Genomic DNA, 144179 nt, shown 5'->3' with positions numbered 1-144179 from the left:
TGCGCCTGCTTCCATTTATTTGCGATCACAAGAACGCAAAAACCAAACTCCACTAAGGCTTTTAAATCCAAAGGCTTACACATTTAGAAATATATTGATAACATACCCTATGTTTACGTCACTTTTCTGAGCATTTCTATTTATTTTCCTCTAAATTATGCGATGATTGCTATCCGAGGATGTTTGCGCGATCTCTCCGTCTATCCTCCGTCTGATCCTTTCAGCCAGAGCAACAGAGGGAGCTCATGAGAAGACAACAGGAGTTATAAGTTATATAAGTTAACCGGAGTGTGTGAATCTGTGAAAGATATGCATTTGTCAGGAATCAACAGTCACAGGGAAGAGACAGATAAAACATTAAACCAAATAAATACACGATTATAATCACATAAGAATTGTCTTCGTTCCTCAAGCAGTCTTTGATATTTTCCATAAGTAGCCTTTAGCATCGCATACAGTGGAAACGCAACTGGCTCTGGCACGCACGATACGTTAGGAGTAAAATATCACATCATACGGCTTTGGTGCATCAGTGACAGGTGAAGTACAGACAGCGGGTTGTTCATGTATTGCAGGGCCAGGATGCTCTTGTAGTCATGCAGCAGCACTTTTGTGGAAGGTCAGTAAAGTAAAGAGCAATTAAGGGCACGAAAACTGTTTATTGTATTGTGATAACTAATAATGTAGTAAACTGAGATGTTGTCCCTGAGCACCGTAACGACATCTTCTCATAAAGATTTGCAACTTTACAAAGTAAACAATGATCCAAAAAACACTTAGCCTCTTTGCTAATTAGCACACAAAATACCATTGGTATGCTGCCTCCGCCGCCTCACCGGAAGTTGTACCCACGTTCTCTTTTACAGTAGCACCCCGCGGAAACAGGTGGATATCTTCAGTTGCTTTCATCTAAGGCTGTGGTTGTAGTCAGTTGTTATTGTGTTTCTCTTTTCTTCAGTGATTCTGCTTGTTAACAGCAGGTGTTCATCACTAATGTCCGATCATCACTTAATTAGTCGTTTAATTATGTCATTTAACTTTAACTCTGATTCAGTGTTACTTTAACACCATTTCGAGAAGGACCATATGTACAGAGTTGATTTAACTCTGGGAATTTTGCTGTGTAAGTAAGTTATGTCAGCTTACATGTCAACTTATTCTACTAACACAAACCCTAACCTAACAGTCTACTAACACTCGAGTGTTAGTTGACATGTAGTTGCAAAGTTACTAAAAGTTAGTAGAATGCCTAAAGTAGACCATTAAAATAAAGTGTAACCCAATTGAATTTTGTTTGCATCGTTGAATCATTATTTTGTGTGTAGGTGGTAGATTATTTTCAAACACAATAGCCCTATAGCCTATAACCTATTAGCACTAATAACCAGATATTTACTGTGTGAAATGGTGAGATATACGTACAACAACAAAGGTATACATTCATCTCTTTCTGAGAAAACTAATTGCTTTTAGCACCACTCACTTACTTTACTTTGATAGTGTCACGAAATGTCACAATAAATGTTGCAAGCAGCAACAAAATATCATTTGGCAGAAACAGGAATGTCTTTCTAAAAAGCTTTAGCGCACAAATGCTTATGAACACAACAAATGAGAACGGGAATAAGATCATTAAAATACTGGACAGGCGTTTCTTCCAGTCTGAAAAGATTACAGCAGGAGACCTTACAGGAAAGGATGACAAGAAATATGAGGTACAAAAACTGCCATATTTTCAAGAGCAAAGATAATGACAGAGACAGAGAGAGGAAAACCTTTCTGTCTCTGCTTTATCATTCATTACAAATGGCACTAGGGGTATCTTTACCAGAGTGAAAGAAATAGAAATAGAAATGGACAAGAAATAAAGTATAGGAGAGAGGTGGGGAAGGACAGAGTGTTCTTTGTTAATTGAAGTGGTGTCAGTTTGTTCCTGCTGTGTGTACATTTCAAAAGTTGCTTGAATGCTGAATTTGGCAAAAGTTCTTGACCCAGTTTCCACAGGCTAATTATTTGAAAGTAGACTGACAAACAAAAGAAGAGCACAGTTTATGCATCCTTTCAAAAACAGTGTCATGTTAATAACTGAATTTGCTTACACTTTATACTATACTATTCATGTTATATTATTATTCATTACTGTAATAACATCATCTACTTTTATTAATGTTTGGATAAATGTGAATCGTGCATACAAAACTTGTGATTTTGCTGTCAGTGTGGTGTGTGTTCCTGTGGCTCAAAGAGTGCAACATGTCACTTACAATGCCATAGCCAAGGGTTCAATTCCAATCAAATGCATGATCTGACGTTTTACTTGAATGCAAAGTAAATTGATTAAGGTAAATGCATCTGCCAAATGCATAAAATTAAATTAATAAATAAATAAATAACTGAAATAAAGTAATAGTTGCCTCAGCTTAAATACTGTTCTACAGTTTTATGTGCTCATAATTAATCAGTATTTCTTACAAGAATAAATGTAAAGTGTGACCTTTATTTTTTAGTTCATTCATTTCTTAAGAACTTAGGAAGCCACATTACCACTCTACTGTTTTGGAAAACAGTTATCCTTGGTAGAACACTGTGACTAATGAAACAGAGGCCAAAACGGATTCTTAAAATACATTTTCACTGTGAGCATTATTTTTTAGGACACTGCTGCAACTACTGATTAAATATGTGTATCGTCTCTATCCAGACAGACAATAGTGTGATTATTATAGCATTTTGTAATTACTTTTAAGACAAACAGACAGACAGACAGACAGATAGAGACATAGCAATAATGTGATTATTATTGCATTATATAATTACTAATTACTTTTAATTTACTAATTTACTTTTATAGACAGACAAACAGATAAGACAGACAGACAGATAGACAGACAGGTGGACAGAGAGAGACAGACGGACAGACAGAGACAGACAGACAGACAGACAGACAGACAAGTGGACAGAGAGAGAGACAGACAGACAGAGAGAGAGACAGACGGGTAGACAGACAGGCACATAGACAGACAGACAGAGAGATAGACAGACAGACGGACAGACAAGTGGACAGAGAGAGACAGACAGACAGGTAGACAGACAGGCACATAGACAGACAGAAAGATAGACAGAGAGATAGACAGACAGATGGACAGACAGACAGACGGTAGACGGACAAGCAGATAGACAGACAGACAGTCAGACGGATTGACAGACAGAGAGGTAGAGACAGACAGACAGACGGACAGACAGACAGACGGACAGAGAGAGACAGACAGACAGACAGACGGGTAGACAGACAGGCACATAGACAGACAGACAGACATAGACAGACAGACGGACAGACAGACAGACAGACGGACAGACAGAGACAGACAGACAGACGGGTAGACAGACAGGCACATAGACAGACAGACAGACAGACAGAAAGATAGACAGAGAGATAGACAGAGAGATAGACAGACGGACAGACAGACAGGCACATAGACAGACAGACAGAGAGATAGACAGACAGACAGATAGACAGGCACGGAGAGCTTTTTACACTATTAAGAGAAATATTAAAATTGACATCCCAATCAGAATCTGGATAAAAATAATCAAATCAGTAATAGAACCCATCGCGCTCTACGGGAGTGAAGTCTGGGGTCCACTCACAAACCAAGAGTTCACTAAATGGGACAAACACCCAATAGAGACTCTGCAGACCGAACTATGCAAAGTTTTGCTCCGAGTACAGCACAAAACCCCAAATAATGCCTGCAGAGCAGAATTAGGATTATACCCACTTATAATCACAATTCAAAAAAGGGCCATTAAATTCCATACCCACCTAAAAAATAGTGATAAACAGACCCTCCATCACAAAGCCCTGAACTACCAAGAGCTGACACCAGGAAGAAACGCCCTCGGCCAATTGGTCTTGGAGTTGACTACACAAACCACAACATGTCTGACTGAAAATAAAAACTTAGCCAGACCAAACCAAATAATTAAAACACAAAAAGAAAAATACCTAAAACATTGGACAGATGCAACAGCCCTACAAAGTAAATTGGTATGCTATTTGGCCCTAAACAGAAAATATGAATTGGCAGGATACCTCAGTACAGTGAGTGACCCTAAACAGAAAAAAGTCCTGAGCATGTACAGACTCAGTGAACACAATCTCACCATAGAGACAGGCAGACACAGACAGACCTGGCTACCACAGGAAGAGCGGCTGTGTCCCCACTGCACAGAGAATGAAGTGGAAAAAGAACTGCACTTTCTAACATCCTGCCCTAAATATGCACAAATTAGGGACACTTTCTATCCCCATTTCACAACTCACCACAAAGACTTCCAACAGAAACCAAATGTGGACAAACTCCCATACCTGCTAGGAGAAATCCCAGCAAGCTCAAACCTGGCCGCCAGGTATGTGAGGTCCTGTCACCAGGAAAGAGCCTCCAGCGGGACAGAACTACCAACACACTCACTAAATGCCTAGAGACACTTCTATAAATATTGTAAGATTTAACATTTTTATTGCAATTTTATTATTATTATTATTATTGCTATTTTATTGCTAGATTTTTTTTTTTTTCTTCATTATTATTATTTTATTTATTTATTTTTACTGTACAGTGTTATTAATGCTTTGGCAATGTAAAGATTTCTTTCTCCATGCCAATAAAGCTATTTTGAATTTGAATTTGAATTTGACAGACAGGTGGACAGAGAGAGACAGACGGACAGACAGAGACAGACAGACAGACAAGTGGACAGAGAGAGAGAGACAGACGGGTAGACAGACAGGCACATAGACAGAAAGATAGACAGAGAGATAGACAGACAGACGGACAGACAGACAGTAGACGGACAAGCAGATAGACAGACAGACAGTCAGACAGATTGACAGAGAGAGGTAGAGACAGACAGATGGATAGACAGTCAGTCAGACAGACAGATGGACAGACAAGTGGACAGAGAGAGACAGACAGACAGACAGGTAGACAGACAGGCACGTAGACAGACAGACAGACAGACAGACAGAAAGATAGACAGAGAGATAGACAGACAGACGGACAGACAAGTGGACAGAGAGAGACAGACAGATAGATGGTAGACAGACAGACAGGCACATAGACAGACAGACAGAAAGAAAGATAGACAGACAGACGGATAGATAGACAGACAGACGGTAGACGGACAAGCAAAAAGACAGACAGACAGTCAGATGGATTGACAGACAGACAGACAGACAGAGAGGTAGAGACAGACAGATAGATGGATAGACAGACAGATAGATGGATAGACAGACAGACAGTCAGACGGACTGACAGACAGACAGACAGACAGACAGAAAGACAACTGGCAGTGACACAAGCTCTGTGAAAACAGAGACTTGTTGTTACAACTGCACAATGAGCATCATCCCCCATAAGAACAGTATGGCACCTCATGACTAAGTAGTTGTGTGTGCATGAGTTAGTGGAGACAAAAAGACAGCATATATGGTAAACATATAACCTGTCCTTTCACCGGAAGTGTCACATGTTAGGGCCATAGCTCATGACTGCTTTCATAAGGAGGGTGACGGTCCCTATTGAGCTGTTATGTGCATAAACTTCTCTTTAGACCGGAGGCAAACCTTGACCCCATAGTTAAAAAAAAAAACAGTATTGTAACAGACAAAGATCAGCTGTAACAGCCATTGATGTTTTATTTGACCGTTTTCTGGTCATTACCTAGATTATTTTCTAGCTAACAGGTTTCTAAAATTGCAGTAGTGCACAGTGATTCATTAATAAGTCTCCTTGTAGCTGCATGTAAGTGTCAGACCAATCCAGCTTCATTTGCATCCACTTTTCGCACCTGATTACTGATTGGACGATGAGAGGCAGCTGTAATGTGCAATTCAGTCTCAGGAGCATTTGAATGCAAACACATCTAGGAGTCTTTCTCCAGTTGGACTTCACTAGTTCATTTTGAAACGTTACACGTCAACTCTCCTCAGCTCTAATCAGTGTTTTTTGAACATCACACTCATACATCACACGTACTGTGTGTAGACTGCAAGACGCACAATCAGGCAGGCCATGAGTAGCCATGGCAATTATGTTGATAACAATTACTCTGTGTGTCTGGGGTACTTCATGCCCTGGAACGTGCACAAGTGGTTCATTTGTGTGGGTATATCAGGACACAGGCTAACAGTGGCCACTGTGTTTGCTGATCAACAACAAGCACAAATCACTTGCATTCTTGCTGGAGCCCAATGGCAAATTTAAAACAAGATGAATTGTGATTACGGTCACTGCTTTTTGGATTTGATGACTAATGTCATGCATCTTAAGGTTAATTGAGTAAACTGATATCCCTGCAATATTTTTTTGAATTAGACAATTCTTGAATTATCTGAGGTATGCAAATAGATTTAGGCGGCTTGAAAGAAGGAGAGAGGCCTTTGCAAAGGAACGATTTTTTAAATGTTTTTGAAAAAAAAGTCTCTTAGGCTCACCAGGATAAAAAAAAATAAAATAAATGATTGTGAAATATTATTACAATTTAACTATTCTAATTCATTATATTTTAAAATGTAATTTATTCCTGTGATGCAAAGCTGAATTTTCAGCATCATTCAGCATGTCCTTGATGAATAAAAGTAATAATTTCAGTCACACTTTATATTAGGGTCTGATGTTCACTATTAACTACAACTTTTGCCTCAAGCTCCTAATTACTGATTATTAATAGTTAGTAAGGTAGTTATGATGTTTGTTTAGGTATTGGGTAGGATTAAAGGGTTAATTCACCCAAAAATGAAAATTCTTTCTACACCCGTAAGATCTTTATTCATCTTCAGAACACAAATTAAGATATTTTTGTTGAAATCCGATGGCTCAGTGAGGCCTATTGCCATGCCAGCAATGTCACTGAACCTCTCAAGATCCAGAAAGCTACTAAAGACATTTAAAACAGTTCATGTGACTACAGTGGTTCTCTCTTAATATTATAAAGTGACCAAGATTTTTTTTTTTTTTAGTGCACAAAAGGTAATCAAAATAACAACTTTTCAACAATATCTAGTGACAGCCGATTTCAAAACACTGCTTCGAAGCTTTATGAACCTTTTGTCTCAAATCAGTGGTTCGGATCGCGTAAATGAAGTCTCGTTTACTGAAATCACGTGACTTTGCCGCTCCGAACCACTGTGTCAAAATAAAAGATTTGTAAAGCTTTGAAGCTTCATGAAGCAGTGTTTTGAAATCGCCCATCACTAGATATTGTTGAAAAGTGTTTTTTTGGTGCACAAAAAGTATTCTCGTCACTTTATAATATATAATGAATATATAATATATATAACGAACTGTTTCAAAATGTCTTTAGTACCTTTGTAAATCTGTAGAACACTACAGATTTACATGACTACAGCAGTTGCATGAAAACAACATTTAAATTGTAAATTAGAATTGTAATTGTAAATTGTCTTGAAAATATCACAATGCAGTGTACCTAAATGGTACTAAAATTAGATTTCATTTATGCAAATTGAGGACATAGGAACAATCTAAAAACGAACACATTATAAACCTTATTAGCTTGGCTTATGAATATTAATTAGGTGATTATTGGTTGAAAGGAAGGTAAGTGGTCTCTTGCCACAATAGATTACCTACCGCATTGAACACTGATTCAGTCTCATGCAGAAGTGAGTGAATTGTGTAATAACGGTTGCTGTGCCCCTGATTCAAAATATCATTGTGTCAGCATTTTGAAATATGACCCTTTTGTTCAACATTTGAGCGTTTTGTGAGAAATATGATTTCACATATTTATTTTCCATTACTTGGCAGCTTAAGACCATTTGAAATGCATTGCAATGCATATGGCCTAAAATGCCAATGAATCAGATATTTACTCTGATTGAAGAGTTACACTTTTTGCCTGCTGCACGTTCCTTCTATGAGTTCCCAGCTTAGGGGGTATTGTGTTACTGTCTTGCGAGGAGAATTTTGTCAGTATAACTTCTGCGTTTGTGTGCTCAGTGCCTCTGGAGGATGATGGAATTAGACCTTCCACATTCAGCCTTCCTGATTTACCCTTCACATCACAGTGTCCGCAGTCCCAAACAGCAATAATGTTCCAAGTGACATGGGATCGAAGAAGGCCAAGGTTCTGTACTGCACCAGTGGTACTACAACTCTTTAAATTGAATTAGAACAAACATATGGGTTGATTTCAAAACGCAGCTCTTAGGAATTCAAAGCAAAGCATGTTGCTTATTCAATCTGTTTCCTGTATGTTCATTCTGTTCACTTTTGAGTGCTAGGATAATAGCTCAGGTTTCACATCGAGAAGCATTTCATTTCATTGGCTTATTTTCGGAGCACCCAACAGCCAGTTTCTTTGCATTTTATTTCATATAGGTGACGCATCCGTGCTGCTCAGGGTATGAAAAGTGCAGAGAATGACAGTTTTAAAGGAATAGTATGATACAATTTAAGCGAGCATATAGCCAGAATTGAATATCTGTATTCTCAATTCATTGGATTTTTAAAGGCACGCTCACCTTCTCTTCTGAAAGAGAAACATTTTCAGCTGAATACTGCCATTCTACATACAAATTTTTCAGACAACAAATCTAGCTGTCAGTTTTACAACAGCAAGGTCACGCGAACGCACAAAACGTGCTGCCCTTAGTAACATTAGCTTAAACTCAAAGACTGACATTGAAAAGCAAGTTCCTACAACCACACACTGAGTCACGAAGACCATAACCTCACGACACCATGTCTGAATAATACACAAGAACGAGGGTTTGTGTGTGCTTGAGCATCTTCTGCTATCAAGGGCCTGACTGAATCTGCAGAATTTAATGCATTTTCTACACTGATATTACATGCCAAATGTGTCAAAAGCAGCTAAGGGTACTATATCACTATACTGTTTTTAGTTGAGTAGATTAGATTCAACTTTATTGGCTCTGTTCCCATGCCAGTCACCATGATTTTGCTAAGACAAACATATTTTGTTAATCCTGGAACAACTAAACCCTACCCATAACTTAACACTAAAATCAGATGGAAATGATGGGTAAATAACACAGAAGCCTCTGACCCTGGCTGTAAGCCTAAACTTGACAAACTGTAAACAAAAATGTTGCATTTGGTTAAATCACATTCACAATAACAATAAAACACTAAATTAAATATTATATTAGCCTTTTATATTATAACCAAAAATTCAAACAGCAAACTATTATTTAAATAATATTGCTAGAGGAAATAGCATCAGGCATGAGGACAAGAAAACAGTGAAATATCATTTAGTGCTCAATACACAATATCAATCAATCATGATAATCTTGAAGCTAGGATTCTATTTCAATTTAAAGTTTTGAATTTAAATTGAAAAAATAGAATTTAATTTTAAAAAATTAAATTAAATTACTTTTTTTGGTTAAAAATGATCCAAAATCTATTTTTGAGCAAGTACATAACCAGCCAGTCTCCTTACCTTAGCCCAATTCACAACAATAAGCTTGTAATAATGTTTTATAATAAGAGCGGTACTGGTGGGTTTCCGTAGGAAATTCGAGCATGCAGCCATTCGTCTTTGCGTCATTATGTCACGTCTGTTTACATACAGAAGGAGTCCCAGCTAGTAGGCTATATCATGTGAGGAAGCCGCAGGTGACGGATCATTTATTGCCTTTTCTCACAGCAGCTGCAATAATTAAACTTATTTTGATGGCGGATTGTAATCCAGAAAGGTCCAAATGACAATCATCAGTGACAACTGGAGATTCAACCATAGTCAAAAGCAAAAGACTTCAGACTGCGGAGTGGCTACAGAAACTGAAATCTATACAGGTAACTCTAATACACACTAAATACACAGTTATGCTATGCTGATTTTTATACAAAGTATAACAATAATAATAATTTGCATGGTTTAAAATGATCCAAGCTAAGCGACTGTTAGATTTAAATCACCATTTGCAGCGCGAAATAGTGTTGCAGCGCGAAATTTATTGTAATACTTTTTATCAGTTCGTCAGAACAAAAGTGACAAACATGTTACTTGTTCAGATGACATTTTCTGGTGAAAATTCTTATTTTGGTCACTTCCAAGACGTAGAATCTGGGATTCCGAAGTACAGTATCCACACCAATGTGATGACTGACAGCAAACATTAGATTCATCCGCGCTGAGGAGCCGTGCTGATGCACAACCCACGTAAAGATGATAATTCCACAAATAACTGCAATTGCAGGTTTCAAACAGAGATGGCGACAAAGAGGCAAAACTTACAGACTGCAGCTTTAAAGGGGTGGTTCAGTGTTTTTTTTCTAGGCTTGATTGTGTTTTTGGGGCGCAGTTTAACGTGTCTTAATGCTTGTTTTTTTTTAAAAAGCCGTATTTTTCATATATTTTATCTTTATTCTACACCTCTGTATCCATTGTCATATGAACGGCTCGTTTGACTTCCTGCTTCTATGAAGCCACTCCCTCCAAAATACGCAGTGTGCTCAGATTGGTTAGCTGGCCCAGTGTATCCAGAGCCATCGTGATTCACTGAAGCGCCTGAAAATGCCACGCCCCTTACCATTAGTTGTTACCGGTTATGTGGGCTTTGTTGGAAATGTAAATAATAGCATCTATATTGCTGTATCAAATTGAGCTGAATCAGAACCAGCGGAAGAGGGTCAAGCAGAACCTCTGCAATCGCGGCTTTTAAAGGACGTTTATGAATGGTATTTAATTTATTTTGTATTTGTGTCAAAGTGTTTAGATATGCTGTCACTGCTGTTTGTTAGCTTTCAATAAACAGTTTTATCCTGATTAAAGCTTTACTGTAGCCGAATACATGACTGAGAAGTAGCATTTTTGTAAAGCTATCGTTTAATTTATAGCATGAAGAACTGTTTGTCTATGAACATAGAAGTTTGTTGGCGTTTGTAGAATTTAGCTAACTGGCTAGCAAACCAAAAACACGGTCTTTGTTTACATCCTTGATGCAACCAAAAAATAGCAACAGAACTAACATTATACGTTTAAAAGACATGTACAAACAATAAAACGTACTTACAGTTTGAAGCCAATAAACAGCAGCTTCTGCTTTTAAAGTGGGAACTGCTTCATTAAAGGCATTAAACTGCCTTAACTTTAAAAGACAATATCTCAGTTTGTATTGAACTTTCAGCAATGTAACTTTGCAGATACTGTTTATGCTCAAGCAGCAATATTACACACTAACTATTACATTACACACTAAAGTTAAAAAAGTGAAATCGCATTGATCCACCCCTTTAAATAAAATGGACATTTTTAAAGATTTTTTAAAGGGATTATTTTATTATTTTAATATGTTCCTTGAGGTTCACTGTTACGTTTTTTGCACAAAAAAAATATTTTCTTGTGACTTGTCAGTAAATAGCCATTGTTATGATTGGCTAACATCATTGCACAGGAAACATCAACACCCAGTCGCTATCACATGTAAGTTCTTTGAAAACATTATCCATATAAAACCGTCATTCTCTCTTACTAGAGAGAGGAGATAATGCAGCAGGTGAGTAAATTGTTGACAAAGTTTTGTTTTGATTCAGAAAATTGTATTAATCAAGAAAATTTCTTTTTTCGTAGTTGGTTTCAAGTCACAGGTATGAACAATTGATTGATAACAGTGAGAATCAAAACAGCTGATACAAACTCTGTCATTTCTTATAGGACCAAGAATTCAACAGCATAACAGCTTCAATTCAATTTGAAGTTTCACACTCTTCAAACAATGTAAAAATAAAGAAAACTCTCAACAACAACAAAAAAAAAGTGTGTCTGCTTCTTTCACTTTGAGCAAAGTATTTTACAATAATATAACCTTCAACAAAATACTACATTCAATAACCCAAATGTACAAAGGAAATAAAGTTGGATATTCAATTTGACCCAAACCACAGAATTTCTTTCAACAAATCACTTTTCCTTTCAAACTCAACAGTATATTCAACAATATGAGTTGAAAATGCATAAATCCATTAATTGATTCAATCGAACAAAGTTCATGGATCAAACGACTCAGTTGACCAAAGTTCATGAATCAAATGATTCAGTTCAAAGAATTGTTGAACTCTTTCGATCAGTTAAAGGTGCCCAAGAATGCTTTTTCACAATATGTAATATAAGTCTAAGGTGTTATATAGGTGCCCTATTTTGGGGCATCATTAACAATGCACTGATTTACACTCGGCGCCGCCCCCTTAAATCGCGTGCTCCCTGCCACACGAGCTGTCGACTATATTACAGCGCATTTACAAAGTTTACACAGCTAATATAACCCTCAAATGGATCTTTACAAGATGTTCGTCATGCATGCTGAATGCATGCTTCGAATTATGTGAGTAAAGTATTTATTTGGATGTTTACGTTTTATTCTGAGTGAATTTGAGGCTGTCCTCCGTGGCTAACGGCTAATGCTTCACTGTTGGAGAGATTTATAAAGAATGAAGTTGTGTTTATGCATTATACAGACTGCAAGTGTCTAAAAATGAAAATAGCGATGGCTCTTATCTCCGTGAATACAGTAAGAAACTATGGTAACTTTAACCTCATTTAACAGTACATTAGCAACATGCTAACGAAACATTTAGAAAGACAATTTACAAATATCAGTAAAAATATCATGCTATCATGGATTATGTCAGTTATTAGTGCTCCATCTGCCATTTTTCGCTGTTGTTTTTGCTTACCTAGTCTGATGATTCGGCTGTGTGCAGCTCCAGATGTTAATACTGGCTTCAGTGTTGACAGAACTCGCGAGACAAATAAGCAACCAGGCCTATGAAAACAAGCCCAAAACAAGCGACTTTTTCTACGGACCCCCCCCCCCCCCCCCCTTATTGTTTATTAAAACTAATTTTGATGTCACCGTATAGTATTCTGTTTGAACCGTATTGTGTATCTTTAAGATGCTATTTTAATCATCGCAGTTTCAGTGTTCGTTTACCTAAAAATGTCACTCAATGTATATAAGAAATATGATTTATAGAATTGTCATTTAATTCAGTGATAGTGTGTAACCTATTGTATTTTCTACATTTGTAGGAAACAACACACATAAACACGCTTCTCAAACAGCATCCCAAGATTGTTTTAGCCTATATCAACTGGATTAAAGTTTTTTTGTTTTGTTTTTTGGAAATCTGGAGTATTGCACCTCTCCTTAATGGAAGATAGGAGGAAGACAGTTTAACGCACATCACAGCCTATCCTACGTGACGAATAAAAATAACAAACACATTATGTAATATATATATATTTTTAAATGAGTACGGAAAATAAAGTTGGTTTAATCTAAAAGTCTTTAGAATTATAGAATAATCTGGCATCATTCTGAAGGCAGCTGCCTGCGATTGAGATGCTCTGTTGAATATTATGTTAATTACACAAACAATATAAGCGTACATTTATAGAACAATGATTGATTAGCCTATATGAATTTATTTATTGTAAACTTTATTATTAAGTGAAGTAAACATTTAGCTGGCGAGATATATGAGCGCATGATGTTTTATCCGCCAATCAGATGCGCGTCAAAGTTGTGTTCGTTACTATAGCAACAGTAGAATCCGGGTACAGTCAGTGTGTTTCAGAAACAATCATTGTAAAAATAAATTTTATGTCGTGATCACGAGAAAAATCTTTGCTGAATATAGAAAATATCTGCTTGACAACTTATTATGGAGGTGGGGGGGGGATCAAGCCCAAATAAGCAACTACACTTTAGAAACAAGCCCAAAAAAACGCGACCCGCGACTACCGATATTTATAAGCGACTTTACAGAAAAACAAGCCCAAAGTCGCTTATAATAAGCAGACTTGGCAACACTGACTGGCTTGTGTAATCCCTTGAACATGGGCTGGCATTATGCAAATATTGGGGGCCTACATATTAATGATCCTGACTGTTACATAACAGTAGGTGTTATGTTGAGATTCGCCTGTTCTTCGGAGGTCGTTTAAACAAATGAGATTTATATAAGGAGGAAACAATGGTGTTTGAGACTCACTGTATGTCTTTTCCATGTACTGAACTCTTATTATTTAACTATGCCAAGGTAAATTCAATTTTTGAATCTAGGGCACCTTTAAACTTCAAAAGATAATCTCTCCTTTTTGGAAGCAAAATATCAAACGAGTTCGACGAATAAAAGTCTTTTGTGTCCAAAAACAAGAAAAATTGGAATTCTCCTACCAGTTGATGATTTCTAAGCACAGTTCACACTGGAAACAGGTCCACGGGCAGCTCGCCATTATGCACATTTACTCGCGTCCAATACACAGACGATTCCTCTCCAAAAGGATTAAATATGGCAAAAAACAGGAAACTCTCGCAGGACATCACGTAGAAAGAAACATATAGAAACAAACAAACAAAAAAAAAAACACAAGGCACAACAACAATTAATGTCCAATTCAAACATTTATCAACAAATATCATTTATACACATGAACTCATCATTTCAACACTTACTGACACTTAAACGTCACACTTTAAGACATTTCATTAACTCGTTAGCACCTTCACACGAGTTAGCTTTAGCCCTCGTGCTATTACTACAGCTCACGCTGTACTAGCGCGGCCTGTATAATCACTTCTCATTTGTGACTCTTTTCTCACATAACATGAAGATATTACTCAGAATGTGCTGCTTCGTCTGACTCGCTCACGCTGACAGTGGCGCCGGCGCAGCCTGTGGGCGGGACTTATGAAAGTGCTGCTACCATTGGCTCTTAGGAGAGTCAGTCATTGAAATGAGAACAGCGATTGGACGGAACAGGTTACCTTCTAGAACTTTCCTCCCTTTTTTCCTTTTCTTAGCTTTCTTCAACTTAATTTATAAATCATTTTAATCCTTTAACTGGTAACCTGATTACCCGGGTTACACATAACTGTTACAAAAAAAAGTGTTGTCCAGTCCTCTGCTGGGAAGGAACTATAGAGAACCTTAATTGAATACCCCTGCAATAAGTTCTCATTTGCTGACACTACATTAGATAACATGAACTAACAATGCACAATACATCTATATCTTTAACATTATACTTTATAACATTATACATTTTAATGAAAGCTGTTAAAACTAATGTTAAAAAGTATTAATGTTAAAAAGTATAAAGTGTTATTAATTCATTTTTTCAATTCAATTTGTCACTTACATTGTTATGCTGATAATTTGCAATGAAAAAAGGGCATTAAATTAATGCAAAATAGAAGCATTTTCACAAGTGGACTGGCATTTTAGCTGAAGGCATAATTAAATAAGCCAAAATATTTAATAAACAAACAGACAGGGTCAGGAGGTGTAGTAGTTTGTGAAAAATGGGTAATCCAATTCAGCATGTGGGATGGTTTACACCTCAATACCTAAACTGGCAGTTGATGTACAAAAATATGTACGAAATACAGACATGACTTCAGGAGAGCTATATGCGGCAAAGACATAACAGAGAGCGATGGAGTGCATGGTGCTGCTGTCATTATTTTTCTCTGTGGGAAAGAACACTGCCTGGAGATGATGTCTCTTATGCCACTATAACTGCAAAGCATAAAACAACAATAGCTGGAAACTCTTCCATCATTGTGTCCCCCATTGCACTGTCATCAGACAGGCGGCAAATACCGTGAAATGCAGTGCTTCAGTTCCTAGAGATAAACTGTCTTCACAGACTGTGAATCTATTAAGATCTTGGAAATGTGCACTCAGCAAGAGCACCTTCATTACCGACAGTGCTGTCTCTTCCACCCCTTCAATATCATGACCATCTGTTTTCATACGAGACCAAAAAGAGCACAAGAGGTAAATTGCTTCTTATCTTTTCTTTTTTTTTTTGTGGAAAAAATAAAGTGTGAATCAATACCACCACACAATAGGAGGCAATATTTCAAACTTAATGGGAAAGTTAGAGGACAACTGAAAAGAAACGAAGTCACACTTAAATACATCTGAATGTCATGGCATTCGATACAACATTTCAAAGTGGCTTCTGCAAACAAATGATTATGACTTTTTATCAGAATTAACTTCACTTTTCTGAGCTATTTTACAATTACTCTTAAACTACTGGCCTCAATGTGATACTCAATGTGAATCGAGTATCTATCCATTTCGATTTTCAATTTAAAAGAATGACTCTGCAGCAGTCTTTAACTTTTTTTACTCAACAGTTCATTGTAAAGCATTATTGTGAAGGGTCATTTCATTATGGTTGTTGTAGCTGTGCTGGAATTTATTTTCAAGGAAGTAATGTGTCTATTAATAGGTAAAGCTACAGTAACGTCTTCAGCTAGTCAGCTTTAGATCCTTTCCAACTAAACTGGTTATATCTCTTTAAAGGCAGGGTAGGTCATATTTGGAGAGGCTAGCAATAGCGATCTAGCTTTGGAGTGTCTCCAAAGCCACGCCTCCTCCAAAACACATGAACGCGTACAGCAGGGAGCAAACAAAGCTTCACGAGAGACAGCGTTAAACTACCTCATGTCTCAAAGCATATAACATTACAACAATAATGAACGTAAACAACTTAAAGAGCACTGACCTGTACCACCTGACTGCTGCAGATTCATTTCGGCGTTGATAGTGTTGCCAGTGAAATGCAGAAATTCGAGTTACGAACCGATCCGAGTATAAGATCACGGGTTTCCATCTCTTCCAAATTGCATTATGGTGTAAATGCAGCATGAGCTCATTTTGGTTCAGAAGGAACTGTAAAACGTGGTTGCTGTTTTGGTTGCGGTGCTCGTGACTGTTGTCTGCATTAACTCGAGTCTGCATAGCATGAAACACACTGATGATGTATGATGTCTGCGTGAACAGAGTGTGCGAGGGTATGTAAAAACATACGTTGACAGGCATCATATTCCTTAGACCGAGGGATATGATTGGATGAACATTTTATGGTCCTATGCCTTCCACAGATGATATAATATAAATACATTTAGACCACTTAACTTAGTGATTGCTATTGGGATGTGAAGAGACTTTCAACCAAGCGGCAACCTCCCCCAGGTTCGTCTTGAAGCCAATATGAAAGTGACTTAAACTGCAATTCATTGACTGGCCACTAGGAACATGTTCCAAAAAAGAGCAGAATCTAATTGATTCCCATGTTAAAATGCCCAACTTTACAGCAGAAAAAAAACATGTTTACAGCTTGGTACAATTTGTGGTTTTGATCTATACATCTAATTTTGCCCTTCATGACAACTATGAGGGGGTGACATTTTTTTATAACTCATCCGTTTAAATTATATTAAGCTTTAAAGTACTGCATAATTAAGGGCGTGGCTACTTGAGTGATAGGTTGATTGCCGCTGCTGTCACTACTAGCCGTTTGTCTGCTGTCTGTCACCTCATCTAATTCCAGCCGCTGAACTTGGCATCTCTGCCATGTTGTGCTTTTTTCGGGATTATTTCATATAATTATCAAATAATATGGCTTGCTAGCGGTTAATGGTCGAGACAGATGTACATCTGTAGATAAGCGCACGCATGCGGAAGACAAACAGAACATACGTTGTTGGATCAGCATTGGCTAAAACTACAATGACAATGTCTGGAGAATATGCCTCTCAAGACACCACAAAATCCAATAGCACTGCTTGGATATTATAACTAAAACTGCTGCACTATTTTGAAAAATTATACTTTGGACGCGGGCTCATTTGTTTGTGAGAGTCCAGTGTATACAATCGCATACAGTTTTACAACAAACGCAGCTCAGGTTGCATAATTTCTTGAAGAACAATGATGGAGAGCACATCGTTCAGAAGAAATGTATTGCAAACAATGGACAATATATCAAAATTTCATGGATTTAACATTTTTGTGGACAAAAAGTGCTGTTGGATGTTTTTCAATGGATGCTCATGGACGTTTTACCCAAGCGCAACGGATTGGATTCATCTCGCAATCGCTATTTCGTAAAACAGACACTGTAGATTGACAGTAAACCTTTAGAACTTTCAAAGTATATAACTTGTTATCTTTATTAATATTTATATATAGCTCCTTAGCCTGAGCTAACTTGGTCATGTCTAGCTAGGCGGGCGTGGTTTCAGCAACCAGGCACCTCAGTTCGCCTCTTTGCCCAATTTCAGTTATCCGGGAGCAACGCACTGCCAAGATGCTGATGGCCCACTTTAGGCGTAAAAAAATGTCCATGTGTTCAAAAGGTGCCACGAACCATATTTAAGCACAACCAAAACATTGTGTACCTTTTAATAAAACAAAAATATAAAATAAATAAACTATATATAAAATAATAAATGAACTTAAAATATAAATTGAAAACAAAAGTTATCCTTTGCCATTATTCACTTTGACATCATTGTCCAAATAGTTGTATGCTGGGGCTAAAATGTGGCTTTTCAAACAATACCTATAATGTTTTCTTCCACTGTACAGTAATCACTTATATTCATAAACCTTTTACTACAGACTTTTAAATTACTGTAATAACATGCACAGGCGTTCTTCTGCAAAGTGCATTTAAAAAAACTCTTGAGGTTGCTATAGCAGATACACCTGTGAATTTAGCAATAGTAATGTCCTTTACAGCTGAGCGGGATCCACTCTGAAGTCAGACCTTCACCCTAGAGGCCTGTCTGCTGGAAGGTCACTGCAGGACAACGCTTCAGCCTTCACTGATTTCTTCTACAGCCACTGCATGAACAATTTATAGTCAATAATATCCTTTTTTAAAAAGAGGTAAGAAAAAGTTACATGAAATGTACTTCTCCAAAATACACAGAAACTCAATATGGAGTCACATTGGCAATTCTACAACTCTCTCAGTACTGTAACTGTGGTAGAATATATAGAGTTTCAATGTCAGTTTGCATGAACCCTTGCATTTTAGCCTCGGATTCCCTTGGTATTTATTTAGGCATAATAAACAGAGTACAAACAAAAGACTGACAGACAGAGAAAGCCAGAAAATAAAAAATTTAAACAGGTGGTGTACAGCCTCTTCCAGGTGTATAAACCTGGTGAAAGACTTTTGAAGCTGCATTCCTGGTGGAATAGTTGTACTGTTAAAGTGATCAAGGGGTGTGGGCTACAAGGCACTTCTGGTTTTCTTCTGCTTCATTTTATGAAAATCAGTCCTCCCTATTATTTATTTATTTTTTTTTTAATAATTGTCAAATATAATGAAAGAACTGGAAGAATGTGACAAGTAATCATGTCATATGCCCTGCCTTTTTTATAATAAAGAACCAGGTGTGATATTTAAATACATGAATTTACATGCATTCCCTTGTGTGATGAACAGCATCACACACAAGAATATGAATATGCCAAATGTTCATTTCTGTGCTTATATTTCCAACATATTCATTGCTGCCAAAATGTTGAACGATCCAGCTGACAATTTCTATTCATTTTGCAGAATAAGCCATTTTTTATCATCTGAAATGTGCTGTGACTTATATTCCAAATTGACTGTTTTTGTATAGTGCATATCCCAAACACGGGTAGTTTTGTTTAGGCTTGCTGTTTATAATTAATTAAATGTTGTTTGTAATGAATGAATGCCTTATAATTTATGTTTGTTTTGTACTTATATTTTTAATTTCTGTTTTGAATACCATTAAATTGAAAGAATTTGTTGTGGAGTGTTGTGGGAACTACATTTCATTTTATTTAATGATATTTAACATTATTTCTGAATGTATATTGTATACTGATTTAGCTTCTTTGCTGTTGTTTTCTTTTTCTCTCGACAATGCAATTTCGACCTGGTGGGACTTCTTAGTCAAGTGCAACTGATGCCTTAATGCATCTTTTTGAGAAAAGCTGTAGTATTACTTTAAGCAAACAGACTTAAGAATTTTGTGTAGCGGACAAAAAAAAAGGCTAAATATCCCTACAATTTGATTGAAATGGTCCAACACATATGGGACCGAGCTGTATTACAGAAACTTGATTTACCAGGTGATGGATCCGAAATGGTCAATATTCATATTCATGCATTTTTATTAATATTCATTTTTAATTGTTTATGGCTTATGATTTATCAGTTTTAATTTTGCTTTCATATATTTATGTACTAATACTTTATATGTTAATTCTTATCATATTTTCAAGGATTTACTTGTTATTGTACCCTTATGGTTATTTTATATTTAAGAGTATGCTTGTTATGTTCAATTGTTCTTCAAGTGTTCCAGTGTGACAGGTCACGCTGACACGTTTGTGGTTATACATTGGACGCCTGCCAAGTACTGTAGAAGTGATGTTTTTCAGAATTATTGCTCATTTGAATCTGATCAAAATATGTCTGCTGACATTTGCAAAATTCCCTATAGGGGATAAAAACAACTATTTTTGACACTGGACCAGTAGATGACGTAATGGGTGAAATTAACCTTTTCTTTTAGAACAAAAACATCAATTTGAGTGGGATGTAAATTTCCCTATATGCTCATGGTATAAAGCTGACCGGGTCTTTAATAATTCAGCTTTCTTCCCTCCTTTGCTCTCCTTGGCTTCTGTTTCTCTCTTATCTGCAAATGTTTTAATTCTTTTTGATTTTCATCTATTAGATACAATACTCTGGATTTTACAATACTCTAAATTTTATTATTAACTATTGACTAATACTTTATGATGGTTATTTTACCTTTTGGTTTTATTAAGTATTTTCATTATCGATTAAAGTTTGCGTGTGAGGCTAAATTTAATTGTAATGAATAAACAATTTTTCATCAACTTTATCTACTGCCTGGATCTCATTTTCACAAGTTTTTGCATCACCAGGGCACATGATTTAAAAAAATAAAAAAAATAAAATAAAATGCGTAATAAATAAAATCATTTATAATAAATACTGCAATACTGAAAAAAGAATGGTCAATTTTGATTTCATGGTGACTAAGATTTCACACTTTCACATATTCTACACTTTGGTGATGTAATGCTACATTTACAAATAATAGCCATATCTGTTGTGAAGGCCGCATCAGAGCAGCCTCGGCAAAAGTGCACAGAGAGCACTCATAAGCATCCTTCTGAAACCTACGATGACAAATGGGGCACTCTACGGTGTTTTGGACTTCACAGTCAAGTACACTATTTAGGACAGCCCCATATCCCATACTTAGGGATGGATTATTTTGACTTAAGTCAATAATCAACCACCAACAAAACCAATGTCCAATCACTACTCTTATTATGCCCCAAAAATCTGCCTGAATAAAGGTGAAAAATTAAATGAAAATTTACAACAAATCTATTAGAGCCAAAAAATAAATAAAAAATGTTGTTGGATGATGTTTATGTTCATCTATCCAAAATCAATCATTACCAGTTCCTTCCCTAAAGGGCACCTGCAGAGTTTTCTTCACCCAACAGGTCGACGTTAATAACAAACATTGGATTCTTCGGTTAATTTGCTTGCACTGATACTTCATGTCAACAATGCACTCTCACCGGGTTAAATCAAGCATGACAAAAGCAAAACAGCTTTACTAATCAAGATAAGCACTCACATTCATTTGGATTTAATTATGATTTGACAGAGAAGCTTTTACGAGAATTCATGCAATGGATGGAGTTTTGCTTAGTTAATGCAGTTTTCAAAGCTCTTCATTCAAAAGCTCTGGCCAAGCTTTTGAACAAGACAGATGCTCAAAAGAGATAGAAAACAGACTGACAAAAAGAAAGCAAAGCATAGAACAGCGTTTTGAAATACATAGCTGTAAAGAAAAAGACCTCTCCATATCTTTTCAATGTCATTTTTTAATAGAACTTTTATTCAGCAACACGCATTAAATTGATCAAATTTGTAATGTTACAAAACTTCTATTATTCTATCATTATTATAAAAGTTCTATAGAAGTAATGCTCTTTTTCAAATAAATGCTGTTCTTTAGAACTTTCTATTCACAAAAACAATCTAGACAAAATGAAATTTATATATATATATATATATATATATATATATATATATATATATATATATATATATATATATATATATATATATATATATAAATAAAGAAAAGTTATTTTAAATTCGTATATTACACAATATTACTGCTTTTAGTCAAATAAATGCAGAAAACTCTTACAGATCCTATTTTCCGATGTGCAGTACACCTGTATGAAGCAAATGAATCATCACAGATGATACAACATGTAATTCTGGTCACAGTTATCTGTACATCTTCTTAAGAATTCCAAGCCTGCAAAGAATGATTCTATACAACCTCTGAAACATCACACATTCACACAGTCTAAAAGAGAGTGGGAGAACAGACAGACGTCACGACATCTCTCCTGTGGCTGAACAAGGGACCACAATGGTACTGTCAATCTCCACATGTTCTTGGCCCAGTTTTGTCAACGCTCAAAAACTTCAAAAGATGAGATGTCAGCTTACTAAAAATGTATAAATGGTGGGGTGGAACAGGAAATTTTAACACAAACATATCTTAATATGCCTAAATGTGAAATCATTATCATAACACCTCTCCCTGGTGGTCAAACACTAGTAACACAATTTAGAACAACATTTTTTTAGAGTGCCCCTATTATGCTTTTTCAGATATTACCTTTCATGTTATGTGTAATATAGCTGTTTGTGAGTGTAAAAGGTCTGAAAAGTTCTAAAAATCAAAGTGCACGACAAATAAACATTGTCTCCTAAAAGAAAGAATCGATTCTGAACTGCTGAAGTGAGTCGGCAGCAATTCCAGTCACACTTCCTGTAAACCTAAGTAACAACATAACAAATTTGCATAATGGCAGCCTATGGTCTTCACTGGCTGCCAGTAAACAACGTCTACTTTGACCCTCAAACACTGTAGGCCTGGAAGAGTTTGGTTTGAGTTGTCGACATGTCGAGAAGCTGCCGTTTTCAGTGCTGCAAATCCATTTTGCATGAACTTCAGAAGGATGAGGACTCATGCTGGAATTGATACGGAAAAACCATTGTTCGTATTGGAGTGAAATTCAGATATGGTAATGGGCATTTCGTTTCCAACACGCACTGTAAGCGGTAAACCAATCAAAATAGATTGGGCCATCTGACCAATAAGAGCAGAGTAGGCTCTCAGAAAGGAAGGGTTTAGAGAAACTGAATCTTCGAATGAACCATTTTCAGACTCTTTGAGAAATGAGGTGATGTGCAATGAATATTATGAGAAAATTAAAGTGTTTTGAACTTGTATATATGTAAACCTATTGTAGGAGACCTCCAAAACAAAATGAGGAACCTTTGAAATATCATAATAGGAGGCACTACATTGTATAAACAATTTCAGTTTCTACATTCTGCAGAAAAAAAAAAATTCCACATTAAAGTACAAAAAAAAAGTCACATTGTAAAATATAAAGTCACAATTGCTAGAAATAAATTTGCAACTATGAGAAAAGAAGTTACATTTTAAGATTAGCAACTAAAAAAAAATATAAAAGCATCAACTTTAAGATATTAAAATCGCAAATGCAAAAACATAAAGCTACCCTTTCTAAAAACTGTGGTGGAAATGGGCTTCAATAATTCCAACATCACTTAAAGTGTTTAACTTTTCCAAATGTCAAAAAAATGTTCTTGTGTCCTAGTTTAACATGCAAAAAGACAAATATATTTATCGCATTTATTTGAGCATGAGTTTAAGGCAGGATTACCTGTTTTTTCCGAAAAATGGCAGGAGTGTCTGGGAAAGAAATTACACACTTCACCTTTGAAGAGAAACAGAAAGAGAATAAAAAGAAAACCCAACTCCAAGTGAGGTGTTTAAAAAAATCATTCATTTATTTACAAACGGCAGAGTTTTGCAGAGTGGATTGAAAGACCCCCAGAAAGATTGTCATAAAACATTTGTCCATCAGTGAATTGCATCGGTACATTAATCAAAAACAACTAGCATGCACATTATTCTCTGAGTCACCAAAATAGATTTGATTATAAAATATATCTCTCAGTATAAACATCAGACATGTTTGTAATCACAAACCAGTCTATTCAATTCATCTGTGTAGCGATTCATAGATACTTTACAGGTGATGTTTCAATGAGCTAAAACAGCGCTCAGCTACGTTTCACATTTGCAAAAATAGATTTGAACATATATTGCTGTAAAAAAAGACGTTCAAAGCATCTAAACGCAAGTCCGCCCCGGGTGCGAATGTTTTGTTTGCAACTAACCAGATTCAAAAAAAGAACACTGTGAAATCAAAAAGGGGATGAAAGAAAAAAGGAAAGAGAGAGAGAAAAACCCCTCTCTAGTAAAATGAATAAATGCAGAAGCTTCAAGTAAAGAAAGTGAGGAAAAACATATTGGACAGCAATGAGTGACAACTAACAAGCTTCTGACACATATTGACTACAAACATTCTTCATCTAAAAGTTACACCAGTAATCAATCACAGCGCTGACAGTAATCCTGTCCTCGCCAGAGCACCCGTGTTCAGCTTTCCTTAAACAAATCACAATCCGAACATCCCATAGTGCAGTTTAACCACTCAGCTGACCGATCTGCATCTCAGGATTCAATTATCTAACAAATCTGGAACAACGAGTGAATCGCCACAGATGCAAACAAAAAATATGTTAAAGTTTACCTTCTTCAATTTTATCAGTATCCGGGCATAATTTTATCATAGTTTAATTAAATTATCTAATAACAGGATTACAAATGCAAAGCAAAACGGTTAAAGAGATTAATAAAAACACAAGGAAAAAGAAAAAACACAAATACACAACAATAGCGCCCTCTGTTGCCCATAACCACAACACGCACAAGCAACTAAACTAAAGCAGCATTCAGTGTAGCCAGTCACAGGCAAACAGTGCTCACATACAGCATCCTCCTTGTGTAAACACGGCGATACAGTCATATTCGCTATGGCACACTTAAAAAAGCACAATTCTCTCAATGCTAGTGACTAGTAAACCAGATCACTGTAGTAACTTGGACAAGTTGTGATAAATTCCTACCATGACTTTGGCTGTTCAAGCGAACTTAAATGTTTTCGTCGTAGAGAGCCAAATAAGAAATTATTTTGGGAATGAATTAAAGAAACACCCAAAACAAACCTCTTACATGGCACTAGATGGAAATCCCTGATTTGATCCTGTTTGTGAGACTATTGCTTAAAATGTTTGCATGGTCTCTCACAACACAGAAAAGTCTATGATCGACCCTATGAATTACAGATAATGAATATCAGGGCAAGCCATGCCAATATATTAAGTACATGATAGTTCTATATACTCTCTCTCTCTTTAGTTCTAATTCTATATATTTCTATATACTCTGCTTTCACATTTAATGAGAACTGAAACCAAAAACAACTACATAACATCAAATGTTCTGCACAAAGCAGCCTCTATTCTGAGTAGCAAGCCGCATTTGCCAACTTAAAGGGATAGTTCATGCAAAAGTGAACATTTACTCACCCTCATTTCGTTTTTTCTTCCTTCCATGCAACACAAAATTTCCTGATGAGCTTAATATGTGCATATTTAAATCACACAGTAGAATATAGCACATAAGTCATATGGACTTTAAATTTTTCACTTACATGGAAAAGCAGCATGAACAATCTGACTAACATCTCGTTTTGTGGTCTACAGAAGAAACAATATGAGGGTGACTAAATATTAATAATGTCAGAATTTCATTTTTGGGTGAACTATACCTATAAGCAGTTATGCGAGTTTTATTTGGTGTTTCTGTATCAGTCATCCGAACATCCGTATGTCAGCAGTGTAGCAGCATGCAGTTCAGTGGTATGAGTTTTAATTTCAGTACATGACTATGTAATGTATAAAAGATTTATAAAAAGCTTAGCATTTAGACTGAGAACGTAAAACACATCGGTCAAAGACCTCAAGGTGTAATTCACTGATTTAGGTAGTTTCAATGTTGTTGCAGGTGGTTTATGACTACAAAGTAATGTCAGAAATAGAAAGTGTTGGAATTTCCACCACTTCTAAAGCAGAAGCGTCAAATCTACCACTATATCCTCCAGTGCTACCAAACTTAATTAACAAGAAATTAAATTCCTATGTTGATGTAAAAACAATATCTTTAGCTCTGCATTAAATATGAACGAAATACCATTGATCACTAAATTTATCCTGAAATTGTACAAATTATCTCTATACAGTAATTGGTATTAGCCATTTTTTATTTGTTTTTGTTTTTTTAAACACACAGCCTAGGCAGGACCTACCAATGCACTAAAAAGACCTCATAATTTGAAATGTTGTGCTTGAGGTCACAATTCTTTCTAGACCTACACATAAAGCTGTGTGCTCATGGCAATTCAACTTCTGATACACACTCACTAAATTTTGTTATTCTAATAGGTCTAGGTCTATTGCTCCAATAGCGTACCTAAAGGCATTTATCTAGATTTAGTGATAGTTCACCCAAAAAAATTGTCATTTACTCACCCTCATGTTGTTCCAAACTTGTATGAGTTTCTTTCTTCTGTTGAACACAAAAGAAGATATTTTAAAGAATGTTGGGAACCAGACAGTTAATGGCACCCATTGACTTCCATAGTTTTTTTTCCCCTACTATGGAAGTCAATGGGTGCCATCGACTGTCTGGTTCCCAACATTCTTTAAAATATATTTTGTGTTCAATAGAAGAAAGAAACTCATACAGATTTGGAACCACTTGAGGGTGAGTAAGTAGACAAAATGTTCATTTTTGGGTGAACTACCCCTTTAAGCCTACTGAATTGAGTGACGTGATTTCTAGACGATAAAAAACACGAGTAAAACAAAACAAAAAAAAGTCTGTAACGTCTAGAAAACCAAATGTCGTCTTCAAGTAAGGGCACCAGACCAAACAGGTAAGGTGTATGTGAGCAAGATTGTACTATCAGAACAGAAAAATAGGGAGTCTTGCATTTGAGAAATGCACATTTCAGCATACAAATCTTCCTAGAAAACCCGTAATTGTGTCTGATCTTTATCCCCAGCACCAATCTCATGATAAACACACTGAAATATTGTCATAAAAACATGCAGACGCATATAATTAACTTGTCTTCATCAAACATAAGCCTGAAGTCACTTGATAACGCAACATCAGCTGAATGGTAAAAAGAACTTCCAGTGAAACCTGAGGATGTTTTGGATCCACCGAGTTCTTCCAAGCACCTCACGGAGGCTGTGAGTTTTCATACCTGTTCTCCAGCAGTCCCTTGCTCTCCTGGTGAAACCAGCAACAAAACAGCTATTCCTTTTCAAATGGCTGGAGAGAAGGAATGGATGAAATGCAGGATGGAGGTATGGATGGATCAGGAGCAGATGGATCCAGGTGTGGAGGTCAAGGTGCAGACAGGTGTGGGAAAACCATAGAAGACTGGGTCAGTCATGGGGAATATGAGGAGGAGGAATAGAACGACCCCCAGCACGTAGAAAGAGAGAATCGTGAGGCGGTACGGGTGGTCGAGGGCCGTGCTCAGAGCTGGAAAACCCATGTAGTTGCAGAAGGAATGGCACAGCACGGGACCCACCAAATGACCTAGAGACACACCAATAGGTAAGAGGTATTAATTTGTAGGCTGTTACAATTTGTTTGTTACAAATATAGTTATATCAGAACTACAATAAATATTCATTACAATTACCAGGTCACAAAAAATAAGAAATTATATTACACAAAGTAAACAAATCCTATATTTGTTGCATTATGATAATTAAACCATTTCTTCCCTAATTATTATTACAGTCTGTAATACAAACTAACAAAGTTATTCTTACTAATTGTAATTCTCAATTTACAGCAAGAATCATAATGTGTGGGCATCATGTCATGTAAGAATCATCATATCATGATGTATTATCAAATACAAATTAAAACATTCTTGAGAGTGATTTTTTAGCATTATGGAAGTTAATAACTTTTTTTATGTCATACTTTTAATTCTTATGTGAAGTATACAGTCGTGCTCAAAATTATTCATACCCTTGGTAAATATGACCAAAGAAGGCTGTGAAAATAAATCTGCATTGTTAATGCTTTTGATCTTTTATTTAAAAAATCTACAAAAATCCAACCTTTCATTGGATAATAATAATTTTAAATGGGGGAAAAAATCTCATTATGAGAGAAATGTTTTTCTCTAATACACACTGCCCACAATTAATCATACCCTTTTATTCAATACTTTTTGCAACCTCCTTTTCCCAAGATAACAGCTCTGAGTCTTCTTCTATAATGCATGATGAGTTTGGAGAACACCTGACAAGAGACCATTCCTTCATACAGAATCTCTCCAGATCCTTCAGATTCCAGCTCCATGTTGGTGCTTCTTCTCTTCAGTTCACTTCACTCATTTTAGGGTTCAGGTCAGGGGACTGGGATGGCCATGGCAGAAGCTTGGTTTTGTGTTCAGTGATACATTTTTGTGTTGGTTCTGATGTTTGTTTTGGATCACTGTCCTGATGGAAGATCCAACCACAGCCCATTATAAGACTTCTAACAGGGACAGTCAGATTTTGATTTTTTTATCTGTTGGTATTTGATAGAATCCACGATGCCATGTATCTTAACAAGATGTCCAGGACCTCCAGCAGAAAAATAAGCCCACAACATTAAAGTTCCAGCAGTACAGGTGCTGGTCATATAATTAGAATATCATCAAAAAGTTGATTTATTTCACTAATTCCATTCAAAGAGTGAAACTTGTATATTATATTCATTCATTACACACAGACTGATATATTTCAAATGTTTATTTCTTTTAATTTTGATGATTATAACTGACAACTAAGGAAAATCCCAAATTCAGTATCTCAGAAAATTAGAATATTGTGAAAAGGTTCATTATTGAAGACACCTGGTGCCACGCTCTAATCAGCTAATTAACTCAAAACACCTGCAAAGGCCTTTAAATTGTCTCTCAGTCTAGTTCTGTAGGTTACACAATCATGGGGAAGACTGCTGACTTGACAGTTGTCCAAAAGATGACCATTGAAACCTTGCACAAGGAGCGCAAGACACAAAAGGTCATTGCAAAAGAGGCTGGCTGTTCACAGAGCTCTGTGTCCAAGCACATTAATAGAGAGGTGAAGGGAAGGAAAAGATGTGGTAGAAAAAAAGTGTACAAGCAATAGGGATAACCGCACCCTGGAGAGGATTGTGAAACAAAACCCATTCAAAAATGTGGGGGAGATTCACAAAGAGCGGACTGCAGCTGGAGTCAGTGCTTCAAGAACCACTACGCACAGACGTATGCAAGACATGAGTTTCAGCTGTCGCATTCCTTGTGTCAAGCCACTCTTGAACAACATACAGCGTCAGAAGAGTCTCGCCTGGGCTAAAGACAAAAAGGACTGGACTGCTGCTGAGTGGTCCAAAGTTATGTTCTCTGATGAAAGTAAATTTTGCATTTCCTTTGGAAATCAGGGTCCCAGAGTCTGGAGGAAGAGAGGAGAGGCACACAATCCACGTTGCTTGAGGTCCAGTGTAAAGTTTCCACAGTCAGTGATGGTTTGGGGTGCCATGCCATCTGCTGGTGTTGGTCCACTGTGTTTTCTGAGGTCCAAGGTCAACGCAGCCGTATACCAGGAAGTTTTAGAGCACTTCATGCTTCCTGCTGCTGACCAACTTTAAGGAGATGCAGATTTCATTTTCCAACAGGACTTGGCACCTGCACAGTGCCAAAGCTACCAGTACCTGGTTTAAGGACCATGGTATCCCTGTTCTTAATTGGCCAGCAAACTCACCTGACCTTAACCCCATAGAAAATCTATGGGGTATTGTGAAGAGGAAGATGCGATATGCCAGATATACAATGCAGAAGAGCTGAAGGCCACTATCAGAGCAACCTGGGCTCTCATAACACCTGAGCAGTGCCACAGACTGATCGACTCCATGCCACGCCGCATTGCTGCAGTAATTCAGGCAAAAGGAGCCCCAACTAAGTATTGAGTGCTGTACATGCTCATACTTTTCATGTTCATACTTTTCAGTTGTCCAAGATTTCTAAAAATCCTTTCTTTGTATTGGTCTTAAGTAATATTCTAATTTTCTGAGATATTGAATTTGGGATTTTCCTTAGTTGTCAGTTATAATCATCAAAATTAAAAGAAATAAACATTTGAAATACATCAGTCTGTGTGTAATGAATGAATATAATATACAAGTTTCACTTTTTGAATGGAATTAGTGAAATAAATCAACTTTTTGATGATATTCTAATTATATGACCAGCACCTGTATATTTCATTGTACACATGGGGTACTTTTTACCCCTGTGTGCACCAAACCCATCTTAAGTGTTTGCTGCTAAAAACTAGCTAATTTTTTGTTTCATCTGACCATATATAAAAGATCAAAAGTATTAACGATGCAGATTTATTTTCAAAGCCTTCTTTGTTCATATTTACCAAGGGTATGCATAATTTTGAGCACGACTATGTGAAGTATAAGCATCAGTAGTATTAAAGATAAATCAAAGATGCACCTGTCCTGATGAATATAAAGGCTGTATAAGCTCCAAATACTGCAGTGTAGGAGAACTGGAACACTGAAAAGGACACACAAACAAACACAGACGTGAGTAATTATGTCTCGCAGGCAGTACTACTCGCACTGAGGATGACGGTAAACTAATGACTCGGTTACCTGCAGAGAGGAAAATCCCTGAGACAGTGCCTTGTCTGAACCGCAGGAGTTCAATTACATGGTGAAAATGAGCTGCAGTCACACACGAAGAGAGAGAAACAGACAGACGGAGGAAGAAAACAAGGTTACTATTATAATAATAGTCTACAAAGCAATGCAAATGAAACAGTTCTCATTTTTCTTGAGCAAGTCACTCAAACATATTAATACAAGGGTGATTCTTACTGTAATAAATGAGACTTGAGTGGGTTGATTTTCCACTATTTCCTAGAACCGTATGGAATGCTCAGGGTTCTAATTACCAGGTATCGAGTACCAAGTCTCTACAATAATTTCCCTGGAGACTATCTTAACATGTTTTTTTTTTTTTTTTTTTTTTTTTTTTTTTCAAATCTACTTTTAGTATTTGCTTTTATTGCAGCAAACTTTATTACATTAAAATTGGCATGAAATGAAAATTCACACAGTCTAAACTACCAGTCAACAGTTTGGAATAATCAAGATTTAATGTTTTTGAAAGAAGTCTTTTATTCTATTTTACTAAAATTTAAAGGTCCCGTTTTTCGTGGTTTTTTGAAGCTTTGATTGTGTTTATAGTGTGCAATATAACATGTGTTCATGTTTCGCGTGTAAAAAAACACAGTATTTTTCACATAATTTACTTATCTGTATACCGCTGTTTCCACTGTCATAAAAACGGGCTGATGACTTCCTTGTTCTATGAAGTCCCTCCTTCAGAAATACGTAACGAGTTCTGATTGTGCCAGCGGTTCCTGTGTTGTGATTCGACAGCAGCTTAGCGAACCTTGCCCGGAAAGGTCACGCCTCTTACCATAACGTGGAGATGCATGCGCTCACTGTTATTGTAAACATGTCTTTAATTTTACCCTATCAATTTGAGCCGGAATCAGACCCGGTGATTGGACTGCGGGATGAAAATAACAGCGTTTCGACGACATGGCGACAAACACACTCTACAAACGCAACTCTTGCTCTTCTCCGTGGGAGCGCAACAAGACCACTCCCCCTTTTTTGTGTAGTCCTGTGTGCGGAGGTTAGTCAAAAAACTGTTTTAGTAGGCTAATGTCATTAAAGAAGGAAGTAGAGGGATGTAGTCCAAACTGGCCGTTCGATGTAGGCGACTTCTGTTAAATAAAATATTTTGCTTGGCATTGAACTTTGAGCTTTAAAATTTTACAGATTTTATTTATACTCTAACAACAACATTACACACTAACTAAAGTTTGAAACATGGGATCACGAAGAACGGGACCTTTAAAATAACTTTTTAATTTGAATGTATTTTAAAATGCAATTCATTCATTTGATGGTAAAGCTAAATTTTCAGCAGCCATTACCCCTGAATGATTTCTGAAGGATCATGTGACACTGAAGTCTGAAATAATGGCTGCTGAAAATTGTTTAAATGATCAATTAATCGATTAATCGTTAACCTTAAACTCTTAAATCCGAAGCGGGGGCACTACTTAACCACTCTTTTTAAAGCTTTACAGGAAAATGTGATCTGTAAAATCATTGTATTTAACAGGTAGACTTGAGACCTTTTCAACGATATATGACAACTAGCAGAATACAAGAAGCATATTTGTTTCACTTAGAGACCAAACTATACCAAGTATTTATATGAAAAAGAAACATGTAAACAAAATATGGCCGATTTTCCGCATGATTGGTAACCGGCTGTTCAGCCTCAGATCTTTTCATCTTTCATTGTTTTTTTTGTTTTTTTATGAAAATAAAATTTTGCATTGAATAAAAGTATATTTTTGTTTGTATATGCTGTCAACTATAGTTCTTTGAAAAAAAATCTGTATCGGCAGGTCACACAAAAAAACAATTCTGGAAATCGGAATCAGCCAAGAAAATTGCAATCGGTGCATCTCTAGTGGGTATGGACGATGTGTAGAGACCAATCGGACACTGTTTTACAGCTGGAGCACACTTGGATCGGTTTGATCGCTTAGATTGACAGGTCTTGATTTACTGTACGCCATAGAATAGGAGCACACAGCTGAAACAGTGCAGGAATATTATCACTCTTCAACCAGGATATTACTACTTGTTTATTCTATGCATTCTATGTCCTTATGTTAAGTAAAATCACTTGTTTGGAGGGTTTTTTGGACCCTTGGTTAATTATGTTTTGAAATAAATGGCTAGCCCTCCTAATCCATTGCCAGGCTTGAAGACATGAATACATTTACCCCAGGTTTAACAGACAACGCTTAAGCTAGTCCCAGACTAAAATGCAGGTTTGAGCAGTTTTAACTGAAAGCAACTTGCACTGACATATCTTAAAATATGTCAGTGTTATTGATTTGTTTCAAGGTGCACACCAATAATGTTTTTTCTAAGAAAAGTTTATAAAAACTACTTAAATGCCCTTATTAGCCATTTTCACACTTCCGGATTTTTGGCTTCCGGAATAGCCCACGCCAGATAAAAGGTTTTATGGTAACAGTGATAGTTAGCCAAACTTAAGAACTAGTTCTGGAATCAAAGTCTTTTTACAAATTAAATGTCATGAAAATGTTTGAACGGTCTTGGTGATATATTGGTGAGACTACAGAGCTCTCATTAAGAGCTAAATTTAAGAACTAATTTGAAGTGATGATGGTTAAATTGGTTATATTATTCGTGTCTGTTTGGTGCGGATGTGCATTATCGCACTCCATGTGCTGTAAACACAGTGACTGCGTCTCAATGTGCATACTATTCATCCTAAATAGTATGTGACATTAGTAATATGCTGGGGAAATGATGGTTGGCAGCTCCCTTATCACGCAGACCTGATCCTCTGATTCATGAGAAGCAGGATCGCTCACACCCTGGATGTTTCTGGATATAAACACTTAAACTGTCATCTCTCAATGATATTTCATCTCATTCACTCATATTTTCCTGTCTTCATCATCTTAAAGTCTGTAATATGCACAGTATTACAAACCCATTAGTAGGACTGTCGCTGTTGCAACATGCAAAGACTGATAGTTGTATACAGTGTGGTGTTGGAAATTAATTATGTCTTAGTTTAATCATTTTAAATCAGTTACGATTATAACATATGCTTGAATGCGGGATGTAATGCCATGAGATTACATGCTATATATTTTTAAAACGTATTAAACTCACTACAATATTATGTATCTCTCACAACTTTATATCCCACACTGAAGCATATATTGGGAGTTTAGTTTTTTTTTAATGAACACATTTTATAAATAATGTTCGTCGTATGGTAATACGAGCAGGGGAATTGCTGAATGAGTAGCTGCGTTGCCAATACTGTATGACAGCTGGTGAAATAAAACCGCCTGCCAGCGGTCTGAGTGGCTGTATAATTACAAACAAGTAGAAAATAATTTCTTTGTAAATTATACAACAGCAACTTGGAAAACTGACAAAACAGAAAAGGTAAGCGATATTTGAGGAAAGAGCATATAAATCTAATAGCCGCAGACCCATAGTGGAACTAACCTTACCCCGCGTCACCGGATTTCCGTGAAGGCCTAATCCTAGCTTAATCTAAGCCCTGTCTGTGAAACCGGGCCTTAGAATATGTAACTATGTTGCGCTCACGTCATTTTTCCTCGTGTATCTGCAGCACATATTTTGTGCACTTGCCGCACACAACTCAAAATTGACCATCAATAAGTTTTATAGATGAAATTATTATTAAAAATTAATCAATCATCAAGTATTCGTTAGCATCCCTAGTCACCACTCACCAACACCAAAGAAGAGTGGGCATGTGAAGATTGCCGCGGAGGGTCCAGCACAGGGTACCAGCATGGGAAGCATGCATGCCCGAAAAACCAGCTCCTCTGTCAATGGCGCCACAACCTGGTTCCTCAGCCAGCGCATATCACTCAGACACAGCGTCCAGAAGCAAGGGTCTGCAAAAACATAACAGATCATTCACATTTATAACAACAACCACACTAAAGCCTTTCTGATTCTTTTACAGCAACAAAGATCAATCTAGTTTATTGATAGTTGACCACCTATTACACTTCGCCAAAAGAGATATGTGAATTTAAGGACACAGATTCAACTCCCCAGAAGATTTGGCTGACAGTTATCATTTACAATAGTCTAGCATCATGACAGCTCACTAACAGATTATTAAAATAGGGAAAAAATAGCTTTATAAATAGAGAGATTCACAGGGAAATTACTGGAAGAGGAAAAGGCTGCTTACCGACTACAACTTTCATCCCATCCATGAACCCCCAGGGGCAATCCATGGCTAGCTGGATCAGAGGGCCCAGAAACAGCACCTAACAGAGAGGAAGGTAATAAAAGGATCAAATACAACACAAAAAATCCAATGTAAACACTCTTCTGCAATTTGAAGATTAGTCAAAATCTTCAATTTGCATAACACTTTGCTTTAGGCTTAAGGAAAACCAAACCATTGTTTTCCATTGTCTAAAAAGAACACCAAGTACAGACTTTGTCATTTATTTACCATGGTCAGTAGGAGCGGTAGAATGATAGCAGGAATGAGCCCCTCCAACCGGATCCCCATAAGGGCCAGCAATGAGGGACCAGGCTATAGGAGAAATCAAACACATCTGATGTTTCACCATCAAATAAGATTAAACACAATGCCAAAAACATAATGCTTAACAACACAACGATTAAAAAAAAAAAAAAAAAGGTTTATTTTATTATAATTATAAACAGGATTGTATGATGCAACAAGATCTAGAACCACATATCAAATAATAAAGAAACTTAATCTCAGAAATTTACAATATTAATGATTTTACTCATCTGATGAATTTGGTTAGTCTTTCAACCCTTTAAAACCATTCTCTTTACAACATCCCTTAAAACCAAACACTTTTTAACATATAGTTTAACATTTTTAGTTAGTTAGTTTTAGTTAGTTTTAACACAAAGTCCCCATACACTGAAACATTTAAAGTCTGCATGAAACAGAAATCTTTTCTTCCCCACTGAGATGTATAACAAGAAAAAAAGAGGGGCAGATCTTGATTTTATTATTTGTCCATGGGGAATTGATTGGATTGTTGTGGTTTGCTATTGCTGAGATGTCAGGTGTGACATGAGTGACAGGTTGTTCCACCCTCGCATCAGTAAACAGGATGTAGTTGCAAGCGAGAGGGGAAGTTATTTTGATTAAAGATTAGGAAGGCACATTAATTTTAATAAAATAATGATGTGTACGGATAAATTATTTATAATAATTACAATTGTCCATTTTGATTTCATGGTGACTAAGAGAACACAGTCAACACATACAGCAACTGTAAAGATTAAACATGTGTTGCAGTAAACTAACCTGGATGCCAGTGAAATCTTTCCATGCCCACACAAACACTGGAGACAGAGCGGACACAATCAGGACACTAGTGAAGCGCCTCTTTATCACTGCAGGATGATCCCTGTTGGTACAACCAACCATACAAACAAACAAACAGTGTTGTTTAAATGCATTCCACAGTAATATGTTTGCCTCATCTTACCATCTGTTTATGTCACATGAGACAAGACAAATATAAACAGAGAAAAACAATCAGACTGGCTTCACATATGGCTCTGCTACAACAAATTATCCACCGAATAAATAATATATAACTACATCAAGAGTATTTTATATATATATATATGGAGAGAGAGAGAGAGAGAGAGAGAGAGAGAATGACAATGTATATATATAGCGATATATAGCAAAATAGTTTCGAACGTTCCAATCGTCAAGTATTTTTAACATGTTTTCGACTCAAACTGAACATTCGATTCAAACTATATTTTTAATCATACTTTTGAAACAACATATTTTTTAAACATTCGATTCACACTATATTTTTGAGCATTCGATTTAAATAATATGATTTAAGCGTCGAATCGAACGTTATGATTGTCAAAAATGCTGTCTATGTAGGGAACTCAGTAGGTTTTGTGACACAGCCAAAGTCCACGAGCTGTACCTTGGTAAATCGCTTTTCCAAACGTATAAACTTCCAACATAGGAGCACGCAAGTAGTAGACAGGAGAGAATTGACACCCAGCAAAGTCCATCAGGAACAGACGCCACATTAGCATGGAGTTGATCTGAATGAAAATCTGTCGTCAAATCATCGTCGTCTTTCATGGCGAGACCGACAGGGGCTGAAAACCACTAGACGCGCTGAAAAACTGCAGGTTTGGGTGACACATTAAACACTACACACGTGATTTTGTTTTTATCCTAGATAAATGTGTGTATGTGTGTATGTGTGTGTCTCCACAATGGAGGTACTCTGGAAAGAAGCTGAGAGGAGACTGTTTTGGCGCCACAGAATGACGCCATCAACGCGAGACGGTCCTGCTGGCCCATATTTCCATTCACAACTCATGACAGGTGATGATGATGATACACTGTATGTTGAATGGGGAGAAGGGAAACGACGGACAGTTTATAAAACACATAACGGCCCACTGGGATGCTGCAATTACAATATGGCTGCAACCTAATAAGTTTTAAATAAATAAATATTTGACCGCAGTTGACATAGTAATAAATAACTAGCACGCTGGACAAAAATATGGTATGCCAAAATAGATACGCGCAATGTAAATGCAGAGATTAATAGAACAATATTCGTAACAATAGGGGAGAGCGGGGTAAGTTGTCACACTCTTCATAACTTCAACAGTAGATGTTCTATCTCAAAAATCAAATAGCCACTTTTTGTGACTTCTTCTTGTATAGTCAACTTGTTCACATGTGGTCAAGATCGCTCTAATCTGAGGTTAGCACAATTTTCTTATTTTTTGTCTTAAAAAGTAAAAAAAAAAAAAAAAAGCACTTTAAAGTTTATGCAATACAACTTTGTTAGGTATGAATGTTTAAAAAAAATATTATTTTGCACAACATAGAGGAGACAATAACGTGGCTTTTGATACTTTAGCTGACGTGCTATGTTGAGCTCACCTTGAGATTTAGCCAACATTAGCACACATGTCAGTTTGGGGCAAGTTGTCTCAATGACTTTGAGGCAAGTCGTCACATGTGACAACTTGCCCCAGTACAAATAAACACATAGAACATGCTCAAAAAAGAGGTTCAACATGTTAAGTCAGTTATGTTCAGAGGTTAAACATGTTAAGTGAGTTATCTGCAGCATTCCATTCAGTTATCATGGATGTATGTGCAAGCCAGAGAAAGTTTGAGTTTAAAGTTCAAAGTAAAGTGGTTTTGCCACTTAATGTGTTTTGATTGAAATGTGTATTGTTTGGATTAAAATAATTGTTTTGAATTTAAAAATTAAAATCAATAATCACAATGAAGTAGTTGTGTTCTTATTTTTTAGATAATCTAGTGTGACAATTTACCCACCGATGGGGCAAATTGTCACAAGTGCACATTCTCTATTCAACAATCTACAACTCCGTAATGAGATAAGATATGAAAATGTAATGAATACAACATGTGTGCCCAAGACTTCCTTCTTTCATTTGGTATGACATTTATACCATTGTGATGTATGGTGCTCAGTAAATGTTAGACAGTGTGAAAAATGTGACAACTTACCCCGCTCTCCCCTATATATTTTTATAAGTTCCATTCCAATTATTTGTAAAAGTAATGACTTGTAAATAATCTCACAGTGCATTGCTATTCTTGTTATGGTGCAGCCGTTGCTTACACATTACATCTGCACTTTACTAGAGAACCCTCACTAATTTCAGAATCACCCATAGTGGTTTAATTCTTAATTGTCTGTCACACAGTAAAATTAAAATATGAAGTTTTAATAAACGTGAATCTAAAGTTCAGATAAATGTTTAATTGTCCATCTGACTTGTAAACTTAAAATGTGTGACTCTGCAAATCCATTAAAATAATTTACAACAACTGTGAACAACTACTGAATTGTGATTTTTATCTCAATATGTTTATGATGTATGAATCTCCATTTTTTTACAAAGCAAAATAATATAGGCTACAGACAATGATGCATGTGCAACAACAATACCTTGTATATAGTAATGTATAGTACATACTATAGTGTTTCTGGACCATACTATAGTAAATTGTAGTATACTGTATATATTATAGTATTTACAACACTTTGTTAATGAATGCTACAAGAGCATACTGTAGTGTTAACTATAGTGAACTGATAAACTAATAAATACCGTAGTATACTTTAGTTAGCAAACTGTATTGTATTTGTAGTAGCTATAATCTACCCTATAGTAGTAGAAATCTTAGTACAATATTGAGTGAAGTGATTTGTTTACATATTACAACAGCAACTATAGAATTACCACAACAAATTAATTCACTTCACTATAGTATGGTTCAAAAACTCTATATATTTACTATAAATTACTATAGTATTTTTCCATGTTCTAATCCAGTGAATCTCAACCTTTTTTGAGTAATGGACCCCGTAATATTTGGAACCATCTTCAAGGACCCCAGAATAAAATTGGCTCATTGGTATCATTAATGTCTTTGAGACGACCAAATGCAATCAAGTATAATTTACTACTACGTTAGTTGACTTGTCCTATATTTAGTCATTTCGTCAGTTATATTATACATATATTATCTTCTTCTTTTATAGGAACATGTCAAATGACAAAATACACAATTTATATTCAGATATTTTATAAGGACCCCCTGGCATTATGTCAAGGACCACTAGGGGTCCATGGACCCCTGGTTGAGAAACACTGTTCTAATCTACTGTCCTAACATATAACTATCATAATAATATCAAAGGCGCTTAATGTAGCTCTGTTTGATACATTTTAACTATATCACCTAAGGCAGTGGTTCTCAAACCTGTCCTGGGGACCCCCCACCACTGCACATTATGCATGTCTCCCTCATCTAACACACCCAATTCAACTCTTGCAGTCTCTACTAATTAGCTGATGACTTGAATCAGGTGTGAGGGTGAGGGACATGCAAAATATGCAGTGGTGGGGGGTCCCCAGGACAGGTTTGAGAACCACTGACCTAAGGGGTCCTTGCCCTGAAAAACATTGACCCCTGTCATAATTGTATATGGCTATATAGATTATTTGGTACATATATATTTCGACTAGCTTACATTGTCTATGTCTATTGTCAAGAGGTATCCCCAAAACAATTTTGGATTTCCATAACTCTGGTTAACAAGTTGCATGTATTAGCTCTGTTTTAGTCTGAAAATTATATTACATTATTATATTATATATTATTTATTTATTTTATCATAAAAGGAATTATATTTATATAGGTTTTGCTTGAAAAACATGCGCATCATCATCACGCAGATGGTCGTTTTAATTAAGAGGTGTCCGTAAGAGTGACACAGCACAATCGCTGTATATATTACAGGTGTATATATAACAGGACAGTTCCACAGGTGTATCCCTAAATGTGGAGAATGCGGAGGATTCCACGAGCTGTCAGATCCCTCGCTCGAGCGTCACTGTGCGCGTATGTAACAGCAGTGATGTGGTGCCAACCCCACGAACGCCATCCTGAGGTGAAATCACGAAGCCTACGCTTAGCTCATGAATATTAATTACGCCGAGTAATCTTCTAATAGCGAAGCCTGATTTTCGAATATTAATTAGCTTCTGCTGACGTTGCGCTTTAACAGTCCAATGGCGACGGTCTTGCTCGTTAATATTAATGAGCCTCCTACCATACTAGGATTCGTAAATTCGCATCCGGAGGCGGGGCCTAAGCGTGTCGTGGCACCCTGACCAACCGCAGAGGCGCATGATGTGGGCGAGGGCAAAACCCTTCCTCGGGTTTCTTTAACGGCAGAGTCCTGCGAGGGAGAGATGAGATGGGCGTGACAACGGAGTGTCTGGACTAGTAGACTGAAAACACTCTTCTCCTGGATTAAGATATCCGCGCTGTCTTCCGCGTTACTGATGACAACGGAGTGTGGCAATGCAAACCACACGACGTGATGCGCGTGCCATCCAGTTTAAAACCGCGAGTGATGAATTAACAGCACGACGCCCAATTTTCAGGCCACACGGGGATTGACAAGCCAAGGATATTCAAGTCAGCGGTCTATAACATCATCAGGTGAGTATTCGGATAGCTTTTTGCTTGACATGCTTGTTCTGGCGGCCTGCCAACGAAATATTTTCCTCGTTTTATTATTTATCACTTAAACAGTCTTCTCGTTGTGTCAGTGCGGAGTGCCATGTCTAGATGCGTGCGTTCTTCTGTAGTTGGTTTATTTATGTTCCAAGCCGCAAATCAGCAATGAATGTAATACATTATTTTAGTTAAAGTGTTTTATTTAAATTATACTAATTATAATTTAATTATACTATTTATAATTAATTAAATTAATAATGTATTTATTTTCCTCGTGTACTTCCCTGGCCTGTGAAATGGCTCAGGATAAATAAGAGCATCTCAGTTCTAGTGGGAAACAATTGCAGTGATGAATACCAAATAGATCTTGTTTTGGTATAATAACGTTATGTAATATGTCCATATGTAGCATGCGTGTTTTTTTTAAACAGTCTTTACCGACGGATTAAAAGAAATGGGAATAATGCGAGTGTGACACATCACGGTGACACCTCATAAATTAATTATTATTAAAAAAGTGTTACCTGACTTTTCATATTTCATTTATAGTAAACATCTCACGTGTTTCCCGGGGGAATCAGTATGATTACGTCGTAAAATTCGAATTAGACATCGAATTATAATTCGGATCTTAGACTTCGAATCTTTGGATTCAGATGCTCTGCTCTTACTGAGACGCAATCCGCTGCAATCTGTCGTCTGAGAGCACGGGCTGGTCCACGGATCATGCTGTCTCGAGTAAATGAGCAGAATATGAGCAATATCATTACATAATCCTGTTTATATTTGTTTTTCATGTTTGTTTTGTTTTTCAACATTTATAGAACAGAATAGGGGGGAAAGACTTTAACGGGTCCTGTTGTGAATCTAAATTGGACAACCATGTGGTGGAGTTACATCACAGAATGTTGAGTATACATTAAAAATGAATATATTTTTGTATTGTTATAATTAATTAATTGGATGGTTCGTTAATTTTACATAATAAATTGCTGAACTAGTTTTGCTAGTGTTTACAACTTATAGTGAGACATCCAATAAGCACAGCATTTATGATTTTTTCAAATAACACAATCTATGTTTGTCTCATAAACCTTCGGGTAATCTACAGTATTTGTTCATGTTCAGATAAAAATACACGCTTTTCAGATGACTAATCAATCGGATCTCATAAATCTTCCCCATTTACTTGTTGTCTGACACAACAATTTCAGCATTCATTTAAAAAGATGCTTTGTTTTAGATGTCTCCATTCTTTGAAGTATGTGTATAGATAGGGAGTAGCCACATGCAACACCAAAAATAAGTCTTAATAATAATTTTGCTTTCCAATAAACATCTTTAAAACAATAATCTTCACATTTACTGGAGAAGGATAATGACACGATATCTTGTTATTTTGCATGTCAAGACAAACATAATGATTAAGAAAATTATTTTGTTTCTCCCATTTTGAACCATGTCTGAGAGGAGAAATTTCTCCATTATCATTAGATAGAGAGGGATGAGTGCTCATTTAACCGAACATAACATAATTTAAAAATCTAGCTCTTTCTTAATATTTCTTAGGACTGGTTTCACAGACAGGGTTTAGATTAAGCCAGGATTAGGCCTTAGTTCAATTAGGATATTTAAGTAACTTTTTTAAACGTGCCTGCCTAAGAAAAGCACATTACTGGTGTGCATCTTGAGACAAAACAATGGCAATGATATATTGTAAGATATGTCAGTGCAAGTTGCTTTCAGTTAAAACAACTCAAACATGCATTTTAATCTGGGACTAGACTCAAGCTTTGTCTGTGAAGCTGGCGTTATTGTCTTAAAATCCCCCCACAAAATATTTAAATGGCAGAATGTGATGTTATTATGAGGTTGTGAAAGTGCAGTGAGCTCACATGATCAAAGTTTGCTTGTGTTGAGGTGTGGGATAATTATGTTTGAAGTTTACTTAAAATATTCCCTTTCATTCATCTGTAGTGATTATTTCTTCACAGATTGTCTTTATGCAATGCATAGTAATGCCTCTTGGAATCGGGGTTTGTTTTGTTCTGCAGTTGAAAGAACCTTTCGAATGATAAACAAATGTCTTTGCAATGTCACATAGGTGACCCATATACGATTTTGCTGATACGCATCTGTGAATGCTGATGTGCTGTTAGAACAGGAAGAGTGTAAATGATAGAGCTTCTGCGGAGGTTCCTGCTCTGAAGGTCACTATCATGTTTCACAATCACGATACCTCTAACGGGGTGACGATGTCAACGTGTTCTCGCTCTTTCTCTCGTTCCCCCCCCTCCCTTTGGTGGCTGCAGCTCTTTCCACTGCTCGTCCAGACAGGAGCAGCGGGGTCAGACGGCACTGTAAGACACTCACTCCATCATGATTCGCACACACACACACACCTGCTGCAGACCACAGCCTCACAGCACACTGCAACAGACAACATCCATGACATCCATTCAACAAGCTGCTGCTGACTGCAGAGATAATGACATTATATAGTACAATGAGCAACACTGTTATAGATGGCGTTTGCGCATTAATTATGCAATATGCACCACTGTTGAACTGGTGCAGACCGCAGTCTATTCAGCTCACCAGAATAAATAAAGGGTGTTATTCTGTTAAAAGACAACATGGTGCTAATGTAGAACAAAGTGTACTGTGTGTGTATATACAAGAGATTTCCATCATCACAACATTACTGGATATATTAATTTAGCCTAATGATTTACAAGAAAAGCACTCAAAATACATAAACTTTTTGTTTGATTTTTTTTACCTTGAAAAATGCAAATTTGCAGTACAATAGAGAGAATATCGCAAGACAAAGATTAAAATGAAACATATATACTACCATGCAAAAGTTTGGGGTTAGTAACTTTAAGAAATGAATATTTTTATTCAGCAAGGACACTTTAAATTGATTAAAAGTGACAGTAAAAATGCTTATAATGCTACTAAAGATTTCTATTCACATAAAAGCTGATCTTTTGAACTTTCTATTCATCAAAGAATACTTAAAGAAAAAGTGAATTGCTCTTTTCACAAAAATATTAAGCAACACAACTGTTTTCACCATTAAGAAATGTTAACAGAGCACCAAATTAGTGTAGTTAGGCAAGGAAGAGGAGATTTGGATCTTAAGCCTCATTCAGACTGTCAGACCAAATACGATTTTTGTGCATATCCAATCGAAATCCGATCAGATTTAGCAAATGTGCTACATTTTTACAAATCCGTTTCGAGCTAAATTCATGTGGTTTGAAATCCTATTCAAATTGCATTTCTGAAAATCCGTTTCAGTCTGACTGCTCTGATCGGATTTCACATGGTTTATGTGACTTTCTCACGCCATGTAAAACGTGTTATAGGAAACATGCTGAAAGTACAGTGCCGGACGAGCAGAAAATTACAATATTAACAGACATGTATTGAGACTGGCAGAGATGACAGCGTGGAATAAAGCCACTCATACTCGCCTCCGATGTTTCTGCTGCTGCCTCAGAAAACGCAGTAGTCCAGTGCGGCGGCTACACATTGTCATGATGTAAATAAGACATCTGTATTGCAAACCCCTCCATGTTGTGGTTGTTGTTTTTGGCGTATACCTACCAGCTCAATGTCATTGCCATAGAAGCCAATGCAGATATTCCGGAAAACGAAAGAGCGGCATGGGAAACACAAATTGGATCTGAACAGTTGCAATACACAGTGTGGACAGTCAATAATTTAGATTCCAATCAGATACACAAATATTCGGTTTTGGAATGACAGTGTGAATGTAGCCTAAATGCAGCAAAATGACTTAAATAAAACAAAAAAGATAATCCACAGGTATGTATAAACTAAACAAGGGACGGGAGTGTAATCATGGATCAGAAACCATGAAAAACAAAATAGTAGAGAAAAACAAAGGACACAGGAACTATACACAAGAACAGAAGCCTAGAACTAAACCTGACAACCAGCATATTAGAATAATTTCTGAAGGATCATATGACACTAAAGACTAAATGATGCTGAAAATTCAGCTTTGTCATAATAGGAATAAATGTATTTTTTAAAGTATATTAAAATAAAAACAGTTGTTTTAAATTGTGATAATAATTCATAATTCATTTATACTTCTGCATCGCTGTCCGCGTGCAACATGCAGACTATTAGTAGTCAGTGTCATGTTGAGTATCAAGACAAAAGCTGAAGAAGAAGCAGCTTGTCATGTACGTTGTCAGAGAAGCTTCAGCAGTGATGGCAGCAAATAGGCAATGACTTTTGTTGCAGTTTGATGGTGTGTCCCCCCCGAAACAGAGCACCGCTCCGCTTGCTCAATGCCAGTTTTTTGACCTGAGGGAGGGGTTCTAGCGGACCAATCACAGCACTAGCATAGTAATCACTATGCTAATAATGCATAATCACTAGCACTAGCAGTCTGCATAGAATTGGCGCGTTGTTACATTTTTTTAAGAGGTGCACGTCAGGCTACAAGTGTTATACACATCCCACGCGGTAGCTACGGCGTACACTTGACAAAGAAAGTGTAAATCAGCCTTAAGAGACTTTACACGACAATAATGTACTAAAAACATTTTGCTTTTTGCCTACAGATGATGTTATCAAAACAATCCCCATTCACACAGATTTGCGTAAATTAGCGATGTCACTTTGTAAAGAAACACTATGTGCCTATATACTGAACACATAACACGCATGCGCATATCATCGCCGTTTTCACAAATTTGTTTTTTTGTAGTTTAAATAGAGACTATAACAAAAACTTGTACTTTGAAACCCATTTTCAAAAGTTTGCGTTTTCAGGCCCCTAAAACCTCGTCGTCGTGTAAATGAACAGCCAAAATGCATAAAAAGTTTTTAGTTGAAAAAGGCGCCATGTAAACAGCCCCTTATTTCAAAAACATTTAAAAATCATACTGATCCCAGACCTTTGAATGGTAGTTTAAATAAATATACAATATAGCAGGGTTACAATGACCAGCAGTCACTCTGCAGACATTTTAAACAATATCTAATAGTCACTATAACAATATAATACTTAAGTAAGGGTTTCCATACAGGGAGTCATTATTATAAAATAAAACCTTGACAGAGTAATCAGGATGCACCATCTTGAATTTATTTTGCAATAACGACATACTGACTGTACATTAACAAAATCCTAACCTAAAAATGGTAACATCTAAATTATTGTTAAGTCAGAAAGCGTCACTAAATCACATAAATAAATTAGATTACACCAATAAAACTAAAGAGTTAGATCAGGTTGAAATAGTAACAATTGCAGGTTTTCACTTTAGCTACTGGCCAATAAAATAAAAAATATTACTTTTCTTATGTGAGAACAAAGAGACCATTGAGAGGCCTCAAACCATCTGTGTAGGAAATTGCTTGTTACACAAATATATTTAAACCACAAATTGCTGCCACTGACCAATCAGAAGCAAGTACTCCAGAGAGCTGTGCAATCATATACAATAACAGACCATTGTAGAAACAACGAATACACGATTCTATAACATTGCATTTATGAGATGCCATGACTTCAGCTGAATCCTGCAATTCACTTTACAACAGCATCTCATATGTGTTAAAGCATAACAGAAATACTATTGTTTGCAGTCAGAACAACAATGCAGACAGAAATTTTGCAGCCCTACAAGCATTCAAGATGTGTACTACTACACAAAAAATGCAGCTCCAACAAAGCTACGAAACAGCTAATGATCTGCTGAAAAGCAGATATAGATTTTGAAGAATTAAGTTTGGCAAGCCTGGACTCGAGTAAGGCTCATAAGTTATTCGTGAGATCATTTCCTTGTGCGTGTATATTTAGAACCCACTTCATCTGGCTCCTGATAGAGATGGATGAGGCAGACTCGCTCTCTGTCTACCCCGCTCGCACTCATACGCACGGTCTCGCACACCGCACTCGCTCACCCCGCTGCAGAGGCAGTATAGAGGATTGCGAGAATGAGGAGAGAAGGTGACGGGAGATGATACAGTGAGCGAGGAGGACATAAAATCAGACCGGAGGGAGGATGTGGTGATCTGAGAAGGGGAGATGAAGGGAATCAAGAAGGAGAAAGATAATAAAAGTACCTGCACTGTGGGACTTGAGCCTTTTAATAAAGGCACCAGAAGAAAATGAATTATTAATAAGCTGCCCATTAATGTGTGGAGAACAGTTAGAGCTCAGAGACGGTGCTCGTCATTTTGCTAAAGCCATGCACTATACGCTAAGGTTGTTGTGTCTGGAAAGATCTCATTCCATAATGGTGCATCTTGTTCTCACCACCCCTCCACATCCCTGCGTTCCTGTTGATCTCCCTTGCCATATCTCTCTCGTTCCCTCTTTCCTCCCCCAGGTTGTGGGCTGATTAGAAAGTGCGTGGCACGAAACAGGCAATCCATCACCCTGCCAAACCTAAGCGCGCACACACACACACACATGCTCAATCTCTTCGTAACAGTGCTTGTTCATCCCTAGTAATCTTCTGTTATCTACAATCTGCTGTTTTGTAAGCACTCTATATGTATTACACCTCTACATACCCTTCTCCATCCCGCTTGGCCCTCCCTGCTCTTCTCCCTGCCATCACCTGCACCACCATGCTATTTCTATTTTTGTCCTCTCTCAATTTCCCTCCCTCTCCTTACTCACCCCCTCATCCTCCAGTCCACCTCTCACCATTGCACACCCACAGTCATGCAGTGCCATATTAGCGCAGAGATTGGCTCATCCGTGCTGTCCGTCATTTCTAAACCAGTGAGCTTCCTGTGAAGGCGAGGGTTTGCACTCGGTTCTTATTAATTTGCTGCATAAGGGAGCCTGGAAGAATGAAATGGACATATAACCAGTTGCTGTTAATGTTTTTTTTTTTTTTAATATTGTTAATTTAGTTAAACATTACACACACACACACACACACACACACACACACACACACACACAGTGCTAGAGTGAGGAAGCTTTATAATAGATCCTTATCTTGCCCTGTGTATCTCTTCCCTTAAAGGGATAGTTCCCCCCAAAAATGAAAAATCTGTCGCCATTTACTCACCCTCATGTTGATCCAAACCTGTATGAGATTCTTTCTTCTGTTGAACACAAAAGACGATATTTTAAAGAATGTTGGTAATCAAACGGTTGACGGTATCCATACATTCTTTAAAATATCTTATCTTATCTTTTGTGTTCAACAGAAAAAAAAGAAACTCATACAGGTTTGGAAGAACATGAGTGATGACAGAATTTCATTTTTGGGTGAACTACCCCTTTAAGCTGAGCTTTGATTTGTACAGTCTTTTTATTTTCCTCTGTGTCAGTGAAGAAATTAAACCGTGTCGAATGATATTTATGTTTTATGAATCATTTTCTTAATTTACTGACGGCTAACAGGAAAGCTATTCATTCACAATACATTCATATTCATAATTAATCGTATGCTTAATATGATGATAATTGAAAACGGATTCATTAATGTTTCATCTTGTTACATTGACAGTTACGAATTACTTTACATGAATCACAGAAATTATATATTTTTTTTCAATTCAAAATGGCGAAATTAGACCAACATTAATTCGTTTGTATCCCTGATTATTTCTGTCGGTTGTTTAACATTTCTATCATAAAACAGCTGTCAAAATATTAAATGTTTAGAGTTTAGCTTTATCTTATCTTGCACTTTATGACCATTAACTGAAGTGTTGTGCTGGAATTGACACTCAGCAGCTTCTGTGAACATAAAGCCCGCCTACTTTGATTTGATTGGTCATCTCAAACATTTTGACATTGGCGAGTGTTGTTAGACCTCTGAGGCCATAGATAAAGTGTGTCCGCCCACTTTTTCAGTGACGTTGGTTCCGGAAGTATTTTTCCCAGTGATTTTTTTTCCCCATAGGGTTTTTTTTAAAAAGTATTCTTTAAAGTGCTATAAGCCATGAACCAAGCCCATATGAGGTGAATCACAACATTACAAACTTTTATTTGAAGCAAAAAGTATATGAAAATCAGACAAAACACAAAGGTACAAGACTGTGTACCTTTGTTGAGGGAAAAAACTACAATCCCATGAAGCACTGTGAATGACATAATCAAATTAAAAACGATGGAGAAATATAAAACTATTCATATAAAGTTGTTTATTGTATAATACAACATATTTTAAATTATGCATATATATACAAATATATAAGTGTTTTGAGAGCGTTGGGAGACTGATTCGATTACGTCATTTGTGGTTCTTCATGTGGGTGGAGCTAAAGATCTCGTTTGGCTCTTTGCTCCCTGCAACTCTCTGATTGGTGGAACTTTCAGTACAGCATCATGGGTAATGTAGGTTTTTTTTTTTTTTTTTTACCAAGAATTCTGCTATTAAACAGGAATATTTTAAAAAATAAGTTGAATTAATGCAAACAGATAGCAATTAACAACCTCGGAGCTCACAACAGGTCTGTCTATGAATCTGTATCTATGGCTGAGGCATCTCAGATGTGAAGGTCATTATTTGTCAAAAATGGCAAAAGCATGTAACACAACGATGGTATCTAAAATAAAAAATGAAAACTGAAAAAATAAAAGCTAATTCAAAATACTAAGACATACTATAATTGCATACAAATAATACTAAAATAGCACTTTAATACAAAACACATCACCTCAATGTAAAGTGTTCTAGGGTGTTGCCAGGGCATTGCTATGTGGTTGCTAAGATGTTTTGAACTTTGAGTGGTTGGTAGCACAGGTAGATGCTGGTGATTACTGCCAACCAAAGAGCCTAGTGCACAAGTCTCTATTCTGGTTCATAGACATGGCACAGATCTCTCCTTCTATGAAAGTCTGTTTGGATGGATAGAAGGATGGACAGACAGACTGACAAACAGACAGATAGATAAATAGATATATATCAATATTTTTCCCAAAATAACACACATTAAGCACTTGAAGTAATGACCACACCAGTTTGTCTGACAGAAGTGTCACTGCTGTAACTGTGTTTCCATTAAGTCTGTATGAAAAACAACAATGAAGTCATTCGCACTAGAGCACTTGACTGTGTTTGCAGAGAGGTTGTTACTCTCTTGGGATTGGTTAAATCTCTTGTTCCCGACAGGTTGTCAATTGATGGTTGGCTGCTTGTTGACTTCAAAACACTGCAGAGACAGCCACACTATCTCAGGCTGTTCTCACAGGATCAGCTGTTACATAAATACATAACAGCTGATCCATGATCCGTCAGTTATTGTTTGTTACAGGTGAAGTAACTGGTGGTGGGGAGGGTTGGGATGCAGATAAGAATCATACTGTTTTTCCATTTCCTCTCCCTATAGCGCTTATTAGATAAAGCTGTCATTTCGCTGTGAGAAAACAAGCAAATGTGCTGAACAACAATATCAGTCTCACATGCTTCCCTTCGCTCTCTCTCTCTCTCTCTCTCATAGCTGCGAGTCGTTCTTGTGGATATGGTTTTGGAAGGGAGCTCCGAAGCTCTTTGCCCTCCTCCGTCCCTGGAGCTGCGCCCATCATGCAACAAGAACCAGCCGTCTCCTCCTCTGGGCTCAGGATCTCAGTCCCATGATGCTCTCTGCCCTGAGGACAAGGAGCCCATCAAGTACGGGGAGCTGATTGTACTGGGGTAAGAGAAAGTCCACAGCATCCCCTGAGGGGAGAACAGTAATACTGAAAGGAGTCTATCTGTCTGTCTGTCTATCTATCTATCTATCTATCTATCTATCTATCTATCTATCGTACAATTTTTTTTTTGTTTTTGAAAGAAGTCTCTTATACTCACAAAGGCTGCATGCATTTGATCAAAAATATATTGAATAAAATATATTTTAAAATGTAATTTATTCCTGTGATAGTTGAATTTTCAGAAGCATTACTGTAGTTTTTAGTGTCACATGATCCTTCAGAAATCATTCTAATATGCGAATTTGCGGCTTAAGAAACATTTCTTATTATTATCAGTGTTGGAAACAGCTGTTTAATATTTTTGTGGAAACAGTGATATATTGTTTTTTAGGATTCAGGATGAAATTCTTTTTTTAATACAGTCTATACAATTAAAGTAAATGGGGTCCAATGTACCAAAGTATCTTCACAAAAAAAAAATTATACAGACATGATGTCAGTTACCACAGAAAATAATTTCTACTCGTTTCGACTTGTCTTTTTTTAAAGCAAAAATTGCAGTATAAAGTAATGAAGTAAAGAAGACAAGCCAATAAATGTTAAAATGCGCATACAACCAGTAGAGCCACAACACCAAAACATCATGCATGTTAACATGAGACTTGAGTGATAGAATTGATTACTAACCTTTTAAATTGTATCCATTATTACATCATGACAGTGTTGGGTGTAACTAGTTACTAAGTAATTAGTTACTGTAATTTAATTACTTAATGGATTACTCTTATTTTTTCTGTAATTTAATTGAACTAAATACTGTATAACAATTATACAATATAATACAATAGTGGATTTAACATCAAAATTTAAGTCTAATGTTAAAATGCATGTTTTTATGTATCTTTCTCACTTTAAATACTTTAGTGAGTTAATAAGAATAATGGTAACACTTTAGTTTAGTGTCTAATTCTCACTATTAACTAGTTTGTTATTAGCATGAATATTAATGGGATATTGGATGTTTAAAGCACATATTAATACTTAAACTTAACAACTACTTTAATAAGTATTAATAAGCAGCTATTAGGAGTTTATTGAGGCAAAAGTCATAGTTGATAGTTAGTAAATAGTGAGAACTCAACCCTAATCTAAAGTGTGACCAGAATGGTTTTGTAGATTTATATTATTTATTTGAAAGAATTAAAAGAGCCATTTCATGTCTATCCTTGTATCATTTATCACTTGTCGAGGTTGATATAGGACTTAGAAATAATTAGTAATAAGCGATTAAATACTTTTTGGAAATTAAATACTTTTTGGAAATTTGTACAATAATCCAATTTTACTATTGAATATGTAATTAGTAACTAGTAATTAAAGGGTTAGTTCACCCAAAAATGAAAATTATGTCATTAAGGACTCACCCTCATGTCGTTCCAAACCCGTAAGACCTCCGTTCATCTTTGGAACACAGTTTAAGATATTTTAGATTTAGTCTGAGAGCTTTCTGTCCCTCCATTGAAAATGTATGTACGGTAGACTGTCCATGTCCAGAAAGGTAATAAAAACATCATCAAAGTAGTCCATGTGACATCAGAGGGTCGAAAATACATTTTTGTCCAAAAATAACAAAAACTATGACTTTATTCAGCATTGTCTTCTCTTCCGGGTCTGTTCCACGTTCACGACTCCGCAGTGACGCTGCTTGTGACAGCGGTTGCTGCTGTGTAGGAGCTTCTTCCATCGCTTCCCTCAGACTGTAAACGAAGCTCTGGCGCACCAGATAACACGTCAGCAGCGTCACTGTGGAGTCGTGAACCCGGATTGACAACAGACCCGGAAGAGAAGACAATGCTGAATAAAGTGGTAGTTTTTGTTATTTTTGGACCAAAATGTATTTTCGATGCTTCAACAAATTCTAACTAACCCACTGATGTCACATGGACTACTTTGATGATGTTTTTATTACCTTTCTGGACATGGACAGTCTACCGTACATACATTTTCAATGGAGGGACAGAAAGCTCTCGGACAAAATCTAAAATATCTTAAACTGTGTTCCGAAGATGAACGGAGGTCTTACGGGTTTGGAACGACATGAGGGTGAGTCATTAATGACATAATTTTCATTTTTGGGTGAACTAACCCTTTAATTACTTTTTTTAGAGTAACTTACCCAACACTGCATCATGATCATGTGAAGCTGGTAAACCCTGTAACTTTGATGATATGCAGAAGGATAAGAGAAAACGAATAGTTGGTGATGAGGTTAAATCACCTAAAACAAATATGATGGTTCAGACAAATAAAGTCAAATAATACACTTTTTTCAGTTTATTCATTCATTGCTTAAACAACAACAACAACAAAAAATACATTTGTGCTTTGAAACTTTCTGTACTCTCTTGCCTTAGACTTCCATTGCAAGTGCATTAAAATGGTAATTAATCTAAATTTTTAATATTAGGAGCCCAGAACATGCATTGTTGCAAAGTAAGGGAATCATGAAATTATTCCAAAGAGATGTTGCAGATTATTAAGCATTTAATGGATTGTGTCTGAACATAATTAGTTGTGATTAAATAAAACCTTTGACGTCAGCAACACTGAGTTTATCATTCAGGTTTAAATGTACCCACACACCTTAGAACTGTAAGATACTGTCTCAGATTCCTGAAATCCATTTATCTAAATTACAGCTCCTCCACTCAGCCAGCGTTTTGCTGAATGCAGGAGTTCAGTGGGAGTTCAAGGGTAAAATTACCCTCAAATAAATATGACTTCAATTAACATCTTTTCTCACAGATGAATGAATGCCACGTCACCCAGGCCAATTGGTTCCCCCGGTGTACCTGCGGTTGGTTTTCCTGACTTATCTTTAGATTTCAGCTGCGGATGCAAAACACTTCATTTGACTGCCAACAAAGATGTCATTCAAAGCACACAGCCATGGAGCAGAGCAGAGCAATGAATGTGTCTAGTGCCAGGAGGGGGAAGAGAGTTTAACCCTTGAGCTACAAGAAGCGGGGAAGAGAAAGCACATAGTGGTGCTTGTACTCCTCACAAAAGTGATCATCTCTTCTTTCTACATTTTTTTCTATTTTGCACATTTATATTCAAATATATTCAAATGTGTCAGGAAGATGATATCTTCAGTAAAATTTGACAAAAATGTTTGCTGACACGACAGCTGTCTTTAGCCGCTTTTCTACCGCAGGAACTTCCCCCAGGAACAAAAGACTTTGGGGTGGTGCTCGGCGTGTTTTGACCACAGGGACCAGGGTCTAAATGAGGTTCCAGGTAAAAATTCCCCTCTCAGAAAGTCCCTGCTCACGAGGTAGTACTTTTTTCAAAGTTCAGGAACTTTTGGGGGTGGGAATTGGGTGCTGAACATGCTGATTGGTTAAGTTCATGCAGCATTTTGATTGGTTGACTCCATGCAGGATTTTATTTCAGCCATAAAAGTCTGTTGTGGTGCGTGCAGTTAGAGTTGTTTGCTATTTGAATCAACAATGGAGTTTAAAAATTACGACTGATGGACCGACGACGAGGTTCAGGCTTTTTTAAGCTTATATGCAGAGGATGAAATCCAGCCGGAACTGGAAAGTCGTGCGCAGTCCTGTGTCATTTGTCTAATCTTCACGGTACTTTAGACTGTGATGGAAACGCAGACAGCAACAGGTCTGGGGGAAAAAGTGCAATTTCGGTTGGATTTCGGTTGGAGAAGCGGCTTTTAACTGTGATAAAATCAGTATATTAGAATGATTTCTGAAGGATCGTGTGACACTGAAGACTGGAGTAATGATGCTGAAATTCAGCTTTTCCCCACAGGAATAAATGACTACTTAGCACAGACAATGAAGTGAATGGACAGGTAACTCAAAGTAAGATTAGTCTGTCACAGCTTGACATGTTTTTGTTATTTTGCACATTATCAACAATTTTAAAATGATGTTTTTGCAGACTAAATATTAAAGGGGTGGTTTAATATGATTTCACTTTTTTTTTAACTTTAGTTAGTGTGTAATGTTGCTGTTAGAGCACAAACAACATCTGCAAAGTTACGACGCTCAAAGTTCAGCAAAGAGAGATATTTTCTTTTAAAGAATTCTCTGTTTAAGGACTACAACAAACGGCTGGTAGGGACTACAACGAGCTTCTTCCCGGGTTGGTGACATCACTAACCCTAAAATTTACATAAACCCCGCCCCCGAGAACACGCAGCAAAGGGGGTGAGGCCATGTTATTGCAATACAGTACGTATCACAAATACAGTAGCATGTCATAAAAGCAAGATAACAACATGACAAGTTATAACCATAATTCAACTAAACTATACCTGTTCTGTCTTCATGCAGCATATATTCTCTGGCTCTGTAGGCATCTTACAACAGTTTCCACATGAGCGATTTATAAATTATCATGACAGAATATGCTAGTCAATGACTTTAAGATAGTTAACTTCACATCAGCTACATAAATTCATCAACTAACCATTCAGAAACGTCATGTTGCATTATACATGTTGTCACTTCTTCTTGAGTTACTCCATCATTGTCCGACTGAACATTTTCAGTGAGTCTACGTGAGATAATCGGAGCTGCTAACACAAGCTCTTGAAACTCCGCCCTCTTCTTGGGAGCAGCAGCTCATTTGCATTTAAATGGACACAAAAATTTTTTTTTTTTGCGTTTTTGCTCACCCTCAAAAAGTGACAATTTTAACATGCTATAAAAAATTATCTGTGGGGTATTTTGAGCTAAAACTTCACATACACACTCTGGGGGCATCACAGACTTATTTTACATCTTGTAAAAGTGGCATTATATGACCCCTTTAAATTCCAGTATAGGTTGAATAGACAAAAAATACCTAAAAAGGACATTTTCATCACAACATACTACATCTGAAACAAAAAACTGAAAAAATTAACACTGCCTCCCAGTCATATGAAAGAGAGCTCATTTAAGTGTCTGGACTATTGATCGTTGTCTAGATGAATTATAAGATGGCTTCGCCTCCTCATTGACAGACTCTCAGAGGCCTGCATCAGCCATTTTGTGGATAGCTCATGACTCCTGTCATAGTATCGACAGAGAGATAGATTAATGTCATTTAATTATTTTTAAGTACACACCAATGCCATTAAGTGAAAACAAGTCACCCATGCCTGGTTTTCGTCATCCCAAGACAATAGTCTGTCCTCAATCTGTCAGCTCTATCAAAATCAGTCAGCGGGTGTGGTGCTGCTTCTAAATTAAGCATCAAATGTGTTTTGATTAATTCATTCTTTATTGTTCAAAGCATTTGCAAAGCTTAGATTGTACTATTGTGGTTTTGCTAAACGCAGGCATAATGGTTCACTAGCTAGCGGGGACAAGGGCCGCAGGAGGAGTCGGCTGGCCCTTTACAAACGGCCCAAAGCCAACGGCGTCAAACCCGATGTCATCCACAATGTCTCCACACCTCTGGTGTCCAAGGTAAAAGCTTTAGCGTAAATTCCTATTTCTGTGACTAGTTATAAAAATATAAAAGTGTTTAAATTTAAAGTGCACATATTATGCTATTTTAAAGGTTCCTAATTTTGTTTTGGAGGTCTTCTAAAACAGATGCACATGCATCAAAGGTCAAAAAACACTCATAATATACATTGCAGCATCACCTTTTTTCTCACAGTGTCTGAAACAGTCAAGGATTCAGTCTCTCTAAGCTCCTCCTTTCCGAGAACCTACTCTGCTCTGAATGCCCAGTCTGTTGTGATTGGTCTACCGCTTACAGCGCGTGTTGGAACCCAAACGCCTATTACCATATCTGAATTTCAGCTCAGAGGGATTCTTTAGCACTTGATACACAGTGATACAAACAGTAACAATGGCGTCAGTTTTACCGGATCAATTCGAGACCGACTCCTCATCCTTTGAAGGTGCATGCAAAGGGTATTTTCTTTCACACCGCAGAAAACATTGCCTTCTCGACATGTCGGCAACACGAACCAAACTCAAGCTACAACTACAGTGTTTGAGAGTCAAAGTAGATGTTGTACGCAGACAGCCAATAAAGACCATAGGCTGGATTTATGCACATTTGTTACAAACCGATGTAGGTTTGTGCAGGAATTAAGACTGGAATTACTGACGACTCGTTTCAGGCAGTTCAGAATCTGTTATTCCTTTTGGGAGACAATAACTCCATTTATCCTTTGATATTTGAAACTTTGTAGACCTTTTACATTCACAAACAGCTATATTACACACACTACATGAAATATCTGAAAAAGCATAATAGGGGCACTTTAATATCTTAACATTTGATAGGACAAAATACTATATCTCAAACATTTTTTATGGCTTCCAAAAGATGTGAAATCTGTTCCAGCATAAGTGTCCTCTTGACCCACCCACTAAATTCTGTAAGAGTCATTGCATAACATTGCAACCAACTGAGTGTTTTGCCAATCTATTGCATAAGGTTAGGGAACCTGAAAGTACCTTATGTTCCTCTGATTTGTTAAAGGATGCATAATGCAACAAAGCCCATTAGTCAAAGAATTGTATGTGTGTGTGTGTTTGCAGGCCCTAAGCAACAAAAGCCAGCACAGCATCTCCTACACACTGTCCCGGAGTCATTCTGTTATAGTGGAATATACACATGACCCCAACACCGACATGTTTCAGGTGAGCAAAGCATCGTACCAGGACAGGAGAAAGAGAGGATTCTTTCATTTCACATCAACTGTCTGCTCACATCTAATTTTTGAGTTCATTAAACATATCTACAAATAAATTTAAACTAATTTAATACTGTCTTAGTGGTGAATGTCTTTGCCTTCCTATATTTCTGGCCTCGGTGATGTAAAATGTGTTTGTTTTTTCAACAAATGTTCACCCAAAAATGAACATTTTGTCATTATTTATTCACCCTCATGTCATTCCAAATCTGAATTACTTTCTTTCTTTCTTCCTTCCTTGAGACATAGAAAAGAGGATTTAAAAAAAAAATAAATGTACTGGTTAGTGATGCATCAGAAGTCAAGATGATAATAAGAAGCTAGTAATGAAATAAATAAGAAATAAAATCAGTATTCATTTAGGCATTTCAGTATGAAAGATGGATGTTTGCTGAATATTGTTTAACAGTGTTATTAAATTATTATTAGCAGTAATGACTAAGGTGTCAGAAATCAAAGCGTAAAAATTGGTGGAAATGAGCCTGCACAATTAATATTCAAAATTGATTGATACCAATAAATAAATTATGCCCGGTAACACTTGACAGTAAGGTCCTATTAGTTAACACTGGTTAATGCATCAACTAACAACGAGAAACACATTTGTAACAGTATTATTAATGTTAGTTAAAATAATAAAAATACAATATTTCATTGCTAGTTCATGTTAGCTCAGGTCCATTACATAATATTAACAATATTAATTGCATGGAAAAGAACATTATGAATCATTTTTTTGTTTGTGTTCCACAAAGGAAAGAAACATGAGGGTGAGTAAATAATGAGACGAATCCTTTAATATCTCACTTACTCTTGTTGTTAATGTGTCTTTAGATCGGCCGTTCCACAGAGAGCATGATAGACTTTGTGGTGACAGACACAGCGGGCAGTGGCACTGGAGGACAAGGGCAGGGGGGCGCAAATGGAGAGGGAGGACAGTCGGCCCAGAGCACGATCTCCCGCTACGCTTGCCGCATCATGTGTGAGCGTAGTGCTCCGTACACAGCACGAATATATGCAGCGGGCTTTGACTCTTCCAAAAACATCTTCCTTGGGGTGAGTCATAACACAGCCTACTGAGTCATAACCGCGATTTCTTATGCAGAATCTTTGCCAAAGTACAGAAGAAGACAACTCGGCTCAATAGGATTATTTACACTGATATCAAAGAAAGCGACACAGATGAAGAGGATACATTATTTTCCTACTGTTTTGCCTGTTAAGGTCTGTTTGTGTTGTCTTAAAGGGGTAGTTTACCCAAAAATGAAAAGTCTGTCATCATTTACTCACCCTCATGTCGTTCCAAACCCATAAAACTTTAGTTCATCTTTAGAAATGATGAGTAAAAGATGACAGAATTTTAATTTTGGGGTGAACTATCCCTTTAACAGGCAACGAGAATTAGGGTGTGTTCACACTTGGCAGGTTTGGTTTGATTAAAAGAACTCTAGTGCAATTGCTCTCTTAGTGCGGTTCATTTGAATAAGTGTGAATGCTGCCATCCGAACCTTGGTGCGCACCAAACAAGCGGACTGAGTCGAGACCCACATTCCACAACACAGAACCAAAGACATCTAAATGAACCAAAAACAGAATGTGATGTGACAAGATGTGGCCTAAAAAGGATATAATGCTCAAGCATACATAGGGTGTGTCCGAAATCGCCCCTATACACTTGGGGCATATGGGGACAGCCATTTGTAGTGGTGTCCAAAACCATAGTGGATGTTATCGAGTGCACTCATTCAATCCTATAATGCACCGCAATAAGGAGTGTACAACTGAAACCCATAATGCACTGTGATGGTCGCTCCGAATTAATTCCCGCATCTCACCAGAAGGCGGCGCCTGCAGGTGAATTATCCATCCATCCATTTTTCCAATCGCTGGTCCAATGTGGGTACTATAAAGTAATATCATATTTTATACAGTTATAATTTTTTTTTATTTGATTATTAAATTGTTTAATTGAGGTTTATACATGCTAGTTTCCATCTCAGATTTCAAGATAAATCTTTTCATTACTACTGGAGCTGCCAGTTTGCTAAGTTTCAAAAGCAGCAGCCCTTCCGGCGCATTTAGTGTCCGAATTCGCTCACTTGTTTTCATTCATTGCTTCAAGTGGACTGTATAAGTGTAGTAATGTAGGGAATGGTGAATGAGTGTAAAGGGCGATTTCGAACACAGCTCTGGTTTTTCTCGGCATAGTCGTGATGTTGCCCATTTCAGATCGGTACGGAGCGCAGTTAGCCCAGCACACAACATTGTTTTGGATGTTTGGTTAAAAAATATACATCATAAAAGCTGTCTAATTTGGTTGTGACTTTATACTTATCCTTACAGTGTGAACAAAGACTAAGTGTATAATTTTTTTCTGTTGGTTGAGAGTTTTGCAGCAAGAACTGCAAGTCTTGTTGCTTAGAAAAATATACCACGCCTTTCCTCTACAAGCACAAGTATCATTGCTGTCCACAGTACAAACAGTGTTTGATGAGTTACTTAGTCTAAAGGGTTTGTTTAAACAGGTTTGTTGCCTTAGCAAACACTGCTAATTACATACAGTAGATCTATATTTGCAACATTAATAGATACATTTACATCACAGACTGAAATTAACATCAGTGTAAACATTCTCAGTGTAGCCTGAGCTATGTAAAATCTTTTCAGGGGACAAAGGTTTTGCTTGTTCATTGAAAAGCAACCAGTGAAAGCAGATAAAACCATCCATCATTCATGTCCTCACCACCAGGCAATGAAACAGGAGAACATGCACATACAAAAAAATGTGCTGAATTCTGAAGACATATCATTCATAAACAGCAGGCACATTATTGAGGTTTACACTTACTGCTGTCACATACTGAGATGCTTAAGATCAAAATGACTTTATGACTCATTTCCCACCATGTCACATTTCTACTCACATTTGATGCGTTTGATTAAATGATCAGCTGTTTAAAACCTTTTCATGCATAGAGGACACTACAGTGGACAGCTTTTCAAAAAGGATTTTCTTGCAAATGAATGGGTTTTGATGGCATGGTTGCACATCAACCTCTACAGTGGACCCTAGTGCATCATCCTATACATTGCCACCATCTTTCCCTAACCCTACCCAATAAACACTTTTAATATTATTAAAACTCATTCACAGTTTATTTCCACTTTTAGAACATAATTTTAATTTTTATTGAAAATAAATGCAAGCTTGGCAAAAGGTGGATTCAAATCCGTGTCGGTGGCGTTAAAAGCCAGGTCTGCGAGTCTTACTCGCTACTGCTGCGCCATTGAAGACGTTAAATTCCATGCGTCTTTTTTGAAACTTCAGTGGCCCAACCAGACATTGGTGGCCAGAGCTAGTGTAAATAGGGATGCTATTTGCACTTAGTGTAAATAGACACTCCGTACAAGGCAAGTCAATGGGGTAAATAACATTGACCTTTATCGTATAAACAAAAAATGACTTGAGGGTAGAGCAGCACAATTAATTGTTTAAAAAAAAAAATTCGCAAAACCTCAATCCAAAATTACAACAATTCAGCCATGTCTATTAAACCTTTGACAGAATCACACCAGAACATTCAAATCTGCGTTTCCGCTGCCTCTGACCCACTGAAAGTAGTTAGGCTATCTAGGTATGAAACTACTTTACAAACAGTCTTTTCAACCACACAGAATCATTATTTCTGTGTTAAATAGTCAACTTATCACAGAAGAACTGGGATTAAAGTTTATAGTTCGGTTATAAACACTGATGTCTACAGAAGCAATCAAAATAAAGCAAATCACTTTTTTGAAAGTAACTTAGCTCTTCAAATAACGATTACATTGTTACGCCACCAAGTGGTCACAAAAGACTATTAATAAATGTATTTGTCATCCAGTAATGATACAAATCATTCATTCAAACTGATTTTTAAAAAAATAATTCATTCAAATTAATTAAAAGAATCTCTAGCAAATTACATGTTATTTTGTTTAGTGATAGAGTCATGATCTCTATTTGAAACATAAAAAATTGTGATTCTCAATTTATCCAGAATCGTACAACTCTACATGAGGAATATCTTGTATTTGACTCAGTGGAACACTGCTTTAATCCATTAGTATTTGTATGCTTTAATTCCAGGCCTTTTCAAATTGTGGCCTTAATATTTCCTTTGACCTTGATAGTAGCTAACACATTAGTGGAGATACGCTTCGCTTTTACTCTGAAAAATACAAAGACACCTCGAGGACGGTAATGGTCCGGTTGCCTGCAGTGATGCATGACATATCAACACATGGCTATGGCCTCATACAAATGTCCTTGACAGGCTCTCTGCCCACTGCTGTTCTGTGGAGGTGGAAAGAGAACAAGAGAGAAAGAATGGATACTGTATTCCAGTCGGATATAAATATTTCAGACTCCCACTGTATAATGCAGCTCCAAGTAGTAGGTGTGTTGTGTAATAGCTAGTAGCTATAAACGGAAAGCATACAGTGTCTGTCTGTGCATTATAATCCTCTAAGCTTGGTTAGTCAGTGATTTATTATATAACACACAACGTATATTACAAGCAAAATATGACAATAAGCCACGACACGTTTTGATGTCATCTTAGGTACATTAGGGATTAGTAAAATCCTCTTGATATGCTTGATTTCCAGGAGCGAGCTGCAAAATGGAGGACCTCAGATGGGTTGATGGATGGGCTAACAACCAATGGGGTGCTGGTAATGCACCCAGCTGGGGAGTTCGTATCTGAGCCCGCTCCAGGGGTATGGAGGGAGATCTCAGTATGTGGGAATGTTTTTGCCCTTCGAGAGACACGGTCCGCCCAGCAGAGAGGAAAACTGGTGAGAATTTGCTTTTATCTCAGAAATGAATCAACAGTAAAAATGTTTAAAAGGTACACTGTGGAATTCCGGCCTCAATATGGACATCTGTGGTTGACATACACTATATTGCCAAAAGTATTGGGACACCCCTCCAAATCATTGAATTCAGGTGTTCCAATCACTTCCATGGCCACAGGTGTATAAAATCAAGCATCTAGGCATGCAGACTGCTTCTACAAACATTTGTGGAAGAATGGTTCGCTCTCAGGAGCGTGGTACCATGATAGGTTGCCACCTGTGCAATAAGTCCATTCATGAAATTTCCTCACTACTAAATATTCCACGGTCAACTGTTAGTGGTATCATAAAGTGGAAGCAACTGGGAACAACAGCAACTCATAAAATCACAGAGCCGGGTCAGCTCATGCTGAGGCACACAGTGCGCATAAGTCACCAACTTTCTGCAGAGTCAATAGCTACAGACCTCCAAACTTTGTGTGGCCTTCAGATTAGCTCAAGAACAGTGCGTAGAGAGCTTCATGGAATGGGTATCCATGGCCGAGCAGCTGCGTCCAAGCCTTACATCACCAAGTGCAATGCAAAGCGTCGGATGCAGTGATGTAAAGCACGCCACCACTGGATTCTAGAGCAGTGGAGACGTGTTGTCTGGAGTGACGAATCACGCTTCTCTGTCTGGCAATCCAATGGACGAGTCTGGGTTTGGTGGTTGCCAGCAGAACGGTACTTGCCTGACTGCATTGTGCCAAGTGTAAAGTTTGGTGGAGGGGGATTATGGTGTGGGGTAGTTTTTCAGGGGTTGGGCTTGAACCCTTAGTTCCAGTGAAAGGAACTCTTAATGCTTCAACATACCAAGACATTTTGGACAATTTCATGCTCCCAACTTTGTGGGAACAGTTTGGGGATGGCCCCTTCCTGTTCCAATATGACTGCGCACCAGTGCACAAAGCAAGGTCCATAAAGACATGGATGAGCGAGTTTGGTGTGGAGGAACTTGACTGGCCTGCACAGAGTCCTGACCTCAACCCGATAGAACACCTTTGGGATGAATTAGAGCGCAGACTGCGAGCCAGGCCTTCTCGTCAACATCACTGCCTGACCTCACAAATGCGCTTCTAGAAGAATGGTCAAAAATTCCCATAAACACACTCCTAAACCTTGTGGAAAGCCTTCCCAGAAGAGTTGAAGCTATTATAGCTGCAAAGGGTGGGCCAACTCCATATTAAACCCTACGATGGGATGTCATTAAAGTTCATGTGCACGCAAAGGCAGGCATCCCAAAACTTTTGTCAATACAGTGTATAAACTACCGTTCAAAAGTTTGGGGTCAGTAGGATTTCTTTTAAAAGAAATTAATACTTTTATTCAGCAAGGATGCATTAAATTGATTAAAAGTGACAGTAAAGTCTTGTACACTGTTCACACAAAAAAAATCTATATCAAATAAATGTTGTTCTTTTGAACTTTGTATAATTAAAGAATCCTGAAAAAAAATATATATCAAGGTTTAAACAAAAATATTAAGCAACACAACTGTTTTTAACATTGTAATAACACAATAATAAGAAATGTTTCTTGAGCAGCAAATCAGCATATTAGAATGATTTCTGAAGGATCATGTGACACTGAAGACTGGAGTAATGATGCTGAAAATACATTGTAATTGTAAATAAAATGTAATTATATTTCACAATATTAGTGTTTATACTGTATTTTGATTGAATAAATGCAGCCTTGGTGAGATAAGAGACTTTTGAAAACAGTACAAAATCTTACTGACCCCAAACATTTTAACTGTAGTGTATATAAACCAACTATAAAATTCTTAAGGTGGCATCAAACAAACTATCTGTCTGTAAGGCTTATAAACGTTCAGATGTGAAGGCTTTTTAAACATTGTTCAAAACTTTATGCCAAGGTAAAAGAGGCCAAAAAAGGATATTCTTGACAAAATTTGCTTTTCTACATTTAAAAGTTAGTCATTTTAATTCTAATTTTGCATACACATTTGAATGGCACTTCAGCATCCTGTTTGCTACATCACACTCAGGAATTCAGTTGGAATTTAATTCTCAATTTCTATGATTTCTGTATGTTCTGTATCTAGAAAGACTACAATTTAACACCAAATGAAACATGACAACTCTGAATAAGAACAGAGTTTTCAAAATTTCATAGTGTATCTTTACGTTTACATAAATCAAACATTTGTTAACATCAAAGGTACACTATGTAACAAAACTGCATGCATTTGATGAATATGATGATTTCTCATAACTAAAAAGATAGAAAGATATTAAGATAAGTTTAAGAGATATAACCAGTTTAGTTGGAAAGGATCTCAAGCTGACTAACTGAAGATGTTACTGTGGCTTCACCCATTAATAGACATGGTACTTCCTTGAAAATAAACTACAGCACAGCTACAACAACCATAATGAAATGACTCTTCACAATGGATAATGGTTTACATCGAACTCTGTTAGAGAGCTACATGTGGCAATTTATCTGTTCAATAAAATATTACTCACCTGTTAAGTAACAAACTATAAAATGAGTTGGATATTATGGCACATTATGTACCAGATTCAGGCTTAAAAGGTCAGTTCACTCAAATATGTACATTCTGTCATAATGAACTCAACTTAATGTCATTCCAAACCTTAATGACTTTTCTTTTTTTGTGTGGAACACAAAGCATGTCCTGAGTGAATATATGTGTGTTTTTACCTCACAGGTAGAGAACGAGTCAAACATGCTGCAGGATGGTTCTCTCATCGATCTCTGCGGGGCCACTCTGCTTTGGCGGACCCCAAGCGGTCTTCGTCACACCCCGACTCTCAAACAGCTCGAGTCTCTACGTCAGGAACTAAACGCCGCCCGCCCCCAGTGCCCCGTGGGCTTTAACACACTCGCCTTCCCCAGCCTGGCACAGCGCGCCACCATTGACAAGAAACAGCCCTGGGTCTATATGAACTGCGGCCACGTGCATGGCTACCACAACTGGGGGTTTCGGAAGGAGAAAGCGGGATCCTCTTCAGTGGCATTAACCGGGGGTGGAGGCACAGCTCCGGCCACGACCGGAGAGCGCGAGTGTCCCATGTGCAGAGGGATAGGCCCCTATGTGCCCCTCTGGCTTGGGTGCGAAGGGGGCCTATACCTGGATGCAGGGCCTCCAACACATGCGTTCTGCCCCTGCGGTCACGTGTGCTCGGAAAAGACGGTGCAAGGCTGGAGTCAGATCCCACTGCCGCACGGAACGCATGCCTTCCACGCTGCTTGTCCTTTCTGTGGAACGTGGCTGACTGGGGAACAAGGCCACATCAAACTCATCTTCCAAGGGCCGGTCGACTGAGAGGCACGGCTGCTGCGCGGAAAGTGAGATGTTGAGACTGAATAACAAACTGAGAGTTTGGACTATGGAGGATGGACACAAAATGAACAGCTTGTGAAAAAGGCAAGGATGACAAAAAGGGAATATACTTTGTTATGTCATGCAGAATGTGTAAATAAAAGTGATGAAATAAAAGTTGAAAACATCAAATCATTGTGTGTAAGAAGAAGTGAATGGAAATGGCATATATTTGCATATGTAATATCTTCATGCAAGGCCTTCATTTACATAATGTGTAATGTTGACAGAGCAACTGCAGTCAGCAGTCAGCTACTGGGTTAAACATATCTGGGTTACATTTCACCCCTAAATCATGAGTAAAATATAACATTTTAGGCAGCGGCATAACTTTGTTTTAAAAAGTGGGTGGGACAGGAGTGTGTGTGTGTGTGTGTGTGTGTGTGTGTGTGTGTGTGTGTGTGTGTGTGTGTGTGTGTGTGTGTGTGTGTGTGTGTGTGTGTGTGTGTGTGTGTGTGTGTGTGTGTGTGTGTGTGGGGGTGATGGGGTCATCAATAAAAAAATTAACATTTATTGACATAGAACTCGTGTTTAATGTGATAGTTTCATCCTTACATCTACAATAATACACTATATTGTTAAGTCTTGAGGGTATTTCCATTAGTGAATAAATAAGTAGATCCGCTTTAAAAATGCATATGGTCCGGTGGTAGAATTGGTGTCAAGCGTGCCAGAGGTTCTGGGTTCTAATCCCCACTCGTATAGTTTATTTTATTTTTTCCTCATTAAAACCAAAGATGTTCATCAGTGATTGTATATCAGGAGTAGGGACACGTTTGTGTGCATTTTGTTTTGGTGATTTCACTGAAACGGATAGTCTCCGCAACAGCGTTAAGCGACACATTGAAGCGCTCGTCCGTGTGGAGACTGCAAAATGTGCATGAGCGTCAAAAGAACTGTTGCGCCACTGATAACAGCGGCAACAAGCACTCAGCATGATTTCAAAAACACATCCAAGTGCCAGATCGTCTCTTTTTTGACACAAACTTACGACTTACTAATCAACTAGAGATGTTTCTTTTTTATTAGATACATCATTGCCGTGAGATGTTTCAAAAAGTGGTGGGGACATGTCTTACCCGTCCCACCCGCAAATTATGCCTATGATTACTGGACCATTAAGACTTTTTACATTGTGGCATTTAAGAAATTAAAAATTGGAAAAGCACATTTTCCCCCAAATTTCTCATTACCATAATGAGTCCAGACATTTTAATTAAAGTTTTTTTGTACCCATCATTCTCAATGAGGATTCTCATTCATTCTCAGACCATAATAGTCCTTTTAACATTATTATAATAAAAAAGGAATGCAATACAATTATTTTTATTTAAATCAGGTAAAAATTAGGCCAATGCAGCAAATAATACCATGATGTGCATATACTTGAGAATTAATGAAATTAAGAATTGAAATGAAGAATTTATGAAATCTATGTTTTATTTTTGTTTTACATAAAATTAATGAGAATGGGGGAAACTGTCTTGAAAATAATGTTGTGATGCAAAAAACATTAAAGGGTTAGTTCACCCAAAAATTTCGTCATTTACTCACCCTCATGTCACGCCAAACCCATAAGACTTTGATTAAATTTTGAAAGACAAATTAAGCTATTTTTAATGAAATCTTATATGTTGAAAGTTCAGGTAACCAAAATTAGAAGATCCAAAAAGTCATAAAACAAATCCATATGAATTGAGCAGTTTAATCGAAGTCTTGTGAAGAGATACGATTTCTTTATAGGATGAACAGATTTATTTTAGGCTTTTATTTACATATAAACAACAACAACAAAAAAAATACTTCTCATCTAAAATATTAATTATAAATATACAGTCTAATGGCTTTGGAACAACATTACAGTGAGTAAATTATGAAGAACTTTCATTTTTGGGTGAACTATCCCTTTAAGAGCACTAAAAATAGCTTATGCCTATTTCTTTCTTTTGATTATGGGGTGAAATCTGACCCAGACATGCTTTTGATAGTGAAATTCACCTAATCAGCAATGCAAAATTTTGTGCTAGAGGAAAAGGGAGAGAACAATAAAGAGGTAAAACACAAAGGCAAAGCTATCAACCAGCTCTCAGACAGAAAAAAAAAAAAAAACAGTTTAAATTTAGCATTCACGTGTGCGTGTGTGTAATTGTGCATGAGCTATACATAAATGCTCAGATCTCTTTACATTTTCAGGGTCTCACTTTAGGGATTCTGATGAGCTGGCACACTGAGAAATTAGAGAGAGGGATGCTGCATCCTCCCTTACCTCCTCCCCTCTCTCACTCACTCACTCTCTCAAGGGAGTCTGAGCAGAACCGTACAATCCTGCATACTGACTGCAGCTACTCTAACTGGCTATAAATAACTCAAGGTCATTGGCTCACCCCTACTACACATGCACACGCCTCCCTCCAAATGTGTCTGTGCAGAAACAAAAACAAGCACACAAGACATAGTAAATCCATCAACAAATCAAATACGACGTCAAACGGTTTCTATATATGGTGTTCAATCATACCGTAGGCCTGTCTGGAACAGAGTTGTCATTGTTAACTATTAAAAATTCATCTATCCATTCTCCATATACCATTTCGATTGCAGGAGGGCTTCCACATTCACTCACACCTACAGTATGGGCAATTTTGTACCTACAGTTTATTGCATGTCTTTGGATTGTGAAAGAATCTGAAGCATTCAGAGGAAACCCACACTGGCACAGGGAAACATGCAAACTCACTAGTAAAATTGTTGGATCCACTTTATTTTAAGGTCCTTGTTACAGTGTAACTATACATTTAAGTACTAAGTAATATTAATTAACAACATGTACTTAATATATAATTAGGGTTTGGTTTAGGGTTAGTTGCATGTAATTATGCATATTTCACTTATTAATACAGTACATGTAACATATGTAACAAGGACACAGTAAAATAAAGTTACCCAATTGTTTTTGGCAAATGAAATTAATCTGAAACACAATAATATTACATGAAAAACATAGACTTAAAAAAAATAACTGAAAAAAGTTTAGGTTGAAGTACAAAACGACAACTGAAATAAAAATGAAAACTACATAGAAACATTAAAAATAAACTAATAAAAATGAAAATTCACATTTTTATATACCAATATATATATATCAACATGGGGAGAGGAGAGGTGTCAGTCAATAAATGGGAAAAAGTAACTTGCGTTACTCAATTGAAAAAGTAACTCCGATATTTAGTTGTAAATTTAAAAGTAATGTGGTACTTTGCTAGTTTAAAGGGTTAGTTCACTCAAAAATGAAAATTCTGTCATTTATTACTTACCCTCATGCCGTTCCACACTTTATCTTTGGAACACAAATTAAGATATTTTTGTTGAAATCCAATGACTCTGTGAGGCCTGCATAGCCAGCAATGACATTTCCTCTCTCAAGATCCATTAATGTACTAAAAACATATTTAAATCAGTTCATGTGAGTACAGTGGTTCAATATTAATATTATAAAGCGACGAGAATATTTTTGGTGTGCCAAAATAACGACTTATATAGTGATGGGCGATTTCAAAACACTGCTTCAGGAAGCTTCGGAGCATAATGAATCAGCTGTTCGGAGCGCCAAAGTCACGTGATTTCAGCAGTTTGGCGGTTTGACACGCGATCCGAATCATGATTCGGTATGCTGATTCATAACGCTCCGAAATGTTTTGAAATCGACCATCACAATATAAGTCGTTTTTTTGGCGCACCAAAAATATTCTCGTCACTTTATAATAATAATATTGAACCACAGTACTCACATGAACTGATTTAAATATGTTTTTAGTACATTAATGGATCTTGAGAGAGGAAATGTCATTGCTGGCTATGCAGGCCTCACAGAGCCATCGGACATCGCATTTTTGGGTGAACTAACCCTTTAATGGGAAAAGTAATCGGATTACGTAACTCATGTTACTCGTAATACATTACCCCCAACACTACAATGGGTAAATCTCAAATATCTAGCTAGCTAGCAAGATAGATTCTGACATTATTTTCATGACAATTATGCACATTTCCTCACCCAATTCTCATTATTATAATGCGTCCAGATGTTTTACTGTCAAGTTTGTCTGTAATTCTCATTATTCTACATAATGTTCCTCATTACATTCTAAATTACACTGTAATTCAGTAATGAGAATCATCCAATCCAGACAAAATGATTTTTATCATTAAAATCGGCATGAATATTCCGTGATTCTGGGATGAAACAAGTCACGTACATGTTCTTGACAGGTTCTATGAGATTCAACTTTCAAAATGATCAGTCATCACATTTCCAACTAGCACAGGAAGTGATACTTACCGCACCACCCACACAATATTACACTCGACACAACAGAAAAGCAAGCAGGAAAAGTCATCTTTAAGTCTCATGTTGATCATTTTATTATATATATTTATAATATGTACAGAGAAGAGAAAACGAGATCAAACCCAGCTATGAAACAGCACCGGGGTGAGCAAGCAAAGGGGGATAGAGAAAGAGCGTGTATTATTAGACAGGGAAACTACTAAAGAGGTGCTTGCCATTTTACCATCGCCGTGTCTTAATCCAAAAATATTAGATGTGCAAATGACATGGGTAAAAAGTAAAACTGAAAAGACGAAAAGCATAAGAACGCTCCATCACATTCATAAGCATCGAACCCCCTCCCAACCCCAAACCCTTCATCTTTCCGCAAACCCAAAACATTACCACAAAACTCTAAATTCATAGATCAAAAGACAGCAATCCTTCTGAGAAAACAGACCCTTCCGAATGCATCCAAAAAAGCACTTTAGTGTGTGAATGAGTGCAGGGTTTAAATGAGACTTTCATATACTGTTTATTTTCACACAGACGTAACGCGGGATCCACAACGGACCTGTTTTAAAATCAAAAGGAATGTTCCCAAACACAGTTTATGCAGTTGCCCCTTGCCCGTCCCTCCTTCCCAGCCATTGCACTCGCACCCATATCCCTGCTACTGCTCCCTCCAACCCGACGCTACCAGTTCACTTACAAAATAGTACAAGCAAATCCACCACACAACATTAGTGATGAGATTGTGCGGTTATGTTAGCATTGGCAGATGTTAGTGGTGTAAAAACTAGATTACACTGATCTAATGTCACGATGGTTAGACTATCCTAATTAAGACAGACTGACGCACTAATACTAGTGAAGTTCACAAACTCTATCTACATTTTCTAGATCCACGTTGTACATAATAAAACAGCCAGGTCAAAAACACTGTCATCAGGCCAATCATTTGCAGTTTGTGTTAGAAATTTGCTTAACGCAGATGAGATCGAACCGTGTGGAGGGGCTTTAGGTTGCCATGTAGGATCCGTATGAACCTCTTCGATCACCAAAGGCAACATCTGAATGAGACCCTTATTTTGAGAAGGGTCCATCAATCAGTAGGTAGATTTGAAAGCTAGAATCTACGTGTATGAATATTTTTTTTTTTTTTTCATTAAAGAACATGGGAGGTCATATCCGGTCTCCTACACTGGACCAGTCAATCCCAATATTCCTAGATGTAATGCACAATATTCCCACACAAACAAAGCACACTGAACCGGATCCATGGAACTAGCACACTCTTGTTGGTGGCGAAATTAAGGCCCTTTACAAATATGCAAATATATTTACCGTATTTAAATAAATACAAAGCACACACAATGCAGGATGGACCATTTTTGGCAGCAGCGAGGACTACGGGTTGGCTTTAGTAGAAGTCTGGCTCAACAAGATGGTAAAATTACACCAAAATATAAATCTGAGGTTTCAAACCAAAGCCAAAAACATGCTGACCACAGGAGGAAACAACCTCAGCGCGAGTCAAGACGGTGTTCGTGCATTTGTTTTGAACCTGTGATGGCTGAACACTCGAAAGTAGCAGAGGTCATTGAGGTAATAGAGGGAACAGTAGCTTTCATCGACCAACCTAAAGCCTAGACCCTCGTAATCCAGATTATGAACAAAAAACCCAACCCTATCCGTTCCCTTCCCCACCCAGACTACGTCATTGACAGCAGTAAGCCTTTGTACAAGCCTTCATTAGAAAATCAAAAACCTACAGAAAAAAACAAACAAAAAAAACAAATCAGTCTTAAAAATCACCATAATAACAATAATATACTAGTAGGATGAGAACAAGTACAGAATATTGCCGACTTTGTATGCGGTTGACTTCCTGTCGATTCAGCCTCAGAAGCCATGCTTTCGCCCCCCACAAAACCTCATTCATGTGACAATGTGTGAGAGAGAATTAGAAATACTAGAGAGATAGGTTAACTTTCTTAACACAGCCTCGCTAGTTGTTTAAAAGGAGGATTTGAGAATCACCCCCACATCTGCTCTCATTACAGACATCTCTACATAAACATATGACTGTACCAAAGCTCCACTTTAAGTACAGGGGGTGGGGCTATGGAAGTGGGTGGGGCTATTAATGTGCACAGGGAGGAAAAAGGGGTGAGGTTTCTTACAAAAAGGGAAAGGATAATTAAAACAAGAAGACTATGATGTCATAAATGAAGCCATAAGGCTGTTAGACGTTGGCTCTTAATGCAGTGGTTCCTCCCGTGAGAATGCTGTTTTTTTGGTGTGTGTGAGAAAATGTGTTTGAGGGGGAAAGGGATGGTTGTGTGTGTGTGTGTGTGTTTTATGCGTGTGTGTGTTTGTGTGTGTGCACGCTCAGGCTCTTCAACAGCAGCCGCCGCCAGACTGCCGCACAGGAGTGCTCTCGATCTTCAAGTTGGGCTTGTCTCCTCCAGTTGTTGCTCCAGGGCCCATGCGCTTCTTGATCTCGGCAGCCATAGTCATGAAGGCCTGCTCCACATTCGTGGCATTCTTTGCGCTCGTCTCAAGGAAGGGGATTGCTAAAGAGTCGGCAAATTCCTGGAAGCCAAAAAGAACCAGAGTGAGACACTTCAGAACATTTTTTTATTTTGCCCAATCTCATGCTTGGCACTGCTGTAAAAAGGCCCATTCACACCAAGGATGACAATTATGACGATAAAGATACAGTTTTAAAAATAGTTCTAAATGTAAATGAAGATTAGAGTCCAAACCACAGCTATAATGATAACGAGACAGAAAAATGATATTGTTGATCACTTTCGCAATGACTTGTTCTAGCTGATGAACAATAAAAATATTGACAGCCAATTGTCAAGATCTTGAGAATTTAAAGCTACAGATGATATGTGCGTTGGACGCTAATATAGTTATCGTTATAGTTATTGGTGTGAATAGGCCTTAACTTTTTCCCTGCCAGCTTTATTTAAAAGAAGTTGCCAGCAAGCGCTAGCAATTTTGATCATTTTCACAAAACTTTTGTGGGCCCCACAATATTTTGCTGTATGAATATCAGAACATATAATACATCAAAAGTAAGAACAGAGCCTCTGCTTTAAAAATATATATATATATAATTTTTTTTTATTTTAGCTCCATGCATTCTTTTTATTTTATTTTATTATCATTTTTTTTTTTTTTTTAAATCAACACTTGAATTTTAGTAAGATTCATTAAAAAAAAAAAGTAACATTTTGAACAAAAAGCTGAGAAAATAGCATTTTTGTCAAAGTCTACGTCCGGATCAGATTCAGAACATTGATCAAAACATAGATGGAGTAGATTGAGTCCATCAACACCCCCAAATCTTCACAGTCCTATACCTCTTCATGGGTTTGACATTTCATTCGGTAACATTAGGCAGTTTAGATTTATATGCTGTTGAATGTTTGATGATTGCATCAGCTTACATGTGTGTAAGCAATGCTTCTATCACTTGTTTCTGCTTCTTCACTTGTTTTTGGATCTGGAGATTCAAAACTCTTTCAGAAGATGTGTAACAGCGCCGCCTACCATATAACACTGAAGGCCCTGATATACTCACGGCGAAGTTCTAAGATAGAATGATCAAAATCAAGCAGCTTTACCATATTAAACATTGTTTCATTTCATCCATCAGAAGTGGGTTTCATTCATTTTCTACTTTAAAGCAGCTCTCCTATGTGTTCATGTTTTCACTGGTGGACATCTGGCCTCGACTAACTGAACAGGAGCAATTAACTAGAAAGGATTTCCACGTGAAAGAAGGCGGAGCCTCTGCACACACCTACCAATTGTGCAATCACCACAGACCAATGATAGTATAAAAGGTGTTTACCAGCCATAGCGAACTTTTCTACAAAGTCTGCTTTGGCATTTTTGGCAAGCTGTTTCGAACTCTCAAAATGAATTAAAGGTGCTAAAGAGGATGTTTTGTTTTATACATTTTTGTAATATTACTTGAAACTGTCTTTACTAACTGATAAAAGACTATTTATTAGTTGCACTGAAAGTAATAATATTAATATACATCATCTGTGCACGAGGTAGGGCCTTAAAAACATCAGCCAAACGTTTACGCGATCATCGCGTAAACTATTGGCCCTCTGGCTTGTCAACCACTGCTGTGACGTTCCTTGTGAGAGACGTGAGATTCCAGGACTTTTCTCAATATAGTGGACTTCAGTGGAGTACAATGGGTTGAAGATCCAAACTGCAGTTTCAATGCAGCTTCAAAGGGCTCTACACGATCCCAGCCAAGGAATAAGGGTCTTGTCTAGCGAGCGGTCATTTTGTAAAAATAAAATAAAAATGTATACACTTTTTAATCACAAATGCTTGTCTTGCACTGCTCTGCAATGCGCCACACATTACGTAATCATGCTGGAAAGGTGACGCGTGACGTAGGGCGAAAAACTCTCATTCAAACTCTCAACTCATTTTCTCCTCCAACTTCAAAATCTTCTGACATCACCGTTTTACCTTTTTTTGTAATGGGTGTTTGGCTTAGTCTTTGCAAGTTCACTTGTAAACACTTGCTTGGTACTTCATGCGTGACCTTTCCAATGTGATTACCTAATGCACTGTGAATCACAGAGCAGTGCAAGACAAGCATTTGTGGTTAAAAAGTATATACATTTTTAATTTTTTTTTTTTTTTCGAAAATGACCGATTGTTTCGCTAGATAAGACCTTTATTCCTTGGCTGGGAATGTGTAGAGCTCTTTGAAGCTGCACTGAAACTGCAATTTGGACCTTCAATCTGTTGTTCCCCACTGAAGTCCACTATATGGAGAAAAATCCTGGAATGTTTTCCTCCAAAACCTTATTTTCTTTTCGACTGAAGAAAGAAATAAACATCTTTGATGACACGGGGGTGAGAAAATTAACAGGAAATTTTAATTCTAAAGTGAACTTATCCTTTTAATTATCAAAAAGTTTTATCGACTGTATTCAAGACTGTTCATAAAGTTTTTGTTCTGAAGAAAATTTATGCCTGTGCAGAATTTCCCACCATAAAGTGTTATAAGTAATTGTGAGGGTGTTGCTATGCTGTTGCTGAAATGTTCTGAGTGGTTGTTCATGCATTGCCATGCAGTTGCTAGGGTGTTCTGGTTGGTTGCAAGGTGGTTACTTGATGGCCAAAGCCAAAATGGGCTCACTGCCAAGTCTTTATGACATTCAGGACTCTACGTAAGTCTGGTTCCCTCCTACAGCGCAAGGCTATGGGATTATTTTGGCCTGTTTTATCATCTACCAGGTGAAAGCATATATCAGAACGCTTAGTAGCTCCACAATTTGACATAACATTCATGTCCATAAAAGAAATAGTGCAAGATGGGTTAAATATTAGGTTGGGGGTTTATTCAAATCTCCAACCCTTAGCATAAGCAGTAGTAATAGTGAGGGAAAGTATTATGCTACCAATGTCACAAAAATAGGAAGCAATTGGGCTTGTAAAGTCCACTGTTTTGATTTAAAAAAAGGGAACAGAGATTTAAACTCAGACTAATACAGATTAGATGCGTCTATTTTGACGCATTATTACCTTGGCTGTTGTGTAGTCCACTACTTTCTTGGTGGTGAGATCACATTTGTTCCCCACCAGCAGCTTGTTGACATTCTCGCTTGCATAGCGGTCTATTTCCTGTAGCCACTGTTTCACATTGTTATACGATTCCTTTAGAGAGAGCAGGACAGAGAAAATAACTCTCAATTTCAACAGTTCATGTGATAATAAAAGCAATGTTATCCAGTGTTGTTATTGTAATCTACAACTGAAACTATTACATTTAATTTTCAGTAATTGAAATAAAGCTGAAATAGAATATTAGATGGAAACTAATGGCAAACTAAAAGCACATTAAAAAAATTACTAAAACTTGAAAACTGAAAACAAAAATAAAAGCTAATTCAAAATATTAACAAGTACTTCAATAATACATAAATGATACTAAACTAACACTGGTGTTATAACACAAATATGACAAGCGGGTCATCAAGTAAAAGATGTTTTCTGAGGATGATATCTGCACAGTTTACACAGCATCAGAACTATAGAAATATGTGGTAAACATATGTTATAGACAGCAATTGATTATTGATTGTTGCAAAGTGTGCTTTGTTAAATTTGGGCCAGATAAGGAAGGAGAACTTCTGATGGTGTCTCACCTGATCCGTGACATCATAAACCACAATGATACCGTGAGCCCCTCGATAGTAACTGGAGGTGATGGTTCGAAATCTTTCTTGCCCTGCAGTGTCCCACTATGAAATAGACAGAAAAAAAAAGGAATATAATTTATAGTAATGTCAAACCATGCATGTTTCTATAACAGGTTTGGCCCCATTTTCACAAGTTGCTAGATTTGTCTATTGACCCAAGAAATCAGGTCATCATAATGTACTGGTGTGCATACTAGTGACTGTCATGCGGCCCCAGAACTTGTGAAAAATTTGTGTTGTGTGGGAGGATGTATGGACTTACAATCTGTAGCTTAATGGTTTTTCCATCAAGTTCAATAGTGCGGATCTTGAAGTCCACGCCTATGGTGCTGATGTAGCTCTCAGTGTATGTGTCATCCTGCAGCACCACAACCCAAACAGAAAGGTGAATGAAAACAGACTATTTACATTTGTGGATATAAATAATCTACTATGAAATACATTTAGTCAATTCTATATCATTTGCAGACTGGCTGTATGACTTCAATTGATCTTTAATTGATGTTTGGCAGCAAAAGCGGGACAAAACAAGTCATCTGTGCATGATGTACTCACAGCAAATCTCAACAGAAGACATGACTTTCCAACTCCAGAGTCACCGATGAGGAGCAGTTTAAACAGGTAGTCGCTAAAATGGAGAAACACAATAGCAACACATTAAATACGTCAACAAGAATATTTACAATTTTTAGTTTCAGAACAAATTTAACCTTCTTATATGACATGTACCAGTCAAATGAGTTATAATCACATTATAGAGCTTATTCACATCAGCGCCATCTTTTTTAACGGCAATGAAAGCGAGGCTGTGAGGGATAGGCATACATCCCTTCAGTGGGTTGTACTGTTATTTAATGTGTTTTTGGATTGTTCTGCTGACGAAACACTGCAAAAATATATTTACAAGAAATTTCAGTACAGAAAAAACTCTAGACAACATGAGCTGTGGTAAATTATGAGTTATCTAGGAGCTTTATACAGCGGCATTATTTTACTATTATAGTATTTATTAATACCTTAAATTAGGTTTTATTTTTATATTTTCAGTTTTCATTTTAATTTATGTAATCTTGTTATGCTTTTTTGTGTTTTATTACATCTATTTAATTTCAATTTTCATCTCAGTTTTAGTTACTGTAGTACTTCAACTTATTCGGTTTCAATTCTAATTTTCGTTTATGTTGTTTAAATTTAAGTTTTTCATCTAATATTTATTAGCCTCATTTCGTTTGTAGAAAACAATTCATACCAGTAATACTTTTACTTTTCATTATCAATGACAACAATGCTATAGTAGCTACTTTAGTGATAATAATGTATACATACAGATATAACAGATTGTTTGTCTCATCATGTGAACATAAAATTAATTCTGTCCTCGTACTCAGTAAACTGACCTGTAGGAATGGTGTTATCAACATATCAACGACACTACATGATCTCACTGAAATAATCATATATCACATCACATCTGGCTCTAAGAGGTTAAAATGATATAGTAAATGTGCCATTAGTCTTGCTTAAATGTTAACTGGTTTGAAAAGACAACTACATCAGATTACAAGTTGCAAAATCAACTGCCATTTCCAGGAACTGTCGTTCAAGAACTGGTGATGGTGAAGAAGGTTCAAAACAAAATCAGCATAAAGTATCCCCTGCCACCAGCTCAGAATACAGCTGAGAGAATCTAATTCCAACTTAGACACTGTCGCAATGGTTACTGAATTCAAGTACTAACATTAGACAAGCTGAGAAACGTTGCATCACATGAAGCAATCGTGACTGAGCATGCTGATGATCTACATAGTGCTTGAATGTGTCAAGAGGAAACAAGGTGTTATACAAAAACTTCATCTCAGACAAGTAAAGCATTTCATTTTATTGTTTTAACAACTAAATTTGATTCAAGCGCTTTTTGCAATTAAAAGAGCACAACCTGGATAGTTTGTCAAATGTCAATAGCCAGTGATGATCCATATATATTTAGATATAGGCTTAGGCTAATACAAATTAAAGGGTATGTTCACCCAAAAATGAAAATTCTGTCATTTATTACTCACCCTCATGCCGTTCCACACCTTCGTTAATCTTCGGAACACAAATTAAAATATTTTAGTTGAAATCTGATGGCTCCGTGAGGCCTTCATAGGAAGCAATGACATTTCCTCTCTCAAGATCCATTAATGTACTAAAAACATATGTAAATCAGTTCATGTGAGTACAGTGGTTCAATATTAATATTATAAAGCGACGAGAATATTTTTGGTGCGCCAAAAAAAACCAAAATAACGACTTATTTAGTGATGGCCGATTTCAAAACACTGCTTCAGGAAGCTTCGGAGCATTATGAATCAGTGTGTCGAATCATGATTCGGATTGCGTGTCAAACCGCCAAACTGCTGAAATCACTTGACTTTGGCGCTCCGAATCGCAGATTCGACACGCTGATTCATTATTCTCCGAAGCTTCCTGAAGCAGTGTTTTGAAATCAGCCATCACTAAATAAGTCGTTTTGTTGTTGTTTTTGGCGCACCAAAAATATTCTCGTCGCTTTATAATATTAATATTGAACCACTGTACTCACATGAACTGATTTAAATATGTTTTTAGTACATTAATGGATCTTGAGAGAGGAAGTGTCATTGCTCCCTATGGAGGCCTCACTGAGCCATCAGATTTCAACAAAAATATCTTAATTTGTGTTCTGAAGATTAACGAAGGTCTTACGGGTGTGGAACGGCATGAGGGTGAGTAATAAATGACAGAATTTTCATTTTTGAGTGAACGAACCCTTTAAATAAGGCCACTAGAATGTACTTGTGTATTAACAAGGCAGACAACCAACAAATGCCACCAAGCACACCTTACTTTATACTCGGGTTCAAAAATACATACATCACCATCACGTGAGCATTGTATTAACATTGTAAAATGTATAACTTCGCCATTCACAATACAGAAAGGAAGTTTGAGAATCCAAACAGGGCCTGACACAACACTGGTTCAACCAATGGCATGAGCTTGGGGAGGGACTATCTATTTAAATGACCAATGGCAAACAGAGGAGTGTTTGAAACATGTTTGTGTTCTTTGTTGCCAGTGAATTAGCATGTGAAATACTGCTGATGGATATGGCGAACAAGTAATACATTTCTGATAATCGGCATGTGTTAATCTATCACTATTAATGGAATATTCATAATTATTCAACCAAAGACTTGTGTACTGAGTCAGACCAATAAGCTGACCGCATGCTACTGAGAAATCACGGAAAATGCGAAGCTTCTCCTTTTCATGACCTCTTCCAGCTGTGACGCTGACTTTCAATTCGCAGGCCTAATAAAAAACACATGACACTTGAATGCCTCACAATGACAAGCTGGAGTCGTGTATGGTTCAAAACACCGCGTGCATGCGCGCAAAGGGCATATTCGCTCATATGCCAGATCCATTTTGACAGCTGAATTCAGCCTCACTTCAGTCAACTCATGACGTCACTCCGTCGCAACGCAACACACCAAAAATTACGTCACGCAGTACGGCAAATGCTGAAATTACGTGCGATAAACACCAAATAGCGACGGTTTTGAAGTTAAAACGTTTAATATCGAATAATACTGTCATTTAGAGTAAGAAACTTTCTCTGAATAAGCAAATATGCTTTGAATTCGCCGTTAGTTCCGGACGCTGTTAGCCGTTTAGGCTAGACAAAGCTACTGGCACTAGTGGTTCATGATTATACAAACACTGACATCCGCAACAAAAGCCTGGGCGTTAAATACTCACTATTCTGGATTCATGGTGTGTTTGTATCGTTGTGGTTGTGTTCAGCAGGAGACTGGACTCTTTTCTCTGCGAGCAGACGCGATAATGATGAAGAGGATGACTTGTACGTTACGTCTGGAATCCCGAGGCACTGGGGCAGCTTTCTCTGATTTACCCCCTCCGATCACACCTCAACACTGTCTTCTCGTTGGATTCAGTCACTTGACGGACATTACTGACCATATAACGCAAAACACTGTTATTTTGTTCTGCTTTTCTTCCTTCCTTCCGATCTACCCCTCGCTCGAAGTACAAGATGGCTGCGCAGGTGCGGCAGTGACATCAGATGACGTGGCATTACGAACTGATCTCAAAGACACAACCCAAAGATTCAAGACACTCGACGAGTAACCTTTAACTTGGATTTATTTTTATTTTTGAACATCATATGATTACATTACTAAATACCCCACATCATTAGGCACATAACAAACCTCCGACAAATCATATTTTCCCACCTCAGGCATTAAAGCCCTTTTATTATTTTAAGCTTTTTCATATTTGGACTCCTTTTATTGGTTTAAAAAGGAATTTACACAAAAAATTGTAATAAAAGAAACATCTACCTACTGTCCCTCAAAACAATTTGACAATTTGTAAACAAAAAAATTTTAACATTTATGATAATTTTCACATTTCTATGGGACTGAAGTTATAAATATACAAATTGTGTCTGTTGTTGTCTTTTTTTTTTTTTTTTTTTTTTTTTTTTTTTTTTACAAAAATAAACTTTCAATTAAGATGTTTAACTACAACCACAATTTTATTGTGTTAGTCCTTAACCTGTCAGGTGATAATTTGTAAATATTAAAATTATTGATAAATCAAGTTAATAACTCAATAACTCCTGTTGTATAATGAAATATACATATATGTGACATTGTTGAGTGTGATGGGGTTGAGTTTTTTTGTTTGTTTGTTTGTTTGTTTTTTGCTCAAAATGGTGTAGGAGTGTAGAAAAGTAGACCATATATGGCAGCAATGAAATATATAAATTGTATAGACGTACTCTGTTTCCAAAACTTTGGAAATCTTTTATTTGTACTTTTGTCAGTTTAATAAATGTTCAAGATTATTAACAAATCACAGGTTCTTGATTTTATTGCATTTTACAAAATGTCCCAATTTTTCTGGAAATGGGGTTACTTGAAGTAAGCCCTTTGATTTTAAGTTAATAAGTTAGGTCAATAATACAATTATGTTGGTTAATGGTGGTCACATGACATGTAGGTAAACAAGTATATTTTAAAATCTTTTTTAGTAAATGTTTTATTTTGATTATTATTATTATTATTATTATTTATGATTTAATTACTTAATAGCTTTTCATTAAACTCAAAAACCCCTGCAGTTCCATCAGGAATCCCAGTCTGGGAAACCCTGACGTACCTAATGTAATATTTAATGCACTTCATGTTGTTAATAACAAAGAATGGAATTCTGTTTTCTATCAGTATGGTACAAGATTATTCTATTCAAATCAATGTGATAAATGAGTTAGGTCAAAAGTAATCAAAAAGTAGAGTTACACAGAATACCTAAAATGAGTAATCTAGATTACATCACTACAATTTTTGTCATGTAATTTGGAATCAGTTTGGAATCTCCACAAGGGGTCCCTCAGCTCCAGGACCAAAACAACAATTAGTTCCCTGTGGCTCTGGGGATCCATTCAATGCAAGACTTCTCCCAACAATGCATTGTGCTTCAGCCTCGAAATAGATCACAAAGTCTCTAAAGAACTTTGCATCATGGTTGCACTGAAGCTTTGATTCTTGTATATCATCTTTTTTTGCAATGAAATATGAACACGAATGTTTATTCTCATAATACAAACTATATTTCTTATATTTTGACTTTAGTGCTCACAGCTGAGCCTTTATTTCCAATATTTTGTCATAATGTCTTGTTATGGATCATCTTACAATTGCAACAACTTCTAATGAGGCTGGTGCTGCAGGACCTTGTTAAACTATAATCCATAGTTGTTTATGTCAGGGGTTTTCAATCTTTCGATGCCACGTCCCCCAAATATGATCGAGGGAACCCCATCTTAAAATTTAAAAACACATTTTATATGTATAAAGACCCAACTTACACAGTGCAAATTAGTCTTATAAATATGTTAAAATATTATTTTGAAAATATTTAGTTCATCTTACTCTGTGGAATATATGACAAAACAATATTTTGTTTTGTCATAAAACAAAATGTTTTATAATATTTTTAATGGTGAATTTTACTGTATGGAAAACTGCTGATTAAATGTTTCAGAGTCTAGTAACTTTACTGATAAGCGAACACAGTGACAGTGAGTAATTGATTACTTGTGGGTGGAGAAATAGATGTAATTGAAATCAAGTGTTTTCAATTAGAATGAATTATGACCTGTATGTGATGATTTAGAGATACAAAAACAGTCTGTTTCATCATTGACAGATCCATAATACCAAGATATCCCATTGTGAAGTTCAGAACGTCAAGAAAAATAGAGTGTGAACTGAAGTTGCTGAAAAATCCCCACCACTAACACACAGACTGCTTCTCAATACCAGGTAGTCCAATATTATTTATATAAAATATTATTTATTGATATGTACAATAATATTTAATGAACAATAACGTCCTTTGGATCCTTTGGAGTGGGCCGTTAGCAAGCCAAGAGTCGCCAGCCAAGGCATGAAGGGAGGGATGCCACTGTCTTGTCTAGGTCACCAGATGATATGTTGACGTCTACAATCAGGAGACATTTCTTTTCACAATACAAAAACAAACATGCACAAAAATACATAGGCAACATTCTTAAAGAATATAAATTCTTAGGGGGGATTTCTTTAAAAATGAAAAGCAAATATATCTTCAAAAATCATTTGTAGCTGATCTTAGGCTCAATACCATAAACCATTCGTGGAAAATGATTTTCTTCAAATCAATCCGCCAGCTTGGGTTTTTCTGCAGGAGGGATCGAATCAGGTAGCAGCATTCTGTTCAGAACGATGGAAGAAAGTCAGATTATTACTTTAAACTTTACACCTTCTGTCTTTGTATTAAGCTGTAAGATCTTGTATGATTTAAATTATAATTGGTCTTCTTTGTTGTGATGAATGCCATCTTACTGTTTGACAAGCCAGGCTCAAACCAGACGTTGTCATCAATCCTCTGAAAATCTATGGGTTCTGGAAAGCGTCCACAGACCAGCAAGAATAAGAGCACTCCCAGAGACCACACAGTAGCTGGTTTACCGTGGTACTTGCCCTCTGTGAAGTACTCAGGTGGGCAGTAATCATCTGTGCCTGAAGGAAAGAGATTGTTTAATGGGTAAGCTTGAAATCCCGCAGCATGTTTTCTTTGTAAAAAAATATCTGGTGTTATTTAACTTAAAAAATGCTGCTTCAAAAGTGAGATATGGTTTATATGATACCAATTTAACTTGTCACTAGAACTTCTAAAACTAGAAGTCTAAAACTACAGGTTTGATGCATAATACATACCACAGAATCTTTCATAGCTAGATTCCTGGAGGAAATCCCCACAGCCGAAGTCGATCAGTTTGACCTCAAGTGTTTTGGTGTTTATTAGCAAGTTCTCCAACTTAATGTCTCGGTGGAAAACTCCACGGGAACAGCACATGTGAGCGGCCATTGATGCCTGCGTCATTATAAACCGTGCTGTGTCCTCATTGAGGGTGCCGCCGTGACTCTCCAAAAAATCCCAGAGATCTTGGCAGTGTGAGGGACGCTCCAAGATCATGATGTATTGGTCAGGTTGGTCCTGCCAGTCCAGCAGCTCAATGATTTCTGGAACTTTGGGACCCCTGTTAGCAAGGATCAACAGGCCGACCTCTAATGGAAGGGGTGCGGGATGACCAGGCTAGAAGAAAGATCATGAAGAAAGAAGGTGCTGTCAGTGTGTTTACACATTTTAATCTGAAAACAGTGGAAGAACAGTTTAGAGAGTGTCGCATACTTACAATGGAGATGTATTTCATGTTTCGTGGCTTTCTGGCGATTTTCACAGCCACCTGGTCAACCAAAAACAATTGTTACATTTCCAACATGTCAAGTACACTAAATAGTGAAAATAATAAACACTAAAAGGACTTGAAATGGATATAGTGAGACAAAACAATTTGTTAGCTAAATATTGTAAGGAAATGACGATACCTCAAGGTCATCCTCCAATCGTTTCCCTTCATAAACAGATCCGAATCCTCCTTTACCAAGCATTCTGCCGATTTCATACCAGCTCAGAATGTCGTCTGTTAAAAGATGAATCATTTAGTTGACATGAAATGTCAAGCATGGACAGCAGTGAGTGAAATGTTTGAGGTTATGGCCGTAAACTCACCCTCAGTTGTCACGTCCCCCCTGTTGTGAACTGGTTCTGGACTGACTGGACTGAGGAGGACTGGAGCTGGAGGGGTTTGATCCTGTTGATCTGCAGGAGGAAGGACTTCAAGTCCACTTGAAAGAGGTTCCTGAAGACCATGATCCTCTAGAGCACAGGCGCTGTACTGTAGAGAATTCTGGTCTAAAGCAGGGAATGTTAAACATTAAAGTTCCCATTAATGGATACTAACTGAACATTATGTAGACTTCATGATGTACAGAGCTCTAGTAAACAGAAAACAGTTACACATTTTCAAATGGTCATTTGATTTACCTTCAGCACTTCTCAATTGATCTGAGCTGCCGCTCCAGTCACAGAAATGACGAGACGGCAGCTTCTCAAAACCATCCGTCCTCCTCCTCTTTCTCACTGGCATCTCAGTGTCCTCACCAACACTAACGGGCTGATGGTTTTCAGCCGCATCGGTGCTGGATGTTGTACTCTGATGGGAGTCGTACACCTGAGCGCTGTGAGAACTTCGTTTTCTCTTTCGGCCATTGTTAAAAGATGTCCGCTTAGGTTCATCTGTGTTTAAAGAAATATGAAATGTGCTGGAATAAACATCTGATCATGGCTTTGATCTACTGTACCTTCAACTGATTTTTGATAAAACGTGTGATGGTGTGGATTTTTAGCATAATGAATGACACTTCATCCTAAAGAACAGAAAAATTCACCCTAATTTATGAATTTCCATTAATGGACACTCATATCTAGCAAAAAATGATGTACAGATTCTCAAATGGTCTCTGGATTTACCCTCAGCGTGTCTCTCACTAACAGCTGCAGTGGTCTGATCCTCCACTTTCTGACCCTGACCTGAACTGCAGCTCCAGTGAAGAGTGAGCAGCTCTCCAAAACTACTCTTCCTCCTCTGGCTCTGCTCACTATCACTTCCCTCACTAACAGGCTGATGATACGCAATGAACAAAAACAGCAATCAGGGTAGGTGCCGACATACATTAGAAGAGATTTGACCTCAAATTTCTTCTCATATCACAAAGAACATAAAACAAATGCACAAAAAAAAAAAAAAAAGATTTAAAAATCTTCCAAATATAATGATATATTCAGAGTCATTTGTAGCTTCTTAGACTCAATACCTCAAACCAATTCTTAGTTGTTATGTCCACCCTGTTGTGATCTGGTTCTGGACTGAGGTGGACTGGAGCTGGAGGGGTTTGAACCTGTTGATCTGCAGGAGGAAGGACATCAAGACCGCTGGAAAGAGGTTCCTGAAGACCATGATCCTCTAGAGCACAGGCGCTGTACTGTAGAGAAATCTGGTCTAAAGCAGGGAATATTGAACAAAAGCATGTTTCAATCAATAATAGTCGTTAAACATTGCATACTCAAATTATGGTGATTCTTCAGTTTTAAAATTTTAAGTTTTATTTTTTAACATAATATAGTCTAGTTTTTTTAAAACAAGCCTTGTTTAAATATTATGATTATGTCTTGGAAAAAAAATCTGCTCATTGCTTTGATCAAACTCCAGTTGTATTTTGATAGAATGTGTTTTGGTGTGGATTTGTAACATATAATGACACTTCAATGACATTCTCAAATGTTCATTTGATTTACCATCAGTACTTCTCTCATGCGCAGCGGTATCTTGATCTGAGCTGCCGCTCCAGTCACAGAAATGAAGAGACGGCAGCTTCTCAAAACTCTCCGTCCTCCTCCTCTTTCTCACTGGCATCTCTTGTTCCTCAACAACACTAACGGGCTGATGGATTTTAGCCGCATCGGTGCTGAATGAGGATGTGCCGCTGTAAGAGTCGCACACCTGAGCGCAAAAACTACGTTTTCGCTTCAACATTGCCATGATAACAAATGTTGACTCGGGTAAACTCAATACGAACAGCAGAAGAGACAGCAACGAGAAGACTGAGAAAACTGAGGAAATGTTTCTCAAATCAGCAACACAACGTTCTATTTCATTGTGACGTGATTCTGAGTGAAGCTTTCGAACGCGCGTGAGACTGAACTCTTCTCACAGCTGAGAAATGATTCCTTTCCTATTCTTGCTAAAATTATTATTTGTTATATAGGTATATTTAGGAAAATATTTCTAATTAAAACATCTTAACCCAAGGGTCTCACTTTAATCTTTAGTTTACCCCATTTAAATGAATTCCTGTGTCCATTAACAAATATAAAAACTTACAAAATACAACATAAATTCACAGACCACTATTATCCATTCATAAAACTGAGATCATTTAAACTCAAAACAATGTAGGTTTAATAAAAAAAAAAAAAAAAAAAAATCAGATTATGAAATGAAAGGATTAATAATAGAATAACCATCAAAAATGAGTTAAGTGACATAATGATATCTCTGGTTAAGTGGAAATTTAATTTAAATTATGTACAATATAATTGCTTAAAACCTACAAATTTTAATTAAAAGTATAGCTTATTTAAGCATTGTACATCCAAAGTGCATAAAATAGCTTTGTTTTTAAATTTAGGGAGTTAAACTTGACTTCTCCTTTTAGTTGTTTTGAGTTAAATTATGTTTTTATGTTTCAATTATGTTGTTGAAACTGACTCATACCTTTTCTTAAACAATAGTTGAAAGGGTTGAAATGTGATGTTTATTGTTTTATAAAAATCACACTTTTCTGGAAATTGAGAATCACATTTTTTTTTTTTAAATAGAGATCAAAATTCTCCCAGGATTCTGAATAGACAATTAAACAAAATAACATGTAATTTACTAGAGGTTATGACAAAATGTTAACTGTTGTAATCTATATAAAAAGTATTTAGTTAGGCTACTTTTAATGCATTTTTTAATTGTTATGCATGATTCAATGACTCACACAAAAAGACTTGTTTCATTACTGGATGAATCTGTGATTTTGAACGAATCTCTTGATAAATTATTCAATGACAAATGCATTTTTAAAATATTCACTTGTCGCCACCTACTGGTTTAACAATGTAATTGATACAATTTTTATTAGGGCCCAAGCCACTCAGCTGCAGGGCCCTTTTGTTTTTCTAAGGAGAACTATCTGTTTGGGGGCCTTAATGTGCTCAAAAACTCTTGAAAATTGGCAGACACATTGGAATCTGCGGCCATTAGGATGCCGCAAAGGATGGGACCCAGGCGTGGCGGGGGGGGGTCGACAGCGCCCCCTTGAATGGTGTCCGAAAACTTGGTCCATATATCAAACATGCTTGCATGTCTTAGTATGAAACTCGGTACACATATAGACCTCATCGGTGTGTTCCAAGGCAACGAATTTATGGCGAGAAAAGGGAAACAGGAAATGTGTTATAACTTTTGCATACATTGATTGATTTTTATGAAACCAGCTGTGTGCTCATTGTAGGAAGCTGATCACATAGATGTGACTATTGTGAGTCAAAGTTATAGTGCCATCAACTGGCAGGAAGAAGTGTGTTACTTTCAAAATGCTTTAAGATCACCCTCTAATTTTTACCTAATTTGCTTCAAACTTCATTAGAATAATGTCAAGACATAACGAATGTAGACCTGTAAAAACATTTTTAATATTTTTCAAACACTGTTGCCATAGCAACAGATCAAAATTCAATATTTGTTTTGGATGGGTTTGAGACACTTAGCATGCTTCAAATTGCATAAAATTCAACTCATATGTCAGAACTGTCATCCAGTAGACATGGGCAAAGCCTCAGAAACAGGCAGGAAGGAGGGCCTCTATAGCGCCACCTTTTGAAAAAAGTGGGGGGTTAGTTTAATCTACAGTCACCAAACTCGGTACACATATTATTCTCATTAAGCCGGACAACTTTCTAATTTACAGTCAATTAGCTCTGACCAACAGGAAGTCCGGTATTTTGGTCTGAATGTGGATTTTTTCACCCCCTCTCTGTGATACCCCCCCCCATACACACACACACACTCCCCCCACTCCCCCCTCACTTCCTCAGTCTGACTCTTTCTCTGTGAGTGTGTGTGTGTCTCTACTTATTTTGACTATACTTGTGATGACCTGTCCTCACTTATTTTGTGGAATACTTTCACAACCCACTAGTGAGGACATTTGACTGGTTCTCACTATTTTAAAAGGCTTATAAATCAGCCAAAATATGTTTTTATTTAAATCTAGTGATGATACATGTTTCTGTAATGGGTAGGTTTACGAGTAGTGGTTGGGTTAGGTGATAGAAAATATCATTGACCCCTTTTTAAAATCAATGGAAGTCTATGCAATGTCCTCAATAAGACAGCAGTACAAACGTGTGTGTGTGTGTGTGTGTGTGTGTGTGTAATTTTATTATTGATACCACACATATTGAAATTGAATGAAAGCATGCTTTTGGTGCATAAGATTGGTGCACAAATGATAGTTCAGGGAGGTCTAAAAACACATGAAGAGATGTGTTAGAATAATACAACATCAGCAATCACAGACATTCGCATTAGACTGGATTAGATTTCTCAGAGCACTGTGGAGTTTGAGAAAATAACAGTAAATAATTTGCTCTGGAAGTTTTATAGAGGCTGTCTGAGAAAAACATAGACATAGCAGATTAGGATGATATTCTGCACTTATTTGGACTCGACCTATGACATTCTATGACATGAAATTAATCTAAATTCAACAACATCTCATGGATGTGGCTGTTGTGGTTTGTGATCATATGGGCACCAGCTGCTGCAGTAAATGTGGTGTATTCAAATAACTTTGACATAGTCCTTTTATGTTTACCCCTTTTAAATGCCTATTGCCCGCTGTGCACAGTTGCCCTGAAGCCACCGGGTTGGCGGTACCACGGGGCTTGGGCCCGCCATCGCTGCTTGCAGCTATATTTTGAATTGTTATACTTTCAAAAGATGATTTTGATCGCTACCACAGACATCAGTTTCAGTTTTTATATCCAAATATATAATCTTTTATCTCATCATTTCTGCGGTAATTTGAATTATTGTAAGACAGAAGTAATGACTACGCGGTTAAAAAGACTGCTTGTGAAGCTTTTTTATATATATGACAACTGCTCTCTCAGCAGCAGAGCCAACACAGATCTGAATGTTCAATGTGATTGTACTTGTCAAAAAAAAATAAAATAAAAATCACATACTTTGAAGTCACTTAAAATGTCCTGAGCTGTTTAATTTGTGATGTCTGTTTTTTTTTTCCAAACCTCCCAACATTTGGTATCTTTGATATACAAAGTACAAACATACAACATTGACAGTGAAGTAAAAAAAAAAAATTAATCACAAAGAATTAAAAACAGGTTTTCTTATTTCCTTCTAGCAATGGAACTTTTATATGCAAAGTGTTATGTCATTTGAAGAACTGAAATCTCACTGAAATATATACTAATAAAGGCCTAGTGTGATCACACAAATGTTTATTGCATGGCAGTGCATTGTGTTGTTTATTATAACATCCCCTCGACCTCAGGCTCCAGGGCCTCTGCGCTGTCCTGGAGATCGCTGGCTGCCTCTAGGCCCAGGCTGATGTAGTGGGCCTCCTTGCTGGCCTCCAGTGGTGGAAGCTCAGACAGAAGCACTTTGAGGCTCTGGCCCAGCTCTCCAAAATCTGGCCTCTGAGAGGGATCTCTGTGCCAGCAGCTCAACATAACTTCATATCTGACAGAGAAAGAGTCAAAGGAAAATGTAGAAGGAGTCAAGGAGAGTAGCAGAAAAAATAAATCACGAAAACACTACAAGACTGAATCATCTCTGGCATCTCAAGAATTCATCTTCATAGGCACATTACTGCTTTGACTTTGATAAGGATTCCTAGAACAGACCTAAACTATTCTTATAAAGCCTGACTTCATATTGTCTGTCTTGCAACAGCCAATTCTGTTTAAAGTGTCCCTATTATGCCTTTTTTAAGGTTCCTAATATTGTTTTGGGAGTCTCCTACAACAGGTTTAAATGCATGCAAGGTCAAAAAACACTTTTGTTTTCTTATAATATACATTTAATTTCACCTGAGTTTTCAATCTTTTGTAAACGATTCGTTTGAAGCAGTTCAGAGAATCACTCTCTCTAAACCCCTCCTTTCTGTGAGCCTACACTGCTTTGATTGGTCAAATGGCCCAATCCTTTGTGATTGGTCTACTGCGCGCACCGTGCACCCATTGCCATAACTGAATGACAGCTATCAATACGCAAGATATTGTATACAATGTATGGACAGAAAAGATAGCATCGATTTTGATATCATTGTTTAACATTACTACTAACTAGTTAGGATGCTATTACAATACAGAAGGAGCTCCACTCTACTGTAATAATAACACAGAGGAAAAAAATGTTGTATGTTGTAAGCACAAACGTGAATAGCTGATAATGCATTACACTTTGTAAACAAAAGTTGTGCTCCATTCTCGATCATTACTCCAAGTAGTAAGACAGACTAGCTAAATTAATCGACACATTTTTAGACAATACTGGACCCACATCTGAATAGCAGAACTACAGAAACGTGAGTTAGCCAGTTAGCAGGAGACATACTAGGGTGTGCGTTACACAACATAACATACAAAACTACGAATTTTGAATAATCACTAGAAAATATAAACATCAATTATTAATCATACTTACAGGTTGAGGAGCAAGCTGGTCCAAATAAACAGAGCATTGATCCAAATTTTAAGATTTCGCGTTTTGCGAATCCTGCGTTAAACTCCCCGAGGTTTGAGAAGCAGTCGTCAGTAAAATGATGGGAACACAACAAAAGATTGTACTGCGAATTAATTTTCCCTGGCATCTGCGCAAGCAATAAGTGGGCGGCAATATGCTAATGTTTTGTTGTGACGTCACAACGAAACGGCTTGGGATTCGTTTTACAAATGACTTGTTTGACTCTAAGTCGACTCTTACTTTTGAGAGACAATAAATTTATATATGGTACACTTTCAGATTTAAAACCTTGCAGGATGTTTTCATTCACAAGCTGTTACACACTACAAGGTAATTTTCAAAAATCCATAATAGGGGCACTTTAACAGTCCTTCCTGTTAAACAGAATAGTCTACTAGTTTATATATTTATATATTTTGTGATGATTTGATGAAATATAAGCAAAGTGCTTACAATTTGCTATCATTGTCCCCTTGTCTGAGACGGTGTCCTTTTTCCAGGAGGTCCAGGAGCTCATGATTGGAGACACCTGGATAAGGTAGCTTCCCCCTGGATGTGATCTCCCACATGGTTATTCCAAAAGACCACTGTGAGACACAAGGAACATCACAGCTGATAAAATTGCTTGAAGGTTGTTGGTGGGTGAATCTCACAATACATGCCCGAGTTTTATATATTATATATATTTTATATATAATGATTTAAAAAATAATCCTCTTTATAGGACCATTTCCACCCAAATAGTTTGTGTAATTTTAAATCAAAATAATGCTTTTAAAATTTGTTTTGTTTAATATTCAAAATATAATTTCTAAGTTTTGCTTCTGCTTTTGGGTGATGTACACCATGTTCTTGACAGGTTTTGTGAGATTCAACAGTGGTGAATTTGTAATAACATCCATTACCTATTTCACTAATTTCTACAATAAATAAATAAATAAGAAAGAAAGAAAGAAAGAAAGAAAGAAAGAAAGAAAGAAAGAAAGAAAGAAAGAAAGAAAGAAAGAAAGAAAGAAAGAAAGAAAGAAAAGACAATGTCATCAGTAGTATATATTTAAAGGTGCCCTAGAACCAGTTTTTACAAGATGTAATATAAGTCTAAGGTGTCCCCTGAATGTGCCTGTGAAGTTTCAGCTCATAAAATATCAAAATATAATATAACCTATAGATTTTTTTTAATTAATTTTTTTAACTGCCTATTTTGGGGCATCATTAACTATGCACCGATTCAGGCTGCGGCCCCTTTAAATTGCACGCTCCCTGCCCCCCGAGTTCTCGACTATAATACAGTGTATAAACAAAGTTCACACAGCTAATATAACCTTCAAATGGATCTTTACCAGATGTTCGTCATGCATGCTGCATGCATGCTTCGGATCATGTGAGTACAGTATTTATTTGGATGTTTACATTTGATTCTGAATGAGTTTGATAGTGCTCCATGGCTAAAGCTAACATTACACACTGTTGGAGAGATTTATAAAGTTGTGTTTATGAATTATACAGACTGCAAGTGTTTAAAAATGAAAATAACGACGGCTCTCTTGTCTCCTTGAATACAGTAAGAAACGATGGTAACTTTAACCACATTTAACAGTACATTAGCAACATGCTAATGAAACATTTAGAAAGACAATTCACAAATATCGCTAAAAATATCATGATATCATGGATCATGTCAGTTATTATTGCTCCATCTGCCATTTTTCGCTATTGTTCTTGCTTGTTTACCTAGTCTGATGATTCAGCTGTGCACAGATCCAGATTTTTTTTTTTTTTACTGCTAATGTGTGAACAGCTTCCAACAAAACTTTAAAAAATGAGAGGCTGTCTATGAAAGCCTGTTTATGTGAAGGACTCGGGACGTTTTTGCCAGGAAAATCAGATGTGACGTTTGATGACACATGCACTAGGGTTACAATGTTAAGGTTAATGCTGAAAGAGCTATTCTGTACTGTAATGTCAATTTGTCATGCAAAAAAGGGATTAATTCAAAATAGTCTCACATAGCCACATCTATATAGTCTATAGTCTCAGATTTATAAATCAAACTATCATAGCAGTGTAATTTTAATTAGGCTACTTCATCTGTCGACATGGTGAATTGCAGAACTTGTACAAACATATCCACATCGCTATGATCAGATGCTTTTTTCTGTTTTCACACCGTTGTCATTTTTGTTTTGTTCATTATTGAGAGGAAAGTGTGCAGCACAATTACATATTCATCTAAACGTCACTCTCAGCAGGATGCCGTTGGGATGTTTAAGTATATCACTGCAAAGGTATTTCCAACTTCTTTAATCTTATTTATAAGATAAGAATAAAAACTTCATTGTGAGTATATCAGGGCCCCGAATCACGTTCAGTCTCTTGTACGTGCATGAGTGCGAGCAAAGTCGCTGGCTGCAGTTCACTTAACAGCCACCAGTGTCACTAATAACAAGGATTTCTGTATTCTACAGTATAGCCCCTTTAATCCTGTATTGGAAGCATAAATGGGACTGACCACATCACTCTTGGTGGTGAATATGTTGTCAGACACACTCTCTATTGCCATCCACCTTACAGGCAATTTAATGGTCCTGTTCTTATGCCTATAGTAGTTAATGTAATAGATCTTCTTAGACAGGCCAAAGTCAGCCACACACACGCGCAGGTCATCTCCCAACCTGTGAAAGTGATTTCAGCATTGGGTGAGTGTGGGGAGAAAAAAAAAAGAGATGTGGTTCATTAGGAGTGGCTTCTCAAAGACAATGGAAGTATTAACAGGATGTTGTTGTAAAATGTGCTCTGTGTTGCCCTCCTGTGGACTCACATGCAATTGCGGGCAGCCAGGTCTCTGTGTATAAAACCCTGAAGGCTGAGATACTCCATTCCTGCAGCAATGTCAATCATAAAATGCAGAAGTCTCTGATAAGGCAAACACTGGAGAGAAGAAGTCCAAGTTTAAATGATAGGTACATGGTCAGATTTGTGGTTATTTTAGTGTTAAGACTTAAGAAGAGGGACAAGTCTAGAAGGTGTTGCAAGTTTGTTTGTTTTTCTCAGTATGCGAGACTCACCATGGGAACATCACCAAGGCGGGTTGCTTTGAGGAAGCTGTGTAGGTCTCTATGTTTCATGTATGGGAGAATAACAAGTGGTACAACGATGGAGGACTCCGGATTCCGCTCTAGTACAACACCCGGTGTCAAGCAAGTATGAAATGAGCTCATAAAATCTGTTAATCTCCAGAGAAAATCCATGATGGACAATTTAACGATAATACTGTTTTATCCACCTTATTTTGCAACATGGAAGTAAGTTATTTTCTGTGAATGTGCCAGACTTATTCCGATTCATTAGCCGCTAAATGGGCTGTGTTCGAAATCGCCCCTATACCTTCATTCACTATTCCTAAATTACTCCACTAATATAGTTCACTTAAAAGAGTGAATGAAAACGAGTGAGTGAATTCAGACACTGAGTGTGCCAGAAGGACTGCCGATTTTACTGTTTAATAATTATTTGAAACTTAGCAAACTGGCAGCTCCAGTAGTTAAGAAAAGATTTATCTTGAACTCTGTCATGGAAACTTTGTATAAACCTTAAAGTCCCCCTGAAATCAAAACTGAAGTTTTTTAGCTTTTAGTATGAATGTGTTAGCCTTAAGGTTATGAATAAGCTGGTGTGTTCCAAAACAATGGCAAAACTCACATTTAGGAGATATAAGCATTCAAAACATACAGTCTCTCACTTTCGCTAAAATGGATCACGGATTTTCATGACATCACATCGCACTTCAGTTTCTCGTCAAATCTTCGGTCCAATCAAATGCTCTCTAGAATCTTAAGTCCCGCCTCCTCCTACACTCTTACAGACGCTGAAGTCTCACCCGAAATCGGTCATTTTTTCACACATTTACTAGTTTCTACATGGTGAATGGCACATAGTGCACTATAGAGAATGGGGAACGATTCAGACAGTTTAAATATGCTTTCCTTTGATGCGAATGGAGTCCGTTTTCGCGTCACATGAACCGCAGCAACGCGAGCAATCTGCTCCGGTCCAGAGACACGAGAGGACAGAGCGGATCATATGCGTGAGTCGCCACAGACCACAAAAGTTATCGGACCCATTTGAATTCTGCACAGAATGCTGTATATAAGCGATATAAAGGACATTATGAGGAGAAACGGTTAGAGATTAGAAGGAAACAGATGTTTTACAGAGTCTAACGGTTCTGGCGAGCTGTGGTAGGCCTATAAACAAAAAACTATTGCCCATTTTTTAAAAAGGGGCGGGGCTGTTCGATATATCGCCCTGTCTTCCTGTTTCATTTGAAATTACATCAACACATTGAATAATGCTGCACGTTCCAACACTCTTCAGTGGGCCTTTAATTAAACAATTTAATAATCGATTAAAATGGAATTTATACCTGTATGATATTACACTGTAGCCATGTTGGACCAGCGGCTTGGAAAATGGATGATTCAGCTGTGGGGACCATCTTCTGGTCAGACGTGGGAATTAATTTGCCACGACCATCACAGGACCATCACATCATCAGGCATAACATTATGACCACTGACAGGTGAAGTGAGTAACACTGATTATCTCTTCATCACAGCACCTGTTAGTGAGTGGGATATATTAGGCAGCAAGTGAACATTTTGTCCTCAAAGTTGATGTGTTAGAAGCAGGAAAAATGGGCAAGCATGGATTTGAGGATTTGAGCGAGTTTGACAACGGCCAAATTGTGATGGCTAGACGACTGGTCAGAGCATCTCCAGTGACATGGACTCTCAAGGCTCATCGATGCACGTGGGGAGCGAGGGCTGGGCTGTGTGGTCCGATCCAACAGACGAGCTACTGTAGATCAAATTGCTCAAGAAGCTAATGCTGTTTCTGATAGAAAGGTGTCAGAATACACAGTGCATCACAGTTTGTTGGGTATGGCGTTGCATAGCCGCAGACCAGTCAGGGTGCCCATGCTGACCCGTCCATGCCGAAAGCACCAACAGTGGGCACGTGAGCATCAGAACTGGACCACGGAGCAATGGAAAAAGGTGGCCTGGTCTGATGAATCACATTTTTTTTACATCACGTGGACGGCTGGGTGCATGTGCGTCACTTACCTGGGGAACACATGGCACCATGATGCACTATGTGAACAAGGCAAGCCAGTGGAGGCAGTGTGATGCTTTGGGCAATGTTCTGCTGGGAAACCTTGGGTCCTGCCATCTATGTGGATGATCCTTTGACACGTACCACCTACCTAAGCATTGTTGCAGACCATGAACACCCTTTCATGGAAACGATATTCCCTGGTGGCCTCTTTCAGCAGGATAATGCGCTCTGCCACAAAGCAAAAATGGTTCAGGAATGGTTTGAGGAGCACAACAATGAGTTTGAGGTGTTGACTTCGCCTCCAAATTCCCCAGATCTCAATCCAATCGATCATCTGTGGGATGTGCTGAACAAAAAAGACCAATTCATGGAGGTCCCACCTCGTAAATTGCAGGACTTAAAGGATCTGCTGCTAACATCTTGGTGCCAGATACCACAGCACACCTTCAGGGGTCTAGTGAAGTCCATGCCTCAATGGGTCAGGGCTGTTTTGGCAGCAAAACTGGGACCAACACAATATTAGGAAGGTGGTCATAATGTTATGCCTGATCAGTTATACATAGATGCCTCATTAGCGGCTGTTTCTATGGGCCACTATATTTAAGCCATCTGCATTATTTAAATGGTCCATGAACATTCGAGAATAAGTTGACTGTACACCTGGAACCGTAGTTAGACACATATATGAATATCTACTATATCTGCAATAGTCTTTAGCAGATGATATTGCTTGATGAAGGCGTCAGCTAACTAGGGCTGTCAATCGATTAAAAATTTTAATCTAATTAATTACATACTCTGTGATTAATTAATCTAAATTAATCGCATACATAATTTTTGCTGTGAAAGTATTAAATATTTCAATTCAAATGAATCAATGCAGGGTGCCCTACCCACGTGATCTGCAAGCCCGATACTGACAATAAAGTACCTGTCACTCTCACTGTAATTCTTTCTTGCCCTCTTTGCAAAAAAAAAAAAAAGTGATTTTATAGCTTTGTAAGAGAAGATGCTTTTTTGCTAAACCTGAAAAGTATTAAAAAGTAGCATTTAGAAGTTATATTAACTAATAAGATAATTTTCTACCATATACAATTGAATGCACCTAGATCACAACAACTTGCTTTGTTCTGGTTTCACCTCACTCCAGTCTAAACTAACTGATTTTATAGGTAGGCCTAATTTACTACACATTTTCATTTAAATAACCTGAAAATACTGTGGATTATTAAAGCTAATTTTACTCATTTCAGAGTTGTTCGAGTAAATGATTCATTATAGACCGTGTGGACAGATCAGTTGTTTGTCATGATTCATTAAAATGAATCTGTTCAAATGAGTCATTAGGTCGCGAATCGGACATTAGCGGACGTTGACACGTTGCGTGCGAATTTAAAAAAAGATTTGTCAACACAGAAAACACTTCACCACTGGATAGGATTTTCTTTTTGTTTACTGAAAGTGTGGTTTATGTAAGCTGCACGTGCAGGGCGCCTGTCAGAGAAGATGAGGTGATGTTCTTCTGAGCACCCAGCGGTTATTCAGGAAAAACATTCTCCGAATGTGCCTCGTGAAACATGGATTACGAACTTTTAGCATTGTGTCAGTTGATTTAGATTATTATGTTCGAGGTAGAGAGAGTGCAAAGACGGTGCTTACTTTGAAGAAGAAGAGAGCTCGCGCGCACGAGGGAGCAGCTCTGCTCGAGTGCTCGTTCTGTCCGTCAGTGCAGCAGTCGTCTCCCTCCTTCATTTTCTGTTCATTTTACAGTCGAATGGTGGCTAGAACGGCTCCAGGTTCAAAGGTCAATACGGAATGGATTAATCTGCGTTATTTTTTGACAGCCCTACAGCTAACATGACCATAGTTTAAAACCCTGTAATATTGAGTACATAAATATAAAAACACAAACAACACATTCTCACCTGTGAAAGGTAATCTTCGGGAATTTAAATATCTGTGGTTTTTACAACCAGAAGCTGCTGCACAATGTAACTTGTGGCATCATTGATTCTTACTCTGATGACACACTGACCGTCCAAGATGGCGGCCCATAGAAACAGACAGTAATGAGGCATCTCTTTCTCACCCCCCACTCTCTCTATAGATATAATATGTCTAATGTAAACAGTAAAACAATTTGTGTTACAAGCCAGTGTGCTTATAATTACCACAATACATATTAATATCGAGTAGCATGTTCAGTAGAGCTAAACATAACTGCAAGCGAATAGCACCGGAAGCCAGACACATTCTATTTACAAAAGGCCGCACCCACTCTTACATGAAAAATAAGGTGGATATATGTACAGTAAATCTAGCTCACCCAAAATAAATAAATAAAATAAAAATTGCTAATATTATTAATTCAGTCAAATGAAAGCAGTGAAACTGCTCCTTTAAAGTGATCACTGCATACTGCATGACCTTGACTGTCTGCTGATTATCACAGTATTGGAAAGATGCCAATTACATTATTACACAGAGTTGCCATGATCCATTTATTTCTTACAATGGTACAATCCGCCTATTAAACGTCAGGTCAAAGACAAGCAGGAGGTAAAAGTCAACCAAATCACACTGTATACTGTGCAGCTACAGGCATCACCAGGGGAACTTGTGCAAGTTCACACTTTGCACTTGGACAGTCCTACAAGCCACAGATGACCAGTTGCCATGGAAACATCTGTGCCATTTGAAATCAGGTTATCCAAAATGTTCCCCTCCAGGCTCCAGCTAGATATAAATTATACATTTTAGCCTAGATATCAAACATTAAATAATTTCATTCAAGAAAGACATACCAAGCAATTTAACTACATTCGGATGATTGAAATGCTTCATGATTTCTGCCTCCTTGAGGAAGGACTCCAGATCTTCTTTATTGTGGATTGCTTCTACAATTTAACAGGAAAGTTTCATTACATTACAGCATGAACAAGGTTGATTTAACTAACTGTGTAAATTGCACTGTCTATAGCTAGTACTTATTTCTAAATTAACACTTTTTAATTTATTATCAGAAACTTTCACTGTTACTTGCTCTCTGCACTATATACACACACCTTTTGAGGTTTTCACAGCCACTCTGATATCTTGTCCTCTTTGTGGGGAAAATATGCCTTCATAAACAGCCCCAAACTCTCCTGCAAATGGAGAAATTCCAGTGTAAGAATCCAAAATTCATTTGCAGAATGAAAAATGACACTTAAAATAAAATGAAAAATGAACTTAATGTAATTAAAATAATTAACTAAGAATAGATATTAATTCTTTCCTCGCCATTGACAGAATTTTCCAGCTTTCCTTGTTTTTACTGTTATATGGTAACAGAAGTAGAGAATATCTGGATCAAAACACAGGTGAGAAAGAAGCAGAAACAAGCAATAAAAACTGCTTATGCATGTTGTGGTCTTTGAAAAAAATAATAAAAAAAAAAACCCCACGATTTTTCCTCAGCTTTTTCTTCAAAATGTTGCTTTATGAAACTTACCCACCTTCAAGTGTTATAAATATATAAAAAGAAAACGTTTTCTTTTGATATATATAGCATGTTCAGATATTTATACAGCAAAATATTCTGGGAGCCATGAAAATTTTGTGAAAATGATCAGAAACGCTGGTGGTGACTGGCAACTTTAAAAAAAAACAAAAAAAAAAAAACACTGGCGGGGAAAGAATTACAAAAAAAATGTAAAAATAAATTCTACAATTTATATGAATGTATATGTGAAAGTGTACACTACCAATCAAAAGTTTCAGATAGTATACGATTTTATAAAGTTTTTAAACATTGAAGTCTCGCAAAAAAGCTCTTAGGAAAAACATTTCATACAACATAATCAGTTATTAATATTTAATTGGTTCTCTCGTTTTTTGCATGTGTTCATGATTTCTTTGTATATTTCAATGTGTTAACACAAATAAAAAAAATTGACTCCAAGCAGAACTACGCATTATGCTTTCAAAATCGTAAACTTAAACTTGAAAACTTAAAAACATTTTTAATCATTTGAATAAGGGTGCAGTGTCAATTTTCCTATGCCGAACATCACTTTTTGCCACTACTGTATGTGTAATACTGCTTACAAGAGACTTAGAGAAAATTTGCAAGACCCAGAAAAAAGAAAAAGGTGTGATCAGTGTGAGAGTCAGTTTATACCTTTCCCAAGCATTCGGCACATTTTCAACGTTGTACGTTCGACCAGCACGTCTTTAAGGCCACACAGCATATCACTCATCCCTTCCAACATCTGAACTGATACTGACAGACAAACAGAGACAGGGAAATTGGAGAGTTAAGGATGAGAATAATGTCTGGACTACTTATAAATAAACCAGTTAAGTAAAACATGACAGGTACTGTCTCAAACTGTGCTCAGACTTGCCAAGATACCAAAGTATGCAATCAAAATTTATAGATTTCAATATGAACATCGTTGAAAAGGAGCGGGGCTGCATAAGATCTACCGTCTATATTAAGGTATCCATATTAATTTTATGGTTTTATACTCTTAAGGCCTGTTCACACCAAGAATGCTAACTATAAAATAACTATGTTAGCGTTCACACCTGCAGTGCAGTTTTGTGGTCTGCGGCGCTGGATGGATTCTGATTGGCTGTCAATGTTTTATCGTTTATCAGCTAAAAAATCATTCTGAAAGTGATTCATTCCAACCATTTTGTTTCTCTGTGTCATTATCGTTAAAATATTTTTAAAACTATATTTTTATTGTTATCGTTATAATTCAAGGCCTTGTGAACAGGCATTTACTGTATGAAAACTGAAAACATGTAAACATTTCATGACATTTCAACTATTTTAAATATATAATAAGCAAAGATGTAATAATGTCAAAGTTCCCTTGAAAGGTCCCTTGGTTAGACACGTTTTCTAAAAATATAGAACGATGTAAATGCATGTGGAACTGAGTATTTGATGAGTTGTGAGAGGTTAGAAGGTCTAGATGAAAGTGTAGAAATGAACTGAAGCAGTGACTTATCACTCAGACTTACTTGTGCTTTTCTGCTGAAGTGGGACAGTATGCAGCTGTTCATATCCACAATCATGCTGAGATGCTCCCTTTCCATGTGTTGTACTTCTAGGAGGACAAGGCCTATATTCTCCACTCTGATTTGCTTCATTATTGCTGCCCACCTTATAAGCTGCGTGGAAATCATTATTTTAATTGTGCGAACACAACTTGACAGCTGTAATCTCAAAAACTTTGAGTTTTTTTAGGGATTTGCAAGACCCCAAATTATACTCGTACTGTATACCAAAATCTTTTTTTTTTAAATTTTTTTTTTTTGTTTAAATAGAATTGTTTATATTGTTTCTATTTATATTTCTTAAGAATGTTTAGGAAAAACATAACTGAACAATAACTGAACAAACTGATGTTCTGAGTTATGAAAGAGCAACATTTATACATTTTAAATAACATTTATCCCAAGTATTCACATATTATAAGGAGGTTAAACAGAAGAAGACTCACTATTGACTAGCTCGGACTCAGCTGTGTTGTTTAGGACGTCGATATCGAGTCGCACCAGAGCTGGATATGAGCTCAGTTTCTTGACCCCCACTGAACACACACACTCTAATCAGTAACAAAACAGTCAATATATTCTATACAAACAATATTTTTTATATATATATAATCAACCAATCACATGCTTCCCAGGTCAAACTGAACATTTCTTTGTCATTATACAGTGTATACAATGTACAGTGGGTACGGAAAGTATTCAGACCCCCTTAAATTTTTCGCTCTTTGTTATATTGCAGCCATTTGCTAAAATCATTTAAGTTCATTTTTTCCTCATTAATGTACACACAGCACCCCATATTGACAGAAAAACACAGAATTGTTGACATTTTTGCAGATTTATTAAAAAAGAAAAACTGAAATATCACATGGTCCTAAGTATTCAGACCCTTTGCTCAGTATTTAGTAGAAGCACCCTTTTGATCTAATATAGCCATGAGTCTTTTTGGGAAAGATGCAACAAGTTTTTCACACCTGGATTTGGGGATCCTCTGCCATTCCTCCTTGCAGATCCTCTCCTGTTCTGTCAGGTTGGATGGTAAACGTTGGTGGACAGCCATTTTTAGGTCTCTCCGGAGATGCTCAGTTTGGTTTAAGTCAGGGCTCTGGCTGGGCCATTCAAGAACAGTCACGGAGTTGTTGTGAAGCCACTCCTTCGTTATTTTAGCTGTGTGCTTAGGGTCATTGTCTTGTTAGAAGGTAAACCTTCAGCCCAGTCTGAGGTCCTGAGCACTCTGGAGAAGGTTTTCATCCAGGATATCCCTGTACTTGGCCGCATTCATCTTTCCCTCGATTGCAACCAGTCGTCCTGTCCCTGCAGCTGAAAAACACCCCCACAGCATGATGCTGCCACCACCATGCTTCACTGTTGGGACTGTATTGGACAGGTGATGAGCAGTGCCTGGTTTTCTCCACACATACCGCTTAGAATTAAGGCCAAAAAGTTCTATCTTGGTCTCATCAGACCAGAGAATCTTATTTCTCACCATCTTGGAGTCCTTCAGGTGTTTTTTAGCAAACTCCATGCAGGCTTTCATGTGTCTTGCACTGAGGAGAGGCTTCCGTCGGGCCACTCTGCCATAAAGCCCCGACTGGTGGAGGGCTGCAGTGATGGTTGACTTTCTACAACTTTCTCCCATCTCCCGACTGCATCTCTGGAGCTCAGCCACAGTGATCTTTGGGTTCTTCTTTACCTTTCTCACCAAGGCTCTTCTCCCCCGATAGCTCAGTTTGGCTGGACGGCCAGCTCTAGGAAGGGTTCTGGTCGTCCCAAACATCTTCCATTTAAGGATTATGAAGGCCACTGTGCTCTTAGGAACTTTAAGTGCAGCAGAATTTTTTTTGTAACCTTGGCCAGATCTGTGCCTTGCCACAATTCTGTCTCTGAGCTCTTCAGGCAGTTCCTTTGACCTCATGATTCTCATTTGCTCTGACATGCACTGTGAGCTGTAAGGTCTTATATAGACAGGTGTGTGGCTTTCCTAATCAAGTCCAATCAGTATAATCAAACACAGCTGGACTCAAATGAAGGTGTAGAACCATCTCAAGGATGATCAGAAGAAATGGACAGCACCTGAGTTAAATATATGAGTGTCACAGCAAAGGGTCTGAATACTTAGGACCATGTGATATTTCAGTTTTTCTTTTTTAATAAATCTGCAAAAATGTCAACAATTCTGGGTTTTTCTGTCAATATGGGGTGCTGTGTGTACATTAATGAGGAAAAAAATGAACTTAAATGATTTTAGCAAATGGCTGCAATATAACAAAGAGTGAAAAATTTAAGGGGGTCTGAATACTTTCCATACCCACTGTATACAGTGTCTCATTACATCTCTTATAGTGATTATATACTGCTTTTACAAATATTTAGTATAAAGTTAGGATGAAATTACTATTAACCCAGAGATTTTGAAATATTGAGACTGTTGTAAATGCATAAACATCTGGATTTCCAAAGAATTTTACCTGAGCTTGTAACGCCTTACAAAGATAAATAGAGCAGCGATGAGAATGAGAAGAACCAGAAGGCCACACAGTACAATAGTTAGGACAGGAGACAGTCTGTGTGTGGAATTAGCTATTGTGACAGGAAAGAAATCAGGACTGGAATCAGTTTTTGGAACAGGACTGGAATTGCCTTTTAGGCCAGGAGTGGCCATTGTAGTGAATGGATCTCTTCCTGTAACACACACATAAATATAGTATGTTGCCTTATAAATTAATAATACAGAGTGGTTGCATTTACAGTACTTTTGCTGTTGTAAATTTAATTCTTCAAGATCAGTTGTCATTTTAGTAAGAAGTCATATTTTGAATATAAGTTCCTTATAGGAACAGTTTAGAGAGAACTGGGCTTAATGTCGTGCCATGAAACAGAAGTTGCTTTTCTTCCCTATACTGTGATGTACATCAGAGTGAAACGGCTTCTTGAACAAGAAAAAGTATTCGATTTTTTTCCACGGGAAATTAATTGGATTGTTGGGGGTTGCTATTGGTCGATCTCATGTGAGTGACAGGTTGCTCTGCCCCTGTGCTTGTAAACACGTCATCAAAAAGAGAAGAGATATATGAGGGCACATTGATTAAAAAAAATAATTTTGTGTACTACAGATATACTGAATACTGCAATATTACATAAAAATTTTATTTCATTTTTACTTAAAAAAGCATAGTTCATCCAAAAAGATTGTCATCATTTACTATAACCTTTACATGCATACTTCTTTTTTCACTGAAAAGCAACATCACCAAAAAAAAAATTCATACAATTTTTTCTTGCTTGACAAGCCACTTGACTCTGATATAACTGTTTCATGACAACTTCATTTATGTTGAGCTATAGAAGAATTCTAAACACAATTTGTGCTTGTGTTTACACAAGATGCTTCACTAATCATTGTTTCACCTGTGCAACTGTTTCCATCTGTCTGGTATCCTGCATCACATGACCCCTGCGGTGGACCCCACGTCCCATTTGATTGACACTCCATCTCCACAGAACCGTTCAAACACACTACTCTCCTTGACCTTCCTGCTGCCGTTTCTTCAAATTCCATTTGGTTCCATGCAAATGTTGGACATTTCATGAAGAACAACTGGATCGATGCAATGAAAGTACACTTACCGCTGTAAGAAAATCCCAGGTAAAAGCCATTCTCAGTGATGTTTCCCAAATAAAGGCCCTTAGCATGGCTCAGGTTCTCATCCTGAGGAACAGCATTGACAGGAAATGGATGCTCAACTGTTCTGCAGAGAACAGGTCTTTTTGGTCTTCTAAAGTACGGATTCTGAGTTTGGTTAGATTCTTGCACATAGATATAAAGAGGCTTCTGGTCCTCTTGGGCAAAACTAAGGTCCAGTAGAAGCTCCTGGGCATCTTGTTTGGGGATCCAGTTGGTCCATAATGTTTTGGTAATGTTATTGAATTTGGGGTTACAAGCTTTGTAGATAGAGTGTGCATAGTCCTTTCCAAGCTGCATTTGTGTTTCCTTCCACTTACATTGGCCAAAAGAGAAGTGAATCATTATTTTGATTAATTATTAAACATTTACCTATATTAAATTATTCAAAAAGTAACAGAGATGACAGTTTATTTAGCCTTTAAATATACTTGTGTTCAAAGTCACACACAAGGACACCATGCATTTATTATAGATAGATTATTACAGATGTTTCTTCATATACCCTGTCAAATATAAAATAAAGTTATTGGATTTTTGATTTTAGCCTATTACAAAACATTTAGAATTGACTAGCCTTTCATCAAGTCATTGTTTATATTCATAAGGAACAAAAAACAAACAACAAAAAAAAACACCCTTTTTGTGGAAGGACTCAAATATTACATAAAAAAATATAAAATGTAAAATAAAGAAACTGCCACTTACAGCTTTTGGTGATGAAGATGTCCATTGTAGTCTGCTCTGTTTGCTTGAATCAAAGATTTCTTCTAAAAATAAAATGCACTTTTTTATATAGTTATTTCATTTCCATAATAAGCACACTGATGTGAAGCCTCAGTCTTACCTCTGATTGGTGTCAACTGTGCTGCGGTGACAATTGTTGTGAATGGAGACTCAAGCAGGGGATCCAAGTGCAGCGTTTATTTAGTAACAAGAGTGGTCGTACAGGCAGGGTCAAAACAGGAGCAAACAGGAACAGTGAGGAACAGGCAGAGTCGTAGTCAAGGGACAGGCAATGATCAGGACAGGCAGCAACGGGTCAAAAACAGGGAACAGGCAGTAACGGCAACAGGGAACAGGCAGACAGGGAATACAGGAAAACGCTCAGAATTGTAACAACAGTTAAACAAGACTTCGCGGTGAGGTGGTGTGTGTGAAAGTCCTTTATAGTCCTGGTAATGATGTGCAGCTGGGTGTGGTGATCAGTGTGGAGTGCTAGGCTGTATGTGGCAGCAGGTGATTGGTGGAGTGAGTGCATGTGATAGGCAAGGGAGGATTATGGGAAATGGAGTCCGGAGTGAGCATGAACGTGACAGGAACAGATGGTGATCGTTACATAACGCCCCCCTCCCGGAAGGCGCGTCCTCGCGGCGTGAAAGGAACAGCTAGGGAGGGGGGGTGGGTGCATTGGGGACCTGCATGCAGACAAGAACAGGGTCCCCAATGCAGGTCCATGCACTCGGGCAGCCACGGAGGGTCAGGAGCCATGGGCAGCCACGGAGGATCAAGAGCCACGGGTGGCCACGGCGGGTCATGTGGCTCGGGCGGCCACAGCAGGTCAGGTGGCTCGGGCAACCACGGCAGGTCAGGTGGCTCGGGTAACCACGGCAGGTCAGGTGGCTCAGGCAGCCACGGCAGGTCAGTTGGCTCGGGCAACCACGGCAGGTCAGGTGGCTTGGGTAACCACGGCAGGTCAGATGGCTCAGGCAGCCACGGCAGGTCAGGTGGCTTGGGCAGCCACGGCAGGTCAGGTGGCTTGGACGACCACTGCGGAACATAGTCCATAGTTGACCCCAGCGGGTCAGAGTCCATTAGTGGCCATAATAAATTGCAGTCCAGAGGTGGCCATAACAGTTCAAAGGCCCATGCCACCAGTGGTCGGGCAAGGACCCCACCCACAAGCTCCCCACCCTCAGGTATACTGCCCCCCCCCAAAAAGTTCTTGGGGATTTCAACGGGGTATGTTCGGGCTTGTGGGCAAGGAGTTCGGGTGGCTCTGGCAGGGCAAGACGCTTGAGGCACTGGCAGCGCGAGGAGCTCGGGCGGCGCCGGCAGGGCGAGGAGCACAGGTGGCGCCGGCAGGGCGAGGAGCACAGGTGGCGCCGGCAGGGCGAGGAGCACAGGTGGCGCCGGCAGGGCAAGGAGACTGGATGGCACTGGCAGGGCTAGGAGCTTGGGCGGAGCAAGAGAGGCCTCTGGAGTGGTCTCCGGGCCCCCAGTGGGTTCTGGGAAGTTCTCCGAGCCCTGACGGAAGAAGGAAGCCTTTTTCCTCCTCTTTCTCCTCTTACGTGGAAGAGGTGGTGGCACTGTGTTTACCTCCTCCGTGGACACTGCAGTGGGCGCACAAGCTGGAGCAGGCTCTGGAACAGACTCCCTGGCTGGCACGGATTCACTGGCTGAAACAGACTCACTGACTGAAGCGGGTTCTGGAGCGGACTCAATGGCTGGAACGCCCCCTACCTCCGTGAGCACCGAAGGGGCGGCCATCTTGCCCGTGGGCACTGGCAAAGCAGCCATCTTGTCCATCGGATCCAGGGCGCTTGAGTCCATGGCAACCGGCGAACTTGAGAGCGTGCAACCGGCGAACTTGAGAGCGTCGCAACCGGCGAACTTGAGAGCGTCGCAACCGGCGAACTTGAGAGCGTCGCAGCCGGCGAACTTGAGAGCGTCGCAGCCGGCGAACTTGAGAGCGTCGCAGCCGGCGAACTTGAGAGCGTCGCAGCCGGCGAACTTGAGAGCGTTGCAGCCGGCGAACTTGAGTACGAAGTGGCCACCGGGCTTGAGAGCGAAGCGGCCGCCGGGCTTGAGGGCGAAGCGACCGCCGGGCTTGAGTGCGAAGCGACCGCCGGGCTTGAGTGCGAAGCGACCGCCGGGCTTGAGTGCGAAGCGGCTGGCTGACTTGAGAGCGAAGCGGCCGGCTGACTTGAGTGCGAAGCGGCCGGCTGACTTGAGTGCGAAGCGGCCGGCTGACTTGAGATCGAAGCGGCCTGCGGAGGCTTAGGAATGCCAGCCGCTCGTGCTGAAATCAGCGGTGGATCAGTCACACTGGAACGTAGTCCTCTGCACCCTTGGACAGATCCAGAGACATGACGTGGCTCTGGGCGATCGGCGGAGACGTGACGTGGCTCTGGGCGATCAGCGGAGACGTGACGTGGCTCTGGGCGAAGCGGAGACGTGACGTACTCTGGGCGATCAGCGGAGACGTATAAAGCGATGAGAAGCGGAGACGTACTTGCTTGGGCGATCAGTGGAGACTGACGTTGCTCTGGGCGATCAGCGGAGACGTGACGTTGCTCTGGGCGATCAGTGGAGACGTGACTCATTGTTGCGGCCGCCATTTTGTGAGTGTCATCTGGCGCGGCGCCCATTACACACCCAGACGAGGAATCGCGTTCCTCCGCGACACCCACAGTAAACGGAGACCCACTCAGTAGCAACGCCAGCTCTATATACTGTTCTAAAGTCCCATTTGGCTCATGTATTGGCATAATAGAGCTGAGCGGTTCAGACAGTCCCCCGCGAAAGAATGTCATAAGACATAACTCATCAAAGCATGTTAATGGAGCCAGTTCAATAAAGTCCAAAACATAATCTTCAATGGATCTGTCTCCTTGACGGAGACCGATCAACTGGGCGGATGGATTCATAAGGGTAATGACAGGAACACTCACGAAAGCTGCTGGATCTGTGGTGGCGAAGTCTTCTGTTGTGAATGGAGACTCAAGCAGGGGATCCAAGTGCAGCGTTTATTTAGTAACAAGAGTGGTCGTACAGGCAGGGTCAAAACAGGAGCAAACAGGAACAGTGAGGAACAGGCAGAGTCGTAGTCAAGGGACAGGCAATGATCAGGACAGGCAGCAACGGGTCAAAAACAGGGAACAGGCAGTAACGGCAACAGGGAACAGGCAGACAGGGAATACAGGAAAACGCTCAGAATTGTAACAACAGTTAAACAAGACTTCGCGGTGAGGTGGTGTGTGTGAAAGTCCTTTATAGTCCTGGTAATGATGTGCAGCTGGGTGTGGTGATCAGTGTGGAGTGCTAGGCTGTATGTGGCAGCAGGTGATTGGTGGAGTGAGTGCATGTGATAGGCAAGGGAGGATTATGGGAAATGGAGTCCGGAGTGAGCATGAACGTGACAGGAACAGATGGTGATCGTTACAACAATCCATAAAATGCAAAATAAAAAATATAATATATTTAAAAGCAGGTTCATTTTTGTCTTCTTCCTTTACTGACATATATAGAGGTGTGTAGTTTTTCAGCATTACTTTCTAATAGAGTTCAAGCTTAAGTAGGCTAGTACTTGCTTATCAACAGTTTCAGTTCAGTTAACGTGAGCGCATGTGTGAATGCATCAACTTCTTGGAACAGTTTTATTTTAAGGGCCAATCGCACAAAAAATGAAAATTATGTAATTTATTACTTACCCTCATGTCGTTACATAACCGTAAGACATTTGTTCATCTTTGGAACACAAATTAAGAAAGTTTTGATGAAATCCGATAGTTCAGTGAGGCCTCTATTGCCAGCAAGATAATTAATTATAAAGCGATGAGAATACTTTTTGTGCTCCAAAAAAACCACCCCGAAAAAAACGAGTAATGGCCGAATCAGTTCGGAGCACGAAAGTCACGTGATTTCAGTAAACGAGGCTTCGTTACCTAATAAGTGTTTCGAAATTTCAATAGTTCACGTGACTGGCAGTTTCGCGCTCTGAACCACTGATTTGAAACAAAAGATTTGTAAAGCTTCAAAGCTTCATAAAGCATTGTTTTGAAATCGGCCATCACTAGATATTATTGAATAAAGTCGTTATTTTGTTTTTTTGGCGCACAAAAAGTCACTTTATAATATTAAGGTTGAACCACTGTAGTCACATGAACTGTTTTAAATATGTTTTTAGTACCTTTTTGGGCAAATGAAAGTGTTAATTATCTTGCTATCAATGGAGGCCTCACTGAGCCATCGGATTTCATCAAAAATATCTTAATTTGTGTTCTGAAGATGATTGAAGGTCTTATGGGTGTGTGGAATGACATGGGGAGTAAATAATGACAGAATTATCATTTTTGGGCAAACTAAACCTTTAAGGATTCAAACGAAATGATTCTCAAAGCATTCATATTCACTCGAGAGTTAAAATAATCAAATGAAGGAGTGATGAACTTGTGAAACGTTTATTTCATGTCAAAAAAAAAAAAAAAAAATGTGAAAAAGTATGCCAGGACAAACATTTTAGTGATGTGTTTCAACTGAAACTACTAAATATTAGTTTCAACCAATTAAATGAATCAAATTGCACCAACGAATCGATTCGCTAATGGGTGGTTAACTGTAGCTACACTCGTAAACCTGTGACTGTCATTTAGTCTGGGCCAATTTACCCACAAAAAAGCTCAAAATATTAAGGTAAAAATGCATTAAACATAACAACAACACATTATTAGACTTATTATTAGATATTAGGCTAAAGGCTGTCATCATTATTTGACCCAATTACCTATTTTGATTCATGGCTCCTTTGATCATAAAGTTAAACATTTACTTTTGCTGTGATTTTGTTTTTAAAATAAATTCAGTTTCCTTTTTGATATTTTACAATCTTTTTAAATTTGATTTAACAATTCAAATTTATAAATTATTTATAGCCTATTTATAAATCAAAAGTTGTTTTAATTATATGATTCAGTGTGGCTGGCTGCCAAGTGCCAAAAGAAAAAACAAAATGGCTCATTAATGATTCAGTTCATCTTCTCATTCCTGGTTAAGCTCTTCTGTGTGTGTGTGTGTGTGTGTGTGTGTGTGTGTGTGTGTGTGTGTATAGATGTTTTGAATGATGTGGCATATACAGTTTTAGAGAACTCGCCCTTATGAACTTGATTGCGAAGTAAAATTTAACTTCTGGTTAGAGCACTTTCTTTTACTTGAGTGCCGAGGCATTGGGACCCTTTGCACATACTGAATCTGATGATTAAGGCATGCTTTCTTTAAAACTAAACCACAAAATGTACTATTGTAGCCTTCATTCATAGATGTTTCACCACAGAGTCTGAATGCAGAATCTTAAAACAATTTTATTTCCCAAAGACATGTCAACTGTAGTGTGTTAGCTGACATCAGGATGTTTCAAAAGCAGTTCACTGTGCAACCCAATACAAATAACATCAAATAATAACATTTCAAACAAAGTGTAAACAGATATCAATGCAAAGAGCTGACAATCTCTAAAACAACCAGTCACTCAAAAATAACCATCACACACACACACACACACACTTTAAGGGAGAAATTATGCTTATTCACTGCTGAGAGTATCTGCTTCTGCATTCTGTACCATTCATGGATGAAAGATTATGTTATATAGGCCTAATTATAATCCCCAAAAATATTTTTTTTAATTCAGATATTTTAAAACAAAATGCTAACACACAAAGTGCATGTGCGCACTCTCTTTGACCAATTCTATGCATTTTATAAGTCATGTGATATTAAAGTAGGGTTCTTAAAATAGAATAGACAACCCCTTTAACAGTATTTGGAGAGGGGTCATAAAATATGGAGAAATTTTGTGCAAAATGTTGTCTGTGTTGTTGGCATGTATTTATTTAGGTTAGTGAAACATTTGAATTGCATAACAGAACAGAACAATATCTCCATGTAACAGAGCAGTGTCTTTTAAAATTGCCTAATCCTTCTTTCAAACTCTGCAAACTTATATTCTACCTAGCTTTGATATGAGATATCTTAAAATCACTGTGCAGCAACTGACTTGTACACACAAGTTAAACAATGAAGTAAATAACACTGCAAAGGCCACATGTATATTATTTTTACTGAAAACATAAAACAAGAAGTCTTAACAGGACACTTTTGACCAACTGTCTATTTAAATTTTTCAAACTAAATATTCGGAGACTAAAATGTCTCTAAAAGTTAACAACTCTTAATTCACCCGAAATGAGCATTCATGCTGCTCGAACTTTTCAACATGAGGACTGAAGATTCATCTAGTCACAGTCTCCTTGTCATTTATTGTAATCTGGTCCACACACACCTCAATAGTCCATCAGCACAGTGTTTAAAGAGATGGTCCTGTATAAAAGCAGGTAAAAATCATCCCTCACTGTAACACACACTTCTCCTTCCGACTTCCATACTTCCTGCGCCTCATTTCTAGACCTCTCTCCAATCTCTCATCCTCTTCAAGAGCCCTTGAGGATGACAACAGAGAAAGAGTAAAAAAAGGAGAGAAAAAGAAAGAATGAGTTGGTGGTTGCCCATGCAAAAGTAGTGTCACGTTGCAAAGGTGCTGCTATGCTGCTATTCAAATGTTTGAGGTTGGATAATTTTTTTTTTTTAAAGGGGTCCTTGTTCATGATTTCACTTTTTTAACTTTAGCTAGTGTGTAATGTTGTTGTTTGAACATAAACAACATCTGCAAAGTTACGACGCTCAAAGTTCAATGCAAAGGGAGATATTTTCTTTTACAGAAATCGCGTTTTAAGGACTACAACAAATAGCTGGTAGGGACTAAAACAAGCATCTTCCTGTGTTGGTGACCTCACAAACCCCAAAATTGACATAAACCCTGCCCTCGAGAACATGCAACAAAGGGGGTGAGGCCATGTTGGGCTGCTTTAGAGAAGAGGAAGAGTTGTTGTAGTAGAGTGTTGTTACCATGCCGTCATTTTACGCCGGACTGCTTCACAAACGAGGGTCAATTCAATGCTGTAATTGCACGAAAAATGAACATGACGGCACATGCTAGTCGATGAGTTGAATCAACTTCACAGCGACTACATAAATTTATCCACTAACCATTCCGAAAAATCCAGATGCATTCTAAAATGTGTAACATCTTCTTGAGTCTCTACATCAGTGTCCGACTCCGGTTTGAACAATGTAAGGCTGAACATCATTACTGACAATCGTCATTTTGGCTGTGTGAGATTCTCCAGCTTTGTTGTTGTTGAGCAACTGAAGTATGAGCTGTTAAAGCTCCACCCTATTTTGGAAAGGGGGCCAGGAGCAGCAGCTCATTTGCATTTAATGGGACACACACAAAAATGGCATGTTTTTTCTCACACCCAAATAGGGGCAAATTTGACAAGGTATAATAAATGATCTGTGGGGTATTTTGAGCTGAAACTTCACAGACACATTTTGGGGACATCAGAGACTTATATTACATCTTATTTAAAATATCTAGCTTTCATCAGACAGCCTTCTGTATTCAAGTTACAAAGAAGGTGTAAACTGGCGTGGCGTCAGTTAAGCTTCTTCCGTAAGTTGAACAGGGAAGGTGAAGGACGTAGATGAGACAAATGCATCACTTCGCTTCAGAAGGCCTTTATTAACCCCCCGGACCACAAGTTTATGATGGATGGATGTGGATGGAGGCACTTTCTTTAGCTCATACTCATTGGTCCCGTTCACTGCCATTATAAAGCTTGGATGTTTCAGGATGTTTATTAATATTTCTCTGATTGTGTCCATCAGAAAGAAGAAAGTCATATACACCTAGGATGGCTCGAGAGTGAGTAAAGCTTGGGGTAATTTTCATTTGAAAGTGAACTAATACTTTAAAATTCTGATATTCTGGCTGTCTTACATAGAAAAGTCGTAGACCAGGAATCCACAAAAAGTACAGAGTATATCTTGTGAATGAACCTCACCCTCTCTCTTTGGCATCAATGTCATGCACAAGCTCGTCCCTCTGGTTGACTAAAGAAACCAGCTCCTGCAACAACAGCTGCTCTCTGGTTTTATGAGCCTGGGTTTTCTTCCATTCTTTAAAAGTAAGACAAAAAAATATAATAGTATAGCAATGAAGATAGCAAGATTTCATCATGCATCTGATAAAACTACTTGATGAGAGGCAAAACATCTTTACTATTTAAAAACACATGCAGATGCTCCTAAACATATGTGTATTGTGTACATTCTTAGAGATTTCTTAGAGATATAGTTCTCCATTTTCTGCACTTTCTGTTACTGGAATTCAGAGACATTGGGACCCTTTGCAACATACTGAATCAGATGATTACTGCATGCTTCCTTTAAAACGAAACCGCAAAATGTACTATTGTAGCCTACATACATAGATGTTTCGTACCTTCCACAGCCATTAGATCTTGCAGTTCTTTCTTCAGCAGCTCAAACCTCCTCTCCAAATCTTGCTCTTCTTGTCTGTCACACAGAAGGAATGATAATTAGCAAGGTGTCTTAAATCAGCCACTGTTCAAATAAAGGCCATCATCTAAATGAGTATAGTGGAACACAAAAAGTAACTGAAAATAAGTGTGAAAAGACATACAGTAACTGTAGATGGTCTTGTCTTCTGATCAAAGCATTCTTCTTGTTGACCAGGGTAAACCACTCCTGAATCAGTGTCTCTTCTTCTAGACGATCATCACCTGTAAGTGCATGATAGTTCTTGAACTTCATCAAGCCTCACAAATCAACTGCATTGTCATTTTCATTTTTAGCACACTGCATCATAATCTATGGCACAGCACAATTACTCTCCCTCACAATTACTATATCTCTAACCCTTATTGGGAAAATGTATTGATCACTGAAGGATCAACTATAGAAGTGGTCTGTGTGCAAAAACTTTGGTAAGACCAGGTCTGCTGCTAGGAACAATTTATGGGAACAAGAATAAACAGTGGAAAGTACCAAAAAATATTATTACATAAACATTTTAAACAAATAGAATAGTTGGGGACTTTCCACCAATAAACCTGGAACTTCTGACTCTGAGAGCTTTCTTTGGGACCAAGCAACTGAGGGAACCAAGGAACAACTGATTGGCCACAACAATCAGTTCGTGAAATATTACAAATTAAAACTTTAGCTACTGTAATCAATGACTTACCAGATTCCATAAGTCTTCTGAGTTTCCTCTCCACAGTGTCTGCTCTGCGATCTATCTGCTTCTGTTCAGCCTCCAGCGCCTGTATTTCACTGAGCACATACTGACTGATATCCTGCAAATGGACATAAACTTCATAAAGACACATGCAAATACTTAAACCCATGTATATGCATTTGCAGCCTTTCAAATATTGTTTTGGAGCTATCATGTACAAACCAAACGATGAAAGAAATTTAAATTTAGGCAATATTTCAACTGACGTTAACAAGTCACAAATAGAAAAACAATGAATGACCTGGTTGTCTCCTGCAGTTGCCGCTTCAACAATTTCTACGTATCCAATACAAACAAGACAGAAGAACATACATGCAATAGTCAACAACATTTTACAATACTTTACAACAAAAACAGACTTTTTTTTTTCATAATTTCTTACACTCTGCAGAAAACATGTTCAACAAAGGGTAACAATTTAACAATGTAAAAAAAAAGTCTTTCAATTTAAAGTCTTTGAAAGGTGTGTTTTGAATCAAATCTTACGTGACTCTGAACCTCCTCTCACTGCCTCGGTTTCTGCTTGGACTGATGCAGTCTGGGTAAAAACATTATAATGTACAGCAGCTCAGTAATATTTACTCTTTATACAGATTAACCAATTATATGATAATTGAAAAATATATATTATGCTATACATAATACAACCCAGTTCCAAAAACAATATCTCTCTCATGACACAACACGAATCACAGATTCACAAACATCAGTTAAACAGAGAGCACACTGTAAACACGGACCATCATAACACGCCTGCTGGGTCCTGAGCTTTATATAATGATCCTGAATACTGTACATGTTCTGTTGAAATGAATTTCATGAAAAATGCATTAAACTAGAGAGTACACAGACCATTAAAAAGTCTTATATCACACATCATATCCTTTTAGAGTCGTGACAGCTGTGTGATATTATTAAAAGGCACATTACAGAGAATACTTGCAATGGTTAGCTTTTGGCTTTCATGCATTATAATTATTATTAGTCATTTTGGGTAGCAAAGACCACACTATTAAATTTAAAGGTACACTATGTAACTTTTGGCCCACTAGCAGTTGAAAAAAAACAAAAAAACAAGCCGGCATGCAATTTTGGGGAAGAACATTGTTTTGGTTGTGCTTCAGCTCTATGGGACTGTGCGGATGAATGAATATGACCCTTCACAATAGATAATGCTTTACAATGAAATCTGTTAGAGAGCTATACATGGCAATTTATCTGTTCCATAAAATACCTTACTCAGCCGTTGAGTAAAAAAAAGCACTCAGCTTCACTTTTACAACATTTCAAATAGTCTAGGTTACTATTGTAACCCCCATTCCCTAAAGGAGGGAACGGAGACGTTACGTCGATACTGACGTAATGGGGTCTCGCTTGGAAGCCCAGTCACCTCCAAGTTGTACAAAACGAGCCAATGGGAATTGGCCAGTGAGACTGCCACACCCCCGGCATCCGGGTATAAATAGGACCGGCCTACTCACTTCCATTCATATTTTTCTGAGGAGCCAAGACAGGGCACCTGGCCATTCAGCGGTGACTCAGGGCTCCTCCTTCAGGGAACGGGGGTTACATTAGTACAATAGTAATTTGAAATGTTGTAAAAGCGAAACAGTGCTTTTTTTTACTCAACAGCTGAGGTTACAATAGTAATCTAGACGTTCCCATTCAGTCAGTTACGTTCGACGTTATGTCGATACTGACGTAATGGGGTCCAAATGGAAAGCGCCATAGCAACTGAGCCACGTTACGAGTGTTAGGGAAGCAGATGCTGGGAAGCCGAGACCACACCCTGCCCGAAGGGAGGTAACGTGTGGAAGACACATATGGACTGACCCGAGGGGCAGTAACGCATATGGAAGATCTCTGACGTAGGTCCTATCTTCCGGGAGGAACTCTAGCACTCAGAGACAGGGCAGAGCAAAGCCGCCCAGGGAAAGACACGAGTTTACCATCAGTGAAACCGGGATTACCCGAGGGGAATCACATCATATGGGCATCTAGCCCAGTACAAGGGCTGACCAACCGGGCATGCACACAAGTACTGGATCTGGCGCCGGACGCCTCCACCACGTCTGGCTGCCACAGGATGTAGGAGGAACTCTACAGGATTCACCATGTGGGGAACTGAACTGAGGAGTGGGAAAAGTGCTCGCATTCCCTCATCCGAGGGAAATGGCACAAGTAAGCAAACACCCGTGGCTATCTACGTGTAGACAGCACAAGGGTGGACACCGGGTCCACTCTGAGATTATAATATCTCGCAAATGTGTTTGGTGTTGCCCAGCCTGCAGCTCTGCAGATGTCTGCTACAGAGGCACCGTGCACCACCGCCCAGGATGAGGCAACACCCCGAGTGCAGTGAGCTCGCATCCCGAGGGGGCACGGCTCGCCTTGGGACTGGTACGCCAAGGTGATGGCATCCACTATCCAGTGGGTCAACCTCTGTTTGGAGACAGCCTTTCCCTTCTGCTTACCTCCAAAGCAAACAAAGAGCTGCTCAGAGCTTCTGAAGCTCTGCGTGTGGTCCACGTAAACGTGCAGGGCACGAACGGGACACAGCAATGCTAGGGCTGGGTCTGCCTCCTTCAGGGGCAGCGCTTGCAAGTTCACCACCTGGTCCCGGAAGGGAGTGGTGGGAACTTTGGGCACATATCCAAGCCGGGGTCTCAAGATAACGTGAGAGGAAGCTGGCCCAAATTCTAGGCACAATTCGCTGACGAAAATGTATGCAGGTCCCCAACCCTCTAAGGGCTAACCTGATGATCAGATCGTGCTTTCCTAGTGACCTGCCACCGACCAGATCGTTCCACCAATGGCGGAACAGTAGTAAAATTCTCCACCCGGCCCTCCTCCGGGGGAAGGGGTGGTGCGTACACCAGCTCCTGAGAAAGAGCTGTTCCCTGAAACTCCGGGTCACCCATCCCAGGGCCACCTCGCTAACCATTTAGGTTTAGTGGGGACCTGGGGACAGACTGCATCACCTTTCTGCAGAGGGCTTGGCCTCACGGCTGAGCCGGGGCAGAGCACTGCTCGCAGGGGGATGTTCTTGGCGAGAAGCAGACTGGACCACAGTGGCAGAATGTCTGCTTCTGCACTGTCGGGAACTGCTGTGCAATCCCCGCCAGTGTCGCCAAAGAGATCACCTTGTGAGACAGGAGCTTCAAGAAAGCGCACTTTGTTGACATTTCGCATCTCAGCAAGGTTTAGCCAGAGATGGCGTTCCTGGACCACCAAGGTGGACATCTTCTGCCTGACGGCCTGTGCTGCGATTTCTCTTGCCCGGAGGGCAAGGTCAGTCAGCATGCGTGGGTCCTGCATCAACCCCCGGCTCAGAACTCAGAACTTGTGTGTTGCCTTGGCCAGCAGGATGACCATAGCAGGAGGCAGTCTGTTCAGCAGCACTGTGAGGCTTAACAGCTAGAACTGCCATCACCTCACAGGGACTGGATGGGAGACATAGGTGATTTCACCACGTGGCAGCACTCTGCGGGCACAAAGCACCGTAGTTGCACAGTCCACCTGAGGAACCCCCATGAAACCCCTGACCGCCCCAGAGACGAGGGTAGTGAGAGAGGAAAAACTTTGAACAGATTTTGGCACTAATGGCCCTCCATACTGCCAAAGCTCTTTGTGCACTTCCGGGAAGAAAGGCATGGGGGCGGGGCGAGGTGATCTTTTGCGTTGCGTTCCGAGCCCAGAACCAATCATCCAGCCACAATCGTTCAGAATGAGTCTGAGCATGCGGCGGCCTGGGAAAGCATGGCTGTCAACTCTGAATCCGATTCAGCATGAGCAAACACCGCTGAAGTGGGAAGCTCAGCTTCATCTTTCTCTCCAGAGAATGACAGCCCTCGCACCGATGCAGCTATCGACATCTGATCCTCATCCGGGGTGCCAAATGACGGCAGCAGGCAGCTCACCAGCACATGACGCACTGAGGAGCGGGAGATCCGCGGGGTTTACCCGGCAGAAGGCTCTTGAAACCAGGAAACGACCACATCCAGGAATGCACAGACAGAGAGGCATCTTTAAAAAGATGCTCGCTGCCATGCTTGCTCTTTTAGGGAAATACTCATAGCTGAAGCACCCACGGGTGAATGCTACCCTGTGTAAACAGCAAGCTGGATGCAAACACCGCTGGAATGCGCCATCACACCTGCAGAGAGATCCCTCGACGAGCTGCACGCAAAATAGCAATTAAAATTGCTGTTTTCAGAGTGTTCTCCTGATAGCAACTAAAATTGCTGTTATTTGCTCAGAAATTTACTCTCAATAGAGGTGAGAGAAATTTACTCTCAGTAGAGGTGAATTGGAAGAGCGATCACTGTACAACCGCTCCGCTCCAAAGCAAAAGTATGAATGGAAGTGAGTAGGCCGGTGCCATTTATACCCGGATGCCAGGAGGGTGGCCCGGCATGTAAATCTGGTCATTGGCTCATTTTATACCACTTGGAGGTGATTGGGCTCCCAAGTGAGACCCCATTATGTCAGTATCGACGTAATGTCGAACATGACTGACTGAATAGGAACCCACAGTTACCATGTCTGAAAAGCCAAGCCAATGTTGATTTTATTATGAGCTCTGTCGCGTCAACCTTTCTCGCTCGTTGGGTTAACTAACCCATGACACTCCCACACCATACACAAGTCAAAGGAGTTGGAGCAACTGTTCTCTATTTACAGATATGAGGAGACACACATGGGCGAGTGACATATGTACACAATTTAGGATTACCATAGTGAATCAGAGTGAGACAAAAACACATTTTGGAAAAAGGATTAATGATGTATTGTTAAATTTTGTTCATTTTGAACAAAAAAAAGGTTCTATAGTGTACCTTTAAATACAGTCTAACAATCAATATACACTAACAGTCAATATTTTGGAATAATTAAGATTTTATTGTTTTTTAAAGAAGTCTTTTATGCTCACCAAGGCTGCATTAAATCAGTAAAAAACAGTAATATTGTGAAATATTATTACAATTTAAAAGAAATGTTTTCTATTGTAATACATGTTCAAATGTAATTTATTCCAGTGAAAAGTCAGCATCATTACTGTAGTCTTCAGTGTCACATGATCATTCAGAAATCATTCTGATATACTGATTTGATGATCTCTTATCATGTGATGTTGAAGACTGGAGTAATGGCTGCTAAAAATGTAGCCTTTCCATCACAGGATTTAATTACACTTTAAAATATATTCAAAAATATATTCAAAAAATATTTAAAACATTTCTATTAAATTGTAATCATATTTCATAATATTAATGTTTTGTATTTTTAATCAAATAAATGCAGTGTTGGTGAGCATAAAAGCCTTAAAAAAAATAATTAATTTCATTATTTTGAAATCAGTTTAATTATGTATTTCAAACTTTTGACTGGTAGAGTATGTATTTAATGTTTTACCTCTGTACCGCTCTGCTGTTCGTGTGGTTCATGCTCATCCAGTGACTTCCCCTGCAGCTTTGATCTGCGCTTTCTTACAAGATCGGCATCCTTGACATGAGAAAAAGCCTTTGAGGAGTGAGTTCTAGGTGGTGCCACCGGAGGCTGAGCAGCTCCTGAATCTCCAGCCTGGCTCTGGCCCTGTGTTCGCTTCATTCTTGGAGGTGGCACCAAAGCACCAACCTTTCCTTCCCTTTCAGGGAAGCTTCCATTGGTCTCTAAAGTGATTCCGCTGCTCTGAAGCCTTTCGGCACAGTAGCGAGCAGCGGCTTCAGGATCAGCTTCCTCCCTCTTTTCACCAACAGCATAACTGGACTCACTGCTGTTCTTCTCGATCTGAATGACACTGAGCTCCTGGCCCATGAAACAGGTGCGGATCTGGTTAAGATACGTCATCACGATGAGCCTGTCGGGCACTGCCAGCAGCACCATGTCAGAGGGCTCTATCAGCCTGGAGATGCCCAGTTCAGCAAAGCCATCAAATGCCTATGAATAGAAGAATCTTTATTTTTACCATTTCCTAATCACAGGGGGAAAAAAGTAATTATCCAATATTAAAAGGGGTGGATCACCTTCTTGTTGTTGCGTTTAATGTCATACGGATCCAGCATTTCATAATTCCTAAAGACAAAATGACAAACAAATAACAAAATGTTGAATAAGACTAAGTTGATCAATTATACATAAACCATGTGACATTTATGAAATAAGCCTTCTTCCACATAAAAACAAACAAACAAAAAAAAACACCCACACTTTATCTGGGTGGAAGTGATGCAGGATGGCACAGAAAGCAAGGCCGTTTCTCCACGAAGTGCTGAAGTTTGTGATTCGCACACCCTTGTAACCTTGTGTGACCTTTTGGCACCATTCCAACAGAGACTGACTTGAATTCACCAAGGTCATAATCTGGATTTGAACAGAGAAAAAATTTATATCACAATGGTAAAAATCAACTTAATAAAAAAAGTAGCAGATCCAATAACCTCTATTTCATTGGTTGGCGTTGAGTGAGCTGTGGAACTTCCCTGAACATCCATGACATCTGCTGCAGCTCTTCGTTTATTACGAACAGGCACTGTGGGCTCAATATTGGCCTTTTCTGAAGCCTCCAGCTGATTGGCTGATGAGGAACTGGAAATGGAGACGTCTTCTGGGAAAGAGGCACTTAAACGTTTCTTCACACGAGGCATTGGAACAGGAAAACTCGAGGAATCTTCAGCTGCTTCTTTTCTAGATAGAAGAAACAAAAGAAATATTAAACAAATATTAAACTGCTGATTTCTACATTAAAATAAACCAATATTGCAAAAGCTATTCAACTCATGTAGATATATCTCTTTCAAGCATAAAAAGAAATTCAGAACGTTACACAATGCATGACAACAAAATTAAACAAGCACCACTGTCTTCATCTTTATCATACAATAATTTATTTGTATTTACATTTTGCAATTTTTTTCATAAAAGACAAGCAGTTTAACTTAAAAGGTTGAACATTTAATGACTAAATTAACTATACATTGGCATTGTCTTTGAAAACCCAACATTATTATTGCAACATTATCGGTGAAACAACAGAGCACCTCTAAGTGACTAGTTACAGCACTTATACAAAATAAAAACTTGTATGTGTAATGTCTACAAATGTGACAACAGTCAGTCCTACGAAACTTACCTGGACACATCTAAGACAACACCTGTGTCATCTACAGTGTCCATGCTCAAATCAACCTCATCATCTCCAGAATGTATAGCATCCTTTTCTTCCTCAACACTTTGATCTTTTTCAATTTGTAGCTCTTTCACATGAGACTTCTCCCCAATGTCCTCACAATGTTCACCAAGTGGAGCACCAGTCTTGTGTGTTTCACTGTTAACTGCCACATCAGGAACTATCTGCCCAATGAGGTTTAAAACAGACTCCTTTCTGTTTAGCTCTAGTTCCTTTGCAATTGTGGTGGTGGAAACCTCAAGGCTCTCCATCCCTGATTCTGCCCTTGTCTGTGTGGGCACTTCATCGGAACATTGTTTATTTTCTGAGAGAGGAAGGACTTCTACATCAAGTGAATCTACAGGAGGTGGTGGACAAGTCAAGGGATCAGTGAGATCATCTGGAAATGAACCATTGAGACATTTCTTCACACGTGGCACTGGGACTGGCAGACTTGAATATTCACGGTCTTCTGGTTGGAGAACAATGTTGTCTGAATCTGCTTGAGATGCAAGGGTGGATGAAGGGGCTGGAAGATCATCTGAAAATGAACCACTGAGACGTTTCTTCACACGTGGCACTGGGACTGGCAGACTTGAATCTTGATTGTCTTTTGTTTGGAGAACAATGTTGTCTGCATCTGCTTGAGACGCAAGGGTGGATGAAGGGGCTGGAAGATCATCTGGAAATGAACCACTGAGACGTTTCTTCACACGTGGCACTGGGACTGGCAGAATTGAATCTTCACAGTGTTCTGGTTGGAGAACAATGTTGTCTGAATCAGCTTGAGACACAAGGGAGGATGAAGGGTCTGGAAGATCATCTGGAAATGAACCACTGAGACGTTTTTTCACACGTGGCACTGGGACTGGCAGACTTGAATCTTCACAGTGTTCTGGTTGGAGAACAATGTTGTCTGAATCTGCTTGAGATGCAAGGGTGGATGAAGGGGCTGGAAGATCATCTGGAAATGAACCACTGAGACGTTTCTTCACACATGGCACTGGGACTGGCAGACTTGAATCTTGATTGTCTTTTGTTTGGAGAACAATGTTGTCTGCATCTGCTTGAGACACAAGGGTGGATGAAGGGGCTGGAAGATCATCTGGAAATGAACCACTGAGACGTTTCTTCACACGTGGCACTGGGATTGGCAGAATTGAATCTTCACGATCTTCTGGTTGGAGAACAACGTTGTCTGAATCTGCTTGAGACACAAGGGAGGATGAAGGGTCTGGAAGATCATCTGGAAATGAACCACTGAGACGTTTCTTCACACGTGGCACTGGGACTGGCAGACTTGAATCTTGATTGTCTTTTGTTTGGAGAACAATGTTGTCTGCATTTGCTTGAGACGCAAGGGTGGATGAAGGGGCTGGAAGATCATCTGGAAATGAACCACTGAGACGTTTCTTCACACGTGGCACTGGGACTGGCAGAATTGAATCTTCACAGTGTTCTGGTTGGAGAACAATGTTGTCTGAATCAGCTTGAGACACAAGGGAGGATGAAGGGTCTGGAAGATCATCTGGAAATGAACCACTGAGACGTTTTTTCACACGTAGCACTGGGACTGGCAGACTTGAATCTTGATTGTCTTTTGTTTGGAGAACAATGTTGTCTGCATCTGCTTGAGACGCAAGGGTGGATGAAGTGGCTGGAAGATCATCTGGAAATGAACCACTGAGACGTTTCTTTGAACGTGGCATAGCCACTGGCAGACTGGAATCCTGATGCTCTTCTTTTTGAAGAGCAATGTTATCTGAATCTGCTTCAGAAAGAGGTGTGGATGCAGGGAAGGGAAGATCATCTGGAAAAGAACCACTGAGTCGTTTCTTCACACGTGGCATTGGGACTGGAAGATCAATGCTTTTGATTCGCATTTGCACTTCAGACATCTCAGGAACATTCAAATCCAGCTGTGCCTGATCTTTCATGTTCAATTCATCACCAGCTTGGGTCTTTCTTTTCTCTTCAGACTGAGACATATTGTTGATGACAGAAGACAATGTGCTCTTTATTTCAAACTCTTCACTGGCTTCATCAACATTGCTGGTTTGAGCTTTACTCTTCCGCCTCTGAGGAGCACATAATTGTGTGACTTTTGAAGGCAATAGGGAAACATCTTCTCCATTGGTGCCATGACATGATGCTATAATTTCTTGGGGTGTGGGCTTCTCTTTGGGTGCTGTTGAACAAATCTCAATTTTGGATAACTTTACCTCATTTTCTGCTGCTTCTATCACTGAGGTATCATCAGGTAAAGAAGCACTTTGCTGTTTTTTGGTCCGTGACAATGGGACAGGTACATCCGTTTCTAGAAATGTACCTTCATCTGCCATAGCTGAAGAACTTTGGATGGTGGTGAGTGCTGTACCTGCCTGTACATTGTGTGAAGTACTTTGAGAATAATGTTCAGTTTGTTTTATGACACAGGTGTTATCGCTCTGAGCATTTGGCTCAGCTGGATTGGAAACTGGTGTTGATAACAGAACAGTCTCTTGAAGAATATCTTGCCTCTTGGTCCTTCTTGGTGGCAAAGGTTCTTTTGAAGCTGAAACAGCAGTCTGTTCTTCAATAGCCTTTGGGCTATTAGGATTTTTTAAAGATGGGAAAGACATAGGTGTTTTTTCTTCACCCAGCAATTCGTCCTTATTCCTTTGGATGAAAAGAGAGACTTCATGCACAATACGATGTGGCCTTAAGGACAAAAATACAGTATCACTACATTTATTTTTGTGTTGAGATCTGTAACGAATACAACAGCTTTCCATAGACACGCCTATAAACCACAGTCAACTTATACATACATTTTTTAGCAAGCAACATTACCACTGCAAGTACATCCAAGCAACATTACCACTGCATCCGTCAGAAATTGCATACTTTTGCAACATGCAACAAATAAATTAAAGTCACAACAGCTGTGGATTTTGTAATAACAGCATAGATCTCAGCTCACAATCTTAGCTGAACAAACAAATGTCTTTAAGCGTGCAGTGTGTAATTTTTTTTTGTTTTAAAATTCTTTCTCGTCTGTTTCTTGTGCAGATACAAAACTTTGGCGGTTTCAAAATAGTTTCTGTCAGCTTACGGCATGATTTGGAGACTGACAACCCATTTGGCCATAATCATTATTTCTGCAATTCCATTTGCACTGAAATAACACACTGCACCTTTATGGCAAAAAGCAAAATTAGACACATGGACATTTTGGGGGGGGGGGGGGGGGACACAGCCATTTCAGTGCAAAATTTGTGCAAATATGAGGGGGAAAATGCTAAAAGAAAAGAAAAAAAAGAATATAGCCATGCTGCCGTTTGCAGAACTCTGCCGTTGTTGGGTTTGAATGCAACACTCTTGATGAACTCACCCCTCCTCTTGAAATAGTGTGGTTGACACCTCATCTTTCAGTGTCTCAAACATACTTTCTGTCATAATCTCATCATTACCAGCTTCTTCTTGAACAGAAGTTGTACCCTCTTGCATTAAGGGGTCAACACGTGTGTTGTCCTCTTCTTTAGTTATCTCATGAAGGTCAGCCTCCGTCAAGGGGGGCCATTTCCTCATTAGGCAAAATTCTTCATCTTCAACAAACCAGCTTTCAGCCTCTTTTGATGACAGTGATGTTTCCGAACAACCACTAACCAAACGCCACATGTAGGGTTCAGCAGAATCAAACACCTCAGGCTCTGCTGCCTGCACAGGCCCCTCCAATGAATAATCACATCCACTGGTCATGCGAGTCCCGCTGCCCTCGGCATCCACAGAAGATGAAAGGCTGCCGAGAGGATCTAAAGTATCCGTGACCGATCCAGAGGTAGAGGGCTGCAATATTGCTGCAACTGTCTCATAACTAAAAGAAAGCAACACTTGCAATGTGAAAAGTAAAAAATAAAAATGTTTTCCAAACAATAAACTGCAAAATGACATTAATAAAAATGAAGATAAATTACTGTAACAAAAGAACACATTTGGTTAGGAGTAATTTTATTGATTCCTAATTACATTTACTAACTAATCATTGACCTAGATAGATTTCAAGTGTTTTTAAAACAAAAATCCAAGCCAACATGCTCAATGTTTCACTCAATTATGTACCCTCTACTTACCCTCTGTGAAAGACATCAACTATACTCTTAACAAGACCAGAAGGTTCTTCTTTTTCTGTGGAAGTATCATCTGCCTCCAAAACCTCCCATCCTAACATTACAGCAGTCTCTCCTGGCTCTGCGGTATCATGGGATTTACTAGTAGATTGCTCCCCGACATGTTGCTCTTCTAGAACAAACTTCTCCTGATGGTTTTCAATACTGATACAGAATAGTTCTCTAGTTAAAAGTGAAGACTGCAGGGTCTGTGATGCAATTCACATGCACCATGCGTACTCTCACGTACATGCACCGAAAATCAGATACAACATCCAGTGAGATGATATAATAATGTTAGTGAAGAAAGTCATATATTAGTCAGGTAATTCAAGTCATGTTGAGATATGTTTTATTAGATAATTTTGAATGACACAATGGGTGTTGTTTTTACATGAACAAGCTTGTATAAAGCTCCCATAAAGCAAAAACAATGTCAAGAAATTATAATATAAATATAATATACTGTATTTAAATAACTAAACTAAAAGAAATGTGGTCCGCATTAATGCAAAGCGAATCAAACAATTTCAAAATCTACTGCAAATGCAGTGATAGCACACAAATAAAAACATGCTATGTAACTCACCCTTCAACCAAGGGAATCTCATGAAAACTTCCTATTTCTTTAGGATTATCTTTAAAAAAAAACAAAAATAAATCTGAGTATACATATTGTATACATAGCATTCAAGCCTCACTCTAATAATGGTTCTCTTACCAGTTCCTGTTATGTCCAGTGTTTGATTCCTTTCTGATTCTATGTATTGGGTAAATTTGACTTCAAATTCAATGTGTTCTTGGGTTGGACTTGATGGAAAAATTGCACATGTGGAAGCATGTGGGAAATCAGGAAGATTTGCTTCAACTGGGGAACATGGTACTTCAGTGACCAGGTTATTGAATTCTATTTCATCGGTTGCAGAGAATGGAGCCTCTGAAGAAGGCAAGACATCTGTCATCATACACTCTTCTTTTTTTAGCCTTTCCGAGCATGGAAACCCATAATTGCGAGCCTTATTAGGGCAGGTAGGAGTAAGTAAGAACATAGTTTTTGAATATTCTTCATAATCCTTTGTAAAATTTAAAGAAAAAACTGGTCTTTCTTTAAGAGGTTTGACCCATATGGGCTTCTGAGCAGACCATATCCTTTCTTGAGACTCTTCTATGGGCATAGATTTTACTGTAGGAACACCTATGTTAAAAGAAACCACTGGGCAAGAATGCAAAAGGCTGACTGTGTCTGGTTCTTTACTGAGATAGAAGCCCTCTACTTTAACCTGAGGTAAAGAGGGGAAACCAGGTGTGCGTGCTTCTCTGGGGCAGGTGGGCACAAGTGTAAACATCCTCTGAAAAATATATTTGTCTATTTCTTCATATGGATTTGCTAAATTAAACTGGATAAGCAGTTCTGATCTTGTTCTCAATGGCCTCTCCAACAGTGGCATTTCATCTGCAAACCAAACTCCTGTGTTTATACTCTCGCTTGATGAGAATCCCATAATTCTTGAAGTCTTCGGAACACACTGATTAAGACCAATCATATTAGGAGGAAGTGTAACTTTGCGCTTAGGTGCATATGGGAATCCTGGTATTCTTGCCTTTGATGGACAGGTTGGAGCCAATGCAAACATTATTTCAGTTAATTCATTGAGTGAATCTACTCTGTCAGTAACAACAACAGGTTGCTTTTTAAAAGATACACAGCAAAATGTTTCCTTGTCAACGGACCAATCTAAATGCTCTCTTTTAGAAGAAAATCCAATAACATTAGATTTCTCCGGGCAAGCTGGAAGCATGCATAGCATGATTGGTTCGGGCACAGATGGAAAACCAGGAACACAGACCACTGATGGACATGTAGGTGCCAGAGCAAACATTCTATGACTGTTTTCTTTGCACATCTTGTCCATGTCCAAAACAACAGGGGGTTTCTTTAATTGACTTGACCACAAAATGACTGTACTCATAGGCCAATTGGACGTCTTCGGGATCTGGATGCTGGGACAACCAGCTATATGTGAAACCTTTGGGCAAGAGGGACAAATGTTTTGCATGTTCGGCTCCATCTGTGACTTAGGATGTGGTCTAGATGGAAAGCCAGGAATACATGATGCTTGTGGGCACGTTGGTGCCAGAGCTATAATCTGTGAGTCATTTTTATCTTTACTGGGGTCAAAAATATCAGTCTGTCTATCCTTGAATAAATTGCATAAGATTATTGATTGATCAATAATGCACTCCTTGCCTTCAAGGACTCTTAGAGATGGACATCCAGGGATTCTAGAAAGCACCGGGCAGGATGGAAGAAACTCCAACATATTTGGCTCGATTTGGGTTTCAGGGATAGAATCTGGAATTTGTGCAGTGTTTTCAGATATGTTTAATATCTCATCTGCAGGCTTGAAGTAGTCCCTCAGTTTAGACTCAGCAATTGTAGACTCTTGAAGATGTAATTCTTCACATGATTGAGTAATTATTTCTTCACTGTTTGGTGCAGATGGGAAATCAGGATTAAGTGTTGAAGATGGCATCATCATTACAGGCATCTCTGAACACTCAACTGGGTTATCGTTGTCTAAAACTGGCTTTGACTCAGGAAATTCTTCCAATAATGATGGTTCAATGCACAGCCACTCCTCATGATGCGTTTCCTCTGCAAATGGGGTTTGTGAAGATGTGTCAACAACAATGGATGTTTCTGGGCAAGATGGACATGGGGTCTCTGTGAGTCTTTTAGCAGATGGAAAGCCAGGAATTCTTGCTTCATTTGGACACGTGCATGCCAGGGACACCATATTTGCCTCATAGGGGGATTTGTCCAAGTATGGCATTAACAAAATATTTTTAGTTGATTTACATGGCTCATCCCAAATTATACCTAAATCAGTAGGCCAGTTGATTATGTCTGTTTTGCATATGCTTGAAAGCGCTGTAGATGGACATCCAAATACTCTTGAGAACAGTGGACATGATGGAAGAAGATCTACCATGTTTGGTACACATTCTTGTTGCAGTCCTGTAGGCCAGTCTTTTGTTGTAGAAGGGACCAGACTACTGTGATCTTCTGTAGTCTCTTCTTCTTTCTTAAAAGCATCAACAAACTGTTCTGTTCTGTCTTGTGATGCCCATAATATACCTTCATCCACATCCACGTTTGCAGTGTCTCCGTAATTTTCAGAAGGTGGAATCTGAGCACTTATGCTTTGACAGCTGAGAAAAATAAGCATATGATCAGATGTCATATGTGAGGTTGTCTGACAATACAAGATGATTTGACTGCATGCATCATTCCATTTAGTGGCAGCCAATTCATTTTCAATGAATGTGTCCTGCTGAACACTTCATGAATCAACTGATGGGCTTGACAACTACAGCAGGGCCTAAATTGTCTCTGCTACACCTTATTTGTTGTGCCTAGTTTTCATACCATTATGCATTTATGATTTTAAAGGCATAGTTGACCCAAAAAGGAAAGGGTCAACTATGCAGGGTCCACTGACTTTCATTTTATGGGGGGGAAAAAAAACATACATTTTCCAAATATTCTCTTTTTTGTTCAAAAGAATGAAGGAATGCATATGGGTTTGGAACAAAGGTGCATAATGTAAATGATGACAGATTTTTCATTTTGGGGTGAACTATGCCTTTAGGTGGATAAATGTTATGCAGACAGAAAATGCAATTAAGGCAAGGCAAAGCGATAAATTAATTCTCTATCTAATGTTTCCTTGCAAAACTCACCTCTCCTCAACAGTCAGTAATAGTGGCATGTCTGGTATGGAGTGCCACATTCTGAAATGCATTTTCCTAGAAACAAGTGTCAAAGTATTTCATGCACTATCCACTGATGTGCAATATAAAATCACAGTTTTGTGTAACAAACACTTGGGCAATTCTGAACTTACCCCCTCTCCAGAATTCCCTTTTGTCCTTCCTCACAACTTGCCCAAAAGTTCACATTCTCATTGGTCTTCTCTAATGCAAAACTACTGTCAGACTTGTTTGCACTCAACAGGTCTATTTCGATGTCTGCTGAAGCAAGCACAGTTGAAGTTTCTTGTTTATGGCCAACATCTTCTGTTGACGCTCGACTATTATTTGTCTGATAAAGAATATGTGGAGATTCTGAATACTTGGATGGAAACCCAGGAACATTGGACTGCTTTGCACAGGATGGCATCATCATAACCATGTCTTTTATGTGAAAATTCAGGTTATTGTCATTTGTTTGATTCAAGTTTGTTAAGGAAGAACATACCATATCAGACTCATCCTTTGTGGTTCTCCTGTACAGTTGCTTTGCATCCAGTGGCCATGCACTTGAATCCATTGCTTCATTTCCTAAATCAACAAATGGCATACCTAATACTTTTGTCAAACGTGGACAAGATGGCATGAGGGAAACCATATCTGGTGCCTTCTTCTCAGTTTTTAGTCTTGGGGCAGATGGGAAGCCGGGTAATTTAGCACTGGTTGCACAAGTTGGGCGCAAAGCTACCATATCCCTAGTGATGGCTTTATTCATAATTCTGTACTGAGGTGGAACAATGTGCATGGTTTGACACTTTCTGCTTAATTGTTTAACCCATAATGGCCTTTCATTTTCAGGCCACTGTAATTCCACTTTAGATATTATGCTTGATAGCATCCCAGGTACATTTGAGACTGTTGGGCAAGAAGGGAAAAGATGAAGCATTAATCTGGGCTTTGGTGCAGATGGAAAGCCAGGAACATTTGCTTTCACTGGACAACTTGGCAAAATAGCATACATTTCTTTAAAACTATCTTTGTCCTGATAAGCAATGTTTAACCTCTCAGATGTGTACACTGGCAAACACCTTCTCACAAAAAAGCCTTTCTCCTTTAAAGGCCAATTATTTACCAAAGCCTTATCAATTTCGCTTGGGACTAAAGAGGGGAAGCCTGGAGTTTTAGCTGTCTGTGGGCATGTTGACAGAGTACTAGATATTATTTGTGTTTCAGGTATGAGCCATGGTGCAGAAGGAAATCCAGGTGTACTTGCTTTTCTAGGGCAAGATGGTATCAATGACAGCATACTGTTAAAAACAGATGTGTTTTCTGTAACTTCATACTGAGCTCGATATGGACAGATTAAACGACATGGCTGAGATGCTAGCGTCTTCACCCAAAATGGATTAATGTCCTTTGGCCACTCCTTAAGTGAATCTGATGTGCTTGCAATAATTTGTATAGTTGATATTCCAAGGACACAAGAGGCTGTTGGACATGAAGGTAGGAGTTTTGTCATACAAAATTTAATGTCTAGTTTTCGTTTTGGTGCAGATGGAAAACCAGGAGTCCTTGTTTTTCTTGGGCAAGATGGTACTAAGCTCACCATACCTGTTAACTCATCCTCTTTTAATATGTTTACAACTTGAGGCAAACTGGACTGGTTCTTTTGTGCTATTATCAGAGATGTTTCATTGTTGGATGGCCATTGTTTGATAATATTTTGACTGGCAAGCTCTTTTGCAGATGGAAATCCAGCAATGCAGGAAATGTTTGGACAACATGATGAAATCCTCACCATACTTGGTGTAACTGGTTTTGGAGCAGATGGGAATCCTGAAATCTTGGGTGCTGCTGAACAAGATGACCTCAATGAAAGCATATTTCTTGAGGTTTCAAAATCCACGTTCATTGAAGACATTGGCAAAATTTGTTCCTTACTTTTCTTCAAATAAATTGCTAAATTCTCTTTAGGCCAGATTTCATCTGTGCAAATGATTGGATGTCTTGAAGGAAAACCTGGAGCTACAGAGAAATCTGGACACAACGGTAGAAGATTGACCATATTGAAAGGCAAAGATGGGAATCCAGGGATGCTGGCAGTTCTTGGGCAAGTTAAATGTAATGATACCATATGTTCCACAGTGCTCCGCTCATACAATGAACAATCCATATCTTGAATAAGTTTTGCTGGTTTCTCTTTTTGAAGGTACTCTTTCAGTATCTTCACAGACCCATTCCAAGGCCACTTAGTGTCTTGAAAAGTTACAGATGGCATCCCAGGAACAAAAGTAGTTTCCGGACAGGCTGGAAGAAGATACATCATGCCGGGAAAAGATGGAGATCTGTCGACATTAGCCTCTTCTCCTTCATATGCTTTATTGCAGATGGGTAGAACACTGAATTCCTGGTTCATTCTAGGTAGTCCATCTACAAACAAGTCTCCTATTTGATTTTCAACTGTATCATCAGCCAATATGGATGGTGACCAATGAGAATGAGACACTTTTGGGCAAGAGGGCAGCAAAGCGGCCATGCTTTTGGCGCTGAGGGACAGGGACATTAGAACAGAGATCAGAGGGAGGATGTAAAATGGACTTATGAATAATAATAAGCGAATGGACCGCAACACATACAGTATATGCATTTTATATTAATATAGCATAGTAAGCTTTAAATGTAACACAGTAACTATATGCTAGCAAATGTTATGGTCGGATGCAGAACATACTTACCCTTCATCAATGTGATCTGCCTGGGACATTTCTGGACTTGAGAGTGGCTGCGGCACAGATTCTGGGCTGACTTCTTGCTCTTGTATTTCCGCTGGTTGAAAACTACTTTGAAACGGCTCTGTCTTGTCTTTACAAGGAATCATCTTGTTTTCTGTCTTCTCATGTGCAGCTGAGTGTAAAATGGCCAGCTCAGCAGAGCTGTGTGAATTCTCTGACTGATTGATCTGGATCTGAGTTAAAGGGGCGGCGAATGTAGGGGCTTCAGCAGGTTTTGGGACAGTTTCGAGGGCTGCAGGAGTGGATACTCTATCTGTATCAGACAGCTCTGATTTTGGCAGCTCAAAATGTGTGACATCAGTGACATTGGGTGACGTATGGTCAGTGGGCAGCAGAGAGGTCATGCTCTCTGGTCTAAGAAGAAAACACATCAGAACTGATAAGATGTGCTGAGATGATATCATGAAAGAAAAAGTTTCAATTATATTGCATGGCATCAACTTGAACCAATGTCAATTACCTTTCTCTGAGATTAATAGTGTTAATGAACACCATGCCCCTGTTTCATGCCCTTGGTATGAACATAAAAATGCTCATACATTATTTTTTCCTCTGTTCACCACAGTGTGCCAACTTGTATTTTAGCATGCAAACTAATACAAAAAGAAAATTAAGTGACTTTAACCCTGAATTTACACCAAAGAAACCCAATGGCCTCAAAATGTCAATAACCATTTCTATGAAGTTCAAAATTTGTTTGTTGGTTTAGTCACCTTGTGGTCAGTGGCCTAATTTTTTACTAAATTTATATAATTTTAATGATACATTTTTGGTTTTAATGCAGGGTTTAAGTCCTCACAAATGCAAGTGATCATTAAAATTTATGCAATACAGCAAAATACATTCAGGTTAATTTTACAAAGAAAAAAAAAACAAAACAAAACAAAAAAACAGTACAATACAATACAATACAAATAAAATAAAATAAAATAAAATAAAATAAAATAAAATAAAATAAAATAAAATAAAATAAAATAAAATAAAATACATTAAGTCGTTATTGTTGCATCCAAGATTTCCAAAAAAATAAAGGAACCAAGAGTGTTTGTGTTCAAAGTCATCCATATTAGTAAATGCAACACTAAAGTATTCCAGGTATTTATACCAAATTGTCAGTGCATTTCTGGTGTCAACCAACAACTTCACTCCTTTAATGCACTTCCTATTGACATCACCCAATCAGCAAGATTTTACTTAGTCTTCTGCATATTACTCACCTTCTTGCAGGCCGTACAACTTCAAGTCCAAAAACAGGCCGTTTCTTGTCCATAGTGAGCTCCATGTTTGGTCTTTGGTTGGCTATACTGATGACTCCAGCTCTGCGAGGGTGAGGTTCATGGTTTTGAGGAACATCTGAAGGTTTTGTGTTTGCATCCTCATCAGCTGTAGAGATATTTACAGAGATCACAAAAGAATGACTAATATGTCAATGAAAATACTCAAATTTATAAACAATGGAAGGTTAGCTATAAGAGCAGCTGTAGTGTATACTCACCAGTACACACAGTATTGGGATATTCCTCCTCTGCTAATACACTTAACTGTCTGTGTTTCTCTGAAATATAATATAACATACAGTATAATTTGTTATATCTATTACAAAATATTAAGTACAAAATATGAAGCATCATTCAACAAGCATTCTACTGATGCATTGTTAAAGACCTCTGCTAAAGTTAACACAGCACACAATATAGAATTGAGAGAAAGCTCAATCCTTGTATGTGTTTGTTAAGGTACAGATCTGCTTGAAAGATTAGTATTTTACAAAATTCATCCAAATCATACAAGCTACATGTATGTATCAATCTATCATGTAAACCATGCATCTGTTATGATATATCTCACATCATACACTACTGTTCAAATGTTTGGGGTCACTATGTTTAAAAAAATATTAATACTTTTATTCAGCAAGAATGCCGAATAAAAAAAATTATAATTTTATAATTTTACAAAACATTTCTATTTCAAATAAAAAATGCTGTTCTTTTGAACTTTCTATTAATCAAAAAATCCTTAAAAAATCATCAGTTTCCACAAAAAAATATTAAGCAGCAAAAAAGATTTCAACTTTGATAATAATAAGAAATGTTTCTTGAGCAGCAAATCATCATATTAGAATGATTTCTGAAGGATCATGTGACACTGAAGAGTAATGATGCTGAAAATTCAGCTTTGCATCACAGAAATAAATGATATTTTAAAATATATTCAAATGGAAAACAGTTTTAAACTGTGTAAAATTTAATCAAATAAACGCAGGCCTGGTGAGCATAAGAGACTTAAATGGAAAGTTCACCCAAAAATGAACATTTTGTCATAATTTTCTCACCCTCATGTTGTTCCAGTTTCTTTCTTCTGTTGAACACAAAAGATATTTTAAAGAATGTTGGTAACCAAAAAGTTGATGGTAGCCATTGACTTCCATAGTATTTTTTTTCTTCTATAGCTACTATCAACTGTCTGGTTACCAACATTCTATAAAATATCTTCTTTTGTGTTCAACAGAAGAAAGAAACTCATACAGGTTTGGAACAACATGAGGGTGAGGAAAAGATAACAAAATTTTCATTTTTGGGTGAACTATCCCGTTAAAATCTAATCCCACACTTTTGAACAGTATTGTGTTACTGAGTAGTTTTATTCATGTGTCCTCCAGGGGGCATAACATCATGTCATTTAAGACTTGTTGCATATAATGAGTTATCTGATTGTTATTAATTACCCATTTCTTTTTTTCTTTTTCTTTCTTTTTTTCTTTTTTCTTTTTTTTTTTTTTTACAGAAGATTGTACTATTGATATTAAAACTGTATGTTTATGGAAAAATTCAAACAAAAAAAAAAAACACTAGAATAAAACTTAAAATATTGTTTAACTGAATGTTGCTAGTATCAAAAACATTGTAAGTTAATCAGAAATACTGACTGTTTTTAAGTTTTATAGTTATGATGGATGTATGCAATAAACTGGAAAGAATGGAATGTTTGGCCTTTCGATGCTGTAATGCTATGCAAGCAATGTTGGAGTGTAATCTAAAACAGATCTCACTAGCTCAAGCCATGTTTAAATCCTGTTCTCTGTTGATCAATGTTCAACACACAACGACAGTACGAACACACAGAATGAGAATGAAACACAGATAAAGGTTCAGACCAACATATGTACCTGTGAGTGAGTCAGAGGAAGGGACTGAAATGGAGGCAATAACAGGGGCTATAGTGGATGTTTGGGTATAAATGTGGGGTTCAGGGATCATGGAAGAGGGTGAGGGAAGAATGAAAGGAGAGGTATAGAAAGGAGAATTAAGGGCATCTACAGGAGAAGGGGCTATTGGTCTGCGCACATTAGGTCTAATCACTGTGGGCACAACCTGATGTCTCCATTCGGACGTCTGGACCTCTGGGAGAGGCTCTGAGGTTGGCAATGACCAGATGAGAAAGAAAGATGATAGAAAAAGGAGAGAATGATTACAAGGAAAGAATGGAGGAGGAGGAGATGAGTGCAGAGAGGAAACAAATTAAAGGGTTTGATTTTAACCCAAAATATCTTTTTACTTTTATTCAGGCTCATATGGAAGCAAAATAATGACAAATGTAAACAAAAACAGTGTGAAATATCTCCATTCGAAATATATTCTCACATTCTGTTGAATGGCAGCCACCCAAAATGTAATTCTTGACAATTCAATGCATTAAAATAAGGGTTATTATAGTTAACACAAACTAAAACCATAAAATGTTCTTACTTTAAAATAAACTGAAATAAAATAATTTAATAAACAACTTAAACTTATTTTATTTCAGCTATTTGCCAAAGCAAAATTTTTTACTTTCATTTAACTTGATGTAATAAAATAATTAAAACCGAAATAAAATTAATATAAACCAAATATACATTTAAAAAAAATAATAAAAATGACAAAACTAACTATGGATGTTAAGAGGTGCAGTAACATTGCTGGCTATGGAGGCCTCACTGAGCCATTTGATTTCATCAAAAAATATCCTAATTTGTGTTCCGAAGATGAACGAAGGTCTTATGGGTGTAGAACGACACGAGGGTGAGTAATTAATGACATTATTTTAATTTTTGGGTTGAACTAACCCTTTAAAATGCAAGCAATGTTAGTGCAATGCACTGTTTTTTTGTTGTTGTCGTAGTTTTTTTTTTTGTTGTTGTTGTTTTTTTTTGGGGGATTTGTGTGATTCAACATACTTTTTTCTTTTAAAGGCATTTGTCATAATTTTACTTCCATAGGCTCATGTCATTCCTTTCTTTTCCAAAGCCAACAGGTTTGGAATATCATAAGGGTGAGTAAATGATGACCATTTTCATTTTTGAAAATATGCCTTTAAAAATTATGAACTTTGACTCAGACAGTGAGTATTAGAGTTTTCACAATATTCATGCTCCATTGAAAAGGCATCCGAAACCCTACACAATGCAGATGATTTTTTTTTCATCTTAAACTCAAAAGATGAAAACTGATCATTTCATTAGTTTAACACATGCAAACGAGTTCAGAACAGTTGTCCTAGAGTGTTTGTTTGTTCTCTACCTGGCTCAGAGACAACAGATGCTGTGACCACAGGACCAACATCAGGAGAGGAACATAGAGGAGCATCAGAAACAGCGAGATGAGTAGAAACACAGGGATAAGGGGTGGATGGAGAACTAGATGAAGCAGCAGGAGCAATAGAGAGAGAAACCAATGATGCTGAAGGAAGAGGGAGGATAGAAGCTGACAGGGTTTGAGAGCAAGAAGCAGAGACAAACTCAGTGCTGAGCATCTTAGAGGAAGGAGCTACACTTTGAGATGTTGCACCAGGATTGGGAGTAATAGTGGAAATATCCATTGGTTGAGGAAGCGCATGGGATAAAGACAATGTGGGAAGGGGGGCATTCATTAAGGAAGAAGTTTGTGCAGGCAGAGAGGGATTAATTGAGGGTGGATGACGCTGCTGGTTAATATGTTCTGCAGAGGTGAAGGGAGCAGGACACAGAGTGGGGTGCAGTTTGGGAGACCTCCACTCTTTTTGCCAAGATGCTGGTGTTGACCATGGTAAATAACAGAGGTTGGTGAATGACAGAGTGCATGTATGAACAGATGGGGAAACAAAGGGGAAAAAGAGGAAAGAAAAAGGTATGGTTAGCATTGATTTGAAAATGTTAACATAATAGTTGAACAAAATATGTAAAAGGAGAGAGAAGGGAAATAGTAAGTGTTTAAAATATTTAATCAAAGACCCCGTTCATGTTTTTTTTTTTAATATCCAGTAGCTTTTAGTTTATGTCACAGCCATCGGCTACTTGCTTCTGTGGAAAGAGGTGGTATGTTTAAGCTCATATTATGGAAATTCACCAACATTTTTGGTCCATATTTCCATAAGAGATACATAAATATCACAGCTTTACTGCATTTTTGATTAAATAAATCAGGCTTGATGAGCATAAGAGATCTCTTTCAAAGACATTTTACCAACCCCAAAGATTTGAAAGGTAATGTATCTGGAAATTTTGGTCCAAGTTTTAGGAGTATACAAGTATATAAATGGCCTCAAAGCAGACATGGACTAAAAGCTATGAATCTCTCATTTTGATTTCATGGGGTCCTACCATCAAATATGCATCTTTTTAAATAATTTTCAGATTGTTAGGTACTGAACGTGAAAAGTGTGGTTCAAAACTAACTTTAAAACCAAATGCCATCTAATCTGAAAATGTGTTAAATATGAACATTTGCCTCATGTACCTGTCTCAGTGGCAGAGGGCATGCTCGTAGGCTTTGTGAGGGCGGAGCCTGGCTCAGCCAATGAGGCCCGATATATTTTTGAGGGACGTGGTGCAGGTAGAGTCATTGAATCATGAGCGGAGGAGCCAAATTCAAAGGAGGATGGGTCAAAAACAGAAGGGGAGGAGTGTGAAGAGGGGAAGCTGTGAGGTCTCCAGGTCTTGCTACGAGCAGCAGATAGAGTGGCTAAATTAGGGGAGAAAATGATGAGACAGGAGAAGAATGAAGAAAACAAGATCAAATGGAAGCAAGACAAAGCAACTACAGCACAGGTAAAGTTTTAAAAAAATGAAAGACCAAGTGTAAATAAGCAAAAGTATGCCAGCTACAAAACAATTACAACCGAATTCCGGAAATGTTGGGACGTTTTTTAAATTTTAATAAAATAAAAACTAAAAGACTTTCAAATCACATGAGCCAATATTTTATTCACAATAGAACATAGATAACATAACAAATGTTTAAACTGAGAAATTTTAAAAATATATGCACGAAATGAGCTCATTTCAAATTTGATGCCTGCTACAGGTCTCAAAATAGTTGAGACGTGGGCATGTTTACCATGGTGTAGCATCTCCTCTTCTTTTTAAAAACAGTTTGAAGATGTCTGGGCATCGAGGTTATGAGTTTCTGGAGTTTTGGTGTTGGAATTTGGTCCCATTCTTGCCTGATATAGGTTTCCAGCTGCTGATGAGTTTGTGGTCATCTTTGACATATTTTTTATTTAATGATGGCAAATAGAGGTCTGCATTCCCGCGGCTCTCCAGCGTGAACCGCGGGACCCGATAAGATTTCTTGCTGCGCGGGATTAAATTCTGAATGAAAGGCAGATTGTGGTTGGTAACTATAGTGTACTTTAAGCGGGAGCGGGCGGTCTGACAATAACCCGGTCGCTCCCGAGATGCTTTTGAGATGCTGTGTGGCATTCACACAGTCACCAGTTCCCTGTCCTGAGAAACCTGGCAAGATGTTCTCTGCATTAGAGGTCTGCGAGTGCACCTTCAGAGAACATTCAACCTTTGTGATTTCAACCTCTGCGGATTTTGGAGGAGAGACGTTCTGAAATGGTCGTCAGTCAGCGTCATTCTGTTCATGCGTGGATGTTAAAAAAGATTTCATTTTGCAGTATAGCTAGTAAGCTAACATTTTTTTCTCTGACATTTTTTCAGGGTGTTGACAGCATTATAGACAAATAACAAATCTTGTATATATGCAACATTTTATATTTATTATCCCCAATCACTCTCTTTCTTTAGGGGAAGTTTAAACGCGAGATTCTGGAAACGATCTTTAGCGGGACCCATCGGGTCAGGAAGAAAATCACTATATGCGGATAGCGGGTGAACACAGAGTGAATTTTAGGCGGGAGAGGGTTCGTGCAGAATAGAACCATTGCAGGAGCGGGATGAAAAAAACAGTCCCGCGCAGACCTCTAATGCCAAATGTTCTCTATAGATGAAAGATCAGGACTGCAGGCAGGCCAATTCAGCACCTGGACTTTTCTACAACGAAGCCATGCTGTTGTAATAGCTGCAGTATGTAGTTTTGCATTGTCCTGCTGAAACACACAAGGCCTTCCCTGAAATAGACATCGTCTGGAGGGGAGCATATGTTGCTCTAAATCCTTTATATACCTTTCAGCATTCATAGTGCCTTCCAAAACATGCAAGCTGCCCATACCGTATGCACTTATGCACCCCCATACCATCAGAGATGCTGGCTTTTGAACTGAACGCTGATAACACACTGGAAGGTCTCCCTCCTCTTTAGCCCGGAGGACACGGCGTCCGTGATTTCCAACAAGAATGTTAAATTTGGACAAATTCTGACCATAGAACACGTTTCCACTTTGAAACAGTCCATTTTAAATGAGCCTTGGCCCAAAGGACACGACGGTGCTTCTGGACCATATTCACATATGGCTTCCTTTTCGCATGATAAAGCTTTAGTTGGCATCTGCAGATGGCACAGCGGATTGTGTTTACCGACAGTGGTTTCTGGAAGTATTCCTGGGCCCATTTAGTAATGTCATTGACACAATCATGCCGATGAGTGATGCAGTGTCCTCTGAGGGCCCGAAGACCATGGGCATCCAGTAAAGGTCTTCGGCCTTGTCCCTTACGCACAGAGATTTCTCCAGTTTCTCTGTATCTTTTGATGATGTTATGCACTGTAGATGATTAGATTTGCAAAGCCTTTGCAATTTGACATTGAGGAACATTGTTTTTAAAGTATTCCACAATCTTTTTATGCACTCTTTCACAGATTGAAGAGCCTCTGCCCATCTTTACATCTGAGAGACTATGCGTCTCTAAGGCTGCATTTACACTGCAAGTCTTAATGCACAGATCTGATCTTTTGACCATATCCGATTTTTTTGGCCAGTGTGTTCATTCACTTTAGTTGCGACTGGTATCCGATATCTGTGTTTACATTACTTCCTGCCCCAAAATGATTGTCATCGATAGTTTTACATGCACATAGCAGACCCTCTGGTTTTGAATGGCCGTGCAATTAAAATAATTTATATTTCACGTCAGGTGGTCATGATTACCTGAATGGATAAGTTAACAACTGTCAGTGTCATGGATGTATTGCAGCGCGAATTCTGACTGAACGGATACAGTCTGGAAAATAAAGGTAATTTGCGTTTGATATCTTATCTACAGTTATCAGTTTTAGAATTCCATTTTTTTTTTAACGAATTCGAGCGAGCTAGGGAGAGAGATCGCGCGCGAGAGAGAGAGAGAGCTACAGTGAAGCTTTTGGCTTATAAGAAAAACAACACAGCGGTCTCTTTTAAATTAACTGGGCAAAGGTTGAAATTCAGCTGCTGAATGTATGTGTGTGTGCGCAATTTCTTTCTAGAAAAATAGATAACGTTAGACATATAAAGTTCCCCCCTCAATAATAAAGCTGCAAATTTTTGGTGCAAGTGCATACAGGCATGTCTGCTTCATAATACAACATTAAAGCTACCTTTAGTAAGCAAACGTCCCGCCATCGCCGCCGTGTGGTGGCATGGAATTCCAATGGGAATCGGATATATGCGTGTTTAGACGTAGGTCGCATGTCCAGAGATCGGATATGTATCAGATTTAAAACCACATTTGGAAGTGGCTCAGATCGGATGCGAAAAAATCGGATCTCGTGTGGATTTTTGTGTTTACACGTGTGCAACTAATTCCGATCTGTGTCAGATGTGAGCAAAAGATCGGATTTTTTGTGCCAGTGTAAACGCAGCCTAAGACATCACTTTTATAGCTAATCATGTTACAGACCTGATATCAATTAACTTAATTAGTTGCTAGATGTTCTCCCAGCTAAATTTTTTCAAAATTTCTTGCTTTTTCAGCCATTTTTTGCCCCCGTGCCAACTTTTTTGAGACCTGTAGCAGGCATCAAATTTGAAATGAGCTCATTTATTGGATAAAAGTGTAAAATTTCTCCCTTTAAACACTTATGTTATCTATGTTCTATTGTGAATAAAATATTGGCTCATGTGATTTGAAAGTCTTTTAGTTTTCATTTTATTCAAATTTAAAAAACGTCCCAAAATTTCTGGAATTCGGGTTGTATTTACAAGCTACAGCAACCATCTTTTCTGAGTTGCGGGCAGCACTCATTACCTGTCTGGGTTACATCAGGTAGAGGGGTCTGCTGAGGGGATGAGGAGGACTGAGCAGAAGAAGAGGAAAGAGAGAAGGGTGTGCTAATCCCGGGAAGAAAAGAAAGGGGCCGCGGGAGAGGGACTGCACTGCCCTCAGCAGAGCGACTGCTCTCCAGTAACTCAGAGTTAGCAAGACCTCCAGATGGCCTTTGAGTGACAGATACGGCAACTTAAAAGAAGAAGGAAAAATGACAGTATGATAAGAGATAGAAGGAAAAAATAACAAAAAGAAAAAAAGAAAGCTACAAATTTTGTAAATCTGTTTATCTGTGTGTTTTAATGAAGGCAAAAACACCCATCATATTGACGTAAATAAGGTTCATTAGATCAAGTTGTGACAGGGCAGGAATGGTAAAAGTCAGAAGCTGAATAAATAGCGAGTTTGATGAAATTCAGGCTGTTGCTTCCTTGAACAGCAGTTGTAAAATTCATTTGTTGTTTTTATGGGGCAGTTTTCCAAAAGTCAATTAAAACTCCTTTTAATTAACCTAGAAGTCAAATATGTAAAAAACAAAAAACAAAAAACAAAACAAAAAAAAAAGTACTTTTATAAATGTTCCACGCTTGATACCTCTACAGAATAAGAAACAATTTCAGAAACAGAAATTTCTAATTAATTCTTTGTTTATATCTCTTGCGTTATTTAGAAATAGCTGTCTTAGAGACTTTATGAGATACACTATGGTTCCAAATTTTTGAGTCAGTAAGATTTTTTTTAAAGAAATAATTAATACAGTTTATTAATTAAAGGTTCTCTAAGTGATCCTGGGTGGAGTAACTTCCTGTTGACGTTCGAAGTGTTGTCAAACAAAACAGAGGCTAGCTAGACCCTCCCTCCTCCTCCTCCTCCTCCTCCACCTCCCCTCGGTGTTTCCTAAAACAGTTATGAACGCCCATTTAAAATCATTCTTGTCGGTTATTGGCTGGAGCATGTTTATTATGTTTCGTGGTCCAGGCTGCACCAGTTTGTTTTTATTGCCGTTTTCAGAGCTTGTGCCGACTACAGAGACCGTGTTTTTTTACAGTGTGTTCAGTGGACAGGCAGCTAGCGGATAGTGAGGAGATGTTTGCTCTATGTGACAAAAAATGTTTTGGCCTAAAAACGCGTGACATCACTTAGAGCACCTTTAATACAATTAATGACACTAAAGACACGTATATTGTTACAAAATATTTCTATTTTAAATAAACACTGTTCTTTTGAACTTTATATTCATACAATACTGAAAAAAAAACACCTATAATAAAACCTATAATAATTTTTTTTTTTCTTGAGCACAAAAGCAGCATACTATGATTTCTGAAGGATCATGTGACACTGAAGTCTGGACTGAAAATTTCAACGTTGCCATCACTGGAATAAATGACATTTTAGAATATTATATAATGTAAAAATTTATTTTAAATTGTAATAATATTTCTCAGTATTACTGTTTTTACTGTATTTTTGATCAAACAAATGCAGCCTTCATAAGCATAAGAGACTTCTTTCAAAAACAATAAAACAATCTTACTGACCCCAAACTTTTAAACCATGGTATATAAAGTTATTTTATTTTATTTAGTCTATAAGGAAAAAATGTGCTTCCATGGTACTATTTGCTTCTTTAGGTCTAAAACCTTTTGTAATTACTTGCTTAATGCACCTTTAAAACAAGCCAAACTATCTAAAAATATTAATGATGAAAATAAGTAATTACAGTAGAGTGAGTTTGTGGATGATCTATGAGGTATGGACATGTACACAGTACAGCGATGGAGACCAGCACAGATGTGTGAGGGTCTGCTGCATTGCACTGGGTGGATGAGTGTTTGTACCTGAGCCAGTCGGCGGATGGAAGATTTTGGGCAGGGCAGGTGGATGAGCGCGTGTGAAAGCAGGTATAGTGAAGGCGTACGGGGAGGGGCGTGTCTGCGGGATACTGCCTGCAGCACGGAGGGGTTGAACACAGGAAGTGGAGAGGGGCGGGGCAGAAGGGTCAAGAGCGGTGACTGACAGGGGGTGGTACTGGAGAGGAACGTTAGGTGTAATGAAGGAACAGCTCATCCGATCCGGTTCAAAATGAGCTGAGAGAAATGATGATGATCATGGAGAGGAACAGACAAAAACAGAGGAAGTAAGAATGGATGTGTAGTTATTTAAGTATAGTTAAGAGGTTGCAAAAAAAAAAAAAAAAAAAATCCACAAAGACAAAGAGGAACTCAAATGAGCAAGGAATAATTCAGAAGAGAAGAAAATGAGAGAAACCAGGAAGAGATGCAGATCTCAGATAAACTCTCA

General features: G+C 38.2%; 7 protein-coding genes and 1 long non-coding RNA gene across 21 annotated transcripts in view; 1 reads left to right on the top strand and 7 right to left on the bottom strand.

The window, feature by feature from the left end:
- Positions 1 to 16967, bottom strand: part of LOC125265460 — a 126522-nt gene extending 109555 nt beyond the window's left edge. The window contains exons 1-2 of the long non-coding RNA XR_007184263.1: positions 14516 to 16967; positions 14237 to 14371 (exon numbers count right to left, since the gene is read on the bottom strand). This is a non-coding gene — a long non-coding RNA (uncharacterized LOC125265460). The remainder of the gene's footprint in view (positions 1 to 14236; positions 14372 to 14515) is intronic.
- Positions 16968 to 26623: 9656 nt separating this feature from the next.
- rce1a (Ras converting CAAX endopeptidase 1a) lies at positions 26624 to 37027 on the bottom strand. The gene is made up of 8 exons (XM_048185693.1): positions 36628 to 37027; positions 35979 to 36081; positions 35139 to 35222; positions 34869 to 34947; positions 34396 to 34563; positions 30647 to 30718; positions 30486 to 30548; positions 26624 to 27538 (listed from the first exon to the last, which is right to left on the bottom strand). Exons 1-8 carry the CDS (start codon positions 36789 to 36791, stop codon positions 27312 to 27314), a joined length of 960 nt encoding a protein of 319 aa, XP_048041650.1. The 5' UTR covers positions 36792 to 37027; the 3' UTR covers positions 26624 to 27311.
- Positions 37028 to 40405: 3378 nt separating this feature from the next.
- Positions 40406 to 65507, top strand: peli3 (pellino E3 ubiquitin protein ligase family member 3). Its single transcript, XM_048185692.1, has 7 exons — positions 40406 to 40724; positions 50205 to 50398; positions 55748 to 55877; positions 56970 to 57071; positions 57959 to 58180; positions 61775 to 61963; positions 64701 to 65507. The coding sequence occupies exons 2-7, from the start codon at positions 50226 to 50228 to the stop codon at positions 65316 to 65318; spliced, it is 1434 nt and encodes a 477-aa protein (XP_048041649.1). The 5' UTR covers positions 40406 to 40724; positions 50205 to 50225; the 3' UTR covers positions 65319 to 65507.
- Positions 65508 to 69773: 4266 nt separating this feature from the next.
- On the bottom strand, positions 69774 to 80082 carry rab1ba (zRAB1B, member RAS oncogene family a). Its single transcript, XM_048185691.1, has 6 exons — positions 79749 to 80082; positions 76518 to 76590; positions 76225 to 76320; positions 75909 to 76004; positions 75286 to 75417; positions 69774 to 72300 (listed from the first exon to the last, which is right to left on the bottom strand). The coding sequence occupies exons 1-6, from the start codon at positions 79760 to 79762 to the stop codon at positions 72106 to 72108; spliced, it is 606 nt and encodes a 201-aa protein (XP_048041648.1). The 5' UTR covers positions 79763 to 80082; the 3' UTR covers positions 69774 to 72105.
- Positions 80083 to 82117: 2035 nt separating this feature from the next.
- Positions 82118 to 86586, bottom strand: LOC125264175 (aurora kinase A-like). Its single transcript, XM_048183391.1, has 12 exons — positions 85761 to 86586; positions 85336 to 85464; positions 85280 to 85290; positions 84936 to 85086; positions 84450 to 84701; positions 84135 to 84317; positions 83951 to 84045; positions 83758 to 83808; positions 83279 to 83657; positions 82904 to 83080; positions 82683 to 82771; positions 82118 to 82520 (listed from the first exon to the last, which is right to left on the bottom strand). The coding sequence occupies exons 1-12, from the start codon at positions 86002 to 86004 to the stop codon at positions 82494 to 82496; spliced, it is 1788 nt and encodes a 595-aa protein (XP_048039348.1). The 5' UTR covers positions 86005 to 86586; the 3' UTR covers positions 82118 to 82493.
- A 1521-nt stretch (positions 86587 to 88107) lies between these two features.
- On the bottom strand, positions 88108 to 93731 carry LOC125265454 (tyrosine-protein kinase Mer-like). Its single transcript, XM_048185690.1, has 4 exons — positions 93602 to 93731; positions 93293 to 93455; positions 91237 to 91370; positions 88108 to 89778 (listed from the first exon to the last, which is right to left on the bottom strand). Exons 1-4 carry the CDS (start codon positions 93679 to 93681, stop codon positions 89568 to 89570), a joined length of 588 nt encoding a protein of 195 aa, XP_048041647.1. The 5' UTR covers positions 93682 to 93731; the 3' UTR covers positions 88108 to 89567.
- A 3754-nt stretch (positions 93732 to 97485) lies between these two features.
- LOC125265453 (ephrin type-A receptor 3-like) lies at positions 97486 to 106253 on the bottom strand. 3 transcript variants are annotated; one of them, XR_007184262.1, is made up of 8 exons: positions 105480 to 106253; positions 105341 to 105402; positions 103419 to 104947; positions 101397 to 101486; positions 100915 to 101064; positions 100061 to 100162; positions 98964 to 99044; positions 97486 to 98795 (listed from the first exon to the last, which is right to left on the bottom strand). XR_007184262.1 is itself a non-coding variant. In XM_048185688.1 (8 exons), the coding sequence occupies exons 2-4, from the start codon at positions 104975 to 104977 to the stop codon at positions 101414 to 101416; spliced, it is 906 nt and encodes a 301-aa protein (XP_048041645.1). In that variant the 5' UTR covers positions 104978 to 105402; positions 105480 to 106253; the 3' UTR covers positions 97486 to 98795; positions 98964 to 99044; positions 100061 to 100162; positions 100915 to 101064; positions 101397 to 101413. The 3 variants fall into 3 exon arrangements, 1 of the variants encoding a protein (XP_048041645.1); XM_048185688.1 differs by having other exon boundaries at positions 103419 to 103632; positions 104359 to 105402; XR_007184261.1 differs by having other exon boundaries at positions 105341 to 106253.
- Positions 106254 to 110692: 4439 nt separating this feature from the next.
- ehbp1l1a (EH domain binding protein 1-like 1a) overlaps positions 110693 to 144179 on the bottom strand; it is a 46972-nt gene continuing 13485 nt past the window's right edge. For 2 of the 12 annotated variants that reach the window (XM_048185675.1, XM_048185677.1), the window contains 26 exons: positions 143717 to 143965; positions 141858 to 142067; positions 138190 to 138414; positions 136996 to 137484; positions 135603 to 135848; positions 133929 to 133988; positions 133651 to 133816; positions 132377 to 132787; positions 129797 to 132187; positions 129633 to 129698; positions 126610 to 129101; positions 126478 to 126526; positions 125853 to 126053; positions 125114 to 125596; positions 121705 to 124440; positions 121013 to 121259; positions 120781 to 120935; positions 120599 to 120647; positions 119988 to 120512; positions 115059 to 115110; positions 114814 to 114848; positions 114519 to 114630; positions 113955 to 114054; positions 113754 to 113827; positions 113314 to 113428; positions 110693 to 111849 (listed from right to left, as the gene is read on the bottom strand). In XM_048185675.1, the coding sequence (XP_048041632.1) occupies positions 111759 to 111849; positions 113314 to 113428; positions 113754 to 113827; positions 113955 to 114054; positions 114519 to 114630; positions 114814 to 114848; positions 115059 to 115110; positions 119988 to 120512; positions 120599 to 120647; positions 120781 to 120935; positions 121013 to 121259; positions 121705 to 124440; positions 125114 to 125596; positions 125853 to 126053; positions 126478 to 126526; positions 126610 to 129101; positions 129633 to 129698; positions 129797 to 132187; positions 132377 to 132787; positions 133651 to 133816; positions 133929 to 133988; positions 135603 to 135848; positions 136996 to 137484; positions 138190 to 138414; positions 141858 to 142067; positions 143717 to 143965 (12029 nt within the window). In that variant the 3' untranslated portion in view covers positions 110693 to 111758. The remainder of the gene's footprint in view (positions 111850 to 113313; positions 113429 to 113753; positions 113828 to 113954; positions 114055 to 114518; positions 114631 to 114813; positions 114849 to 115058; positions 115111 to 119987; positions 120513 to 120598; positions 120648 to 120780; positions 120936 to 121012; positions 121260 to 121704; positions 124441 to 125113; positions 125597 to 125852; positions 126054 to 126477; positions 126527 to 126609; positions 129102 to 129632; positions 129699 to 129796; positions 132188 to 132376; positions 132788 to 133650; positions 133817 to 133928; positions 133989 to 135602; positions 135849 to 136995; positions 137485 to 138189; positions 138415 to 141857; positions 142068 to 143716; positions 143966 to 144179) is intronic. The other 10 variants (XM_048185683.1, XM_048185684.1, XM_048185678.1 and 7 more) reach the window with 9 other exon arrangements.

This window comes from Megalobrama amblycephala, linkage group LG3, assembly GCF_018812025.1.
Source record: "Megalobrama amblycephala isolate DHTTF-2021 linkage group LG3, ASM1881202v1, whole genome shotgun sequence".
In the NCBI taxonomy this organism is placed as follows: domain Eukaryota; kingdom Metazoa; phylum Chordata; class Actinopteri; order Cypriniformes; family Xenocyprididae; genus Megalobrama; species Megalobrama amblycephala.
Note: the sequence above shows the minus strand (reverse complement) of the source record. Positions and strands in the feature narration are given on the sequence as shown.

Bases quoted from the DNA above. Each gene is read 5' to 3' on its own strand.
- LOC125265454 (XM_048185690.1), bottom strand. From the start codon at position 93,681: ATGATTGACATTGCTGCAGGAATGGAGTATCTCAGCCTTCAGGGTTTT. The intron at 93,456-93,601 runs GTGAGTCCACAG...TCACTTTCACAG, and splicing joins CTGGCTGCCCGCAATTGCAT to GTTGGGAGATGACCTGCGCG. The intron at 89,779-91,236 runs GTAAGCACTTTG...TTTCTCTGTCAG, and splicing joins GGGGACAATGATAGCAAATT to ATATGAAGTTATGTTGAGCT.
- peli3 (XM_048185692.1), top strand. From the start codon at position 50,226: ATGGTTTTGGAAGGGAGCTCCGAAGCTCTTTGCCCTCCTCCGTCCCTG. The intron at 58,181-61,774 runs GTGAGTCATAAC...CTTGATTTCCAG, and splicing joins CCAAAAACATCTTCCTTGGG to GAGCGAGCTGCAAAATGGAG. The intron at 61,964-64,700 runs GTGAGAATTTGC...TTTACCTCACAG, and splicing joins CCCAGCAGAGAGGAAAACTG to GTAGAGAACGAGTCAAACAT.
- LOC125264175 (XM_048183391.1), bottom strand. From the start codon at position 86,004: ATGGCAATGTTGAAGCGAAAACGTAGTTTTTGCGCTCAGGTGTGCGAC. The intron at 84,702-84,935 runs GTAAATCCAGAG...CTTTAAACACAG, and splicing joins TAGTGAGAGACACGCTGAGG to ATGAACCTAAGCGGACATCT. The intron at 83,081-83,278 runs GTATGTATTATG...TCTTTCCTTCAG, and splicing joins TAGCTATGAAAGATTCTGTG to GCACAGATGATTACTGCCCA.
- rab1ba (XM_048185691.1), bottom strand. The intron at 76,321-76,517 runs GTGAGTACATCA...GTGGTGCTGCAG, and splicing joins GTCTTCTGTTGAGATTTGCT to GATGACACATACACTGAGAG. The intron at 72,301-75,285 runs GTAATAATGCGT...TTTGGCTTCCAG, and splicing joins TGGACTACACAACAGCCAAG to GAATTTGCCGACTCTTTAGC.
- rce1a (XM_048185693.1), bottom strand. From the start codon at position 36,791: ATGAAAGACGACGATGATTTGACGACAGATTTTCATTCAGATCAACTC. The intron at 35,223-35,978 runs GTTAGTTTACTG...TTTCTCCTATAG, and splicing joins AAGATTTCACTGGCATCCAG to CCTGGTCCCTCATTGCTGGC. The intron at 34,564-34,868 runs GTAAGCAGCCTT...ATGTTTTTGCAG, and splicing joins TGGGATGAAAGTTGTAGTCG to ACCCTTGCTTCTGGACGCTG.
- LOC125265453 (XM_048185688.1), bottom strand. From the start codon at position 104,977: ATGATTCACTTCTCTTTTGGCCAATGTAAGTGGAAGGAAACACAAATG. The intron at 103,633-104,358 runs GTGAAACAATGA...TGTGTGTTACAG, and splicing joins AGATGGAAACAGTTGCACAG to GAAGAGATCCATTCACTACA. The intron at 101,487-103,418 runs GTAAAATTCTTT...GTGTGTGTTCAG, and splicing joins GTAAGGCGTTACAAGCTCAG to TGGGGGTCAAGAAACTGAGC.